The sequence below is a fragment of the Condylostylus longicornis genome, unplaced genomic scaffold (genome assembly GCF_029603195.1).
Source record: "Condylostylus longicornis isolate FDR11 unplaced genomic scaffold, ASM2960319v2 ptg000010l, whole genome shotgun sequence".
NCBI lineage: Eukaryota > Metazoa > Arthropoda > Insecta > Diptera > Dolichopodidae > Condylostylus > Condylostylus longicornis.
The window spans coordinates 13,727,029-13,871,207 of NW_026577979.1; the positions used below are offsets into that span (position 1 = coordinate 13,727,029).

Consider the following 144,179-nt stretch of genomic DNA (forward strand, 5'->3'; position numbering starts at 1 on the left):
ATTTTAGATTTGTTTTTTTTTTTTGGGTTTTTTTTATAATTTTTTTTATATAATTTTTTTTATATTTTAGTTTTTATTATATTTGAATTATTTATTAGAAATTTATGAAATAAAAAAAATGTGGTTTCTTATAAAATTTTTTAAATTTAATAATTTTTTCTTTTTATTTAAAAATTTTTTTGGTTTTTGTTTTTTTTTTTGGTTTTAAATTTTTGAATTTAATTTTTGTTTTTTTCTCTTTTTTTTTTTTGTGTGTGTTTAGTTTAATTACAATTATTTTAATAAATTTAGAAAAGAAAAATTAAAAAAAAAAAAATTTATATTTTGTTTTATTTCCTTTAAATTTTAATATAAACTTGATTTCCTATTATACGAGCTTGTATATAGGAAAGTATATAGAAACTTGAAATTTTGTTTCTAAGAGTTTTGAATTTAAGTAAATTTTGAATAAAATTTGTGTGCCACAAATATTTTTTTTACATAATAAGGAAGAAAACTATATATGTATGTATGTAATATATATAAAATATATAAAAAACTGTTATAAAATATTCGGCAGTGATATTATACTTTTACATAATATAGTTGAAATAAATTTTATTGTGTATAATTTTGTTAAACTTACATAATATTAAAAATTATGTCACAAATTCTAAAAAAGATTTTTGGAAAACCTTTTAGCTTTTAAAGTTAATTTTAAATTATTATTCATTATATGTATGTGTATAGGTGTAAAAATATTGCGTTGCTATTAAAATATTGTACTTGTACTTTATAGTGCGCAATATATGAGTGAATGGTAATTTATAAGGTATGGAAATTTGTTTTGATGCGTTTTGCAGTTTAATTTGGGTATTTACAGGGTGATTCAGCAACAAGTTTGGAGCTTGGAACAAGGGGTAAAATTTTTGGTTGCAACATAGTATTAAATCGAAATCGTTTCAGAGCTACACGGGTTTTAAGAAAATTTGGCGAAATTTTAACATATTTAAGCATTGTTGCTTATAATTTATGTTCTAAAAAAAGATAAAAACGTTAAACAAACAATTTTTGTAAAGACTAACGCAGAGAGCACAAAAACAGCATATTAAATTATTTGGAAACAAGCATTCGAACTTGATGTAAAATCCAATTTTTCTCATTTTTTATTTTTTCCTTTTTTTTTGTCTCGACAATTTCTCATAAAATTTTTGAAACTTTATTAAACTAAAACATTAAACGTGAAAAAATCTTTTATATCTAACAGCAAAAATCTCATTTGAATTTAAAGATTTTAAAGGGTCTTTAAAGTCTCGACATACAAACAACTTTGTTACAAAAACTTTTTACTCATTTTCGACTTTCTATCCAATGTTATATGACTCTTAAATTGTTGCTGGTCTCTTAACTTGTTACTTAACTTGTTGCTCTTACATCTTATAAGTGCTTTCTTCAATTTAAAATTTATAAGCAGATTTTGTTCAAATAATAAAATTCCAAATCGTAAAATAAAAAATATTTCGACAAACTCCTTTTTTGGCTATTATTGCAGTTAAAATAAGTTTTTCACAAAATGTTGAAGCAGTTGTTTTACAAAGGACTGCAATAGTTGTACATATTCATACAATTTAAAGACGTTATCAAAAGCTTTTCTATAGTATGTCGGATATAATATGTATAATGAAAACAGCGCTATATTTATGTTCATAAACAAATGTTGCTAATTTTGTTTGTTTATAAACATTGTTAAACTATTAACAAATAGTGTAAAATCGTTAAGAGCATCATACTTGAATCATATGAACTGTTTTAATTTTACATATTAGTTTAAAACATATTGTATGTCTTATAAGTAGATTCGTTCATAATTGCGATAATCCTTGTAGTGCGGTAGAAACGCTAAATATAGATTAAAACCTTTATGAAAAATTTTTTTTTTGATTTTTCATTATTTTTTTATTTCCATAAAATGATGACATTTCTTTATTTTTTAATTGAATCTGGGATATAAGTCAAAATGTAGTGCTAAAAATTAACAACTTTGCAAGATGATCATTGTACATGAAAGTTCGTTTATGTAAATTAAAATCAAATTTAATTGAAATTTTTACTACAATATTTTTATGAAAGATTACAGTTTTATTTCTTTAGTAATCTGCATTAAAAAGGTCAAGTACATAATAAACAAAGTTTAATGCACATAAGTAGAGTATTTCAACTTACTGACGAAACAATTAAATTTTCAATTAACGATTTTCTTCTGGCGCATTTCAAATTTTAATGTCAAAAATATAAAATTAAAATGTAACATAAGACTGAAAGGGATTTATAAAATTTATATTAATTCGTCCAAATTTTGATTGTTCATTGCCTTTCATATAAAAAAATCCAAAATTATAAAAATGCAAACCCTTAACTGAGTATCGTAAAATATATCGCAAAAAAAAAAAAATATTTAAAAATAATGTGTTTTTTTTTACATTTAAATGTTTATTGATGATGGTACACATGACATTTCATATCTCTGTCAGACAGAAAAAAAAAATGTGTCATAAATATGTCAATCAAAAATGCAGTAAATTTATGATGCAAGGACATTACTCTATTCTGCTTCTTTCTGAACTGTACATGCTATTTTAAATCTCTTACTTTTATCTTTTATCTTTTATAATATTATTTAGTTTTATGTCATAATTTTGGGAATATAAAATTTATATAATAAAAAGAATATTTGGGATTTTAAAATACCATGATAAAAAAAAGATAAAAGAATTTTGATGCATATGTGAAAAAATAGTATGTTTTATGAAACTGTGAAAGACCTTAAGCTCTAAATATTTAAAAAAGTGTTAAAATATGAAATATAAAATGAAAAATAAAGTCAGTGACTAAATCCAAGTTATTTAATGTATTAAATAAGAGTGGTTATTAAATAACAGTGGTTATTTAATAACAGTTTTTGTCAGTCAAATTTATTTTTGAATTAAAAAACGGTTTGAAGTAATGGTTAAAATTCGAATTGAATTCGAAAATTATTTTAACAACAGAAATAACCAAATCATTGCAACACTACTGCAAAGAGATGTATATTATGAATTATCATTTAAATGAAAGCACCGAATCCATAGTGGTCTTTATAATGACAAAGGTCGCAAAAAACCCTTCTACCTCAAATTCGAGGACCATAATTAAAATTTTTTGCTGAACAATAATGAATGATCTAGAAATCTCTTTGGAGAACAAGTAATATGTTTGATTTATTTGCAACATGAAAATCTGCGACTGTATAAAAGTTAAAATTGTACAGTTTTCTAAAAGTGCCCTCTAAAATTATTAGGAAAAACATTTTGTTTTTAAAAATTGTAAAATACTAAAAAATTTTGCATGAACAGGATCGTTTTGGAAATTTTAATTAAAAGAAAATTTAAAACTAGCTCATATAATGTTCGGGGCTTTTATTATAATAAGGAATCATTTCAAAACCAAAAATAAAGAAAATTAAATTATAACTACAAAAGAAAATGTTTTAATTATTATTTGGGTAAGTTCATTTTTCATCTTCAGCAGCTTCCAATTTTTTCATTCCAGTTACAAGTTTCAAACTTTTTACATTGTTTTGCTGTAAAATTTTTTCCTTTCAAATTCTATCTTACAACGCTTTTTTTTAAAGATTAAAACATCTTTCACCCATAGAAGGTCATCTTTAAGAACTTCTGATAATATAGTTCAAAAGTACATAATTATAATTCTGTTGTGGTTTACTATGATTGAAGAAAATTGTAAATTAAAAATGCACTGAATTTTACAATTAACAATAATACGCTGACATTTGACACCCATATTCTGTCAGGTGCATCATTTGAGGTTATTCATTTTAATTATAGCAAATGCTATTGGTTTGGTGAAAGCTTGAGATAGCTGCAGTTGCTCTTATCTAGACCGAAACCATCCAAATTATATGAATTTATTTAAAAATAATTAATTTGTTATTATTAATAAAATATTTAATATGGAATTAAAATGTTAATTATACTTAAATTCAAAACTCTTTATTGATTGGTGAAAGTTTTTTTAAAATTGCAGTCATTTTCAAGTTTAATTTAATTTTTAATAAATTTTTGGTTTCGTACAATTATTTTTTATGTTGTTATAAATTACATAAATTTTAAATTTGGTTTTGCTGCTGTTGTTCTTGTTTTCCTACACAAATTCAAAAATTTATTTATTTTTTAAGGTAATGTGCCGAACGAGCTTCCTTTACTTTGGTATTTTGTATAGTATATAATTATATATATATATATATGTATATATATATTTTTTTTTTAATTTTTATTAACTATTTATGTATTAGGTTTTTTTTTAATATGTATATATAATTTTTTTTCTTTGAAAATATTTTATTATTTTATTTGTGTTATTTTATTTAATTAAATTTTTTTTGTCTACTTTACCTTGTTTTCATATATTATATTTTTTTTTTGTTTCTAATTATAAATTATACTTATAACACAGTTTTGGCAATGTAAGGTTTAGCTGTTGTAGTCGCAATTTCAGATAATTTTATATCAATTGGTACTCTGGTGTCGTATAATGTTGGAGCTTGTAATATTATTCCAGCTGTTCCAACAACTACAGCAATTGTAAATATCCATAAGAATAGACGATCTAATACCATTGCTACATATTTCCAATCTTCTTTAACCTACATTATATAAAAAAACAAAAACAAAGATATAAAATTTTTCATAGTGATCTTGTAATTTTAGATTATGTGGGAAACTTATTTTGTTCAATTTGTAAAGTTCAATGTTTTTGAAGAGGCAAAGAGATTTTTGTTAACTCTATATAAAAAAATGGAAACGATTAGGCCGAAATATATTTAGGGTATTGAAGTTGGCATTAATATTTTTATCATCCATAACTCGCCTTTCAATTAACGTACTTTAAATGGAATTAAAGTTAAAGCCTTTGAACCAGAACAAAGAAAAGATACTTTTTGTAACGCTTATAAAATATTGATTGAAAATTTTTTATTTGCCGTGAAAAAATGACAAAACAAAAGAATATTTCATTGGTTTTCCTTAAGTTGAATTCTGTTCACGGAATTATTGAAACTTGGGGAATATGCAAATCTAAAGATTTTTATTTTTTTATAGTTTTCTCGGTAGGATCGCAGCATTTATAGCACTTTCCAAGTTAACTCGAAGGATCTTTTGTGATTCTAATCCCCATTTACATGAGATCTGGGCTATAACAAACTGCTGTGTCATAGGCAAGTCAGGTTATGAAAGCAACGAAGAGGATACAAAGACCTCGTAAGGAAGCATCTCAATAATATAAGCGTGAGACTGCCTCAAAAGAAGCTCCGATATTCTGCTCTTTGCCAAATAACGCAGACAAAATATCGTCGGTTAAAAAGCAGAAAGCATTAAATCAGAAAACTGTGTTTTGAGTAAATTCAATTTGAAAAAATCGTAAAATTGTAAAACTAATCAATTAGTGCAATGGGATTGATCTCTTTAATTTCTGGATTTATAAAATACATTCTGGATTTGCATGATTTTTTGCCACAACAAAGATTATATTATTCTGATTTAATTCATCTATGAAATCCGAATTCTGAAAAAATGCACTTAGTGCGTTCTGCTTTTTAACCGACGATATGTTTTTGACGATTCGAGACTATAGCAAAATATCACCTTTTCGTTCATCTCATGAATTTTTATAAGATATTTTGTACATATATATTTTTTGAATATAATAGCTTTGGGAACATTTAAAAATCTATTTCTTTTAAGAAATTATGTGTCTTTGGTTTCATCTGAATAAACTGCCTTATTTCGCTTAGATTCCAGATCCATCTTCTTGTTAAAAAAGCATGGGTAGAGGATGAAACAAATTTTATGATAAAATATTCCACAAAGTCATCTCTTGAAACATTTTAGTTTAGATCCACACTATTTTAAAATATAATAAATGTATATAAAATACACACTTTTAACATACACATATATACTTAAAAAGAGAATGATGTAAAGAAACAAAATGCTCCATATATAGAGAAGAAAAGTAGAAAGAGAAGGAGAATGCTTTTCTGTTTTTTTAGCTTTTCGTTCAATTTTCATTGCTGTGTTTATGTAAGTATATGTATGAATTTTAATAGATTTTTATATTATTACTTCGGACCAGAAAACTTGAAAAATGGTTTCCTTAATAATAATGAAATCATAAAATAAAGTATAATAAAAATGTGGAAATTTAATGATGCTTACTTTCAATGTGTGCATATTATATAGTAACCGTTATTTAATATGGTGTTGCTAGTTATCCGAAATGCATTAACGTCAGATTTTTTTTTCTTTAAAGCTATTGCATTTCCTTTTCTCTTTGTTTGATTTTTAGATCATGAATTATAAAATTTTATTTTTATTTGATGATATTAAATTTTTGCTTTTACAAATATTTGGTAACATTTAACAGTTTTAGTGGTAAAATAAACAAAACGTTTCCTTTGTTCATAAAAAGTTGAGCGATAACTATGGCTCTTATTATAGAGATTAATTTTTATAGAAATCAAATTATTTTTTAATAGAGTTCCGGTTGATATAAAATGCATATAAATATGAAATTAAATTCATTATAAAATCATATTGTTGTTGGATACATAGAACGCGTATTTCACATAATATGTTTGATCATTCATATTTGATCAAATATTTAAATTTTCTTCATTTGATTCGAGTTCCGAGAAATTTATTTTATTATAGGTTTTTGTTATTTGATTAAAGATAATAAAAATATTTTAAGATTTTCTGAAATATGTGCAACGAATCGATTTCGTTATAATTTTCACATTAATAACATTGTGCTGTTTAAGATGATTTTTTCCAGTTTGTTTCTGTGTGATCCTTCCTATCGGAAGAAAGAATTTTGTGTTAAAAACGACAACAACAAATGGTAAAAAATTTCAGTTACGACGATATGACGGAAACAGCATTAAAATGAAGGTGCATATCTGATTACTGCTATTAGAATATTCAGAACAATTCTATAGGTACACACGAAGTTATTGTGTTACATTGACTATCCACGTTAAATTATGCTTATATAGGACTGTTCCATTTCTTACAACATACATAAAAATTATCAATAGATGTATAACCTACAAAATGCGTGCCTTTGTGAAAAATATTTTATTGGAAGAAAGAGTGAATGGCAAATAAAAATGTACATTTAATTTTGAGCAATAATCAATTTAGTGCTCTTTATACCCGTACGAACGTATGTTCGAAGAGTATACTAAATTTGCCTTACCGTTTGTAACGCTAAGAAATAACGGTCTTAGATATAGACTCAAGTGTCAAATTCTGAGTTAAATTAGCTTTGTCCGTCCGTCCGTCCGTCCGTCCCAACTCAAAAACTAATTGAGCTAAGTTCATAAAATTTTCAAAAATGGTTTATTGTAGTAAGTGCCACAACCCTATTTAAATTGGACATGATCGGGGCACCGGTTCGGATAGCTGCCATACAACTTCAAAATTTATTTGGCTATATCTCAGAAACTATAAAAGTTGTGGTATTGAAATTTCACACAAGCGAATATATTAGTAAGGCCAATGTGTCTTATAAAAGTAGTTGAAATTACTTGACTCCTTCTGGTACCTGCCATACAACTTCAAAAGTTATTTGACTATATTTCAGAAACTATAGAAGCTATGGTATTGAAATTTCACACAAGCGAATATATAAGTAGGGCCGATGTGCTTTATAAAATTTGTTAAAATTTCTTGGCTCTTTCTGGTAGCTGCCATACAACTTCAACAGTAATTTGGCACACACAGTATTTTGAAAAACACAGCACTGAAATTTTTCATAAAATAATATGGTAATACGGCAATTAAAGTCATAGTCTGTTCCATAGTCATTAATGGCATCTTTATTCGCACATAGGATAACAAATTCGTACGGGTATCACAGAGTTGACAAGGTCAACTCTATTTTTTTTCTCGTTTTTGGTTGTTATTGACATCAATACTGTTGAAGCAGTTTTGCTTAATTGAGAATAAGAAGTAACAGGTTACAATTTTGTGTTTGAATAAAGAGGAAATTCTAACTGATTGAAAAATATTTTGTTTGAATATTGAGGGGAAACTTTTATTGGGTAAAAAAGTGCTTAAATATTTAATTAATTACAATTTAATGGATTTAAGTAGTCGTTACGTATTTCATTTCACTCAGTTTTGCATTAGTTATAAAGGTATCAATGCTTCTATATACAAAATATTCTTGAAAATCTGAAAACAGATGTCATACTATCTGTGCAGTACTTTTGGAAAGTGCCACTTATTCTAACTAATGCAATGGTGGCCTGCTGGACTGCTATTTTCAATTTTAAAAGGGAGTCAACATTTTGATTTTGAGAGAATCGTCGTAGTCCTACAGTAAGTTGATTGTACATATTGTTCTTTGTAAGAGAACAGCAGCTCTTTTGATCTAAAATTCGCACGTTTTCTTTAAGTTCGGAAAGGACAACAATTTAAGTTCAAAATAAATATATATATTTTTATATTATTGACACCCTTAGAACAATTATATTAGTCATTTTCCTCTTTTCCTATTGTTCAAAAAATTTAAAATTGCTATAGCTGCCTATAAAGCTTTTCTTTTATTTAAAATTTTTGCTTTTGACAGGATAACATCAATTTGTTTAAAGCGTAATTTTATCCTTCCGATACTTTCAAGTGTTTACAATAGATGATAAAATTTTTTTCACAAAAACATTGTATTTCAAGAGAAATAAATAATTATTTTTAATAATAAGAAGGTGTGTATTGTATGTGTGTGTGTAGAAGCAAAAAAAAAAATGAAAATTTAAATTTTATTCAGCAATCATTATGTTTGTATAATAATGGAAAAAAAATTCACCTTTAAAATAATGAGAATGTAAATGGGCCATAATTAAATATTTTAATAGGATTTCGTTTATTAAAACAATGTATACGATATTCCTACTTCCTTTTTATTGTTATTTTGTACTTTATTTTAATTGAAAAGTTCTTGTTGGTTTTTCTTTTCTTTTTTCTATTTTTACTATTTTAACTACACACAAATTTTAAAAATTCCTACAATTTCAAGGATGTTCTTTTTGAAAATTCTTTAACATGAATAAAAAATTAAATTTGTTCTGTGTATGTACATTGTACTTTGTTCATAAAAGAGAGAACAAAAGGAAATTAATTCTCTAGACAAAAACGTCAGATGTTGCGACCATGTTGGTATACATTGAAAAATCTATCAGTTTTTTTTGTTTCTTTTTTTTTTATAATTAATGGAGTTAATGTACAAGGTGTGATAATCAGTTTTCTCGTTATTTATTTTAAGAAAGGTGTTTTTTGAATTAATGTTTGTTCATCAAATGTTATAAATCGGTGATAAGTTATGCAATTTGCGTTCAAATGTAAATACTTTCAGGGAAAATGTTTTTCATATTATTTTTACATTAACAAATAATGCCTTTTTTTGTGAATTTTTATAAAAACAGATGTAAATTGCCCCATTAATTTCGATGTGATTTTTGGAAAGCTCGAAAAATATTATTTTAGAATTTCAAATCTTATAGAGTGTAAATAATTATTAATTCGTTCGACATTTTAACATATAAGTTGTAAAGTTCGACATTTTAACATATAAGTATTCTTCTATCATAGAACAGGTTGTGCAGAAATTTACAATAAAATGTTGCAGATTTTTTTAGAATTATTTCACACTAGAAAAACAAGAAAACGGCTAATATAATTATTTCTACATTACATAAAGTACTTTAAGTCAGACTTTCAACATTTCGGTGCTAAAAATTCATTTTAAATGTGTGATTCAAAATGTCGTTTACAAATAGTCGCTTTACTATATCCCGTTTGTAAGGGCACGCATAATTTCTACTAAGTAAGACTATACGCAAAAGTACAATCGTTTGACAAACGAGAAATTTTATTAACGACATTAATAAATAAAAAAATCTGATGTGGTCAGCACATAACCGACCGCATTGTGTATTGTCTAGTTAAATGAAAGTGTTACAGAATATTATAAAAATGTCTGTTAAATATTTCTTTCCAATTTTTAGGACATTAGTAAGCTTATAGTTAACATACTTAGAAAAATGTAAATTTGGCTCTTAGTAAAGTTTCGCTTTGTGCTACCCGAATTCCCTGAAATGCTCGCTAGTTAGTTTCGGTAACAACCAGAACTCAAATATCAAATTTCAAGAAATTCCATCAATTTGTTCTGTGAATATGGTGAAAAATGTAAAATCGGCCCGCAAATCAGTTTTCGAGCCCTGATCTTTCCAAAAACTTTATATGTTCATTGTTTTAATACGAGGAATTCATATATTAAATTTCAATGAAATCGGTTGATTATTTCTCTTTATATACACAAAAATGTATATTTGGCCCGTAGTAAACGTCTAGTTGCCGATGCCTGATTTCTTCCAAAACATAGAAATTTTCGTGGACGGTCGAGCTGAGCTTATATATAAAATTTCAAGTAAATCGGTTGAATATTTTCTTTAAAATGTTCAAAAATGTAAAACAGGCCCGCTAAAAAGTGCAGTTCCCGAGGCCTGATATATACCAAAAGTTGATCGATCCGTGCCATGGTAGAAATAAACTTACATATAAAATTTCATCAAAATCGGTTCAGCCGATCTTGAGATACACGCGTGCACACACAGACCGACAGACCGACAGACCGACAGACCGACAGACGGACAGACGGACAGACCGACAGGTTGCTAAAAATAGTCTACTTACACTTCCCTATTATGGAGAAGTGCATTCCCACCGAAAACTCAATATGCAAAATTTGTTGCCATCACATAACCTACCTATTGTATACACAATACGGTCGGTAAAAATTTGTTGAAATAAAATATATAAAGGTGTAGTGAAATGCCATGCAAGTTAAGCACCGTGTACATTTTTTTAAAGTTATTCAATTCCCAATGTATGTTTTATTTTCATATATAAAATATTTGAAAATATAATTTTATACTATTTAAAAAATGTACTATTCAAACTTCTATGCATTTTATTTATTCATCTACACTTACATATATACATAGTATATTTACATATTTTAAATTTAATAAACAAAAATAAACGTACTGAATTTTAAAAGTATTTAATTATAAAATACACTTTTTGTGAGAACTGTGTGATAGATCAACATTAATGGCACTAGAAGGAATACTCCGCCTGTATAAAATGGTATTTTAGAGCAGCAGAAAAAAAATAAGGGAAAGAAAAATAAATTTCTAAATTTATATAGGAAAATCCTTTCGGTTTTTCATTTTAAATTCTGTTATGTAAGTCAAATAGCTTTAGAATTCTCTCTTATTAAGAAAATTAAATGACGGAAATATTCAATTGAAATGTGTGTTTTTTATTCAGACGTGACAAGCAAATAGCTTTTTCTTGTATTATTTAAAAAAAAAAAACAAATATATATATGTATATGTATTTCCTGAATAATACTTAATTAGTTAGAAAATCCTTTCCCATACACGAATCTACACTCTTCAATTGTTAATTTAAATGAATATTTTAAGGAAATGAGTCTTTGTTTTTATACGTAAATGCGTTTTTCTTGTAAATTTTTCGAATATTTTACAAATAATTTATAAGAAACATAAAGAATTTTTTCTTTAATATGAATTAAGAGCCTGAAATACTTTTATGGTGCAAGTTATTTTATATTAAAACTCAACTGTTTATAGTGCTTTACAACTATTAATATAATTATGTTATATGTAAATAAATAATTAAGAGTTACCCTAGTACTATCTTCTTCTTTTCTAGTGTGATCTGCAATATAGTTAACTCCATCCATTGCTTTATGTAATTCAGGACAAACATGCCATCTATGCCTTACATGACAAGATTTTTGTGCTACTTGTTGTTGATATTGTTGTTGTATCTGTTGTTGCTGCTGCTGTTGCTGCTGTTGTTGTTGACTTGTTGTCGATGATTCAGGTACAACACTAGCTGCAGTCATTGTTGTTGTTGTGCTAGTCGCTGGTTTTATCACATTAGTACTTGAACTAATATTATTGATATTACCTAATAAATCGCTAGTTGTCGTCGATTGATGCTGTTGATGAGGATGTAATGGTACTGGTGAAAATGTTGATGATGTTGTTGACAATTGCCTTGTTAAATGATGATGTGAATGATGTGTATGTTGATTACTACTATTTATGCTATTTTGATGTTGTAATAATAAAGTTGATGTAATTGTTTGTGATGATGTTGATGCCGTTTGTCTAATATTTGTTCTTGTTGGTGTTAATGGATGATCTAATAAACTACCACCAGTTTGTTGATATTGATTATGTTGACCAAAATGTTCTTCTAATAATGATGATGTTGTTGATGTTTGTTGATTTTGTTGTTGTACTGTTTGTGTTTGCATCGATGTTGGAAATGGTGGAGGTGGCAGTATATCATCCATTAAATTGATATTTTGTACTCTTGGTAAATTTGGTGAGGTACTTCTCGATGTTGCTTTTGGACTTTGATGTAATCTTTATAAAATAAGTAAAAAATAATATATGTAAAATGTTTTTTCTTTTTGAATAATTATATTTTATATATTGATTTACTTTGACAAGGCAACTGGTGGCGGCAGCGGTGGTATTTGATCCCTCAATTCCAGTCCATTGCACGTCCTTACCATCAAACGTCGTGATGATTGTCTGATAAAGTACAGTATATTAAAATTACATTTTTGAAAAATTAAATAGAAAATAAAGAAATTAATACTAACATCATCTCGCTTATTGGATATAGTGGTCGCCGCATCACCAATATTCGTGGCAAATGATTTATGAACACAGTACGTACCCACGGGGCCATTGTATGAGTTTGTGGTGAGCGAAAATGAACATTCAGTACAACTACAGTGACGCATATACTGTAATTAGAAGTAAAATAAATTTTAATTTAAAATTATTGTTAAAATAACAAGAGTTGCCACAAAAAGTTTAAGTTTCTTTTTGAAACTAAAATACAACAAATTAAATATGTCCTCATATTGTAGGAATATTCTAGGGTTACTTTATCTAGTGTATTTTATTTAGAATTTTATTCAAACGGACTTAAACACAGTTTAACTTTTGAATATTAAATAGCTTGAAATGTAAACTATGTTTAATGCATTCAGTTGAGTTTAATTATGAACAAATTACAAAATAATTTCTCAGACATATTATATGCTATTCATTTAATTATTTTAAATAATAATTCAAAATAATATATTTTAGTAAATTTTATGATTTTATGATTAAATTAAAATGTTTTTAATATAAGTTTTCAATTTTGCCGGGATTGGCAATTTTGTTGAATTAGTTTGTTTATACTAGAATTGAAACGGAAAATATAAATTTTTGAATAATTTTGAATAATAAAAATTAATTTGAATAACTGATAAATACACAATATTAACAGTCTTTACCACAACTATAGGCAACTTAACTTGCCTATAATTTTCATAAGTTGGAAATAATAGAAAATCTATATCATTTAAAATTAAAGGTTTGAAGCAAGATGACAGAAAATTAAAAAAAAAAACACTTTTTTTAAAAGTTTTGGATAATTTTTTGGATCATTTACTATGACTATGTATGCAAATGCTCTGTGCCTGCATTACGTTAGAATAAAGTCTAACAATGAAAATTTTTAATACTGGAAATATAGTTAGGGCGGAAGATGCTTTAAGGAATTCGATTTGACGTGAAATCAGTTAAAAAATTATTTATGATGAGAAATTAAATTTGAGTCAAATAACAAAATATTAACAACATTTACGCAAGAAAATTTTCTATCACAATACTGTAATTATGGAGTTGTTTGTAGCTTCAAATTGTTGTTAAATTAAATAAACTACCACGACAATGTAGGAATAATACTTGATATTATAACAGTTGTTGGAAAGTAAATACTTTTCGTGTACTAGAAAATATTATTAGACAAAACTTAATGTAGTGAAACCAAATAATATTAGAACAAAAAACAATTTAAAATTATTTCTTAATTCTAAATAAATAGTTCTTTATTAATCATAAAGTTAATTAGTAATTTTTAGAGAGTACTTAAACAGCATACGTGTTGCATTATTAATTGCATAAAAGTGTTCACTTAATTTTAACCAATGCATAACAATATATAATTTAAGATATTTTACATGTACATACATTAATGTTCCTTATTCATAATATGTTTTATATAATATATTATAAATGATTTATTCATTAAATTATATAAGAAAATATTGAAAACTATTATTTAATTTATTCGTTTTGTAAACTCCACAATATTTATAGTATATTATATACATATGACTTAAAATATATAAGGCAATTATGCAATAGCAATAAATTCTGAGTTTTGAAACAATTACAATAACATAATAATTGTCATGTTTCAACTATTGTAAAACAATTATAAATTTTTCACGTTACATAAAATACAATTTGAAATACGCTATGAGTTGATTTCAGATAAGAATTTATAATATTTGTATTTAAAATGTACCCATATGTAATTTGTATAACATGCAAGAATATTTATCATAATTATAGTAATTAAAGAGTCATAATTATTACGATCTCAATTTTGGTACAATTTTATTCATTTATTCTATACATAGTTATTACTCATAAGTGTGTGTAATTACAAAATACCATAATTTATTTTAATGTTAAGTAAACTTTTTATTATATATTAATAATCCGAAATGTAATCGTTTACATTTTAACAATTTCAAAATGGAAGGTTACAATGAAACTGTGTGAAATTCTCCTTTATTTGCTTTTATTGTTGAAAATGTATAATCGTGTGCAGTAAATAAATATATATATAGTAGTGTATATCTAAAAGGTGTATTTATCGTGTACAATATTTTGTATTTAATATTGGAAAGATTTTCAAGAGAATATTTTAATTACACTTATTGAAACGAATGAAATTCGGTAAAATGTCGTTAGTATTTTGCTTATTATGTTATTGAATTTTTATTGTTAAAGGGCTATTGCAAAAAAAAAAAAGTTATGTTAGCTAATTAGCTATTACTAAAATAAATTAGATGTAGAAAATATGATATTAAAAATATGAAATTTTATTTTTGAAAGGAAACATAAATTTATTGAAAAATTGCATATATTTTGGCGAACTTTATTGGATTTCTAAGGATTTGAAATATTTGCAGATAATATAATATATAGGCAATTATGTGAATTGGAAGTAGCTTATGTTTTATTACTGCTTTATAGCTTATATTTTAATACTGCATTTTTATCATACAAAATTTCTGTACGAAAGTTATGCAGAACTTTCGTATTAACTTATATTGACTCAAAAACGAAGTATCTTCACCCACACTAAAACTTTAGTGAGAAAAAAGGAATTTTAAAATACATCAATTTTTATAATGATTATAAATTCTCGATAATTAGAGTGACGGCCTCAATCATTCGTTTGCTGTTTTAGGATTTTATAACTTTTATTAATAAAAATAACTTTTTTTAGGATTTTAGTTATCTTGTAAAGAAAAAGCAAGTAAAGAGGAAAAGGTTTAATTGGAAGTAAAAGTAATTCATAAATAAAAATTAATTTTACTCGCTATACCGATTATTGCCTTTATTTAAGCATACAATTTTTATTTGAAATCGAAACGTCACGATTGCTGCAGGCAAGTAAATTTTTTTGAAAAAGAAATTTCCACATTAAAACGCACAAAAAAAGAAATTATTTCCATCTTTTAAAACAATTGATATTTGTAGCTCAATTTAATATTTAACATTGTGCGGGTATACAGAAATTCAGGCTTTTTGTTTTTGTGTGCATCGACTGATTATTTCATTAGTTTTATATCTCGCATAATGTTTCATATGCTTGTTAAGTGGTTTTGATGTATTTTTAAATTGAGGATTCAACAGTTTTGGAATTTGAAATGCGAAAAAATTTGATTTGATTTGAATCAGAAAAAATTGATATTCAAAGGGCTGAATTGATGTCACATAGTAAAAATTTTCATTTTTGATACTTGTTAATCAAATGAACTACAAACGTATTTAATTTTAATTATATTTTGCAAAGTTGTATAGCTTGGTAATAAACGTACATTGTTAAACATGTATACAAGCTTAAAACGTATAATATGGAAAAATTAACAGATTTTATCATTTATTATTATGGGTATACGAGAAAGATGGGGTTAATTTGTGGAAAACAGTATATCTACAAGAAATTAAGAAAAAAAATAAAAACAAAAAAATGACGAATTTGATGATGACAAACAATTTGATTGAAATAATTTGATTGATTTATAATTAATATGATTGTATTACATAGTTGCGCTTCGGTGTACATCTGTGTTGGCTTTACAGGTTAAACTTTTCAGCATTTAACAATTTAATTGAAAAATTCAATTAAAAAAATTTTTAATAATTTTATTTTTTAGGGATGAAAAATTTTAATGAAGAATACTGAATTTTACAATAAAATGCTACAAATTTATTTAATCGTTTGCCGGATTAAATTATGTGGCAATAACGTTAAGTATTTACAAATTGATTAAAATAACCATTTGGTGTTTTAAATATTAAATATGAAATCTATACTGATTGCTTGAGAGCAATGAGTATTCTAAGATTTTATATTTAGAAACAATTCCCACCGGCAATGCTCCGTATTAGTAATTTTTATACCCGCTTGTTATATATATGCGGGTATAAAATTTTTTCATTATAACATCAATAATTATGTCTGCCGTTAAAGCGCTTAATTTACAATGGAAAAAGCTTAATACTTGAAATTTGCACAATTGCTTATTTTTAATGCAGGTATATCAATAAATCACCAAATCTGTGATGGTCATCTATCATATTGTTGAAAAGGTCTCCGAAACCTCTACAACTTTGTTCAACATACTTTTTGAATATCACCGAAGTTCTCAGGCTTTAAGAAAAAGCTTTAAAAAAACTGGGCTTGCATCTAAAGCTAAATTATTCTCTAAAGTTAAAATACGCAGCAGGCTTAAAAGAGGCAGGTATTAAATTTTGGCAAAGCTTTTTGGCAAAATTTTTTTACTTGCTTTTTTAGATTTTAATTAGCAAAATTTTAATAAAGTTTTTTACATTTCGAATAAGATTTACTTTTAATTGTTGCACATTAAATTTAGGTACGGTTAGGCAAAAATTTTCAATACAATTGCAAATTTACACAATTACTTATTATTTTCATAAAAGAATAAGCTAAAAATATCTTTTCGATGTCATTGAATAAATAAATTTTCGACAAAGCACTGTTTACTCGTATTACAGTGTTTACAATTTTAAAATTTAATGTATATTTCTTAATATTATACGCTAAAAATTTATTGAAGACCCGGCAAAATTCCAACACTTTGAAAATGTTTTATGCAACAGAAAAATTGAAAAATGCTACAAATATTATTAAAGAAATAATTCAGATGAATTAAAAAAAATATTAAAAATTGCATACTTACAGGGACGACCTGATAAAAATTTTTATTATTTTTTTAGTTTTAATTAAGAATAACCAAAAAAAAACAATTTTTTTTAAATTTCGCATACTTAATATTTTATTTTACGTTGTTATTAAATTAATTGCACATACGAGCACATTAATTTAAATTTTTTAAATTTTTTTTAGCAATGTAAAGAAGGGAAAGTTTTCAATTATATTTATATAAAAGAAATTTTACTCGATTTATATTATAATTGTTTAGTTGATATTCATATTTCGTTTGAAGTGAAATATGTTTGTTATAATAATGTTACAATATACGTAAAACGCTCAGGTGATATTACAAATTATATCTATATTACAAATTTTAATATAATTTTTATTTGAAAAATTAGTTTGAAATTTTCTAGTTAGATAATACGTCCTTGGATTCGCTTCCATCAGCAGCTAATATTGTATTTTTTATAATTCGTTTATCTTTGTCATTTGTCACCCACACGTATGTCTGCATGCAATACATATTAAATTTTAGGAATTTAATAAAATATAAAAATCAAAAATAATTTTAGTTGTATCCTCCCACTAACGTACTATCTGTGCTATAGTACGATAATAACAATAAATCTTTTATAAAAATTTAATGCATTTACAGTTTTTTCCGTAGGTGTTGGATTATTTTTAAAGAAGAAAGAAATCGATTTAAGGAGACAAAAAAGTAAATATTCGAAGTTTCAAGTATCGTGAATTTTCATTGGGAAAAAGTTAATAGCTATAGCTAAAAAATTAAATTATATTTCTTATAGTGCTTTTTCCTTTCACAGATCTTTGCGAATTATGCTCGTTAATGGTTTTTTTTTTCTGTTATACGAACCTTATCGAAGCTGTAAAGTAAAAAACATTACAGAAAACATAAACTATGTTGAACTTTTTATTATTGTTTGATGTTATATGTGACACGTACAATTTGTGACGTCATTTAATTTATAAACAAACATTAAATGTAAACCGAGAATCATAGAGTTGTATGTTGCCTTCTTGTCATTTCGGGATAATAGCACAAAATAGTTTTGCTAACTTTATTTTTTGAATTGCAATTTTTGAAAATCGAATTTTGAGTCAAGTTTAAAATATTAGAATTAAGTGTGATTAAGTGTGTGTTGAAACTTTAGATGTTATTTTGAGTTTCTAATCACTTTTCACTGCTTCGCTTGATAGTTTTAATCTTCATCACGTTTTGTACTAAAAATTTGTCCTTCTCCTTTGTCAACTTTTTTAGCTGTTCACGAAAATTTATTCGTTTTTTCTTTTTTTTGGATTTCATTAATGTATTTATAATGTTGTTACCTAAGTATTTGTATTAGGTTTTATATATCACACATAAAAGATGAAGTTACTCTATATATGCATATGTGTTATATATATTAACGTACTATGTAGAATAGATTTCTATCGTCTAGTACAAAACATCCATTTGGTATAACTAAAACAAAACAAAGAAAAAATTTAAATGAAAACGAGTGATGCACAATAGAAGATTGAAAGGACGACTAACCAATTTTGAAATTGGGACAAAAATAAAACAAAAACTATTTGTATTATAGTTGTAGTTGTAAGATACTTTATATTTGTACACCTATTACGTATAAAAAAAACATACTCAAACTAATTTGTTATAGAGTTGAATTCAGGTCAAAGCAATATTAAAATATTTTCGGTTCGTGACTTTTATAATTTACATGGGATATCTAGTATCAAGATAAAGAATTATTGAGAATCTTTATTTTTTGTGTATATTAATGGAAATTTGTTGAATTAAATTTAAAACAAAGAATTTTTATTCAAAACAGTTTTAAACAGATATATAAGATATGTAAAATCTAAATGTTTTTTGTATAAGGACATTTAATAAAGTTTTTGAATCCTTGAAATTCTAAGATCTTTTTTAATTTTTAACTTTTGTCGCTATAGAGACAATTTTGTAGTTAATATACTTATTAGAGAATAATGTTTTATTAAGAAAATAAAACATTAAAATATTATTCCAGACAAAGTCATTTAAATAATTAATGGAGCTCATGTCAATAAGTTTGAAATTTTATAAAAAATTCTGTCTGGTTTGGCATATACTTTGTATTGTTATTAAGCCTTCCTTCTCCGAATTTGAATTCAATAAAAATTTATATTTCGGATTTTTAATACAAAAAAATTTAATAAAAAAATTTAAAATCTTGATATTTTCACAAGCATTTTGTTTATAAGAGATTATAAACTGGTAGAGATTTTAAAATTTGATGAACTTTGAATAACATACAATTTACATGTTTGCGAAATGAACTTCCAATTCGTTGTTATTTTGTTTTTCAAATCGAATCACGTTAATTTAAAATATGTTCTTGTCTTATAGAACAAAAAATTGCCCAAGTAATAAAAATCAGGAATTTTTTATTTTGTAAGATAGGCGAATTTTCTTGAAATTTTTCGATTCATTTTGGACCATCCACACAATGTTTTAAGAGGTTGCATTTATTAAGAAATTTTTTCTATATAATTATTCTTCGTTTCAAATGAAGATATTTTGATTAAATTATGATAAGCCCTATATATAGAATTTTTGCTACCATTATTTTCAAAAACGTTTAATACGTTAAATCAAAGAACTTGTTTTACTAAGAACAATAATTTCTAATTTACAATGTAAATTTTTATTAAGTAATAATAAAATAAAAAAATCTGATGTGGTCAGCACATAACCGACCGCATTGTGTATTGTCTAGTTAAATGAAACTGTTACAGAATATTATAAAAATGTCTGTTAAATACTTCTTTCCAATTTTTAGGACATTAGTAAGCTTATAGTTAACATACTTTGAAAAATGTAAATTTGGCTCTTAGTAGAGTTTGGCTTTGTGCTATCCGAATTCCCTGAAATGCTCGCCAGTTAGTTTCGGTAACAACCAGAACTCAAATATCAAATTTCAAGAAATTCCATCAATTCGTTCTGTGGATATGGTGAAAAATGTAAAATCGGCCCGCAAATCAGTTCTCGAGCCGTGATCTTTCCAAAAAAGTTATATGTTCATTGCTTTAATATGAGGAATTCATTTATTAAATTTCAATGAAATCGGTTGATTATTTCTCTTTATATACACAAAAATGTATATTTGGCCCGTGGTAAACGCCCAGTTGCTGATGCCTGGTTTCTTCCAAAAGTTAGGAATTTTTGCGTATGATCGAGCAAAGCTTATATATGAAATTTCAAGTAAATCGGTTGAATACTTTCTTCAAAATGGTGAAAAATGTAAAATCGGCCCGCAAATCCGTTTTCGAGCCCTGATCTTTCCAAAAAATTTATATGTTCATTGTTTTAATACGAGGAGTTCATATATTAAATTTCAATGAAATCGGTTGATTATTTCTCTTTATATACACAAAAATGTATATTTGGCCCGTAGTAAACGTCTAGTTGCCGATGCCTGATTTCTTCCAAAATATACGAATTTTTGCGGACGGTCGAGCTGAGCTCATATATAAAATTTCAAGTAAATCGGTTGAATATTTTCTTCAAAATGTTCAAAAATGTAAAACAGGCCCGCTAAAAAGTGCAGTTCCCGAGGCCTGATATATACCAAAAGTTGATCGATCCGTGCCATGGCGGAAACAAACTTACATATAAAATTTCATCAAAATCGGTTCAGCCGAACTTGAGATACACGCGTGCACACACAGACCGACAGACCGACAGACCGACAGACCGACAGGTTGCTAAAAGTAGTTTATTTACACTTCCCTACTATGGAGAAGTACGTTCCCACCGAAAACTCGATATGCAAAATTTGTTGCCATCACATAACCTACCTATTGTTTACACAATACGGTCGGTAAAAAAAGACTATTTAATTAAAATAACATAATTGAAAATTTATATTTGAATATTTTCCAAAAATTTGAGACCGAACGAATTTACCAATGATTTGTCATTAATTAAGTGTTTGATACCGATATCTAATTCGCTTTAATTATTTGGTAATGAACTACTAACAATTTTGTGCAACAATAAATTTTATATATATTTTTAATGGAGCATTAAACATTTCCAATAAGGATTGAAAAATGATTATCGCAGAAAAAAAAGTAAGGATTTTGTCAATGAAAATAAAAATAAAATATTGGAAAATTTTTCTACATAAATTCATTTGCACCTTTTTTACGGTTATTTCAATGCTATTAACTCGATTTTACTATACCCAAATTTGTAATTTTTAACCCTTGTCATTTTGTTAAAACATTTGTTTAATGACATTTGTTAAATTTTATTGGTTCACACAAAGACTTGTAGTTGTTACAATTCTGGATCTAAGGATCCAGATAAAACAAATTCAAGTTAACTGAATCAGATAATTTCAATTTTGACTTTAAAGTCTAGAATATGAAATAATTGTGGTTATGGATGTCATTGCATAACTTGACTTTGATTAAAATTAATAATTTGGATGAATGAGATTTATTTATTAAACGAGCTCAATTTAATAAGAAACATGAAAATTTTCAATTTTTATGAAGTGAAGTTGTTCATTTTATGTTTAAATTAGAGCTTATTAATTTAGCCATAATTAAAATAAAATTGTTATATTTATGTGTACTGCCGAAGAAGACTTTGGAAGTCAAATTGAAATGAATAGAAAAATGTAAAAATTTTTCATAATTGTTTTGAAGAATTTGGTCTAGATTATTTTATTTCAAACTGTTCAATTCATTTAACTGTGTGGCCAATTAATTAATTTTAAATTTCAATCTTTTCAAATTGTTGTCCCTAATAATGTAGTCTAATACAACCGTCGGAAAACTTTTGTGGGTTATTATTATGTATTATGTGAGCATGAGTATAGACCACTCGAGCTTCTTACATTAACTACTTATAAGAATGACATTTTCTACTGACTTTATTGATTGTTTTGTTGGGAAAAATAACAAATTTGTATGAAATTTTATGTATTTATATCTCTTATTTTCTATGTACCTATGTCTATTATGAGTTCTTAAAAACTTTTTGAAAAATTTTAATAGTCGCAATCGAATATATTTTTTTTTTTAATTTAATGGGTTGCATGTTGCACATGAGCCGCATTTTGCCAACGGCTGGTCTAATTATCTTAAGAAAATCCTTTAAAAATTCTCTTTAAATTTTTTCTTCTTGGACCAGGTGTACAGATATTATGTATTATACGAAGCCACTTGAATTATAAAAATTATAACATGAATTGTAAAAATTATAATATAAAGCTGCTTATAACAATGCTAATATTTATACGAAAATTTTATAACTATAATAATATTTCTTTGGTATTTCTTTGATATAAGAAATTTTTTCTAATACATAAATTTCATTTAATTCTAACAAAATGCTATGAAATTTTATTCTGTTTTCTAGATCGATAGCTTCATGTCTACAATAAATCGTAAAAGTTTCTAAATATAAAATTTCTGAAATCATTCTGATATTGCAAATGTATGTGGAGTGGGCGTAAATAGAACTATAAAAATATTCAAAATAAAAATGTCTACCTATCTGTCGGCTGTTGAAAAGCTCATGTAATAAAGAAGAGAGTTATATAGAGAATTTAGATTTGACGAGCTTAATACTTTTACTGCAAAACTACTTTTTATTTGGACTAGCAAAATTAAATTATTGTACAGAAAATCAAATATTGAATAATATTAATCTATATTTATGGAATTAGTTTTTCTAATCATAATTTTCATCTCGAATTCAATCATTAAAAAAATAAAATTGTGCTATATCTAAATTCAGTAGCGTAATAGAAATGTATAACAAATAAAATTTTATAACTGCTATGGTAGCATAAAAAAGTATTGTACATTATCTGGTTACGTAGTTCTTGCTTAATTTTTGCTAGAAGCCTTTTCAAATTTAAATTATTTTGAACCTATTTTTAAGTTGGATGAGAACTGCAACAAAAATTTCATCATTAAATTAAAATTCTCCCTTAAAATGCTATATGCAAGCCTTTCCATTCAGAAGTTAAGTAATCAAATAAATTTTTTAATTTTAAAAATATATTTTATTATTTAAAATTGAAAATAGCTATTCTTGCTTTGTATTTCATCTAGCTAGCTAGCTAGGTAAAAAAAAAATCGTGTTAAGATTTTTCACGAATATTATGTTTTGTATACTTATAGGCGTACATGCATAATGTGTGATATGTGTACAGAGCACTTAAACGACGTATACCATAGAGTTTATTGAACATTTACGGACATTATTATTTTTAGTGTCAAAAAAAATCTATATAAAAACCTGAAAATATAAGAATTTTGAATTTGTAATGTAATATGATTGTGGTAACATATTGTGTAATATAAATTCAAATATAATCCAATAATTTTTTCTTTTTGATACAAAATAAAAGCATATAGCATGACAATGCTTTGGAATGTTATGACCATCCAAGAACAAAACTATTGTCTTACTACATGTTAGGTATAATGTAAGGTTTATAAAATTTTATGTGAATATTTATTATGGGTTTATGGAGGATCGGAAAATTTTTTTTTTTTTATTAGTTTTCTTTTATTTATTTTGGTAATAAAAATATTTTACTTAAAGTTTAATATTGGTTTCTATAGATTTTTTTTTCTAAATCCTTGTCAATTTTCAAAAAACTGAAGAGAAAAAAAAAAGAATTGTTATTTTTGCTGTATTAAACTTTATTAAGATTTTGAAATTTATAACTTTAATTTCAGAAACAAAAAAAAAAGGAATGCGATCTTAAGAAAATTTTTAAATTTTATACAAAAGATTTAGTTTTACTAATAATAAAATATTGTGAATTTATTCAAAATTGTTGAAATTTTTAATTTACGAACTAAATTAAATTATTTAGTACGTGACAAAAATTCAGGATATATAAAAGTGTTTTAATTTATGCAAGATTTTTTTTCTGTGCGTTTATTTGTTATTTTAAATTTTATAATTTTATTACCGAAATATTGTTAGATTCTAAATAATTTTCAAACTTATAATCAATAAATCTGTAGCTATATTAATTATGATTTCAATTTATAACTCAATAAAGAATTTCGCAATAATTAACAAAAAAATATTAAAAATTCAAAATTCAAAACTAGTGAAATTTTCAAATAAATAATTTTAATTGAATAATATGGTCTTCTTTGGAAATTTTGGGAAAACTTTCTATATGCGTGTTATAAATACAAGTATTCTAATATTAACATAATTAATTTTTGATAATTATTATTTCCTTAGCCCTAAAATCCCATAATATCACTTTTATTATAAAAGGAAACCACTTTTATTTTCCCCCACACAACATCGACTCACCCCAGTGTACATATGTTTATGTACACTGTTATAATATGTTTGTGAACATATTATACCGTATGTTTTTTTATGTGGAATTGGATGTACCATTGACATAAAGCCTCATCCCCTTACTAAAGTATCTACCTATATTTTTCTAAACAAATGACTAACAAAATATCTTAAATGGTATTAAAATTTTTTTTTTTGCTGTTAAATCTCTAAGATCATAGAAGATTAAATCTGTTAGAAGATTAAATTAAATGATAGATTGTTTTTTTTTTTGTTTTGTTTCTTAATTCGATTTGGATAATTAATTATTTGTACATTTATCTTATTGGTTAAATGATGCAATTACTTAATTATCACCTTATTTTTATATTTCTCTTCTTTAATTCATAAATATAGACATACATGTATATCGCACCTATGAAGCAATACTGGTATGACACAAAATATTTAGCAAAACTCATGGTTTGTAAAATAGAACATTTTCGTCTAACAATTTATATTAAGCATGTATTTTGTATTGCTCTGAGTTTTGTTTTTAAAACCGATCTTCTATTGAAGCAGTTTTCTTAATAATAAATTAACGTATAATAATTATAATTTATATTAGTGTAAACCCGATTTTAAGGTAAAATTTGACCAAAAGACAAATTATGAAAGGTTTTATTATGTTAATTTCAAACAATAGTCCCACATATGCACCTTAAGCATTTTTACAAAACGTATCATCTAGGTAAATCCAATATACTGTGGGGATCATTTCTTAACAACTTCTCTTTCGTGTCTTCATCAACTAATCGGATATATAGAATGAGATGCAACATGGCTTGGATATTCCCGGTCAATAGACGAATTATGGTAACAGTTGGAAGGCGTAAATAACTTATATTTGACAAAATATGTCTGATTGCACTTGTGCATTTCAATTTCGACTGAACCGACTTTAATTTTTTTTATAATTTTTAAGAAAATATTTAACAGATTAACCTGAAATTTTATATATACTCGTAAGCTAGGTCGAACAATACTTTTTTAAGGAAATTATTGGCGTCGATTTAACACTTGTTTTACTTTATATCAAATTTTAAACGAAATAATAACGAAATTTCTTGAATTTTAATATTTGACGTCTTTTTGTTACCTGAAGAACTTTTCATTGAATTCGGATGACGCGAATCTCCAATAAAAACAAAATTTACATTTTTCTGTTGATATTATAACTTAAAGCTTAATAGATCTCTTAAATTTCGAAAGAAGTGTTTAAAACATATTTTATTGATCTTGTATAACACTTTCGCTCAAACTCTAATACACTTTGGAATCGGCTTTGTGCTGATTACATCAGATTTCTCTATTATAATTTCGATTATTTTAATTACTAAAAAATTTATTTTGAAGTAGCTTTTTTTAAAAAGTGAAGTAGCTTTGTACAAATTTTATATAATATTTTTTATTTTTTTTTTTCATTTAAATTGAATTCCCTAGAATTTGAAAATCTTTTATTTTTGTTTTACAAACCATTAAAATTGTTGATTACATAAAGCGGTGACTAAATGTCGTCTTCTAATTGCGAAAAGATTAAATTTTATCATTCATTTTCCTTATGTACTTAGAAATTTATTTAAATATATAAATATATATATATATAAATCTTTTGCACACATACATTCCTACAAATTCATTTTTTTTGTTTTGTTTACAAATCTTTCATTAAAAGTTGCTTCAATCACGTAATTTGGATTAGAAGAAAATCTGTTATAAGCTACCCATATTTTTTTTTGTATTTTGTTTTTTTTCGAATACTTAATTTGAACTTCCAATTAATTCTACTTATTTTTTTTAAGGTCATTATATAAGTGTTTTAAATTTAAGTGTTTATAAAAAAAAAATCCTTTTTAACAAAAAAAACAAAAAATCAAAAAATAAGTAAAAAAAAGCTTTATTATTTTTAAAAGTCCCAACAATTTAAGGATTGAAATTGTCTTAATTACCTTGACTTCAAAAAAAAAACTAAAAACAAAACAAAAAAGAGAAAAGCGAAAAAAATTAAAAAATTATAATAATAAGAGAAAAAACAACAAAAAATACAGAAAAAAAAATTATCTTTCTCTTACTTTAGGTTACGACATCCTTTTTCTTTTCGTTAATATCCTTATATATTTCGCTTTTGAATTTAAAGTAAATTAAGTTAAGTAATTATATCACATGTAAAAGTACTTATTATTTGTATGTAAGTATGTGAATTATTTATGTGAATGGATGATATGGGGTTGTGTCTACACAATATGTAAGTAAGTAAGTATAAAAGCGCTGATAAAAAATTTTGTTAGAAAAAAAAAACAAAATAGAATTTCTCTTTTAGCGAAAAAAATTTTAGAAGGGGGAAAAAATAATTTCAAGGTGATTATTTATAGGATTTTCTGTATTTCTTTCTAATTTTTATTTTTTGTAGAAAAAAAATTGTACCAGAATAAGGATATTTGAAAAAAGTCCCCCAAATGATTAGAGAATGAATTCCAAAGGATTTTAGAAAAAAAAAACAAAATTTTTTTAATTAAAAGACATTGAAAAAACAAATTTGATTTAAAAGTTTTGATGCGAAAAAAACAAAAAATTTTTTTTTTGTATTTTCGAGATTAAAAATTTTAATATTTCAAAAATTTTAATGTAAAAAAAAATTCATTTTCAGAAACAATAGAAGAAACAATCAATTTGTAATTTTGAATTAAAGTTAAAAAAATTTATTTTGGTTTTGGAATGGGGTTCTTGAATCTATTTTTTAAATATTTATCTGGGACATTATTGTGTATTTTCAATCTGAAACAATTTCAAGGTTTCACTTGTTGTGTTTAGAAAAGTCAATTATTTTCCAACGAAATGTGCATGGTGTGATCGGTCGTGAGTTATTAACTTTAGGTGGTTTTTCGGCAAATTACAGAAAACAGGAAAATTAGCCGACTTAGTAACAAACAATCGACTTGAAATCGATTATGCAGCAAATAATGAACCAGTTTAAATGAAAATTTTTAACCCAGATTTAATCGAAATCGGACAGATCTGGGAATAAAAATAATTGTGTATAGAATTTCAAAGGCTAAAATTAACAATTTTATGCTAGAAATTAAATTAAAATTGACTACCAATACATTTTAAAAATGTATTGGTAGCAAATCATAGGCCAGTGCTATTTCGAACTTTAAGTTCGAATATGAAATTTTAAGTTTGGCTCAGCAGTCTTTAATTGATATTAATTGCCTTTAATGAACTAATGAGGGCAATATCTAATATTTATGAAATTTCTACAGTGATTCAACCGAAATTTTCCAAAAGTGGAAAGTATCCTGCATATTTCATTAAATATGAGCGTTAGAATAGTAATCGAGACATTTTCACACTGCGATAAAAACTGAAAATACTAATTTCTAATTTTTTCTACTTTATTTTAAAAATAAAAACGAAAAAAAATTATAATAGTAAATCATTAAGAGATTACAATTTTCAGAACAGAAAAGTTATTGAAAAAGTAATTGTTATTATTAATATAATGTCAAGTCATTAACATAATCGAGGTTTCAGCACAACACCAAAATATAAAAAATTTACATAACTTCTATGAATAGATACAATATGAATTTGTAAGAATGAATGTGTCAGTGTTGGAGTAATCATAGCTCAGTCATTGAATAACGAAGTAATTCTATTTTGTATTTACTTTTCTGTTTTTTTCTTATGCTTTTTGTATTGTTAAACGAAATGAATGGAAAATGGAGAAAATGTTGAATCGATATGCTCAGATACGTATAACATTAACTTAAAATATATACGGTTTTCTTCTTTTAACAGAAATGGTATATATATAACAAAACAGCTTTTTCTTAAGTTAAATCCTATTTGAAATGTTTAGGTAGATTTATTTATGGTATATTGGTGTATAAGTAGGATAGGCAAATGAATATCATGTACCTATCAAATTATGTATATATACAAGGATAAAAATCATCTTCTAAATTTCAAATCAAAAAAAGAAAAAAAAAAGAAACTTACCTGAAGGTATCAAGTATCATTGTAAATAGCACAAATTTTCCTAGAAGTGGTACGACTAATGATGTCGGGGGAATAATTTCCGCCAGCAATAAGAAGAACACAGTCAGTGAGAGCAGAATAGATATGCTTAATGATACCTGTAACAAAAAAGAAAAAGAAATACAAAAATGTAAATATAGGGAAAATATGAAGAAAACTGAATTTAACAATAAAAAAAATGTTGTCTTTTGTTATTCATACAAAAAAAAAAAGATGTATCGATCTTATGAATTTTAAGATAAAACGTTTTTTATGTTTCTCTTATTTCTTCTTTTTGTGGGACATTCAAATCCCAATGGATCAACAATGGTTCTATAGAGGAATTATAAAATATTGAAAAAAAATTCTTTAAAGAGTACAAAATAATAAGAAATCTCGATTAGCTGGAAGGTTTTCGTATACAAAATTGAAATTCTTAACTCGCATGTAGCGCAAAAAAAAACTAAAATTCAGGTGAATCGCTTAATGTGCATGCAAATTGATTGAATAATATTTTTTCTAAGACGATTAAAATATAAAAGTACTTAAAGTATTTAAAATGTAGTCAATTTCATAAAAACGGGAAGAATAGTAACAAAATCAAAGAATTTTTAAAGCGTAAGGAAATGAGATAATTTTTTAAAGAGATCAAGTACGAGTAAACATAAATGCAATTTTAAAAAGGTAGAACACAAGTTATTCGTATGGAAAAAAAATTTTGATTTAGTACTCTAAATTCTGTAATATACCATCAAATTGAATAGCCAAGCAAAATAACTGCAATGATAGTCAGCACCGTGATCACAATGATATTTAACACACAATTATTAAAAGTGGGTAACTTTGAAAGCGAAACAAGTTTGCGAAACAACTGAAAAGTAACCTTTAATTCTACATCTATTTATACAAGATACCTCATATAGTTCTCATCAGGTAAGAATAAATAGGGTGAGTATCACAATATTTTCAAATAATGTAATTTTTAAAAATTTTCCATTCTTAGTATTGCATTTTCCCCCCAAAAATATGCAAAATTCACTTATCAATTTATTTTACAGGTAAAATGAATAATTTTTAAACCTAAGGATTCTTATCAGCAGCAGTATATCGCATGGTTTAAAATTATATTTATATACTCAAGGATTTAGAGATTCAGTTATGTGTTAATTTTGATTATTCAATTAGAGAATTATAAAGCATGAGATAACCGAATAGGTCAAATAATTAAAAGTATTCGAGCACTAGTGAAACAATTGCAGAAATAACAATTAAATTAAGTTTATAACATTTTTAAAGATAATCGTGTATACTTCTAGTTTCTAAATAATTCCCCAACAGAAGCAATTTATGTTTATATGTATTTAATACAGGAGTATTTAAAGGAGTCAAAATGCATCTAAACTGGATATCTAGTCGACATATGCATTTTCTCCATAATTTAATTTTGTTTTTAATTTTGGACTTGTTCGCATACATTAAATCGCCCCAAAATTTATTTTGGCGAAACTAGATGTTATTTAGTGTATTTAAGTTGTTTTTGTTCACTTTCATATTTTATACATATATGCGAAATCTAATTTATTCGAATTTTGTTCTATATCCAAACTGATGATTCCAAAAGATAAAGTATTTTTTTTTCGATACGTTGCTATAAAATTTTATAACTAAATTTTGAATTTATTTATGTGTTTTTATGTGTTTTTTTTTAAATATAGAAGAATATTATTTATGTACGCATAAGTATTACGTATTTACCTTTGTTAGATATTGTTGTGCGTTATACACTGCAAAAAATGTAAACCATATTTATTTTGAACTGTTAAGTTTAAAATAGACCTTTAAACTATTTTAGTTTAAATTAAAAATTAGTAAAGTTCATTTTCTACAATTTTAAACCCAGAAGCTTAATTTTCAAATTTCTAACTTATTTAAAATTTAAAATTTCAAATTTAAAATTTGGCAGACATGTAATTTTTAGTTTTGCAACAGTTTGATAGCTTATATGAAGTCCATAGGCATTTAAGCAATGAAACTGATTAAAATTTTTAGTTAAAGCAAATCACTTGAATTGATTGCGCAACGATTTTACAATGTGCCCAATTGTTAATCTTGCCTGGGCCCAATTGCTAATTTAAAAATCTAGTTTAAACCATACTTCTTTTTGAAACTTTACTATACTACAAAATTCAAATTAAAAATTTAAGAATGTAAACTCTAAACTTCTCTATTTAAATTTTTGGGCTTACATTTTTTGCTTTTTAAACCCTCTAATTAATATGTTGAACGTCAATATGTGTAAAATGATATAAAAATTCATTTTGATCTACAAAATCCAGAAAGCTAACACTTGTATAAATAACTTAACTATATTTTAAGCCAAAAATTTTGACACACATTTTGACAGTTTTATTGTGGAATTGTGTAACTACATTTTTATGCAACGGGGATGAAGTGCATAGCATATCGATGTTTTATTTAGTAGATCTCATTACCATACTGATGTTTACATAAACCTTATTGCAGATGATGTTAACACTCTCAATAACATTATCTGCGTTAATAACAAAGTTTGCCACAGCAGATCATAAAAATTTATAATTTTTTTAGTTTGTGGATTTTGAGATTTAATTTTAAATTATAAACTAAAATTTTTTTCAGTGTAAATTCGTGAGTTTCTTTATAACGTCGATCGATGAAACTTTACAATCAAGAGCATACATAGATTTTATGTCTGAATAACATTAATACGTCTGTCATGTGATGGTTGTCTTAACATTTTGTATAAGAGGATTGGTTGGTTTGTAACGTTGACTAAATAAATTTGAATATTTATATATTTATGTTATCTGTTATGTTATATGTTATGTTTGTTATTAATAATAATGTACTGGTACATAAATTCATTTCTTATTCTTATATTTTGTTTTAAGAAGAATGACATGGAGCTTTGCTTTGATTATTAAAAATAATACATACATACATATTATACATACATATTTTTCATTTAAATATATGTACTTATGTTTGTATACTTATACATTTTTTCTTTTTTTTCATATTATATAAGGTGTAAAAAAGCCTAAATATAATTAAGTTCATCTTCTTTAAAGACTTAATTTGTCATTTTTATTATGCGTACATGTGTACGTATATACATTTATCCTGTTTTTATGTATATATTATGTTTGTTTGTTTGTTTGTTTGTTATAAGTTAAGAAATAAACAAGTGAAATTAAAGATATGAGGGTATAAGAAAACATAAAAGGATAATATTTATTTTTCATAAAAATGCGGTACATATACGTGCATACATACGTATATAAGTATGTATTTACATAAATCTTTAATAGAATTTATTGGATTCAATTCATTTACTTGATTGATATGATAATTTATCTTTTTAAATACATTAAGTTTTTATTTATATATTATTATAGTGAATTTATTAGATGAGAAAAGTTACAGTTAGAAAATATACAACTAGAAAATGATGTAGGAATTAAATATACTTTATTTTTTATAAATAATTATTTTTATTATAGTTTGCAAATGGTTCCTTTTTGATATTTTCAACTATAAACTACAATATACAAGGTGATTCAGAAAGTTATACAACAACATATACCATGGGTTAGAAGATCGAAAATAGGTAAAACTTTTGTTCCGGACTGGTGAATTTTCACGAAATTTTTTTTATGCAGGTTTTTTTGATTATAACTTCGGTGCTGAAAAGGATAGGATCTTCAAACAAACAGTTTCAGAAAGGCTTAGTAAAAGTCTTAAAATAGAAGTGATTCATTGATTCTGTATTTTATGTACCTACGGAATACCAAGCATTCGAACTTTAACGAAAATCAAATTTTTCCCTTGATTTTTTAGTTTTTTCTAGCTAGATAATTTCTTAAGAAATTTTTAAAAACCTTGAATTTTTTTATAGAATTTTGCCCAGCTGCTTAAGCTTTAATTTAAGTCCTCAAACATGAAAAAAAAATTTTATGATACAAACTTTTAATTTGAAAACAAAAATTAATTTTAAAAAATTTTAAATTTTTGAAAAGGAAGACTAAAATTTTCATTTTGGAAAAACAAAAAAAAAATCTAGTAATCAAAAAATTATTTTTCGAAACTTTTCTTGGTAAAAAAATTTATAGGTTTTTAATTTTTGCCAGTTTTCATAAGAAATGGTACCTACATGGTTTGAAATTTTTAAATGCATTTTTCTCAGATTGGGTGCAATTTAAAAATTTGAAAAAATAATTTTCGGAATCTAGACACCATTTGGCATCTAAAGTTATTAAAATTATGCAGTTGAAACGATTTTTTAAGGGCATGCCATTTGAAATTTATTGTAATAGAAAAAAAATTTGTTTTTCAATAGGAAAATTTAAAAATATTCCTATTGAAAACAAAACTAAAATGTATAAAAATATTTTTCGTACAAAATGGAGTTGGTATTAACATTATGAAGTTAATAGATATTTAATAAATAAGTTAATTAGATAAATAAATCTAAAACATATTTCTACAAAAACTAAATTGGCATACAGTTGATGCAACTAAAGTGGGGTTTCAGTAAAGCAATTAATTTAAAATATGCGATAAAGGAGATAAACATAAATTTTTGCCGAATTAGGTGAATTTCATAGGAGAATTTTGTGTTCGTTTTGAGAAATTTGTAAAATTTTTGGATAATGAATTCGTATTTTCCAAATTTTTTGATAAAGGAATATTGAATTGAATTTAATTTTAGTTTTATCAACATCTGGTTTGATTTTAATTGAATTTATATCTCCCAACAACATTTGTGGTTTTTGTACTGTATCTTCTGTAGCCTGACCATTGGTGGAGTGGTTATGACACCGGCCCTTTAACCGAAGGGTCTCGGGTTCAAACCCAGGTCAGGTCACTATAAAAATTATATTCAATGTTATATAACTTAATATGCAATACTAACAAATATTATACAAGTAATTTTCAAATATTCATAATATTCGATACTAAAGACTAAGAAAAATAAACAGTAAATATTAATAAACTGAAATATTTAATATAAATAAAAACTACGGTAGGCTAGTCACCTACCCTAGCTATAGATATCATGCACTAGCCCTATACTCCTCCTAGGAGTGAAGAAGGAAAAACAAAAAAAAAAGATCTTCTGTAAAATGAAAAATTTTTTAATGTTTGAGGACTTAAATTAATGTTTAAACAGCTAGGAAAAATTCTATGAAAAAAATTTCAAAATTTATCTCGTTAGAAAAAACTGAAAAAATCAAGGGAAAAATTTGATTTTCTTTAAAGTTCGAATGCTTGGTATTCCGAAGGTACATAAATACAGAATAAAGCAGCACCGAAGATCTTTTTTAGCACCGAAGTTATAATCAAAAAAACCTGGATGAGTAAAAATTTCGTGAAAATTCATTAAAATTCCTGGAACTCGGAAACCCTTGAGATTCGGCACAAAGTCCGGAAAAGTTTTACTCCTTTGATCTTTTAACCAATGGTATAATAATGGCTTTCAGAAATCACCCTGTATATAATGTCTGTTGGTTTGATTATTAAATTAATTAGTTTTTATACCCGTATACGAATGTATGTATGCCCGAAAGGTATACTAAATTTGTCTTACCGCTAAGAAATGTATTAGAATATATTGCAACGCTAAAAAAATAATGGTCTGAGTTACAGAAATAAGTGTATGTTTTTGATCAGCGTAGAATTCAGAATCGATTTAACCATGTCCATCCAAACTCAAAAACTAATTGACTTAAGATCAGCAAATTTTCTCAAACGATTTCTTATAGGAAATTCCAGATCCCTATTTGAATTGGATATGATCGAGGTTCGGGTAGCTGAAATTATTGAAGCTGTGATATCGAATTTTTTTACAGCCATAATCATAATAAAAATCGATGAAATTTCTTGACTCCTTTTGGTAGCTGCCATACAACTTTAATAGTAGTTTGGACATATCTTAAAAAATGATGAAATAACAGGTTACAAATTTTGCATAAATAAATATGGTGATACGGCAATTTTATAGTTCGTCCCATAGTCATAATCATGGCATATTTACTCTTTCATATAGGATAAAAATTTGTACGGGTATCACTGAGTTGAAATGGTCAACTCTATTTTTTCTCGTTTTAATTTGTATTATGGCACACTATATTATATATATAGTAACCAAATTATATTAAGGATGACGAAAAATTGATTATTAATTAAAAGTGATTATATGTCTATGGGACTATTCAAGAAATATTTCCAATACAATAATTTATGTTATTTTAAAATAAATACATTCAATGTAAAAAAATTGGGTTTAATTGTAAATATAGTTTTCTATTTATCTAGCTATTTTGTTAAAACTTTCTCTTGCAAGTGTTAACTTCCAGTATATTTTAGCAATTTACAGTATACTACTCAAACTACTGTTGCGATCGCATACAAATTAAATTAGATTTTCGCACTTAATATTACAAACGATTTATAAAAATTTTGTAAATTAACTAAGCACTTAATGCTGAGCAAATATTTATATTTCATAAACAACTATTCCGGACTAACATCACAAAGTAATTTAAAAGAAATGAAAATTGAAAAACCAATTCAAAAGTTCTTTGGAATTGGGCACAAAAAACTAAATTTGGTTCTAATAATGGTGTTTAAGAGTGCGTACTGAATAGTCAAATTAAATTTACCAAAATATTATGTGCATTTATTATTGTGCATTAAAATTAAATTTTTAAAATTTTTTTAATTATATTGCTTTTATAATAAATTTTGCCATTCCATTCGAATCCCATGAGACTGAAATAAAATCCATTCTAAAAAGTATCTGTTCAAAAATATAAATGCACTTAAAAAACAAAGTATGTTGCAAACAAAAATATTTGAAAACCCCAATAAAACACACAGAATTATTTATTTAAAATATTTTAAAGTTATCACAGCTGTTGCAATTTTTAAAATAATGTACCTACACATATACAAACAACATTGTATGCAAACAGCAATGCATAAAATGCATTTAATGAAGCGTGAGTCAATAAAAATAGAGCATAATCATATATGTTCTGTATCTACCATATATGCATTTTTAATTCAATTGGATATCACATGTGCGGATATGAATAGTGTCTGTGCATTCAAGGAAAACTTGCTTAAATAATTGAAAACATTTCCATTCTTCTCTATGGCGAACATTGATTCAAATTTGGTAAGAATTGAGATAAAACTACAATGAATCCAATAACCAAACAGACAAATTTTCAAGTTTATAAAATAAGTTTTAGATGTTAAGTTGTACTTTTCAATTAAATTTTTGGAAAGAATTAATAAATTTTTCATTTTTTTGACATAGTTTCGGAATTAATTTAAGCAAGGTCTTTAACAAACTTCTTTCTGACTACACAAATAATTTCATTCATTATAAGTTGTTTACAATTCACTGTTTTATCGTCTGAGTTGCTATATTAGAACTTTTATTACATTAAATTTCGTAGATAAGCTTATCTTACTTAGATGACTAACGCATTCATGTTAAAATTATGAAGGTTATGATCAGCACATAGAAAAATTCTAAGATGCTAATTTTTAGGGAACTCAATTTGCTATCAAATAAAGAAGTATCTAATAAATCGACTTTGGCAGTTTTACTTGTAACCACGGAATTTAACATTAGAAATTTAATATTCATGTTGTCGAATAAAGTAAATATTATAGCAAGTAAATAAATGAAGAGATAAAACAATAAGAATAAATAAAATTTGTTCAAACAATCAATTTGTAAAATAGCACTTTTCCCTTTGACACGTGAAAATGCTATTTTTAATTGTTTAAATTACTTCTCATTAAAATATCAAAAATAATTTTTAAATTATTGCATACATTTAGGTTAAAAGAATTGATTGCGATAGTTAAGACAAAAAAAGCCATACTTTTTTATGGGATAAAATTTTCTTCTAACGAAGAATCACAGGTATTCAAAAATTGCAGACTTCTATATATCACTAAAACAAAAACAATATTAGTGAAATTAACAAATAAACAGGTTTTAATATGATAACGGTAAATTTGAAGGCCATTTTGTATTTTCAATGTTCAACTATATGTGCAACGCCACGGGTAAGAAGAATCATTTTGCGTTTGCGAAATTTAAAAAAAATGTTTGTTGACTTCTTAACAAATTGCCGTTAAGGGGCTGCAAATTTCACAGGAGGTTAAGTTTGTATATAATATTTTTGTGTAAAATCTCAGCTTTCTTTCAAGTTTTGTAAACAGACCAATCAGACGAATGAAACAGACATATGCAATGACAATGAGATATTGAAACAAACGGACGACCAGAGTGAAACTAATAAGCAATTTTTAAAAATTTTATTTTGGAAGTGCTATAAAGTGGAGGAAACAATTTCATAAAATATTTAATTAGTTGCGGATAGTGGGTTGATGATATTGTTTTTTGTTTTTAAGGATTCTATTGTATATAGAAAATTATATTAGAAAATGTTGACAAAATATTATTCAAATATGTGCCAATCGATATAATTAAAATTTATGTATAAAATACAAAATTCAATCATAGTTAAATTGTGGTACAAAAGGGAAATAGATGCGTGTACCATATTGTGTACATAATATTTTAACTAATTTATTTGTATAAAGAATTTCTAAAATTCTCTAATGTATTGATACAATTAGGTGACTAATTTTCAATGGATATCAAAGTATTGGTATACTTATATAAAATAGAATTTTGTTTTATTATTTAATTTGTGGAATTTCTGGAATTTTATTCATTGAAATGGAATAAATTTTGTTATTTATAATTAGCATTAATATTTCATTGGTATATATATATATACTTATTCATTGACCGTTATTATTAGGTATGTAAAATGTTATGAATATTTGAAAATTGAAATTAATGTTATATAGAGAAATATTTGTTTTTGTTTGTAAATTGTATAACAAGATGTAATGATTTTGTAACTTTGTCCTTGTAACACATTACAATTTTTGGAAATAGATTTAGATAAATTGTATTTTTAATAAAAATGTGGAAATCTTCTAATTTTTGTATTTAATTTGTATTGATTTTAAAAAGTTATTTTTAAATTTGACTTTAAAAATTGTAATTTATTAAAGATTAAATACATACATGAATAACATATGTATGTGTATATAAATGCGGATTATGATTGAAATATTTGATATATTTCTGATTTTTTTATGTTTCTATTGAAGTTATGATTAATAATATTACACTGAATATACACTTTGTAATGAGCAATGAACAACAGGAGGCCATAAATCTGTAACACTGCCACATTCTTGCTTAATGTCGAAGTCTAAAGCAATTCAGTAATGCGTATGTCATTTATATTTTAATTTATTGTGTAATATAATTTAAAAGATACCTAACGAAATAATTCAGAAGAAATCATGGCAAATCAAGTGTTCAAATTCTTCCAAGTTATTCTTTTAAAGAAAAGCTGCAAAAGTTGTCTCTGCTCTCTTTCACCAAATAAATTTTATTTAATATGAAGAAAAAATATCCGAATGTATGAATGAAAAAAGTAAAGATTCAGCAGAATAAAAATATCTAACACGCATAATTTTACCAGAAAACAGTCATGAATACCATAAAGATTGACTTTCAAATTCGTTAAATTCCTTATTAAAAATTATCTAGTACATTTGATTCTTTTAAATATTTTATTCAATTTTATATATAGTGATAAATAATGATTATAATAAACTTAATCCTGCAAAAAACTTGTGTGCTGTGTGTTGATTTTAATAAAATTTTTTTTTACCTTTTCTCCACTATCTGATGGTAAATAAAAAACTAAAATTGTTAAAAAACTAATTCCCATACAAGGAATAATTAAGTTGACCGTATAAAACAGTGTCTTTCGTCTCATTGTAATATTAAATGTGATATCTAAATAGGGCTCATCGCAGCATGTGTAGAATTTTTCATTTCTGAAACGATAAAAACAAAAGTATATGAAAATTTTTTTTTTAAAAGGTTAATTGAATATTATTAAATTTTTAATTGTTTTGAAAATGTCCACTTAAAAAGTTTTTTTAGGATTTATTTTTTTAAATATTATTTAATTTTTAATTAAGTAATTTAAAACATTGCATTATGGGTTTCACAAATCTTTTTTTTCCTGACCGAAATCCGTTAATTTCATTTCCATTTAACTTTTGGCTGCACAAATGACTCATATAGCAATATGATGTTTCTCAATTCCTCTTTAATATTTTTATTAAATATGAAGATTAAAGCTATGGTTGCACAATAGTTCTAAATGCTGCTATAATGATAATTCAAGAAACTATTTCAATGCGCCGTCAAGGATTAATTTCAAATTTCATTTCAAAAATAAGGTTGAAATCGTCAAACAAATATTCTTTTTTAATGTTAACCTAATTTAGAAATAAGAGTTTATATCATTAAATATTGAAAACTAAATATAATTGGTACAGACTTACACTATGCCCTCTCGTTCGGTATAATATGCTATGTGAATTTTTCTTTTCTTAAATTGCAAACTGTCGTAGCGAAATCAAAATAATAATTTCTGTGGTAATTAATTTGTATACTTAACTTTGCACATGAAATATACAAAATTCAAAAACGCTTCAAACTTTCTTAAAATTTCATAAAAATTGTTTGAAGCTAGATGATAAGCTTAACCCATTTGTTCCTATTTATTGACGCAGATCTTATATCTAGTGCATGAAACGGAATTACTACAAAAGAGCTAAATTAAACAGCAATTATTGTTCGATATATATGTACATATAAAGGGATGTTTTATTTGGATTACGTCGGTGTTCTGTGCCAATATAAGTGCGCTGACGAAATCTGGGTTAATTGTTAAAGTAAAGAATATTTCTATATGTATGTAATTGTGGTTCGTTTCAAATCTTAAAAATTTAAGATTTAATTACAAAAATCGACTAAGTAATACAAAATCTAATGAGTATTTGTTATACCGTTGTTGTATTATTAACATACAACTAAAACTTTTAATAATGAAATCCTTCAATCAAAATGTCTCAAATTTCAATTATTGTTGTCAAAGAAGATAATAAATTAAATTATAACTGAATTTTGTTAAAAATAATTAACGTCAAAATTAGAAATAAATTTTTTTTAAATATTTTTCATTAGAACGTTTTTAAAATGTCTAAACTAATTTAAGTATGTATATATATATATATATTTAGAAAATTTCACTTTATTTGCAATTTAAAATAATAATTTTTTTATATTTAAAATTCAAAATTTAATTATAGTCAATATATCATTGAAAAATTCCGAGAGAAAAGGAAACAAAAGCTGTTCTGCTAAAACTTACGATATTATAAAAACGGCGCAATAAAAAAATCTGTACCGACTGCTGTCTTTTTATCCAAAAATTATCCTTAATGACATCATTTTGTTTCCTTCATTTTAAATTTTTATTTTATAAAAATTTAATATACACTAATTTATATAAACAAAATCATCATAAGCCCGTGCCAACGAGAAATATATAGGGAATATAAAATACCTGTTTTGAAGGTATAAATTTGAATAAAAATGCAAAATTTTATTTTATATTTTAGGAAAACCGAAAATATGTAGAAGAAAATGTAAAGGAAATTATGGAAAATTTTCAATTTTAAAATTGTTGGTAGCATCTTTTATAACTTTCAATGTACATTTTTCTTTCATTTTTTCCCCAAACTGATATATATATACATATATGTATATACCTATGTACAAACACAAATATTTTTATTTTTGTTGTTTTATTCATTCAATCTGGATGATAAATTATTCAAATAAGTATACAGGTATTATTTAAAGCTTTCAGGAATTAAAGGACAAGAAAAATTATTTTATAAGTGAATAGTGAAAGGTAACATATTAGAATAATAGAAACAAAAAGAAAAAAGGTATAGGCAATTTCATTTTAAATAATTATTATGGATATCCTGAAATCATTATATTTTCGGTCTTAAATTTATTATTATTTTAGAAAACTGTATTATTATTTTATTAATTAACAGCATTTTAACTAATTTTCGGGTTCAAAAAATTTAAATATTAATTATGTTTTTTTTATATATTCAAAAACTTTAAAAAATTTCTATTAAATTATTTAATTAAAGGTACATGAATATAAAATGTCGGAAATTTAAAAAATTTTGGGACAAAAGAATGTTTTGTGAGAAATTTATTAGTAATATAATATTAAAATTACTATAGTATTATAATTGTAATTAATAATAATAAAATGTTTTGTATTCAAGCTTTGTATAATGAAGAAGAAATGTAGTATACTCGTAAAACTATTTGTGACATTATTGAATACGTTCTATTAAATTAAAGCTCTAGAAATAGAAAAAATGACAACACAAATTTCAACAGAACATTGATTTTATTTTATAAAAACCTTTATTTCTAAAACTAAGTCACTTAATTTGAAGAAGAACACATCAATAAATAAAAATCGCAATTGAAAACACTTGCTTTCTAATTTGAAAGAATTTCTTTTAGTATTTTTCATTCAATTATATTTTGAAACATTAATATTTTAAGAATAACTGACGTTTCAAATTAATATAGGGCTTACAACAACCATAATTAGTATATTTTTACATATCGTCTCATTTACATAACCCAAGACAGATGGTTGACCCCCCTTTAAAAAATTTGAAGCCTGAAAGTCAAACCTACCAGAACTTATATAGACTCTTTTCGATTCTATGTTATAAGTCTTCTATAAGGAACTATATGTTCCTTAAAAATAATAAAATTAATATTTCGGATTTGTTCTGCAGTTGTATTAGTTTTACAAATGTGTACAAGAATATTGATAACAGGCTGAAATTTCTTATATGAACTTATTCAAAGTTAACGAAATATAAAAGAGATTTAAACTTATGTTACTTGCATTTCTCAATTGGAATTAATTTTAATTTCTAAAACAAAATGTGAAATAAGTAAAAACAAATTACTTTGTGCATCATGGTATGTACATTGATCTCAATAATTAATAACATCTGTTATGCATTTTGCAGTATATTATAATAATGGTTTATAAGTATATATATTGAATTTATTGGCTTTTATATACAAAATTTTTGATTAAGCAGGCAAAAGATAATAATATTTTATAATCAAGCAAAAGAGCAATTCAACATTTTAGGATTTACAGAAGAAATATCATTTGGTGTATGCGCAAGACTTTTAGAGTTCATAATATATACTTTTTTAACTTTATATAATTGTAATAATAGTAGTTGTATAACTGTAGTATTTTACATTATATATCGTGAATAAAAAGTACTCATTATGAGTTCTTCCACTTATAATTATGTAAAGTATTATTTTAACTATTGACTAACAAAATATTTGCCTGATAATATTTATATGCAAATATTTTTACATTTATGTGTATATGATATTATTATTACACTATATGTATGTAAGTAAATTATTCATCAAATAAGAATAATCTCCTTTATAGTTTGTAATATTTTCAAAATTTTTATGTACGTATTCATGTACATATGTTTGCATAATCTTTTAAGAACTTAGGCAAAATAAATTAGATCGTTCGAAGATTATAGTATTAAATGTAAAAATCAAAATAATCAATTTTCTCCCAAGAACCGATAACTGTCTTAGGCACATAAATCACTTATAAATATTTGAGGAGATTTTATGTGCCTCAGCTACCAATTCAATATCTTTAAATTGAAGCAAGAAACTAAACACCAAATTGACACCTTATAATTTATATTTTCAGAAAAGTATTACAATTATTATGCGAACACAAATCAGCCTCAAGCTTATTTTATTCCGTTGACTCTTCTTAATTATTCTGCTCTCACAGACATCAATAAATCAATATTTTTCAAAATATGGCATAAAGAAATTTGGTCACCTAACATTTAATCTGATTATTTAAAATTAAAATATCCTTGAATCCAATTATTTATCTTATAGCAACTATCAAATTTCGACATCCTAAAGTCTATGTAAATACAAGGATGTAAGAAAAATTTATATCGGTAGAATAAAATAGAATAAAATTTTTTCCTTCTTTCTTAAGGTTTAATGAGCAAACACTTACAGAAATCATGTATTTAATATTTATTTTAGTTTTAATAATAATTATTTAAAGTGTATGTCGTAGGATTTAATTAAATTTGAGGGGAAAAATATATATATAAATTTTGAACAATTTCTTTTTAATTACACCAAAATTTCATACCATTTATAAAATGTGATATGCAAAAAAAAAAAAAAGTTAGAAGAAATAGTTTTTTGAGAGATGGGATGCTTATTTTTGTAAACCTCTAATTGTATAAGTGTAATAATTCTAATAATTCATAACATGCTAACATAATTTTGGGTTTTTCGTATTATAGAGGATTAAATTTCATAATTATATAATAGTTATTTATTTATTTGTGTTTGTATAGACAACACTTGCGGTAATGAAATTTGGTTTAATATTTTTTTATATAAATATAGAATTTTAAAAGTAAAATATTAAAAAAGTACTCGTATTAATTTGAAGGATTAAAATATTAATCCTTCAAATCGATATCAGGTTAGTTTTCAAAAAATATTTATATATAGAGTGGTGTGTGCTTTAAATAATAGTATATATATATAGATAAATAAATATAATGCCTTTTAAGTAAATTTAATTCTAATTCTCTTACATTCAATTTCCACGAAAATCTTATAAATAAATTTGGAATGGTAATAGACAAAAAGTTGGAAATGTTAATGAGAAGGGTTTTTCAATTCAATTAGCAAAAGTATATTATAGTATGTTTTTGAGAGAAAAATTAATGTATGTTAAGAAAATGAGGCAAAGAACACTAATTATGTAATTCAATTAGAAGTTGAATTATTGTCCAGACTAATTACTTAAGTCAACTAAAAGATTACTGTAATTTTTATTTACTGCAGAAGATTGTTACCATTAACTTAATAGAAATTTCTTCGTACAACTGCAGAACAAATGGGTGACGTATAGCTTGATAATATATTTGATAACTATTTATTTGTATGCATAACAAGGATTTTTTGAAGGTTTCGTAAACAGATTCTAGCATGAAATTTTGATTGGTTTAATTTTTTTTAAGCCGCGTTCGGAACTTAAAATCAAGTTTTTGATTTGAATTTCGTAAAAATCAAATAAATTTTGTCTGCCAAGTCTTAAATTTTGAACATATTGTGCTTTAAATTTTAATCAGCATATTTATACTAATTTATATTTTTTTTTTATTCCTACTTCGCTCCTGAGAGGAACGAAGTAGGAAAATATTGTAGATAACCATGAACACCAGTTTTTTACGACATGAGTTTACTAGATAGGTGACGAGTCTACCATAATTTTTATATTAAATATTTAAGGTTATTGATATTTTATTTTGCTAGTATTTTTAAGACTGGATATTATTGAAATATGGCAATTAATTAATATTAATTTTTACTTTTTTTATTAAATGCGTATAAAGCTATATAATATTGAATATAATGTTTATAGTGACTTGACTGGGCTTTGAACCCGAGACTCCTCTGTTAAAGGACCAGTGCAATAACCACTCCACCATTGGTCAGGTTCATATTCATATTAGTACATCTCGTATTTTTTGAAAATTTTATTAAAAGCAAAAGTCTAACAATAAACAGCTTTGGATTAAAAACTATAGTTATCAATTTTACCTCAATCGTTAAAATCAATCATTATGTTAACGCTTCGCTCGACTTTTTTCTTTCCCTAAAAGTATGCAATGACTTTTACTTAGACAGCTTACTCATCTAAATTCGGTAGGTTAAAGAAAACAATTAGGTGTAAATAATAATACTAAATAATGTGGTATATTAATAAAATTAGATGGAATGTATTCTTAACTAGATTTAAGAACTATTTTGTTACTATTTCATAGTAAAAGCAATATAAAAGATAATAATGCTAAAATTAAAAAACAGCAAAAATGGATATTTTAAAATAGAAAGTTTGTTACTTAAAGACTATTCCTTATTATCCGAAATTATTTTTATATTTTACGATATTTGAATAATATTTTAAAAATAATAAATTCTAATTATTAAAGAATAAAAACGCAATCAAATAAATAATACACCGTTGAGTTGAACACATGTTTTTATAAAATTTTTTTTTTTAATCCTATTACAAGAATGTATTATTAAATTTCCATATGAATAAATTTTAGTTGAACAAATTATATGAACAAATATTAAATTTTGAAACTCTGTATTAATTATTACTATTATTACATTTTCGATATATACAATTATTAATGCCTATTAATAATAATTTAACTATAAATTTATCAAAAAACCTGTCTTCATGTTACTATAAAATTAATTAAGTCAAATATATCGCTATTAACTTTCCTGAAAATATGATATATAATACCAAACTAAATGTACATAAAGGATAAAATCATAATCCCAATATCATATATTTCATATAAATCAAGGATAATTAAGTGAATTTACATTTTAACGAATTCAAATAAATCATAGAATATACAATCAATTTATATGTTTTTCAATGCGTTATCAATATACCTGCCTATATCTTAAACATGTAGGATCTTTGAATTGAATATGATTTTTCCTTTTTCTAAGGGTATATGTATATAAATATTAAACTAACAACGATCGTGATTTAAATTTTTCATGAATATCAATTTTTATACCATTACAATGTCAATGATTTACGAGATTTTCTTTTTTTTTCGGAATATCATTTACGACCGCACACACATTAAAAATCATTTTCGAATATTTATTTCACAATAAAAAAAATAAGTAAAAAATGGATTCAAAATCAGAGTATAGTGAAAATCTCTATTTTATCCTTGATAATAATTTTATTAACGGTATAAAAGAATAAAAATAAAAAATGCTTGTATACGGAAATTTTTAAAATTTTCTTTTTTAAAAGAGCATCTAAAGTGATGAAGAGACATTTGATGTAAAAGTTTTTTTTTTCTTCTGAAATTTCTTAATTTCTCAATTTCTATTTTACTCCGCCCTCAAAGTAGATACATTAAAGTAAGAGAAAAGATACGTTTTAAACTAGTAAGTATAAAAGAGTGTATTAGAGAAACAAAACTATGTAAAAGAAATTTTGTTTTTTTTTTTTACAAATAACTCTTTTACAGTTTCATTTGATTTAAAACAGTTCGTTTGTTCGCTTTTTGTGTTGGATCCTTGAAGGGGAATACAAGGAAAAAGCAATTTCTTGTTTTTTTCTTCTTCATTTTAGTGATTCGTGTCACGATTTTTATTATTTTGACGTGCTCTTTTCATTCGAATATATTCGTTTCGTTTGTTGTACAAAAAATATAAATATAGAAGGGGCGCCTTAAATAAAAGGACGAAAGGGAATATCTTCCAAAATGAATTTCCGTTTTTGCCTTTAGTCCTTATTAGATTATTGTATGTTAAAAAATATACAAGCATTTTATAATGCCTTTTACTCTTAATTTTTTTTGTTTTTTTTACCGACCGTATTGTGTATACAATAGGTAGGTTATGTGATGGCAACAAATTTTACATATCGAGTTTTCGGTGGGAATGCACTTCTTCATAGTAGGGAAGTGTAAATAAACTATTTTTAGCAACCCGTCGGTCCGTCGGTCAGTCGGTCTGTCGGTCTGTCGGTCTGTCGGCCTGTGTGTGCACGCGTGTATCTCAAGTTCTGCCGAACCGATTTTGATGAAATTTTATATGTAAGTTTATTTCCACCATGGCACGGATTGATCAACTTTTGGGATATATCAGGCCTCGGGAACTACACTTTTTAGCGGGCCTGTTTTACATTTTTTGAATATTTTGAAGAAAATATTCAACCGATTTTCTTGAAATTTCATATATAAGCTCAGCTCGACCGTCCGCAAAAATTCGTATGTTTGGAAGAAATCAGGCATCGGCCACTAGACGTTTACTACGGGCCAAATATACATTTTTATGTACATAAAGAGAAATAATCAACCGATTTCATTGAAATTTAATATATGAACTCCTCGTATTAAAACAAATGGCTCGAAAACGGATTTGCGGGCCTATTTTACATTTTTCACCATATCTACGGAACGAATTGATGGAATTTCTTGAAATTTGATGTTTGAGTTCTGGTTGTTACCGAAATTAACTGACAAGTATTTCAGGGAATTCGGGGTAGCACAAAGTGAAACTCTACTAAGAGCCAAATTTACATTTTTTTAGGTATGTTAATTATAAGCTTACTAATGTCCTAAAAATTGGAAAGAAGTATTTAAAAGACAATTTTATAATATTCGGTAACAGTTTCACTTAACTAGGCAATACACATTGCGGTCGGTTATGTGCTGACCACATCAGATTTTTTTTTTTGTGTTACGATGCTTTGCTTTTACATATCTTCAATATTATTTTGTATGTGAATTAAATATTTTTTATTTTCCCGCCTGTGAAGTGTTACACGATGCTTTTACATTTCTCAATATTTTTTTGTATGTGAATGAAATGTTTCTGATTTTCGGTTGTAAGGTAATGGAAGAGCGCGAAATCATGAAATTGATGCAAAATTTGATGTGTCTTTTAAAATTTTTTATTTAATCTTTCTCTCAATTTAATATCTCCAGGAATTTATAAAAGTTAATTTTAATATTATTTTTAAAACGTAGTTGACTATTATTCTTTTTATTCCGTTTTGTAAATTTATATTGTGCCCCATTTGTAAACTTACAAAAGTGGGCTTTCTAGCATACCTAAAAACGTTTAAATTTTATACAACAGGATAGCCGTGAAAACAACACGGACTAGAAGTAATAAGTCATACTTTTCTAAGTGTTTTATTTAGAAATTTTAGGTTCATCTGATTATATACATGATTTAAATGAGAGGTTCCCAAACTTTTACCGCTCGTAGACTCCTTGTCTTGTTTTCAATTTTTGACTTAGTTTATTAAATTTATATTTTTTTTTTATTTATTAAATTTAAATAAAAGTAAAGTAATTCTCACATGAACGAAGCAAAACCAAAAATAAATCTTAACGTTTTGCATTAATTTAACGAAGATTAACCCCAGACCCCCATATTTATTTGATGTACCCCAAATTTAGTTTTTCACCTTCGTAGACCCATAGCAGATCTTCATGGACTTACTTTACAAATTACTGATTTAGATGAAATTTTATGTTTAATTAATATATTTTTATTGAAAATATTGTAATTGTTGGGCTACAAAACTTTTATCTATCATTCTCGTCATTCCTCCTGATGATTACACAATAACGTGGTACTAAATTTGTTTAGCTTTAAATATAATATTTAAAAAAATATATTTCCCTTTTTTCAAATAATTATCTTTTAATAATTAAATTTTTGAGATAATCAAAATTTTAATAAACCAAACTCAACTATTTGCTATTGGAATAAAAATTGCTACGTTTAATTAAAAATCGCAAATTCTTTTTGTTAGAGAAGATATTTTTGATACCAACATTTCTTGATTTTCCAAATAAATTGAAAATAATTCGAGAAAATCATAAAATATAGTTGTTAATTCACTTACTTCTTGTATCTTTATCTTCTTATTTTATGTGTACGTTGCAAGACCTTACAAAACAAATGTTATTATATGTGAAAATTGTATTATAAAAATTTTCATAAAATATTTTCAGTTCTATATTTTCTTTCGAAATTTTTATTCTTCCTTAATGTTGTTGTTATATAAATTTTATTTGAACCGGATATACAGCTGAATGGCTGACTGACTGCATGGTTTCAATTATTACAGGAATTATACATACAATTTCTTCTTGGAAATTCACATACTTCATAATGTAGATACATATCTATTAACAAAAGTGTTTATGGAAATATACATGCAAACTTACCACCATATATTCACATTATGACATTATGACATAAACAATATGTATACATATACAAAGGAACATGAATTTTTTATATTTTCTTGAATGGCATAAAGCAAAGTATTCCCTTTTTGGCACGCTTTTACAGATAAAGACGAAAATTACAAGACTATATTTAAGATATTCTTATTTACCGAAGTGGAACGAATGTTGCTTGTTAGTATTTAAGTATATATACAAGTATATTGTATAGCTTTTGTTTTTTTAAATGTGTACATAACCTTATGTAAAGATTAGAATATTATTTCTTTTTGGAACATGTAAAGGTTTGAATATTTTGTTCACGATTTTCATGTTGTTAAATTTAATATTTATAAAATAAAGAAAAAACAATAACCAAACAATATAATGAAAAAACAATAAAATAATACAAAAAAAAAGGAAAATCATTGTTTTAACAATTCACTTCTCAAAATAATGTAAAAACGCGTATTGTTCGAAAACAAAAAAACAAAAATTTAATCACCACTTTCAAAAAAAACAAAACGAGATTGAAATGACATTCTTATTATTTTACTAACGTTCATTTCTCTGATGATTTAAAGTAGGTAAGATTATTTGACGGAAGATAATAATTTTGCCCAATAAACACACGAATAAGTTTAAATCCTAATAAGATTGGTTCATAAATTCAACGAATATTCATATTGAATTTTTAAATTAGATATCCTAACTTTATATTTCCAGTAAATACTGTTTGAAACACAATTCACCAATCGGCATTTTAACTCAGAAAATTCGGCCAGTCTGATCTATAAGCTGAATTTCATCTGTTGGTCTATGAGTATTATTGCAATACTTCATTTATTGGATTATTTAACTTAAGCAGAACAACTAACGCATTTGTTCTTTCGCACTAATTTTTGGAACTTAACACTTTTGGAATTTTCGAATATCTTCGTCTGCAAATTAGTAACTAGTAATATGACAATTAGTAACTACGATTATGATTGCATTCCTACCATAACTAAAAGTACATCCCTGACTTTCAATATTTAGTATAAAGGTACATCTCTGTAGTGTACAACTGATTTAAAATGATGTGCAAATAATAATATAATACAATAATTAGAGTAGTTGCGACGCAGAAAATTGTTACCAAATTTTATATTTTAGATTTTCGTTTTAATAGTTTAACTTCAAATATGACATTTGTGATAATAACACTTAATATGTTGCTTGTTATTTTTTTTCTAAGGCCATATAATTTTCAATTGCTATAGTCGATATAATCCAGAATGTAGAAAAACTGCTTTGAATTTTGCTGTAAAGTAAATTTTGTTAAAGTTTGACTACGATAGTCGAACTGTAGAGAAATTTTTAAATTTTTAAATTTGGAAGCCATGGCAGTACTCTAAGAATTTTGCTGTTTTATACTATCGGTTTACGATTTTGAATTTTTGATATTCCGAAAAACAAATAATTTTTTAAATTCCTTTCTAGATATGGTTATATTAGAAATTTATATCTAAAACAAACACAAATTTTTAAATTTAAAATGTAAAATACTTAATAATTATAAAACTTATAATCAAAAAAATGTTTATTGGGATATGAAGTACAAAAATATTGTGATAATCAAGTTAACATGGAAGGAGCATATACTTGTATGATGCATAAAAACTTCTTTTTTGTTTTCATTTTAAAATTAATGTAAAATTTTTAAACGTTTCGGATTAAATTATCTTTCAATACCTAAATTTTCTGCCAGATAAATTTTATAAATATTTTATTGAATTATGCGTATATTAAGAAAATTTTTACCATATTCTTTTTAAAGGAATTTTTTTTTTTACGATAAATATTTTTTGATATGAAAAGGAAAATGTTTACATGAAATTAAGATATTCATTAAATTAAAAAAGAAAAGATTAAATTTTTATGCTTTATGCCATTAACATAAATTTTGATTTTTATTTTTTACTTCTCTTTGTTGTTTCGGTTCACTTACTAAAATTTTTATGATTAATTTTCGATGAATTTCCATCAAGCTTTAATAAAAATGAAGTAATAAAAAGTGTGGAGGGAAAATGTTAATATGGATTTACATTGAATTCAAAATAAAAGTTTAATAAGCAGTTTTTAAAAAATTCAATAAAGTGAACTTTGAAATGTGTTATCTTTTAAAACACGTAGTGAGTTCCATATGAGAAGGTCCACTAGGAGCTGAATTTCCTTGAATAATGAAGAGAGGGGGTTGTAAAAGTTACGGAAACAGAAAGTTGTACAAACGAACTGAAATTAAAATAATAAACGATTTCATTTACAATAAAATATAGTCCATCACGCATCTTAGCACCACGCCAAATGCAATACTCTGATTAAAAGAAATACAGTTTGCATAAAATTCTAATGACACAAAATCAAAATTTCTTTTATAATTTACTAATTTATATGCATATTATTATTTTTCAGATTAAGCAGCTTTTGATAAAAAATAATAAGTTAATTTGATTTAATTCAAACAAAAACAGGTTTACAAATATTTTTTTATTTCTCGAGCTGTACGTATATGTACGTTTAGAATAAGTGTACATTAATTGGAAATATGCGATGCAAAGCCCGGATAAATGTAATAAATTTTGCGAAGAAAATCAATGCGTAAAATCGTGTTAGAGTGTATATACCCTTCAGATGCATGTGAGTCAGATGTTGAAACATATTTTTGAATTTTATTGGGCACATAATTTTGTAACACACGGGAATGACGCAAATTTATTTGTTTAAAATCAATGATAAAGATTCATCATTTCCCACGCATGTCAGTTAGTTAGATGAGGATCTAAGGATCTATAAATTTTTCTTTTAAATAATTTATATTTCGCGGAAGGTCTGTTGAAATTCATTACTGTGAAAACTGTTATACGATTTAAATTGCTTGCGTCATTATTAATGGTCGAAGCAAAACTGAGTGCTGTAAAAATTATTGATATATTTTAGTGCTTTACTTTTAATTGCGTGTTTTACTCTTTAATAAAATAATTCAAAATGCGCTACCTATGATTCGATGAATTACAAAGGAAGAACAAGGTAAAGATAATCAGTTTATTTGCGGCAACGTACAGTGTACGATTTTAGGAATAGCTTCGTTTTACAGCGTGTCTCATTTCATTCTACGGTAGGAGTGATTTTGTATAGAATGTTTCCGTTTGAGCCTAAATAAAATCAATAACGAAATTTTTTATTTTAATAATTTTATACTAAATATTCAACAATGTTTTAGAAATATTTAAGAGGAAATCTACAAGATATTTTTTCCTTAATAATTTTTTTTTGCATATTTACATTCCAGTTTATGACTATTCTTGTGTTTTTTCAATTTGATCGGGAAAAAATATAAAATTACGCAACTTCTAGAACGTTCAAGAACTCTTAAGTGGTCTTATATTAATGTTATCTGCATATTATATATTACATTATTCTGCAAAAGTTAATAGCAAGATACATTGAAGGCGAAAATGTCTAACTTAAGTAATTACAACACCGAATTAATTAGAGTTTTTAAAGAGTTCTTGAGATACTTAGACTTAAAGGCGAGTAAATATTCTTGAAGTTCTTAAATGTTACTTATATGTTAATTGACGTCTTAAATAAACTGATACGATGCGGTGCCATGAATAATAAGTTTTTGAATCAAACTTGAAAATTTTATAACAAGTTTAAAGAGATAGATATTAGTTAAACACATTCACTTTTCTCCATTTTTTTTAGATAGCAATACAGAAATAATTTTACCTGCATATAAAATACTAAAAAAAAATCTTCATTTTAAATTCTGAAAAAGCATTCATTATACATGCGATGCTACGACATGAAAATTTTTTTTTCCGCTTTGAAGTGTTTTTGCATGAAATTTTATTTTGTAAAAGAATTTGTATGCTTTGATGTACTGTACAGGAAGGTCCTTTGAATTTATGTGTGTGGATTACATATATATCGTATAAATAGCTTATGTTGTGTGTATATAGAAGATCAACTTTAGAAATGTTATTAAAACAAGAACATGAACTTGAATCATTTAAATTGTCTTTAAAATTTAGTGTATAAAGAATTTAAAGTAAACATATTTAAATTTCCTAACAAAAAGAAAAAAAAAATGCATTTTTCTTTTCATTTGAATTTACTACACAGAAAAATTCTGAATTTGGTTCAACTTTATTCCAAGTTTATTAAAATAGTTGAAGCGTTCGCATTAAAATACACACAAAACTTTGAAAATTATAATTTTTTAATGATTCAAAAGAAGGAAAGGAGAAAAAATTAAAATCAGCCACAAGTTGCCTTTATACAAGTATCCGATTTGTTTAAAATATTTTCTAATGTTCTTCCTTGAATTATTGAAAAGAATACCAATAATACAATGGATTATTACGGAAAATATACTTAATTGTTAATTTGGAGGTAACGCATATGAAATATGCATTTATGTATACATATATTTGAAGTTATTTAATGAAAATCCGAATTTAAAAGGAAGATTTTATTTAAATGAGAACCTTGTCGATATCGAATTTTCAAAAGAGAAAATTTGAGTAATGGTATGAAAGAAATTGATTAAATTGTGTCGGATTAAATTTAAATGCAATTTTAATGGAAATTTAAGTATTGTATTGTTTATTGAATGCAGTTTGGAAAACGGTTATTACTTGTTCTAAATATAGGAATAGAACTAGAAATTATGGGCTATACTGGTTCAGTACTGACACTTTTATGTACAAAAATTTATAATGAAAATAGCTATGTAGATTAAATTTTATCATAGTTACTCTGGTAAATTGCATACTTCATGGATGTCAAAACAAAAAAAATTAAGAAATACTAATGTATGAAGTGAACCGTTAATCGAGTCAAACAGGAAATTTATCACACATACTGAATTTTAAAGAAGTAACCAGTCTAGCTTTTTTAAAATTTTGTTACGATTTGGAGGAAGAAAGAAATTACCAAAACTCGCTGTTTTATCACTTTTGAGTGATCATAATTTTAAAAGTGAAAAAAGTAGAACAATCTTTTGTTCTCTTTATGGAAACACTCCCAGTTTTTCAGAAAAAGCCGTTTGTATTGGAAATTTAATCCTTTTATCTGAAAGCGTACATTTGTTTTGTAAATAGACACTCAAAAATATATTCTAAAATGGAGGGAACGAATAGAAAAAAAAATAAGATAGAAAGAGCTCAATGAAGAAAATAATACTTAGGTCACATTCACATAATAGGAAGTTTTATTTACAAACATAAAAAAATTGCATAAAGTTCGGGGCATTGTATAGAAAATTTATGTTGAATGAGATGGTAAACATTCAATAGGATTTTATTTGTTACAATATAAAAAAAATAGATTTTAATTTTTTAATAACCTTTCTTCATTGTACCCAATGAATAGCATTCAATTTAATTTATTGTATAGCTTTTGTTCGAGCACAACTTTTACAAACTTAAAACGAATTTCATTTTTAATCATTTTCCAATGCTTTATAAAATTAAAAATTCAGATAATTTTTAAAATTAATAGTAAAATTCTTAAAAACTGATTTTCTTTTAATTTTTTTTAAAGTCCTTGTTTTCCAAAATATTTATTAGTGTAACCTTTTTTTTAATACTATCACTTTTAGTAAATTAAAAGAAAAATTGTTTAAATCCTCAAAGCAAAGAGTTTTTAAATTAGGTTTTAATATGAATTTAACATACGTAGGTGCAGATGCGCATGTATGTATATGCGTTTAAACTCATTACAAAAAGCTTACAAAGCATTACACCTTCGGAATATTTTCTATTATAAAATTGTATTTGACTTGGCGACATACTGAGAAGACAAAACAAAATCGTCTTTTCTTTTTGGAAAAATTAAACCATGAATGAAGAGGCTTATGCAATAAAGTGCTTTGTTTTGTGTACCTTAAGAATATTGTTTTCGTATTATTTAATTTTTTCTACATGTGCGTGAATAAAATTTGTTTCTTCATTTTTAACAGTGGAAAGATTTTTTTTTTCATATCAATATATTTTTTCTCGTAGATTTGCTTGATTAAATTCGAATCCAAATTACATGATTGACAGTCTTTTAACAGCTTTGTTTTTGATTTATATGAGACAGTATTTGACCGCTCCATTTTTTCAGTTTAAAGTTGAAAATAAATTGAAAATTTTTTTAAAATACAGATTTGAAAAGTACATTCAGAAATGTGATCAGGTAGTCTTTGTGTTGCATATTAGAGCTTCCCATTTAATTTTGTTAGTACGGAATAAAAGTTTAAAAAATTACTAAATTTAAGAAATTGCCGTCATTAATTACAAATTTTTTAATTACGTTCTTTTTGCAAAGGGTAATAATAATAAGCCAGCATTTGGTTTAGTTTTAAATTCAATATTAGTTTTTCAAGAATTGAAGTCATGTCTGATTTTAAAATTTCATTAAAAGCCCTTTAAGTGTTTGAAGTATTTTATGCTTAATAAATTTATTTTTCATTGTATGTAGCTGCTTAAATTTCCAAAAATTATGAATTTCCAGTTTTAAATGAAATTTAAAGCATATTTTCAGCTAGAAACTTTTAAGTAGCCTAATTATTGTGCCATTTACTTGAATATCTGACTAAATCTTTTATAATCTGCATTAAATTGATTTTCTTGCAATATTTAAAGAAGTAAATTTTCAATATAATAATTAGTGGATATTTCAATTCAATTCAACTTTTATTTACTGTCTCAACATAAATCATAAGAACAAATGATTAAAAAACAAAACCTTATGAACAGTGCATAAATTATAATTAAATTAATTTGGGCAAATAGAAAACCTATAATTTTTTTATTATAATTAAAATATTCAATTTAAATGACGAGAAAACTATAAACGTGAGACGATATTTTATAGTGCGACTAAGCGAATTAAAAATTGATATTTTTTTTTGGCAAATTTAATTCAAAAATCGTGACAGTGGTTTATGTTTTAAATTTTATATTTCAAATGTTGTCACATGTAGAGTATGTGTAAATTGCATTTTATGAAAAAGGATTATTTTATTTAATTTGACTTTATCATATAATTTTAATTCAATTTTTCTGAATCATTGATTTGGCATAGGTTACATGTATATTTTATATTCCTGAAATTTCGAAAAATTTAACATTTTTGAGTAAAAACATGTTATTTTTAAAAGTTAATTTAAATGGTACGTGTTATAAGATTTTCAGATATATTTCATACTGAGCACTTATATTAAAGTGTAACGAAATTTTAAATTTATGTCTTAAATGTTGTGAGTTTTTATTATAAATTTCTGAAAGAGTTAAATTAGACTAATAAAGTCAGAGAAAGTTGTTATATAGTTCGTATAATTGGAAACTAAAGAAAAAAACTCCTTCTCAAACTAGTTTAGGGTTTTAAATAAACTTCTTTCGATCAAGCTCAATATTCGGCTTAATATCGTTTTAATAACGTCAAATATGTGACGATTAAGAAGAATCTCAGAAAAAATGACTAAATGAACAATAGTCTTACATTTTAACTACATTTCTCTTTAAACAAATCAAAACATAATTATAGTTGTTGCTTTGCTCTAAAAAATTTTAAAATATCAGAAAGCCCAATAAGATTTTAACATAATTTGCAAATTAATGTATTTGAAAGAATAAAAATAAAATATTAAAATTTCTGGAATTGATTTAATTTCATAAACATAAATTCAATTTCCACATGGGTTCCATTTTAAAATTTCTAAAAAATTAATTATCATTGTTAATGAAAAATAACTACCATATTTGCAATTCAGTTGGTTTGTATTGGAAAATAATAGTATTTTCCATAAAAATTCTTTTGATATTTTTTCGTTATTCTTTTTAAATTTGTATTATAAAATTCTATAGACATTAGCCTATATTTTTGTATATTACAAGTAAAATTATTCAATACCTATAAAATAGTTATGTTCAAAGTAAAGGAAATATGTTGTATAAATTCTTTAAAATTCATAAATTATAAATGTCTTGTAATATTTCTGATTTAAGTGTTTAAGCCCAAATGAATTATCTTCTTTAATTATGATCATTGAATTGCACCAAATTTTCAATGTCGAATTTTCGGCGGAAATGTGTTAGGCCGTGCTGCGAAATCTTAAATAAAGTAATTTTAGAGAGATGTCGGTTTGCGCGGACATCTGGAATTACTTTGAGGACGAGAGGGTTTGTTAACGACTTTACATTTTTGCCTATATTGAGAGAAATAATCAACCAACTTACTTGAAAAAATGCATTAATAATCATAGACAACACTTTAACAATGCAGATATCTCCTGGCCACGGTAGGTTATTTTACATGATTACTTAATCATGAATCAGAAAATCAGAGAAATATTATGAAAAATTATTTTTTATAAATTGGAACATCATTCTTGCTTTATCGTAGCTCACAAAAATATTTTGTACCTTCGAATAATTCAAGTACGGAGAGGTTAATTAATCAAATATATGTAAGTTTGATTGAAATTAATTAGTCACACCAAAAACTTTTCTATTGCAAGAAAATTTTCCTGCATATATTTGTTTAAAGGTAAGTTTTTGCAACTAGAAATATCATGAATTTTTCGGATAAATTGTTTTTTCCACTATTTCATTGGTAATACTTGATTTTTTTTCTATTTCAATTCATTATTCTATCAATTTGTCATTTTCATTTGATTCACTTAATAACTAAAAGTACGTTAATTATGTAAACTGTTCCTGATTTGCGTTTACTTTTCTTTTAATTTCAGAAAAAAATAATTTAATTTTTTTTTGAACTAAAAATTTCAATTTAATTTTTATTAATTAATTTCGGATAAATTTCATGACATCAATCGGCATCTATATTAGCAGTTTCACGTTCTTTTCTACGTTCAGAAAGAAAAAAACGGAACAAAAACAAAACCCCAAATCAACTGAGAATAATTGTTTCTAAAATACCAGTCAAGTCATTAAAGGCATCAGAGGAAAACTAACCGGATTCATTGATTTTCTTCTTTTAGTTTTTGCTTTTCGTTTTTGCATTATTGTTATTTTTTTTCATCACAATAGTTAGGGTTTTCAACACTTTCAAAGTTATAACGAATTAGTGTTCAGGGATTCGCCAAAAATAAAAAAAAATTAAAAATAACCAAAAAAGGATCCATCTATTTCATTTAGACATTTATATTTTTTTTTATGTGCATGCTGGTATATTTATGGTATGTAGGTATAGTTTTTGTATATATATGTACACACACACATGAATATTATGTAAGTCTCTTCTGTGTGTATATTGAGATATTTCTAAGTTTATAATGATGTTTTTGTTAGGTTGTTTAAGAAAATAAAGTGTAATGTGGGTAAAAAACAAAAAAAAAAAAAACAAGGAAAAAACTAAAATTTTAAGTATACTCGAGATCCAGTAAAAGCAACGTGACCTACTGACTGTTGAGGTGTAAGAATAAATTTTATTTTATGTTAAAATGAAAGTTGTTAAAAAGGATATATTAATTTGTATACACACGTGTATATACATATATATATTTATATTATATAAAATGGAAACTTAAGAAAAGTAATCTTGTTGATTTTTCTTTATTTTCTTCTTTTGAAATTAAGTATGTTGTTGTTTCTTCTCTTTTTCTGTTTAATAGTGTTGTGTGCGTGTATATGGAGTCGTAAAAAAAAGGTTATAATAAGTTTTGAAAATTTATCCTTAAAGGATAAGGTGTTTTTATACATTTATATACAAAAATAAGAAGAGTATCGTTTTAGTTAAATTATTAAATCAACTAGATAAAATAAGTTAGAGAAAATGTTGTTGGCTTCTGAGCAAAAACTATGGGGTGTTTTATTTTGAAATATAATTTGTTAGTTTAAGTTTTTTTGTTTTTTGGGAACATAAATATTAAAATAAATGTTTTTGAAGGAAAGTCAGAAAGTGTAAATTTGGAATAATACTGTTAACACGATATTTTTTATTATTTTTTTTTGTTTTTTATAGAGTTTCCAATAGGCATTTAAAAATAAGAAATTTTTGGAGAAGAATGGTAATTATTTTTATTTAGAAATGTGTGTATAAGGAACGTAATCTGATAAAGAAAAATTTTTCTTCGTAAAATACTTTCTTTGTGAATGATATGCGACATATTATGTAAATGTTAGTTTTTTGATATTTGAGTATGAGGAAATTAAGATGACTGTTGAACAAAAACAATATGCTCGCGATATAGGGGGAATACAATATCAGATTTCTGATATTTGAATTGCTCTTTTTAGGCAAAAAATAAATATAATGAAAAATTGAAAAATTTTTTCAAAATCTTGTTAAGTTTTCTTGCAGTGACATTTAAAATTTTACAAATTACCCTTACAAAAATCATAACTTTAATAAACGGCTACTTTTTTAATAAAAAAAGTTTTACATTCTCAAAGTTCTAGACAGTTGTTTTTATAAATTACCTTTATGAGTTGATTTTCTTATGCTTTTTCTTTCAATGAGAAAATTAATAAATGTTCTTACGGATTTTTCCAATCAATTAAATCGGATTTTTCGAAATTTTAAACAAAATATAATTTTCGATTTACAATTTTGGTTTTTGATTTTACACTTGAAGGTGCTGAAATCAAAATATGACTAACAAACTTTTCATTATAAATTTTTGATATTTTTTCAAAAACAATTTTCATTATTAATATTGTTTCAAATTGCTAAAATTTTGTCCTTCCTGATACTGATATCTTATTAATAGTATTTTCAAACTGATTGCGTAAAAAATTGCAGTGTACCATGAAACATGTTTGAGTTTTCGTCTAAGCGTAATGTAGTTTTTACTGAAAAATTACTTTTCCAATCAGTAATGTGAAATTGTGCATATTATTATTATATTTCAGCACAAAATGTTAAGGTCTTAGACAGACATGCAATTTTTAGTTTTTCGACTGTTTGATTGCTTATTTGTATTCCATAGATTTGTGTTTAAGTATTATTGCATGTAACTAAGCAATAAAGAAGTTTATAATTTTTCACAAACGGTTTGCAGTTTTTATTTAACTTGATTGACTTGCATTGGTGCAATAGTTCAGTTGCTAAGATGTACGCACTACCATTTTACAATCAAGGAGTAATTGTAATTGCAAAACTAAAAATTGCATGTCTGTTTGGCCACTAAGTGTTTTAAGGGTATTAAAAATTGAAACTATTTATAAAACATTTTAAGATTTATTTACTCATAAAGTTTAAAATTTAATTTTCCTCTTATAAACCGACAATAACTTTATTTATAACTTAATACCAATATTAACAATTTAAAATTATTTTATTTTAATTAAATCATAATTTCTTGAATTATTAAATTCCAAATGAATTGAGTTTAATATTTGGACCATATTTATATTACTATGCAAATTTTTGGGAAGCAAATTCTAAAATTTGAATATAAAATATTAATATGAACTATTAAAATTCAAATTACAATCAATGAGGGTACCCCCATTTTATAGAATTTTTTTAATATTTTTAAAATGTACGTAGACGTTGTAAAATATATTCATTCAAGGATTAAGTCCCTACCATAAATATAATGTAATTATTAGATATTTGTTTGTATATGATAAATGATAAAATTTTTATGGACATTAAATTTGTTTACTATTGCTAAGTTAGAAAAGTTGATTAAGTAATCAAGTCAATTTAAGAATTCAATGGATTTTTTTAATTTTTTAAAAAGGTTCTTTTGCCTTAGTAAATTGTGCCAAGTCTAAGATTTTAAGCATGTTTTTATTTCTCTTATAATTGTAAAAAAAAAATAGTAGCAGTAATACGTGATTTAAAAAATGGTCTTGGTTCAGGGTGGGAATATGGCTTTCCTTCATAAACCCAATTATCGAAACAAGTTCGAAGTAACAATTAATTGAATTTACATCCAAACTTCAATTTTGTATCAGTATTTTACCATTACGTAAAATTTGCTTATGAAATTTTGAAGTCTCTTACTTCTAACATCTTTAACCGTGAGAAGCTACTAACTATTATTTTCGACTTAATTTGTTTAATATTAAATTTCAAAATATATATACTTTGATATTTTTAAAATTAATTTCAATAAAAATAATAAAATTAATTTTATTTACGATTAAATATTGCAAGAAAATATATAATTTTTATTCTTTTTAACTTACCGTACAGCAGGAACTTCTAATATATCCCATTCAACTGATTTATAAAATTCAGAAAGATCAACACCAATATCAACTACATTTGTACCATTTACTTCATCGATATGCCTTAAATCCACCTGAAAGTGAAAAGAAAAACAAAACTTCATCTTAACAAGATCCCAAGAAAATAAATATGAAAAACAAAAACAAATTATGTACATTAATACTGTAAATAAGTAATGTGTATGTACAAGCAATGTGTGTATTAGGATAAATAAAAATATGTACATAAATTTTAGCCAACATGATATGAGCAAATTTTCTTTTCATACTTACATAAATAAATAAAAGTAAATAAGTAAGACGTTCTGGTACATAACAAACATTCTGTTATTCTGTTATTCAAACATTCTAACATTTATTTGTTACAAAACTTAATCGAAAATAAAAAAAAAAAGAAAAAACCAAATCCAATTTAATGCTTAAGCCTTTAATCCACTTTATGTCTTTAAGAAAATAATAAGTGTTCAGGAATAAAAAGAAAAGAGAACAAAATAATTGAAGAACAAACCATTGAAGGATTCAATGACATCTACACCACATTTAAAGAGTGGTGACGAGTGGTGACATCTACTTTAAGTAATAACAAAATACAAGATATTCTTTTCATTCAAAGTAACACAATGTTAAAAATTTATGAGAATAATGTCTACCGTAAGATGTCACCAGGAAAAACTTTATTGTGGTTAACTTTGTACGAAGTTGAAGAATAGTAAACTGCAATGGACTATTTATGCAATATTTTTTAGTATAATTGAGTTTTATGGGCTAAAGCTTCTTCGAGATTACTGTTAACAATCTAGATTTTGATCTCGTCAATAATTAAATTTTCAAAAGTATTAAGAGTAGGAAAGTAATAGGAGTATTTAAAAGTAGTAGGAATAATGAACGCATAGATATTAACACTTGGATATTAAGTTTGTGGTTTAAAAGTTTACGAAATCAGAAAAACATTAGATCTCTGTAAGGTAATATTGACATTTAATATTACAATTACAAGATTCTCTTAAATTATATTACAAGATAGTTACGCAGTATTTTTCTTAAATTTTCGTCTTTCTTCTGCTATATATTTCGAAATTTATTGAATATTTCGGTATTCTTACAAATATTGTATAACACTTTTTTATTAGTGAGTCTTATTTCTTGTAACTGATGATTGTAACTGATCATTTAAAAAAAAAATAATTTTTTGTTCTAACAAAACCTAAATGTTTTTTTGTTAACTAAATTAAGTAACTGCTTATAATATAAGAATATTTTTGTATTTTAGATTGTTATTTACACCTTACAAACGTAAAAGAAATTTATTTATGCATAATCATTTTATCAGTCGATTATATTTGTCCGAAACTACTTAACAAAGAAGTTTTTGCAACACAAAAGAAAAAGGCAAAAAAAAAAAAATTATTTTTATGTTTTCATTATTAAAACATTTTTTTTTATATAAAAAATTGTACGAAATCCTTTATAAAACTCAATAGAAATTTTATAAAGTTTTAAGAATTATAATGATTGTTTGCGATTTTGTACAAATGTTTAAGCTAAATTTCTTTTGATTAATTGTTGGCTTAAGATTTGTAAATATAATGTAGAGAAAGAAAGAAGATTGAAAAGTTGATGCTATTGATTGTTATTAGAGTATAAATAAATTTTTCTGAATGGGTTGTGAAGTGGTACAAATTTTCTTTTAAATTTTATTAAAAACATAAAAAAACTATAGTTAAAGCTATTTTTTTTTCATCTTTTATTTATTATGCCAAAATTAAATTCATATTACAAAATATTCTTGTATCATAAAATATAAACGCATTGCATACTTTCAGGGGTACTTATAATAAATATAAAAAAATATTTATTAACATAGGAAAGCTGTTATAATTTTTTGATTTTTGAAATTTTTCTTCTTAGAAAAAAAAAAACATTATAAAAAATTTTGTGAAAAGAACGACTTTAAAATAATAGTTAATTTTATTGGTCGTTTAGAGGGAATAGACTTTTAATATATTTTCTGCTACAATTTTATTGCTCTAGTATATGATTTGGCTTAGCTTCAGAACTTATTTCTATTCGAAATTTCATTAGTCGGAGCATAGAAGAAAGTAAATTTTAAAAACTCTTTGTAAAATTTTCAAAAAGATGAGATCACCCTCTCGCTTGCAAAGAAAATTCTTGTATAAATTTCTTACACTCATAATTTTAATTTGGAAGTACTTAGAATATTTGATTTACTTCTTTTTCACATTACTCAATTTACTTATTCTAATGCTTGTGTAGGCGCTAATAATATTATTGATATCTTTTCATTATAATTAAATTAATATAATCAATATTCTTGCTTTGATTTTTATATTATTTACGCCATTTGGCTATCATTTTAACTAAGAACAAAATAAATTTAGTTTACGCATAAAAGAGCATTATTGTACCTACTCATAATATTCTTTATTATGAACCTGCAGGTATATATATATACAAATTACTTGAATTTTAATAGAATACTTCTAAGTGATTTTAATACAAAAACAAAAAGTAGAAAAAACAATAAAAAAATAAATAATATTTTCCTATTAAATCTGGAAAGCAAAATACAAAAAAAAAACAACTAAAATTTTTTCATAATATTTTTCTATCAATTTTACATACACCTATAATACACATACACACACTCCTTTTATATAAAATGTCCTTATTCGTGTAAAAGTAAATTGTAAATTTGAAAAAAAAAAAAAATCTTTTATTTACAATAATACAAGTTAAAATATGATGCTTACTTAGTTATTTATAATCTGCATAATTTATTTGATGTTCTTTAGAATGCTTTCATAAAAATAATTTAAATAAATTCAAAAATTTTTACGAATAACGTGATATGAATTTTAAATAAATTGCTACTTTTATCATGTACACATGTATGTACTTAAATATTATAAATTACATACACACATATTATGTACTCAGATGTACTTATAATATTTTATTTGTCTATTTTTTTTTTTTAAGTTCTGTTTGTGCATGGTTTTGTTCGCGATGATGTAACAAAATTTTCGCGAATAGTAAAAAAAAAATATCAAAAAAAAAAATAAACTTGAAGAGAATGAAGGTTATAATAAAGGATTTTAAGTGATAGAATTCAAGGTCATCCAACCAAGAAAAAAAACAAAAAAATTTTGGGGTTAAAAATAATATAAAACGAATTTTTTTAGTTATCTTACATTTAGAGTGTTAATAAGTTTGAAGAAAAGAGAGCAAGCAAGTAAAAATTTGAATAATTCTAATTTGTTCATTTTGTATTTTATTTTTTCTTTTTTTGCAAATTGATTTTATATTCAATTATTTTTAAATTAATAACATTAAAATATTTTTAAAGGATGGTTTTCTTTTCAACTTTAATATTTAAAATATTTTGAAATTGTTGTAAAAATTTACACGGTATTCGTATGTATTTGCTCTTACTACGAAAAACAAAGTTCTGTTTCTCTGAATTCTAATTAATTAGAACGCATTAAATTCACAGATGAGAAACATATAAAATAAATTTCCAAGAAATTTTCTAATTAACTCGTTTTTTTTTATTAATGAGTAAATAAATTAAAAATTTAATATAATTGAGTTATTTTCCTTTCTATACTTATTTATGATTTTATAATAATTTTTACAGGTCTGACGAATTTCGAATTAAGTTTTTACTATAATACTACTAGCACTATAGTAAAATACTTGCATAAGAAGGATAAGGATAGGATGCAACTAAAAAGAGTGATAAGCTTCTTTAATTCTTCGCTATATTTCCGTGCCGTTATAGAAATTAAAGGTAAGATTTTCTGCAAATTGCCTTCTTTAAATTTTTCTTTATGATTCAAGGCATAATGTGCATATCATTAGTTTTTGTTCTGTTTGGTGTCTGGTTTGTTCAGAATTGAAATCGTGATATTTTGGCTTGCTACTTTTTTCATTTGAATTTTAATTGAAGATCTCGAAAGGCTCTTCAAGATTTTTTTCATCAAATCTTCAAAATGAAGATTTCATTTAAAAAAAATTAAGATATTTGGTTTTATATACGAGTATGTGGCAGTACTATGTGTAAGATTCTATATTGGCCATCAGTTTGATATTAAATATTTTAGGGTAACATATTTCTTTGTAAGTTTCAAATATATTATGTAATTTGTGAATTTTAAAATGAAATATTTAATACTAAAATGTAAAATAAAATTTACCCTTTAGACAATATTTTGGATAGTTTAAATTTATAAGAATTAAAATCGGGATTTGAATAAATTAAATTTTTTCATTGTAACCGCTTGATTCATAAAATTTATTTACTTTATCTTAAAAGTTCTTTGACTACAAGACCTTATAGATGTTCGGCTTATAATATTGTGTTTCAAAGATAAATTTTGAAAACTACCACAAATGTTTTCTTTAAGTTATCAAGCATAGAAATTTCTATTACCTTGAAAGTCGTTAGTTTATCAATTTATTAAATTAAAACTTTTGATGGAAAGTTTATGGTTTTTATTGTATATAAATATATAAATATCCACATAGTAATTTGTATGTCGCACCTGTAGAACAAAACTGTTGCAAAATTTTATCGTATAGAAATATGATCGTAGAATAATAGGCAACACAAATGTGAGAATGATTTCATGACCGTTTTTGTTCATTATTTTAAACACGCTTTTTCCAACTTTGATTTTATTTATTCCAAAAATTTTTCCAAGTATTTTTAAGGTCTAATTCTGATTTGAGCACTTCTTCACTATGAAAGCTATTTTGGATAATCAATGTTATTTTGAAAAGTTTTCCAGTACCTAATAAAATACATTATAACGATCGGATTCAAGCTACGTACCGTAGATTGAACATCCTTGTATCAGACTCTGCGAAAATATTGTATACACGTATAATTTTTAATTAATTTATAGAAAAAATTTTTTGAATTTTAAAATAATAAATTTTTTATTTTATATCTTTAACTATTTGCAAAACTAAACCATTTTTCATAATTTTCGAAATTTATACAAAAATTTTTTAAAAAGAAAAAGTTTTCTTTGAGAAAAAATAGAAAAAAATAACAAAAATAATTTGTTTAATTATTCCATTTCTATATTAATGCGTGCATATAAAACGCTTTTAGAAATTATCATAATTACACTCTCATACAAGAACTCATACAGAACTCATGCAAAACTCATACAGAACTCATTTTCTTATCATTATATGCAATCAATATCATGTAACACGTAAATAATAATATTAACTGGCATAAAGAAAATAACTTTTTTACATTTTGGTTTCTTATTCTTAATTATATTAGTTTTAAAACTGTCTTTATCTTTAAATTTCTTATTTTGCTATATTGTTTTTATTTTTATTCCTTTTGGTTTATAAAGGAATTATACAAATGATTATTAATATGTATATAGGGTTTCTTTTATATGTAAATATTTAATATGCTTATAAAGAAAAATATATGTACATATTTATGTGTACGATTGTACAGGATTGTTCAAATGTTCTGGCGAGTGAAATAAAATACGCTCAATTTTCCATATCTGTTCTAAATGAAGACGTATCTAATTTATTTCCTATGGTTTCTAGATCACATTTATATTAAAAAAATTCAGATTTGGTTTGGAAAGAAAACAAATTATACTGCACGTTAGGGAATTCTAGTAAACCTTCAAATAATAATTTTACAGAGAATTATAATGATAATAAAACCGCTTTTTGTATAACCAAATACTTTATGATTCTATAAAATAGTTCTATTTTAGAACTATTACGCCTGAGTAGTTCTGTTCTCCTAAAAATGCAAGCTCGACTTATTAAAAAAAAAACTTTTTTCGAATTTGATTAGTAGCTTTCAGTAGCTTTTTTGTAGGCCCAAAAGCACAGCACAAGGTCTGCTAATGCTCATTAAAGCATTAGGAAAAAGAGTGTTTTTTCATAACAATTGTATTGTGCTGCTTACTGCAATACTTCTTATTGCAGTCCAATCTTAAATCACTCGTACAATGAGTTGAACTTATGTTGATGGCGTTTCTTATATTCAGCCTCCTTTTTCCCAACTGTTTTCTGAGATTGGAGTTCAGACATTTATTGTTGTCTGAGTTTTTTTTGTTCATTTTGAACTTGTATTCATTTATTCTTTTTAAAAAATTACAGAAATGATATCTTTTTAAATTAATAAGTATTTCAAATAAAATTAAGAACCTTAGGATGGTTTTATGGTATGAATGAGATTCTAAATATAAAATAATGAATGCAGACAGGATAGCTACTTTTGAGAAATCTTGTAGTAGAATATATATACAAAATATTTACACATGTTCATATTTACATAACACACACGCATACATGTGTCTGTTAAATGCGAGAGAAAAAGAAAATTAAAAAAGAAAAAAAAACACAAGAAATTGAAAACTTTATGAAAACTTTTTCCATTTTCAAATACAGAAAGTTTTTTCATATAAAGAAATTTTCTTATGTCGGGTAAATAACACCTACTTATGTGTAATAATAATACTGTATATAAGCGTATACATGTGTGTATGTATAATATAAAATTTTTATACAGTACATATACATAGATATTTATACAGTTATTTTTATATCAGTACACATATACGAACTGCATCTTTAAATCCAAGATTTTTAAATAACATTCTCTTAGAATATGTGACTATTTCATATTTTTGATAAGTTTAAAGAGATTGGCACCTTTAGCCCCAACCCCTTTAGGCCTAGGTTTAAAATAATGCATCAAATTTTGAACGTCAAACACTCACCTTAATTAGCCAGATAAGTCTGGATCTAGAATGGTAAAGGTATAAATTACAATTGACTTTGTACCCGATTTACTCAAAATAGATGTGTTTGTCTCTTATTTAATTATTAATTTTAATTATAGGTGACATATTTTATAATAAAACGAGTAGATTTAACAAGATATTATACAGCATTTGAGATGCGATTCGTAGTAATTTTCTTAAAGCTGATAATGAATAAATTTCATACACTTTTTATTATATTTAGAATTATTTTTTCGTTTTACAAGCGAAAAAAGAACTTTTGTTTGAGTTCTGTTCGCTTCATATTATACACGTATATTTGGAAGACTTTATTTTAAAATAAATATTACCTGAAGATTTATTCATTAACTTTGCGCGGACATTCGCGGTAAGATGTATAAATATTTTATATGCGCGTCAAAACAATGTTTAAGTACACTTATGTGTTGCTATTTTTATACACGTAAATGTTAAGAATGTATCTAAATTCTCTTTTACGGTTACTTAAATTAAATAAATAAGCAGTAAACAGTTGTTTTAATCATTTTGAATATTAGAAGAAAAAAAAAACTCTTTTTAATATTTATTTTCTTCCGTTTACCGGATATACTTATCCTTCAAGTTATTACTGGGAGGCCCAAAAGTACCTTAGCAATTTTATCTGCTTACAGTTTTATCAATGTTCGCATGTATATACATATATGAAAATAGTTGAAAATCAAAAGATCAAATTTTTGAAACATTGTACCATGATTTTTCATTCCAGGACTTTGATTTCTTATTTGTGACCGTATAATTTCGATATATTGTTAAATATATAAATACCAATTTCAATGCACAATTTTCGAAAAAAAAAATATGGGTACATATACATGCATATGTATATTTCTAACATTTACCAGAATACGTTTTTACAAAATATAAATGCTCCGATTATAAAGCAAAGTTGTTATTTGTTTCATATAGGATCTATATTCAATTTGTTACAACGATTGTAGCAACACGGAAGGAATACATGCAACCCGATATATATATTTTGTTATTCAGAATTGTATTCTATTGCAAATGAGGAAGATCTTCTACTGGAGTGTTTAGCTATCACAGAAAGAACATGCTCATATCTAATAACATACCTAAAACTGATCCGGATTTGCTGCTTATTGTTCGAAAGTTTTCGAGAAGCTCTATTTTTTTTCAGTGACATGTTGAAAATTGTCTACGTAATTAACAGTAAACTGAATCGTTATTAGAGATTTATGATTCGGTCAAATAGAAAGTATGTATATTCATTATTAGAAAGTACGAGAAAACTGACTTTTTGATCATACTATGCTCACATTCAAAATAATATTTATGATACACACATAGATTCATACACTCATAAAACATTAAGTAAAAATATAATTATTATGTTTATATGTAAGTATATCGAATATAATATATAAGGTATCATCACTAACAGCAGTATCATTACAAAGATCACTGAGTTTTCATAAACAGAGATAAGAAACTAAGAATATATTTATTAAGCGAGAACTTTCCAAGCCTTTAGGTATATGTATATAAAATAATGTATATAAACCTAATTATATATTATGAATTCACATATATATATACTTATATATAAATATATGATGAACTTTTATACTCTTTAGAACATTTAGTCATATTATTGTGTGTGAAATATGAAGAAAAGAAAATTTTTGCTTTTCAGATGACGGCGGTGTAATTTGTAATTTATTTTGTGTTTTTTTTTTTCTTGTACTTTATCCTATTAAAAGTATGTTAGATATGCATGTGAAGGATATAATAAAGGATTCAAAAGTTATCAGTTATATGTGTACCTATATACATAAAATATATTTTATACATATATGTTTATTTAAATTTATTTGGTTGGTGTTACACATAATATCAAAATATTTGAATATTGTGAATTTAAAACTTTATTGTATGCTTTTTTACAGATACACACACACACAAAACACTTACGTATCGCATATACAATTTGTATCTAAATAAATTTTAATACAAAGTCGAACCAGTGATGCCATGAAACAACTCCGAATGTAGAAAGTTTTGGATTTTTTATGCTTAATTTCATATTTATTTAATTTTAAAAGACAAAATGTGCTTTAATAATAATAAAAAGATAAATAATAACGCTTTTGGAAAGTTTGAAAAATGTTTAGTTGAGAAAATAAAATAAAATTTTTTTTTTCGTCTCAAGTTTTTTTTTTTTTATATTAAGAGGGTAATTTTCACAAAATGTAAATTTGAATAATATTTAATTAAAATCTGTTAAAAAAGACAGCTTTTTTTGCTTTACAAATAAAATGAGCATCTTATAAATTTGAAGAAAATATAATATAGGTTAAAGCACAGCAATTTGCATAGCTTTAATATTTAGGTAATGATGATTTTGGTTTAATATGTTAGAAAAACTAAAAAGAAAATTAATTAACAAAAAATTTCAATTTTGTTACCTTGTCATAAAATGAATTTTTCAATTTCAATTTTGGTTTTTATGTAAATTTAAAATTATTATTCGAGTTTGTAACTAAAATATGGTCTTATAAAACCTTAGTTATACTATGTACTAAGTTTGTTTTCATATGATATACATGCATTTATATTATAATATAATGCATATAAGAGTTTTTTGAGTAATAAAAATAAATACGCCATTGTCTATGTACGCAATGCGAGGTGCATTATAATATTGTACCTTCGACTGAAATATTCAAATTTTCATAAAAAATTGCATATGCGTAGGCGACTATAAGTACAATGTTATTTTGTATTTCATTTTGTAAATATTTAATGTCAAAAAGTTAAAAAATTATTAGAATGTTGAATAATATGTTGGATTTGTACATAATTTTTTAATCTGGACTATAATCAGTGATTATCGGCAATTTTAGATATTTTTGTCATATATTTGCGGAAATTAATTTTAAATAGCGAATAATTGCAAATAATTATATATTGTTATATATAATTAATAAAATAAATTTTGGAAACTTGGATGTCTAACTTCGAACTCGGCTCAGTTACACACAAAAAAAATAAAATTTTCAACTCAGTAATATTGGATTATTTACCGTTATCTAATCGAAAAATCTGCTACGAAGGTACGGAAGGTTTTCGCATTGGGATAATTCATTCAGGCTAGTGAAAAATTAATTTGACTGTCCTAAATAAGAACCTAATAATATAATGTTATATAAAGAAATAGTGCTATGTGGCATCAAATTACTGAACATATGGCATAGAGGCTAATTTGAAATTTAGTAGTAATTTTTTAGAATTTTCGTGTTAAGTTATAGGGATTTATTTTATAAAGCAGATCTACTATATATAACATACATATAATATGGTAATAATATTAATTTGTTCTATCTTCTATCTTTGTATTAAATACCACTATACTCGTATAATTTAAATTCAAAATAATCTCTTAGTAATATTAAAATAGGTGAAAATTAAAAATTATGTTAAGGTAGGTGAAAACATTTTTAATCCTTTACAATCAATTTTATAAGCTCTTACTTGCGCTTAGAAATTTACTACTTATTTTCGTGAACTTTTTTAAATATTTATGAACATACATATACATTTATATCGTAAACATAGGATATTTAAAATCTATGTATAGTAAAAGAAAGTAATTGTAAAGTAAAATTTGTATTAAAATTACCTTCACGAGGTTAAAAATTATTCAAATAAAATACAAGTAGATATTTTATTTTATTGCTAAGTTTTATAAAGTAGTAACAACATTAGCTATGTGTACATGCACTGCTACTTCCATTTATTATAATCAAGGTCGTCAGTATATTTGTACATATTGAAAATTAAATATTTTTTTTTTGTGTCAACATGTAAAATACATTTCTTACGTGATCTAAATAAGGATTTTTTGACAAGACATATTCTACCGATTTGACATGCTTTAAATGATATTTTCTTTGATGTGACACAAGACAAGATGAAAAAAAAAATGAAATAAAAATTTTAAATTTTAATTAGAGTAAATTCTTCATAAATAATTTGTGCTTAAGAATTTCAGTTCAAGTGAAAAATTTTTTTGTGGTTTTTGCTGTTTTCTTTTTCCAAATAAACTTAAATTTCAATCGTTTTAATTTTTGACAAAAATATTCTTGGTATAAAATGTTATGTGAAAAAAATGTCAATTTATTCTTGTAAAAATTTTTATTTATAAAGTGAATTGTCAGAACGTGACTGTTTAATTGACAAAAGAAGAAAATAAAATCTAATTTTCTATATAGGTAAAAATTGTGTCAATAAAATTGACAGTATTTTTTTACTTTGTATAAATATTTTATTTTAAAAATTTTAGTTTGGTTTTGCATATTAAAAACGTGAAGAATTATTTTCTGTTTTAAATCTACTACTCTTACGGTGTTTCTCATAACATTACACCATTCTACACAACGCAGTTATTAAAACCATTCTGCACGAATTTGCCTTTACTTTTTATAAAGAAAATTAATTAGAATAACGTAATTGATTAACTTATAAAATTCCGTAATATAGAATGACAGCGAAAGAATGAATCGCTAGAATATAAACGGATAGTACAATGTCAAAAATGAAAATGCATTTTACCAACTTTTTGACTAATAAATAAATTTGATGTCGGGCATCATTAAGGTTTTCTTTATATTCTTTCAAATAGGATGAACAAATGAAATAAAAATAATTATTATTTCATGCTTGCCATCATGATTCGTACAACAGCTTCGACTCCATTCCAAATATTTTTAATTTTGCTAACAAAATTGCGGCTCTTTGTTTCTTAATTTTCTTTGCGAAAGAAGATACAATGGTGTGCATTTTGATTATTATGGATTATAAAATAATAGTTACATAATGTGCTTTATAGCTTGAAACCTATTCAGTATATCCATTGCAATGTATTCAGATAGTACATAAAAGTGTTAAGTTAATTAGTTTTTCTATCGAATATTTTTAACCAATTTTTACCGCGAAATATATTCAATATGAAAAATACCTGTTATAGTATATTTTACAATATTGTAGATTCCTCGATAAACAAATTTTTATTTTTTTAATTTTCCATGAAAAAAACAATCTTGTGGTTACTTAAACCACATATGATTAATGAAATTACATCAATCGCTTAACCACTCACATATTTGTCCTGTTTTTACTTTTTTAATTTTTTTTGTTTTGCAAAAATTTACCTTGGTGCATGTTTAAATTGCATATAATACGCATATAAAGTGTAATTAAATTACATATACAAAAATTTAAATAAACAAGGAGGTGTAGTGAAAATTGATTTAAAATTAAATCTCATGGTTAATCAATATGTCACATAATTGCACATTTTCCAGGTTTGATTATAAGTTGAACATGAAAAAACAATGACAAGAATAAATTTAAAAATATTTTCCTGTATGTGTTATACCATATAACAATTAATATAATATACGTATATGAAACTATGTTATTATTAAAATAATGTGAATTGAATGTATAAATTTAAAGCAAGTGAAAGCTTCAGCAGTTTATTTAAGATTCAAGTATTCCGTAGGAAATCTCTACACTATCTTTATAAAATAAAAACCATAAATTTAAAAACGTGTGTATATGAAATTAAATTTATGAGAAAAAGGATTTACTATTCATTAAAATTATAGAAATTATTATAATATATATAAAATTTACCTGAAATCCATCGTATGTCCAACTACCAAATTTCATAACACACGTTTGTTCATCAAATGGAAAATATTCAACATCAATTTCACATGAGCTCTTATAAATAGCTGGAGGGCGCCATTCAACACGTCCTGTATAATTTAAAGTTGCTTTAGTTGCAAGTGTTACTTCAAAATTACCATCGGCACTGTTGCAAAGAAAACAAAAAATAAAATTATAAACGAAACAAAAATTTATATAAAAAGAAAAACAATAAGAAAAAAACTTATTAGTAAGTCGAAAAGAAAATGAATTCAAATTAAATTGAGTAAAAAATTTAAAGACCGCCTAATAATAAAAAAATTTTTGCTTACACATATGTAAATTCCTATTATGTATATACATACATAGTATATAAGTAGCTATATTATTGTTGAACAATGTATAGACAAAAAAATTTAAAAAAAGAAACAAGAACAAAAAAAATGTTTTTTGTTTCCTGTACAAGTACGTTAAAAATAATCCTTGAATAAGGATGAAAAAAAAGGCAAAATGAATATTACAATAAGCAAGCAAAAACGAATAAACAAAAATAAAGAGACGAAGAACGAAATAGATAAAAAGAAACAAAAATAGCAACGCGCAAAAACAAACAAAAAAACAAAACTAAAAAAGAGCACACAATGTACTTCAATGTCAATAGTAAAATCCTTCTCACACCTCTCAACATTCATTCAACATTCTTTTTGTGCCATCACTGTAGTACTTCAACTATTTCGTATCAACTACTGTTCTCTATTCAAAATGAAATTATTTTGTTTTTTTTGGATGCAACATTTCAAGTTTTGTTTTATATTTTAATTTTTCTGTTTTTTTTTTTTGTTTTTGTGTATGTTGCCCTTTAAAGAGGCTTTCAACCTTCAAATTATTCGTTCCATAAGCACAAAATGAAATGTTCTAATGTAGGGTAGGGATGCTTTCTTTCGACGAGTTAAATTGAATTGGTTCTGCATTACATAGAATAAAATAGGAGGAACAGAAAAACTTATACTTTTTCGCGTGTAATAATTTCCGATTATATTGGCGTAGTGTAAATAAAACAAAGTTCCCGTCAGAAATTAAAGTCCTTAACTGAATCAGTTAGTAAATGACTTCCAATTAGCTTTTTTAATGGATTATTAAATTTATTATAATATAAATAAGCTGTCGAGGTAAATTGAACCATTCTTTAACTTTCAGTTCAGGCTGGGCTGACTAAGCAATCAGGAAATACAAAAACTAGTAAAGTTGATAAGAGAAATTTAGTGAAAGTTAAAAACATTTAAAAAACAAGTGTTATGGTTCATATAGGTTGTATATTTTAAGGGTTAAATGACGCTATTTTACATTTATTTCAATTCCTTCAAATTAATGCCCTACCGCACTTTAAAATACTGAAAACTTCCTGTATAAATTTTATAATAGTGTTCGGCACGTACACCATATAGTTATAAAATTTTATTTAGTAAAAATAAAAATTATTTCTATTTTAGGAAATTTTTTAAATGATAAAACAAAAAGTATAAAAACTACGGAAAACCAACAAAAAAAAATAAAAAAAAAAATAAAAGTTTTACGTTCAAAAATAATATGTGCTTAAATTTTATAACCACATACATACATACATACATCGATGTATAGAAATTCTCATGTAAAATTTTTTAAGTGTCTTTTTTTTCGTCATCAACATCATCAGCATTATTGAAATTATTTCAATAATATTATATAATCATTAAAATCAATAATTTTGCATTACAATGAGCTGTACACAATTCATACTTAAGTAATTCATACTTAAGTACAAGTACATTGTATTCAGCCATTATTCAAGGTACATTCATATACACATACATACTCATACAAAATTTGCTTAAAAATTTAATGAATAAATTTTATATTAGAAATAATTTTTATATAACCACAATTAAAATTTGCATTTTCCTATATTTAATAAAAATGTGTAACTTACTTATTATAAAGAACAATATCCGGCCGCCATATATGATCTGATGGTACATGTAACATTTCAACGCCACCATATTCTTTTGGTTCCCATTTTAATTTATAATCATACCATGATTGTTCTACCCAAAGATTTGTTGTCATTATTTGATTTTTTAGATTCACATCAATTAATTGTGATAATTTTAATTTAATACGAACTGATAAAGCATCTGTAACATTTACAACTGGGCGAACTAATTTATTATAATTACTAAGTAGATCGTCGTAAAGTCGTTTTGCATCAGGATTCGATGTGCTTGCTTTAACAAGAAAAACAATAAAATATTAATTGAAATTATGCATAAAAATTATGTTATGTATAAAATTTTTCTCTATAAAATTATACATAATAAGTGTATATTTGTAGGCGAATTATGTAAATGCGAAAGTAATGTTAAATGAACAGTAAGTGAAATTATATATGAGAAAATTTTGTTACTCATTTTATTATTTCAAGCATTTTTTTTTTATTATTTGTTGCAGATTTGCAAAAGAGAAACTAAAATGATATTATAAGGGTTCTTTTCTTTGTCAGCATAGAGAATAAATGACATTTTTATAAATTGTTTTATATATAGAATTTTTGTATAGTTTTGTTGCTAAAAATAGTAACATTATAAATGTCACGAGGTCCTTGAAAAAAAATTTAAAAATTAAAAATAAAAAAAAAGAACAAAAATTATAACATGTAAAAAATTATTATCTAAGCTGAAAATCCTTAAAATATGACATACAATGATTTTTCAAATGATTTTCTGAAAATTTCATATGTATTTGTGTAGAATTAGTAAGAATAAATAACTTAATTCGTATAATATTATAGTGTATGTGAATATTGTGGTTATGAATCGCAAAATCGATTTCAAAAACAAGGATTTTTGTAATTAATTACGCTTTGATTACATAAAATCATTAATAATTATAAAATAATTGTGTAAAAATAAAACAAAAAATTAATAATTGTAATAAAAAATGCTCAATATATTGCAATTTTTGGAATACTAATTCAAAAATATTGATTTACCGTGCGAGTTTAAGAATAGTTTTCTAATTATTTAAATTGAATATAACCTTAGCAGAAAATTGAATTATTAAAAGGTTTTGAGGTCTTGTTTTCATTACCAGCAATATTAAAACTTCATGAAGTATTGATTGATTAAGTTTCATTAAAATTATATGTGATAGATAATTATACAATGTTATATTTCTGCCATAGACAAAAATTTGAATAAATATTTTAAGATGTTAATTCAACGGGGATTAAATTTTTCAAACACTAAATCAATCAATGAAATTTTTGGACATCTTTTAAACAGTATCATTATTCTACCATATTGTAGTAGTTACTAACCCAATTATATGTACTTAAATTACATGTAGGCAAACCGCAGATTTGTAATATGAAAAGTGATTTTTGAATGTTTCTTAAACGAGTTTAGATCCAACGAAATGTAGTATATTCTCCTTCAACAAATGATAATTCTAATCTTCAATAAAAAGATATTTTGTTCAAATTACTCTCGTTTGTACGAAAATATTTAAAATTTTTAAGTCGGTTAAGATAAATAATTTTAGTCAGTTAAGATGATTGACGCTTTATTTCTTCTTATTGATACGAGTATTTGAAGATTCGTGCAGATTCGGAAAAATAGTGCACCAAAAATGGATATTTAGCAAACTTTGAAAGATGATAACTTGGAAGAAAAATTCTTCAACTGAAATTAATAATTTATCAATATACATATGTAGAAGTTTTTAAAATTTCGAAACCCACAAATAACCGTCTTGGAGGAAAACGATATCAAGAATATTAAAAAAGTGGATTAAAGATAGTGCATAACTTTACTGAGCATTTTGTATTTTTCATCATCTGCCTGCACTACAAGTAAGAGAAATCAAGTTTTTGCTGTTTCGCTTTTTAAAGATGTTTGTTGGTTTCACACTTGGCATTTTTATGACTTCTGAGGGAGCATTATTTTTAATTTGATAATAAATTTATTAACAAAATTTGATTGAACATAAAATATCAAAATTTGCATACAAAATATTGTTGAAAATGCGCTAAAAGAAAACAAGAGTTACAATTTTTATACGGTTTCAAATTTGTATACGGTGTTGAAAATTTTAATAAAGAGTTACAATTTTATACGGTTTTAAATTTATTTCAGTTTTATTTAAAGCCAATCAATCAGAAGTTTAAGTATAATGATTGTTGGTTTAAATTAACGTTGCAGTTAACGAATTTATAATTTAATTTTATTCCAAGTTGAAATTCTTTACTTCAAGTTTAAAATTTGCCTTTAGAAACTTAATTTAATTATGAATTTCTTATTCGAAATAAGTTTAAAGTAATATTCAAATAAAATTTCAATGTTTTTAAGATTAAAATTTCAATATAAATTTAAGATTATAAAACAGTACCAATAATTTAAAATCTTCTAACTTTAATTAAAAACAAAATTCAGTCTTACTCATTAAAATTTTGTGGCAGTAGTTAAAAAGGTTCCCACAATTGAAACTTTGTTTATTTGTCTAGCATGCACCATTCAAATTTTTGGGGCTTATTTTCTCTAGAATTAAACAACATGGCCAATCATTTATCATAAAAAATAAAAATCACATTTATTTAAAATCGACACAATATTGGATTCAAATTGATTTATTTAATTTATTTTCACGATTTACTTTTTCTTTGTATAATTGAAATATTTACCTACATTCTTTAAATGAAAATTAGTAAATAAAAAGGACATAAATTTATATTTCAAAATTATATTTTAATGTCTAGACTGCCCAAATAACCTTCATTATTAAATTTTCACAAAAAAAAAGAAAAAAATTTTTTTTTCCTTCTTTTATATAAAATGTTGCATTATCGTTATTCATCATGTCTGGTACAGCAATCGTCCAGATAAAAAATGAAAAGAATCTTTTGAAATAAGGTTGCCTGATTGCCTAAGGCATAATTACAATTTTTATTCATTCTATAATTATACAAAATTCATTTCTTTTTACAAAAAAAAAAATGAAATAATAGAAAGAGAAGTATATACTAAAAAATATAAGTATAATATAATTAATAGTACGACATATTACGGTGTTACCATATTATGATGTTATTGTTGCAACTCTATATTAGAACTGCCTAAAGAAAACGAAAGTGAATTTCTAATAAATTTTATGACAATAAATAAATTTTTGAATCGAAATTTTAATTAAATAATTTTTACAGCTTGAAAAATTTATTCTTGTGTTGACAAAATGGAATTTAAATCAGCTACAAAAATTATTTCCTTAAATTTTTGAATGTATGTGGAACATAATTGCGTTTTTAAATTTTCCAATTCACGCAGAGCAGAATTTTTGATTAGAACACATTTGAAATTTTAAAAGAATTCATTTAAACTGATAGAAAAATTTCCGAAAGATTTTTTGTTTAAATTTTTATCTTAGTGTTAAATTTTTTCCATCATGCATTTAAAGAAATTATTTTGTATTTTTTATTTTCTCTACTCGTATGGTAACCCTTTTTGTAATTAAAGGTTAAGAGTTCTTTTTTAAATGAATGTTTTCTAAACATTTGTAATATGTTTTTATACGTAATCTGTATATGTACATGGGTTTTGATTAATTAATCAATAATTTCAATTAAATTTAAAAAAAAAATTTTTTTTTGTTCAGACTATTAAGTTGTTATTGACTAATTGCAAGTCTTAAAAATTGGGTTTTTTCTTTTTTAGTGGGATACTAAGGTATTAAAAAATATAAAAAATGAAAATTTTATTATTCAAATAAAAAAGTTGGAGTATGTGTGTAATTATGTATGTATATATATATGCATGTATGAGAATTGTTACATTGCATAAGAATGAGTAAACTATGAACCTAATGGTTCTGAATTTTGTTTTTTTAGAAAAAATCGAAATACAGAAAATAGAAGAGAGAGAAAAACTCGGCTTAAATATATCTAGGAATTCCGAAAATGTAGAATTCATTAACTTATGATTTCACTCTGTTTTAGAAAGTGGACAAATTTATTCGAGGTTTAACATCTTTACATATAATCTTGTTCATTTACGTAAGGAGAGGAAGTTGCCAAAAAAATATTGTAATATTTTCTAAAGAAATAGTCAAACAAATGTTTAGTTTTTCTTATATATCAATTGCTTAACATCAATTACAACTTTTACGGCTCAGGCAGATATGTAATTTTTAATTTTTCAATCAGAACTGAGAAACTAAACTTTTGCATTGATTCAAATCGATTGCATTAACTAAAAATTTCAAGTAGTTTAATTGCCTATTGTAATTTCATACAGTTGCATGTATGCACGCTTGAATTTAGATCTATGGAATAAAAATAAGCAATCAAACAGTTACGAAACGAAAAATTGCATGTCTGCCTCAGTCCTTAAATAAGATTTCCATATAGTTTAAAAAGTTTATATAATATCTTCTTATATACAAGGGTTTACAACAAAAATTTTCTTATTAACTTGTGAGTATTTTAAACTTTCTCACATTTACATTTACATAATTATTTCACATTAGAATTTCTATACTATACCTACATGTATTTTAATTAATAATTTCTACCAAAGTATAATTTTCAAGGTGTTACATAAATGCTTTACTTAATAATCAATTGAACAATTTATAATTAAACTAATTGAATTAAAATTAAAACTATTAAATTGTATGGGAAATTTTGTTATTTTATATTAATTGTTAATTAATTCGTGTGAACACAATTGAATAGAATTGAATAAGACTTTTAAATTTGATCTTATTAGTACAAGATTCTGATTGAAAGAAATAAACTATTAATTCTTTAATATTTAAATATATTTTTACAATGTACACGTCATATACTTAGTCAATTACCCTTAATTTTTATTCTTGAATAGTTCAAAAGATATAAAAATACATACATGTAAATGTGAGACTGTACTTATTGTTTTGTATAAAGATACACTCTATAATAATATATTCTTTTTCAGTTCATTATAAAATGTCCTTCAAAGAAGATTAATGTTTTAAATTTTATATGTGTAAGAATGTATTCTTAGCATCCTATGAGACTTATAATTAATAGGAATAATTATAATATATTAGTAGTGAATTAATATGAATGTGAATATTTTATATATTTTATATATTCTATTTTTTTATATAAAGGAGGTAAAGATAGAATTGCGGTTAATTGATTATTTTAAAAAGCTTAAAAATGTCTTGAACTTGAAAAATTTTTAATTTTTTTTTCTTGCTTTTTGTGAGAATTTTTTTTTTTCAAAAATAATTATTACTTTTTTATAATAAATTTAATATTATAGCAAAATTTTTAATTGGTAATATTAATAAAATATTCTGTTGAGGTTTTTTCAACATTACTGTATACTCTGTAACCTTTATTACACCCGTATGGATAATTATAACTAGTTTCACTCTTATATGACTACCATGGAAAAGAAAGACTTTTCTCTGTTTTGGAAGGAATAGCACATGTAGTAAAGAATAGCACAATAGTTTGAATAAGCAAAAATGTTTTTGAAAAGAAGAATTTAACTAAAGTTGGGTCAAACCCTTCAAAAAGTGAAAGTACTGCTTTCAAAAGCATTCTACTACATTATATTCGTTTTATTGATGTGCCAAATTTATAATATACAAAAAAAAACAGTTGCATATATTTAGGATGATCAAAAAATAAATTGAAAGGAGCATTAAAACAATGGTTGAATTGGACGGTTAAGCAAGTGAGCTAAGAAAAATGCTAATCTAAAATACATATATGCAACATTGCCGATTTGTTTTAAAAAATTTAAAGAAAAAAGCAAGGCCTACTTGAAAATATTTATATAGCAACAAAATATAATAATTGTAATGTGTGCCAACTTTAATAACACAAATCCTTTCTGTTTTGTCTTACATTGTTATATTTTTTCATTTACTGTTTGCCCAAAGGACATTTTGTTTTCTCTTTTTTTTTTTGCAACGAAAGGAGATTTTAAAATAGAAATTATTCATTTTTTTCTTTTTATCTTTCTGTTTTGTTGTTTATAAAACTTGAATATAACACAAACATTAATCCTTTTGTCCTTCCTTAGAAATGCAAGAAAAAATTTTTTTTAAATCCTTTTTATAAGATTTTCTTTATAGATGAATGTAAAATTCATAATTGGTTTTTACATTCTTTATTACTTCTTTATAAAAATTGTTAAGATGATTTGAACTAATTGTAATTCAACTCGTGCAAAATGCTTGCTATTGTGGTTTTGTGGTTAATATTTGAGGGCATTATTTGAAGTAAAATAGAACCACTCAATAGAGAACAATTATTAAAGAATTAACAGAAGGATTAAATTTTTGGTTAAAAATGGTTTTTTTCCTAAGTTTAGGTACTTTTGTATAAAGTTATTTGAGGAAAAAAGAGTTTTTAAATTTTCCTCCTGGGTGTAGTACTACTGGTTATCAGAGACACAAATTATGTAAGAGTGCGAAAAATAATTTAATAAGGAATTTTTTTCGCACCGAAAGCATATTTTTTATATGAATTACACAATGAGTACGGTCCTTTTAAATTTATAAAACACTTCTATCTTTTTGCCACTACTACCCAAACCCAAAATAAGTAACAAACACTAAATGAAATACAAATAGGGGAATGACTGTGATCATGTGACGAAAAATAAGTGTCTAACGCTTGATACTTAATTTTGCAGACTAAACATTTCCATATAAAAAATTATAGTACAAAAAAAAAACGTTATGTTAAAACCAGGCAAAGGCTAATATTTCTTTATATTGCTCATGTTTCTTTTAAATAAGAAAAAAACTAAAAAAGTGGTTAGCGATATATCGAAGGTTAAATTTGTTCGCAAGATTAAAGCGAGCAGAAAGAGCCTATTGACTCTGAAATATCAAATATTGTTTACCTTATACCCTTTATTTTGAGAATAAAAATTATCAACGCATCTATTGGGATAGAAATTCGCAAATTAAATTCGGATAGAGTAAATGAAATTTAAATATTGTTTTTTTCATTAGTTACCAAGAACACTGCAGTTATTTACCATGGTTTAAATGTAATCGACTGAATTTAGCAAAAAGTTGCGATTTTCTGGAAGAACTTCTACTTCTAAAGATACTGTATAAGTTACAGTTAAAGCAATTATACTTCGATTGAATTATAAAATTCGGTAGGAAGTTTTCCAACAAATTGTTTTGGTTTTGAAATATTGTAAGAAAATTCGGCATAATAACTAATAAAAAAATAATTTCATATAACTATTAAAACAACCAGACCCTCTCAAAAAAATAATTTAATGGGAGCATAAAAATTATATTGAATGAATTTTTCAAAATTCAGAACTACATCAAAATTATTTAACAAAATGTTAGTCAAAAAATTTTCCAAATAAATTTCTCACATTTTATTCCTCCAATTTAGTGTTAATCCTGCAATCGTATTAAACTGTAATTATAAAAAGCGAATGTTAACTTATACATTCATTAACAGAACTATTTTTAATGCGAATGAAAGGAAAACAAAATAAAACTTTTATATCCCTCAGGATATCAAGTAAAAATAAAATCAAAAAGTTAGAGGAAAAAAAAGTTTTTGAATTTCAGTTATTTGGTCATACAAATAAAATCTTTTTGTGAGAAATTGAAAAAAAAAGTTTTCCCTTTGTGTGGGTTTTCATATTTGGAAAATTTCTGATAAAAATTTTCTTTTGAATGGTATATGAAAAGTTTTTCTTTTTTTTGTGTTTTTTTTCTTCTTTTTAGATAATAATGAATATTTTTAGTTCTTTGAGAAAAATCTTTTCATTTTGTAAAAGTTTTGAGATGAAAAATATAAAAGTCTATCGCTATACTGACCATTTATCTGTTGAATGTCATCATGTTTTTGACATTTAATGATATGAAAGGACATGCAGGATTTTAATTGATTTTATTTCTAAGGAATAAGATTATTATCTTTCGTCAGCCTAACAGATGAGTTGTTCTCTTGCTTTGATAATATTGTTGTATAGAACTTCGAAATGAATTTTTATTTTATACAGGGTGTCTGGCGTAAGATGGCAAGTAACTTCAGAGATGATTCTGTCATCAATTCCCAGGAAAAAAGGGAATGTGAATGCATATATGATCGTTCTCCAGCTACAGCTTGTTAAAAAAAAGATACCAGATTTTTTTTGGATATAAAGAAATGCTTTTAACTTCGGGACCATGCGACATGAACTAACCTTCTGTGGCTGGTTTCATAGGCAATTGATTGCTCTTTATTTTCAGTCTTACAAAGAATTTGATTTAAGTTACAGTTTTCGAAAATATAGTAGCTCGTCAAAATCAGAATTTTTGTTTTTGATTTTTTTTTTAACTCGAAATTTTTCGAAATCTATGATCTGTACTAAACTTACCCATACAATGTTTTGATCAAAAAATTATCTCTAAAATTATTTGCCACCATAAGCGAAACACCCCATGTAATTTAACCAGTAAAATTTTTAAAATGTGTTGAGTGTACATACAAATATGGTTCTAAGTTAGAGACACATGGAATATTGATAAGGCTCAAAACAAATGTGTTTTTGTATGTCATTGATTTCTGTAAGTTGATAAAAATAATTTTAAATAAATTATTTTAGTCATTGAAGATTATATTGACGGGCATGTAAAATTTTTACATCAGATCAATCGAAATTCATTTAATTACTTTTTACATTGAAAAATTTTATATTCCTGGGTTGCTGATATTTGAAGAAGACTGTGTAGTCGCAATTATTCTACATTTTAATTTTTTAGCTCATAGGGTGAAAGGTTGCTCAGGATTCTTTTATGGTGTTTATCAAACGCGTTGCTAAAATTGATAAAAATTCATGCACCAGCCCTATGCTCCCTCAGGCCCGAAGTAGGATAAAACAAAAAAAAATTTGAAATATCTCATACATATTTTTGTAAATATTACTAATATGAACTTAAAAATTTCGATAAAACTTTATTGATAGTATTCATACGCTTTCTAACAGAAGATATATTTTTACACACTTTTACGGATTTTAATATACAAATAATCTCTTATATCTCATACCTTCCAATCCATGAAATATCCATCACATTGTTTATGGAATAATATGATTGTTTTTTTTATTTATTTATTTGTTTTTGTAAATTCATTTGCCTACACCTCAATATATTCCAATTATTGTGATAAAAAATATTGTATGTGTTGGATGGCAAACTCTAGCTGCTTGTTAAAAATATTGAGAGTGGGTCATTTATTTATTTTATTTGTTTTCCATGAATAACATTCCAAGAATTTAATGTGAAATGTGGTACATTTTTAAAAGCAAGTTTGACTTCATTTCATTAAAGTTATGCACAAAGTTTATGTATAGAGAGAAAGATTTCAATATGAATATTCATTCGAATAATTTAAAAGGGAATACTTAGAAATTCCCTTTTAATATAATTCCTAAAAGCAAAAAAATAATTGTAAAAATATTTATTTTACCTTGGCATAAAGAATAATAATATTTTTCAACCTATAAGCTCAATTTTTATTTTAGGTCGGAAAACAAAAAAAAAAGTAAAGAACAAAAACAAATAAAGAAAATATTCTTCAAAAAAACTTCTTTTTTTCTTGTTCTTCCAGTTTTTCTTATATGGTGACTTACTCACCATTCTAAATCATAAAATAAATCGTTCAAAATCAAAAATAAAATAAAATATAGAAATCATGAATATAAATTTTGTGTTTCTATGTTGAGTAAATCATACAGTAGGAGAAAAGGAAACTATAAAAAAAAATTATTAATTTGCATAGCGAATGCAAATTCGCATTGAATATTAAAGGTGCGTTTGAATAAAAACCATTTGATTTACTTTATTCTGTGCGTACATTTAGATATTTGTATATTCCAGTCTTAATTATGCACATATATATCTAAATATTGGCAAATGAAAGTCCTTAAATATGAAATATCCTTATTATAAGGTGTTTCTTCCAGCAATTTTTTTCCAGCAAAAAATTGTATCGGTGACGGGGGTGGAATGTGTATATACTCGTTTTCGAGCCACATCCAGTTAAAAAAAGGTACCAGATTTTTCTCGCATATAAATAAATGCTTATCACTTCAGAGCCATGCGATATAGAGTAACCATCGAGAGCTTATTTCACAGGCAATTATTGATCGAACTCGTCAAAATTAGAATTTTTGTTTTTTTTTTATATAATTTCTAAATAAAACTTGAAATTTCTCGAAAGTGTTATTTTTTTGTTGTTTTTTTCGATGTCCCACAATGAGATCTAACCACGCAAACTTTTAACCCATACAACATTTTGCTCTATCTCTCATAGTTTTGCCACCAAAACGTATTAAATATTTTTAAAAAACATGCGAAAAATGCAAATACACTCTTATTTTTTACCAGAAATTGATCAAAGAATCATTCTAGAAATTATTTGCCACCTTATGTGAAACACCCTGTATAAAAGTAAATTTCAACCTAAATGATAATTTAAATGGTAACTAAGAAAAAGAATATGAACATCAGAAATGAAATATTTTATAATGTTATTAAATAATAATAATAATTTGAATGATTTACAAGGAGTTTCGTTGGGTTAGTTGGAAAGTTTTCAATAAATTTAAAAATTTATATTCAAAATTTATTGAAGTTGTAGAGAGCAGTAAATTTGAAGCTTAAAAATAAATTTGATTTTTTTATTAGGTTTTATAATTCTGTAATACTATATAATAAATAGTGAATCCCCATAGAATAGAAGTATGATAAATGCAAAATGTGTATAATATGGTCATCGGATATTTATTTAGTACCTGTTTATTATGTAATATTAGAAATGTAAGCTATGTCTCGTATAGCTTAACTTTTTTTTAAAAAATCTGTCTAGCTTTAGTATTTAAATATGATAGTTCTAATATTGGTTTTATTTCTTGGCTGTATATCAATACCTTTTCAATTATAAAGAGCACTTGTTCGATCTAGACAAAATTTAAACTAATATAAGACTGTATAAAATTTCGGATGAAATGAAAATTTTTTATTACATGTAATATTATATCTTCGAATTACTAAAAAAAAATATAATTCATTTTTCTAATTCTTATACAAACGCTACTGCTATATTATTATAATAATCAAGAATTAATAATTAGTATTCAATCGAATGATTTGAAAGGCAATAAACACTTAGAAACTCCAAGAGTTAAATGAAACAATATAATCAATATACGAGTAATATGAACAATATTGACTAAATAATGCGACAATGCTGAGTAAATAATCAGAAATGTAACAATAAACAATAGTCAAACATAAGGTGAACACTAAACACTCATATATTTGAGCAATGCAGTCATTAGGTGGCCGCGTTAATTGCAAATTATTTTATTAACACTTAAAAAAATTAAACTTAAGTCTTATTGTAGTCGACTCGGCAAATGTCAAATAGAAAAAGTGATATTCTACAATCTTTTGAGAATATATTATATTGCTTTCTTTTCTGAGAAAAAGATTAATTTATACTGCACGGTTTTGAAATTTCGTTTTATGACGTTAAGGCCCATATTATATTTGCATGGATTCAATTTTGTTTATTAAAATTATAAAACAAAATAATTCTTCAAGCTCTTCTTTTTCATTAAAAATACATATTGACGACTTCATTTTATTTTTAATAATATTGTAAAATAAAATTACTCAAAATTTTTAATTGAATATCGAAAATGGTTTTAATCTCAAATATTCTTAACTTTTATTTAGCACTTTTCCAACAAAAAAGTGTGAAAAAAGCACTTATTAATTTTGATCTGTCCATGTGTCTATTACAAAACTTCCACACCCTTTATGATAGAAAGCTGAGATTTTGTATACAAACTAGAAACCTAATTTTGTAATAGAAAATCTTTACTTATTCTAAGAGTTATAGCCCCTCAAAATTTCTTAAAATGCAATAATTTTGTTATTAATTGTGTCAAAACGATGAACAATTTTAAAATCATGCAAACATAGAAAAGGAACGACGTGCTTTTTCTAAGTCAGTACAACATAGTGTAACATTAAAATGCAAATTTTTTTTTTCCACTTTAACCTCCTTTCAAGTTACCGCCTACCGAAATTGAATATTGAATTTTCCAAACTTCTATGAAAGCAGAAAGCTAATAGTAAACGGCATGCCTTAAAAAAATATGATAAGTTATCTTAACCCGTTTACTTAACCCTCCAATTCAGTCATTATTTTAACGATTCTTCAATTTTCTTTTCCTTCATCCTAAAAGTATGCAACAATTTCAAATACTTGGTATTTTACTGAAAGTAATCTAAATAACGTGGTAGAATTTTTAAGAACAGTTCAAAAGGAAAGTGCTATTTTACAAACTATGTTGTTTTTATCGAATATTATTAAATTTGATTTTTGATTTTAATAAATTGTTAAAACTTATTCTCTTTCAAATCAAAATATGAATTACGAAGTATTGTATGAAGAAAAAAAAATCAAAAATTAAATTTCTTATTATTAAGGATCAACCACATTTCTTGTACATTTTAAAATTTAATTTACACTTAATTTGAAAGTTTATTCACTATGGCAGTGCAATTGTTTTAAAAAGTTTTTGCATTTAAGAAGATTTACTTAAAACAAAACTTTCCTCTTAACTTAATTTTATCAGCTTGCGATGCGGTATTATTTAATTACTTTATATTGATTTTTCTTAAAACAAATTTTAGTTATTCATGAAGTTGAAAAGCATTCATTATTATAATTTTAATGAAAAAGTTTCTATTCCAAATTAATTTTGATTCAAAAAATAAAAAGAAAAAAATTTTGAATTCATTATGTTTGAATGCAACTTTTTCATATGATGCATTTTTAATGCAATTTTTGTTTTTAATTAATGCAAAATTTTCTGTTTGATCGTAAGTTGGCTTTGTTTTTTAATTTTTTTGTATTCAATTTTTAAAAAAGAAATCGTTAAGCATTGAAGTTTAATATTGTTTTCCAGCTATGTAATAAATTTTATTAGATAGATTTCATTGTGATTTCGAGCAGGACTAAAGAAGTATTTTGGGTTAAATGTAAAAAATTAAAATTTTTACCAGAGCCGTATTGCTATTTTAGACTTTCTTTATGAATACAAAACAAATATTTATTAGTTACTAATTAGTTAACATAAAATTTCACCGTAATGTGAGCAAAAATATTAATCCTATATGTACCAAAAATTTTTTGGACAAAATTGTGAGAAAACCTAGAGGAGTGAAATGTTATAATTATTCTTGTAACATATTATTTACAATATAAAAATAATTCAATTTCGATAATTTTTAACAAGCGTTGCTTAAAAATAATTCTATTAGAAAACGAGAACTAATAGATTTGATCGTGTAATCTTTGAGGCGCTCATGCTAATTTTAATTCTATAAGTTGTATGGAGCTTGCTATTTGAGTATACACTATTAGTACTCCCGCTTTTAATATATTACAGAATTCAATGCTAAATTTAAACATTCTCTGTGATGTGATTAAATTATGTTTAAGTACACAAAAAGCCTCTTAAGATCTCGAATAATTTCGACTAAGCTCTTTAAAATGCTAATTGGTTAAATAATTAAATTTATTTGTGCGAAATTTTACATTTGTAACTGGAATGAATTTTGTAATATACTGAAATTGTATAGAGCAATAATATTATCTCATCAGTATCAGTAGATCTTGTAATGCAGCGTTTTACCATTGTACAACTTCAATTGTTTTCAATTTATGAACAATAATTACCTTTGAAGTAATAATGATGACTTATTGTAATGATAAGTAATTCAACTACTGCCGTGATTAAATTAAAATTAAATGGAATTAATATTATAAACTTTGTGAGAATTTTGTAAGCTTAGTTTGATTAGTTTTCGCGTTATTCCTGTAATGGCGGATAGTGATACAGTGCAAGTGACATAACTAAATAGACGAAAGTCAGAAATAATTGACAACTATACGTTGAAACTATTTTAGAGGATATCATGAGGTCTGTTTAACTCCATAACAGCGTTAGGGTGATAAGATAAGTGAAATGTTTCTAAAATTTCATTGAAAACTGAAAAAATTTTATCAAAATTATTTACTGAAAATGCCTTATTTTAAAGATATCTAAGTTTTGAATAAAGCGGCAACCCTCTCTTACTAGGAATTACATGAAAATTTTGACGAATTTGTATTTAAATTTTAATTTTATGTATAAAAAATATAATTTTTGTAAAGTAAACTTTCTCTTAACCACGTTATCCTAATTGTTTTAAAAGTTTAATTATGTGCAAAAAAATTTCCTCCAATTTTTTCTTGTTCTTTTTTCTTTGTTTTGGTATTTTACTACAATTTTGATTTTGTTTTTCGGGAAAAATGAGCAAATAGAATAACATTTTTGTTGATTGAGGATAACGAAATTGAGCGGTTAAAAAAAAAGAAAAACAAAAAAACATGGAAAATAAAAGTTTTTGAACACCGAATATGTAATTAATAAATTAATATAATTATGTATAACAATATCATGTATAACAATAACAAAATAAAACGAAATGGAAAATTGGGATATTAGGATGTTTTAAAGCAAAATATAAAATTTTTAGGAACATTGTACAATTTGGAAGAAGGGAAAACAAAAGAAAATAGAAAAATAATTTAAATTTTTTATAAGGAAATAATGGAAAGCAATTTTTAAATTTCTTAATGATGGAAGTATGTCAGTTTTGATTGTATTAGGTATAATTGTATTAAAAAATTTAGCATAATTAACTGAAACTCTAATAATGTAATTATTTATAATTTAAATTATAATTAAATTACATTTATTAAGCATATCTATTAGAAAATTAAAATAAAATTTTAGAGTTCATTATTAAATTTTATTTGGCGTCAACCTGAATTGTTGACGAAATGTTGTTGATAAAATATAAGTAACTGGTATTGAAAAATCGCCCCCAAAAGTTTCATTTACTAAAAAATTTCCCATTTGTTATTCATTGAACTAAGTTTCCCCGAATAAATGTGTCATTATTGCACAAAACCAGTAACAACATTGCACAGAACCAGTGAAAATATTCGAATGTTATAATAATTTTATACAATTAAAATAAAACTAAGAAGAAGAATTATATTTTTAGAAAAAAGTAGAAAATAATACGATAGTTTTGAGATTATTGGAGTAATACTCAATTTGTTAAATATGTCAATAGTTAATAAATTACAGAGCTTAAAACCTTAAGTTGCAGGGACTTTATATTCGCAAATGTGATATCTTTCTTCTTTCGGTATTGTTTAATCTTAGAGTGATCCTTGATCATTTTTAAGAAAATCATTAGAATTCTCGAATATCACATGATTTCCGTTAATGAGAATCATTTTAATTCTCAATAATACTCACATCATTCGTGCTTTCGACAATTATGAAATGTGAATTTTTATATTTTCGTACACAATCGCTTGAATTAATTTGCCTTCGTTCAGGTATAAATTAATTAACTTAACGCCAATATAATAATTAATTGGAATATTTTAAAGAATGTTAGAGTAACATAATTTGCTACATTCCTCCTAAAGCATTAAAATTTAAAAAAATCCATGAATTTTTGGTAGTTACTTTCTTTCTCTCATCTTCATTAAATTCCGATTACATTAAAAATTTTTGAAATATTTTAATCTATAAAAATGAAAAGTTATATACAACTTTCAATAAAATTTTCTTCACATTACCCTCCAAAAAACCACAAGATACGATTATTTCCTGTCGATCATTAGTTTTTAAACTTTAATATGCCATAAAAGTTATATGTAAGAATTTAGTAGTATACTTTTCTTAATAAAATGCAAACGACTCTAAATTTTCTTTTAGTTTAGAACTTTGACAAACTATAAAATAATCACTGTAGACATACTTTTCTTAAAGTTTTTCAATCTCGTTAAAAGAATAACTAAATGCCAGGTCATTTATCATTTTAGTTTTTTTTTTATAATTTTCTGTTCTTAAAATAATCAAGAGTATGCAGTGAATTTATTTTTACTTCGCGTATTATTTGCAGTGGAGGTGTTATTTTTATATTATCCAAACCGTTGGATAATATAAAAATAACTCCTCCTTAAATCTATATAATTGTGTGTGATACAACATTAATGAAAATCTAATGAATGGTTTTTTAATAAAACCAATATGAAGATCATTTAAAGGGAAACCGTCTTTTTTCCATTTGATCTTTTACTGACCTTGTAAGTTTTGATAGTCTTGGAAACCCCTTTTTGTATTTGTTGCAATGAACTTTGATATAAAAAAAAATTTCGCAAATAATCTACGTAGGTTCTTGTACTCGTACTGAGCGTATCGCATTTCGGAAAACATTATTTTCAATTTAAATTTAAATGCAATGCAGGTGTAAACTACACAAATTTTTCTTAAAAAAATTTGTGAATAAACAGAAGAAAAAGTAAATTCAGAAATAAGACAACTTTTTTTTATAGATTGAAGAGTTTTGTATGAATTTTGTAAAGCGCAGAAATGAAAATAATGCTAATTCTGCAAAAATATACAGGGTAAAAGGAAATTTTAAAGTTTTTTAAAATAAGGAACTTTTATATTTTGCAAATTTGAATTTAATTGGCTGCTTTGTAAAATAGCTTGAATCAATAGACTCAATATGCTCCATTTAACATTAAGATTAAAGGCTGAATTTAACATTAAGATTATAGTCTGAAATAAGAAAACAGTCTGTGCAAAATTTCCTTATTAAAAATGCAAAAATAATTGGCCCTGATTTTCAAATTTTTTTTATATTTAAAGATATTAATGTCAATTACCTATGTAATTTGGCATGTAATTGAAGTATAGGTCGACATAATTTTCTTATGAATATTTTTATAAGTTAACATATGCTATCTTTTTTTTACATCACTGAAATTTTTAATAATTTCCTTTTAAAAAAACCGAGTTCAATTTTGTATAGCTATTTTGTCTTTAATTATTCTCTTAAAATGTAAAATTTTTTTAAGAACACTATTACAGTTTCATGTTTAGTATTTTCACTTTGTTTATGGCGTGTATATAAGGCCATTGTGACAACTTGAAATTCAGAACACTAATTCAATGTTCTTAAAAAAAATTTTCACATAAATTGGCTTGTTTATAAGAATGCATGCGAATATTTAAATAAAAGTGACATATAAACATATAGATGTGAAAATGTATATACGAGTATAATATTAGGTCTCTCATGTCTTGTACGTAAGTTTTATGTTATTAATGTCTGATTTAATTTTACAAAAAAAATATTATAAAAGAGATTCCGGAATAATTTTTCTTTCTGTAACTTTTTTGATGCTAACAAAAATTTTGGTTTTATCCTTCTTCCTTTTACAGAATAGTAAAAAAGGAAGGACATGCAATGTACTTGAATACCTATATTTTTAAAATTTTTGTTATAATTCTGTTTTTACTTAATCATATTCTAGAAAGTGGAAAATGCATTATGGTAAAGCTGTGTCCATTCATAAAAAATTAGAATAAAAGAAATTAATTTTTTTTTTCTATCTGAGTTTTTCACAGTTCGTTTTAGTGTTTTCACATATGGAAATTTCTGTGAAGTTTTTAAAAGTCAAAAAATCTAAGTTAAAGTAGAATAATTTTAATAATATGATATAGAGTGTATAGTTTCAATTTTTCGATTTGATATTAAAGCAATTTATAATTAAAATTTTTTCAGAACATTGGAATTCTTACAACTGAAAGAGGATAAAAAGTACGAAATCAGTCAGCAAAATCTGATGTGGCCAGCACATGACCGACCGCAATGTGTTTTGTCTAGTTTAATGAAAATATTACTGGAGATTATTAAAGTGCCTTTTCCACACTTCTTTTCATTCTTATGGACTTTAGTATCCTTTTAGTTAACATAGCTTTTAGTTAAATATTAAATTTCAAGGAAATTTCAGTTTAGAAATAACTTGAGATACATGCGTTCACATTGCAGATGAACAGTCCGAGAGATCAGATCGACATTTCACATTTCTATAAAAGTAGTTTATTTACGCTTCCCTGCCATGGAGAATTTTCTGAATGTATTTCAATCAATAATTTTTTATATCAAAAAATAATTTTCATTTTTGACAGAGAAGTCATTTTCGCCGTTTTATCTTCTCCATTCAACCTAAATTTGCTAAAATATTTTGTAAGGTTTAAATAATTAAATTTTTTTATCAAATCAAATTGAAAATTGAATTGAATCCGTTATTGAATTAAAACATTTATAACTATTTTAATGCACAAACATAGCTGCGAAGTAATAAATAACCCGATACAATAAATTTTGTATTTTTTTCAAAATTTCTCATTGAAAATCCTTAAAGTTGCACAGGTATCTTTTATTAAGATTAAATGATAATGAACAAATATACTCTTCTTATGCGAATGGGTGTACACTTGTGGGCACGTATTTAAAAATATTAGCTCCACATTGAATTGAAAATCTAACGTAAGTAGGTAAACAAAGAAAAATCAAATACCCGAACTCGATAAAAAAAATTGTGTGTAAACGGAAAGGAAACAAGAAATGTTAGTTTTCTTTTTTTTCGTTTTTTGTTTTATTTTTCCTTTTCCACTGCGATAATAATGGATAATAAAAAAAAATATAACCGGAAGGAACACTCTGTAGTAAAAGATAACTTTGGAATACTGAAATATTGTATAAATTTAATTTCAACGTAAGAAACAGACCTGAGTTTATCTTTTTATAATACTCTGCCAGCGAATAATACAACTAAAGAAAAGATTGAATAAGGGAAAAATAAAAAAATGGGAAGAAAAAAAGAGTAATATGATTCGAAGCTGATTTTGAACAGAAAATTTAAAGAAGCATTTTATACAAACAATTTCTTTTTCCCGATTAACTCATTCGGGGCATTTGTTGAATTTTGTTAAAGAAAAATTTTCTGTCATGGGTTTTAAAAATTTTATAAAAATTGTAAAAGAAAAGGAAGGTAATCTTAAGCAAAAAAAAGTTGTAAATTAAACATTTTTTTAAAACGTTACTGAACCGGTTTTACGCTTTTTAAAAATTAACAAAATTTTACAACCTATTTGCAAATTAAAAAATGTTTATACAACCAATATTTTAAGGCCTTATTGCACCAATAATTTTTTACTTTTTTTTAAAATCAATTAATAAAAAATTTGCAAAGTTTTTTTTATCCGAAGAGTCGAAAAACTAACAAACTAATTATAATAAAAAAGTACCTTTTCAAAAATTTAAAAAGTAGAAAGTTGTTGGTCCAGCTGAGCCCTGATTAAAAGTTTTATAAATTTTTTATTACTTGTTCGGAAATGTATGATGTGTATAAAATTTCTTAATTTTAAAATAACGATTGAACTTTTTGTCATCTATAGTTGCTTTATTAACATCAGACGCTTAAACATTACAGAGTTCAGTTAATCTAAAATCAAATACCTATATGGGAAAAATGTTTAAGTCGCCAATATGTTTTTCGATTTTCTAGAATTAAAATATAAACATTCGCTTAGCTTTGGAAAATAAAGGGTTAAATCGTTTCAAAACAAAATTATATGCATAAGTGTAAGTATAAATTTAATATAATTTTGCTTTTCTCATTTCAATTGTCGAGTTGGTATATACTAAATGGATAGTGTTAAAATCATTTTAAATGTAAATGTTTCAGTTATGCCCCACTTATATACTTTAAAAGAGAAAAACGAAAAATACAATATAGAAGAAAAATTTAAAATTGAAATTATTTTGAAAATTTCATATAAAAATTTCCTATTCCAATGTTAATATTTTCCATAGTATAAAATGCTGTACGTAAGTATGTATGTTGATGTATTATGTACCTAGAAGTTATTTGATTATCCTCAGTTACATTTAAGTAAAATTCTTTTTCTTTTCTATCAAATTGATCTGTTTAAGAAATTCAAGCAATACGTGGTACAAGAGTCCTTATAATGTTATTTGATAGTTTAATAATGTATAGTAACGGTGGGAGAATAATTTCTAGTTTATATAAAATTTATCTGATTATGTATTATACGAATATACTATATTATGTTTATTATATACATTATGTTAAATTTGCCTATGGATTACACCAAGGTGAATCGTCAAAAATGTAAGGATAATAATCACCTTTCTGGTTCTATATTAATAAAAGAATCAGCAAAGAAAACAGTGTATGGACTGAGTTTCATGTTCTCTCCTTTTACTTGTACATAATCAGTTCTATCGAGATTTACTATACTTTTATCTTATTTCCTACATATTATTCAATTAGATTTAAGATGAATACCGCTATTATGGTTATTTTTTATAACTTTTCTTCATTTTAAAGTCGAATTCAAAAGGATAAAAAAAACACTCGGTTTTTTTGCATTTTAAGAAATTTTAGTTTGTATGTGAAGTTAGGTATTTTGTTTAGTGCAGTTCTGTAATATTTTTGGTATTACGAGTATGTTAAATGTTTTGTGAATACATTCACACATATATACATACGTATTATAAAAAATTTCATACACATGAAGTATTTTGAATGTATTTTTTCACTTATTCAAAATATGAGCTACAAAATGTAAGGAATTGTATGAAAAATGGTTTTTATTTTTGTTTATTGCAAGAAGTTGGTTGGAAAATGCATTATTATTATAAAATTTTACTGTAGTTCGATTGAAAAATGTATGTAGTTTGAAAACAGCTGTTTCTATATCATTCAGTTAATGAAAAAAAATTTTAGAAATTTGATAAAGGATTTGCAATGATTTTTGTTCAGGAAAATAAACAATAGACTTCTTATTTCTAAAAATTACAATGTTCTGTCATTTAGATTGTAGATTTGAACAATCGGCAATCATTGGATTCCGATCGCGTATAAGGATCTATTGTACTTCTCTCTTATGTCCTGCAGCACCGGCTCGAAACCCACTCGCCTGCTGAAATCGAGCACCCTATGAGGTCCGGAAGTCGCAACATGTTCTTAAATTAATTCTGAATAGTATTTTCTTGAGTGATAATCCGAATTAGAGATCTTGGTCGACTAATCTTTGTTTTTTTTTTCTCATAAATTAGTAAATTCTGTTTTTGTTGGTTTTTTTATGTTTTCAAAAATATCAGTAGCGAGTTAAGAAAATTAATTATATTAATATTAAAAATATATTAATTTTAAGTTTCATAAAATTTTCGAGATTTTATTGGAAATGTGCAAACAATTATATCCAAAAGTTCAAAACAAATAATATTATGTAATTGCATTTGAGCAATTGAGGGTGTAGTTCTTTTTGTAGGTTTTCTTTGTGTAAGTGCCAATAATATTTTATTTCAAATATAATTCTTGAAAGGCTCTTGCAATGTTTTAAACTAAAAAAACTAAGTGCAAAATATTGAGGATTCATTTTTTATAATATTAAATATTGTCCTAGCCGACCTAGACCGTTGAATACATTCTCTTTATTTTAGTAGCCTGAGACACTGTAATATGTGTATTACGTACACATAATTATACTTATACATTATGATTATCTAAAATCTAAATTCAAAATACAGATCATATGTTTTGAAAAACTCCCTTCAAAGGTCAACAAATATTTATATTTTTCTTAGAATAAAATTTTCATATGTCTCTTCTAAATTGATTCTCTCTTTATAATTACAATAAACCATAAAAAAGTAAAAAAAAATAGAAAAAAAAAACAAAACAACAAATTTAATAAGGGTTTTTTCTTCCATAACTTGAGTAAATTTTTATTTGAAAATTTTTATTTCCTTACCATTTACATAAAAACTTAATTAATGACTTTTCCATTAAACATAATTTTCACTCAATATTATTCCCCAATGGAATTATTATGATGATAGGAAGAATTTGTATACAAAAAAGAATGAATCGAAATTTTTTAGGGACATATGGAAATTTTTGTCTTTACTTTATGTTTTTCTTTTTTTTTTTTTTCTTGTTTAGGAAAATTACTTAATTGAAGAAGGTCTGGAAGATTTTCTTTTATGATATAAAATTGAAATTAAGAAAAGCTCACCTACATTAATAATAATAATTTTTTTTGTTTTTGTCTTTATTGTTTTTCTTTTTTAATAATTCAAAGGACATTATCGTCATTTCCAGATAATATCCTTTAACAATATAATACAACAGCAATAATTAAAACATAAAAACATGGCAGAAAAATAATGAATTAATACCAAAGCCCAAAAAAAAAAGAAAAGATAATAAAGAAATAAAAACATACATACACATATTACTGTGTGGATATAAATTTTTAGAAATCCTTTTCTTGTTGTCATTTTGACTGTATTTGTTTAGTTGAATGTAGATATTTTGTTATGTAACGAAGTAAAAAAAGGAAAAGTTGGTTTGTAAATAAATTTCAATCGCAAAATATTGGTTTTATCTACAATTTTTTTCATGTATTTCTTTGAAATTAACTACCACAATCTTATGTTTGAGAGCTGGCGATAATCTGGGTAGATAAACTTTATTTTGCGTATACATTTTTATTACAATTCAGGGAGACAATACGAAAATTCTATCGAAAATACGTTTATGGGACTTATTTTTGGGGATTTTGTAGCATAAGGCGTTTGGACAGAATCATCACAAATTTTTGAGATCGCTTAAGTCGCAATACAAATTCTGTGTTGAAGCTGCGAATTTCTTTTCTTCAAAAGAAAAGTTTTCAATATCTTGATTGGAATAACCCGAATCTTTCGAATATTGCGTCTGATTTAATAATTTATAATTTCTATATGAGTTTAAGTGCATTAGTTACCCTGCGCTTTAATAATGACTAATTTTTATTTCCGCGGATAATAAACAAATTAAAATTTACCATCTACATTAAAAGTAGACTATTAATTTGAGAAAGAAATCAGAAATTTTTCAAAAGTGCAATAAATTATTTTTAATAATTTTGCAAAAATAATCGGTTTTGTACTTATATTTAAAAGTTGAAAGCTGATTTAAATAAATAAATATTTGTTTAATTTCTTCTTTCTTAAAGAAAATTTCCAAGAAAATATTTTAAATCCCCTATTTTTTTTAATTCATAAAAAAATATCATGAAAACATTGTTACATAATCAACAAAAAGGAATATTTTGATAAGGATATTTGAATTTTTACAATAAAAAAAATTTTTTCTGTTGTGTTATAAAAAAGGGTTCCTCTAATCAAACTTTTAAAAATTTTTTTCCCTTTGAGATTTTTGTGTTTCATAAATTTCCTATTCGACTCTTCTTGCAGTTTTTGGCTTGTGTTTTTTTTTTTAGTTAAATGAAGAAAAAACAACCTTTTGAAATTATTACTTTTCTTAAAGTTGTTAAAAATCACAGCATTCATCAGAAATAATAAGAAAAAAGAAAAACAAAAATTTTTTTTAAGCATTCGCAGTAAACTTTTTTTTCCTCCTTCATATTTTCCAAAACGATCCGTTCAAAAATGAATTTTTTTTGTTGTCTTAAAAGCCTTAAGCAACTTTAAGACATTTCTTTTCTATTTTTTTTTATTTTTGTTGTTTTAGAACATGAAAATTATTTAAGGTTCAAGAAAATATAGCGTTGGGTAAAAATATATTTTAAATTATCTTAGGTGACATTTAAAAGCACTGAAATAAAAAAAAAAATAAAAACAAAATAAAATTTATTCGCACATTTGCAGCGATTTATCAAATTACTGACACTGGCACCTCCACAAATTTTGCTACATACTTAGTAGGTATTTTTATTGTAGTTCAAAAAGAAAAAAATTTCTATTCAAACTGTTTCGTAAACAAAAAGAATAGAATTTTCTATGGGATGATTTTTTTTTTTCTAAATTTTATTTCTCATAAATATTCTCAAGAAAATGGAAAATATCGTTTTTCTTGAATGCAGTCGCATTTAAAAATTTATAGATATAAAAATATTGTGTTATCAATTTTTTAAAGAATTTAAAATTTTTTATTTTAATTATTTTGGATTTAAAGAACTAAAAATAGAGGAATGTTATTTGTCATAATTCAAAAATTTTCATTATGAGATTTAATAACCAATACCTCTAGTGGTCTAGAACACTACCTCTAGTGTTCAGAATTATCACAAATCTAAGTATCCATCTAGGTATAATGCATTGAATTTAAAAATTAGCCAAGCAAGTTGCCAAGCTCAAAATCAAGAAAATGAAAATGAATTTTTTGTATGTCAACATTTCTACAATATTTTGGTGTTATATTTGTTTGAGGGGGGGGGTTGTATTGTCATTTCAAAAAACTAAAAATTTTCTAGAAATTGAAAGATTTTAAAGAACTAATCGTAACATCTTGCATTTCGGGCATAAGTTTTTCCTAGTTGCGTGAAAATGTATATTTCTTAATCGTTATTGCATTTACTTGGTAACAGCTGATATAAACGAGTTTATGGATTTTGTTAATTTGATGGATATTTAAGGAGGATTTTGTATTAGTGCATTAAATTTGCATAAGACTAATTTCATAATAGATGAAGCCTATTCTTGCTGAATTTTAATTTTGGAAGTATATAAGGAAAATTTTGGACGTCCGTTAATAATTTGCAATAACCACTAATATCTTCACTCCCAACGGTTTATGGAATTTATCTCTTTTCGGAATTTTACAAAATTGAATCATTTATGTCACAAAATAAAAGATTATTTAATGAAGCTTAATAGATGGCAGTTTCCCTTTCAGCAAATGAATATGTGATCGCATTCATTACTTCAATGTTTTATGAATTTTTCAAACAACAACCGAATACACCACTTTATACTATAAAATTTTGAATATACTGAATAGAGTCTCAAGTAACTTAAAATAAAATAAATTTTCCCTATAAGATTTTATTTCCCTTCTCTATGATTACTATGAGTTATATAAATTTAAACTGTCCGGAACATAATAAGGAAATGAAATATTTTTTGTATAAATTGTGATAGTTATATAGTTTTTAAATCTTCTTAAATCCTGAAACAATTGAAAAAAAACACCAAATGAAAAATTTCATAAACTTAAGAGAAAACAAAAATCTCAAAAATGCATATTTTTTTTTTTTTTTGAAAGTTATGAACACAGGAATAGTGGCAAAAATACCATAAAAATTTTATATAAATCTTACGAAATTTTTATTAAAAGAAATTGAAACATAGTTTTAAAGTCCCAATTTTAGTAAATAGAAATTGGAAGTTTTCTTCTTAAATGTTAATAAAGTGTTATATAGATACAATGAAATTGAGTAAAATATTTTTTTTATCTTGTATCTTTTTATTGAAAAATTTTAATAGTATGCTTTTATTATATAAATTTTATAATATTTAAAATTTAAAATTCAAAAAACGTACAAAATATTGTAAAAAAAATTGAATAAATTATAATGATTGGTAATAGATCCTTTAAAAAGGAAAATATTTTCAATATAAATGTGAAAAATGTTGTCTAAATATAAAATTTTTTCTTTTTTTACGGTCACATTATATTTATTGGTTATGACTTGAAGGTACGTTTTTTTTTAAATTGAAATTTGATTTTTTTATTATAATATATCGAAAAATTTTTTATATATGTATAATTCGTTATGAATTTGAATTATTTTAAATTGGTAAAAGAATTAAAAATAGCTACATACATTTTATAGTTTACCCTAGCAATTGTAAGATATTTACATCAATATTATGAAACTATAAATTATTTTTTTGGTATGACTAGTAAACCGTGGTGGATTTGTTTTAAAAAAATCCTGGTTAGAATAAGGCCACCTTATTTTCCATTGAAAAACTTTTCCGAACTGCTTCAATCGGGTCAATTTATATTTTGTATTAATTTCAAGTTAGCGCACTGATTATTTAAAAAATACCCAAATTTTGATATAAAGATATTTTCAGTAAAGTTTTCTAATAAAAGGAAAATATGCTTAGGGTTTAGTGAATTTAATCTATGAAAATTTTTCAATTTAAAATTTATTTTGATATTCGATTTGCAATTTAACTCAGTACCTCATTTACCTCAATGGGGAAGGTCTGAATTGATTGAATTTCTATAAATTTCAGGAAATATATTTTTAATAAAATTTATTTTGAATGAAAAATTCCATCTTTTTGAAATTTTTTCTTTCAAACAGCAAAATAAAACTCCAAGTTTTATATATATATAAAAATATTTTTAGCTATTTTTAAATGCAAATGACTTAAAACATAAAAGGACGGTATAAATTTTCTTTCTTTCATATGAACTCTATACATTGAAAATGAGAGTTGCCCCTTCTGCGCGGTGGCCTTTTAAAATTATTCACATATTGCTTATACACCAATATTAATATACCTCCTCATATATTAAAAAAATAAGAAAAAATATTCAAAATGAAATTTTGCTTATGTTTTCATTTGTCTACTAAAAAGTTTCTGAATTCTCTATAAATAAATAAAAATTAGTTTTGGTTAACATTAATAACATTACCTAAACTTAAGGTTCAAAGAACAAAAATACAAACGTAACAATAATCTCATACTCCTGTTCGTCTATCACTTTTTATTTTCGTATATTAAAGTATTCTGTGATGGCCTTAATAATATTATTAAATTAAAGAGTGAGCGGTTTAATAAAAGAAAAACAAAGAAAACTGTCATGTTTTTTAAATTTTGAGCTTGTAATTTTAATTTTTACATTGTATTGTTAAAATTTAACATTCCATTATGACCATCAAAAACTTAACCTGTAAAATAAAATTTAACATAAGTTTCCATCAAATACATGTAAAATACAAATACATAAATATGTACGCATATACGTAAAGTTTATACAACAGAAATAAATAAAACTTCCCATTCTTATAGGAAACATTCTACGTAAAAATGTTATAGGAATGTTTTCTCTTGATTTTCCAAGAATTTGCAATAAAAAATTAAAAAAAAGTTTCAAGAATGACATTTATATTAAATTTGTTGGAGGTGGTAATAAGTTACAAAATCTCAAATATCTTAGAATTTTTTACCTGTATACATGTATACCTAGGTATACATACATAAATATTATAATATTTTCCTTGTGTTGTCTTAAAATTTCTATTTAAATTTCAATTTCCATTTAATCAAAAATTATTTTATAGAAGATACACGAATCTACAATAATGTAAACATTTTTATATTACAAATTAAATATAAATTTAAGAACGACTATGAATGACAACCTGTCAAATAAAATTACTTTTATATGTATATAAATCTGACATTCTACAAATTTTTTGTAGAATTATGTTCACTTGTACTTTATAATATTATAGTTTAGTTTTTTTCTTCTAAAAGCCATTAAGCAGAATGAAAACAATAAATAATTTCGAGATTTAAATTTTCCATGATTGTAAGTAAAATTCTATGCCCTCGAATATTAGAAAGTTGGTTAGAGATATTCATTTTTGATCTTCAAATTGAGACTATTTTTAAAATAAGCGGTGTTTTTAGCTTTTAGTTTTTAGGCAAGTTACACACTTGAAATATATTGGCTACATTTTTACTGCATTTTCACATTCTTTCCGATAGATGGCTTATAGATTTGATCTTATGACTAGTTTCTGCTAAATTTCTAGGTTATTGGTATAATAATATTTAATAACAAAATATTTCTATAAACAAAGGCGTTCGATTTAAAAATTGCTAGCAACTACTCTGGGAATAATTAGGATTGTTACTTAATGGATCATACAATTTTATGTACTGAGCAGTTTATTATATTTATCTAATAGAAAACTTTTGTTTTTGATTTTTTACTTCAGCCAAACCGATTAAATGTAGATTATAGAATGGGGCGATGATGCACCGTGACCTAAAAGATCTATTGTGCCCACTGGTCAGGACCCGCCCAAGCTGGCCCTACTATCACGGACCAATCCTCCACACTCGCTGAGAAGATGCACCGAAGTCTAGAACGGAGCTAGACCGATAAGTACCCAAAGAATTTTTATTTATTCATTTAAGTTAAAATTTGAACTTGACAGGGTACCTTTATACCCTTTCTATATTGCTTTTCAAATCCATTAAACTCTCAACTTTTCTATAAAATTCTCACATTTTTGATTTAATGTTGAAATTCACGAAATAAAAACTTTTAAATTTTTTTTTAATTTGGTTTTTAACCTCAATTTATCAGTCAAATAAAAGAATTAAACTTTGTCAAAAGTCATTTTTTTTCATCTATCATTCATATAAATGTCGCAGACAATAAGTTTTATTTGATGCCACTTAATTAAATTTAACTGCCTAAAGGTATGCTTTAAGTTAGATAAAAAGAAAATTACATAAAAAAGTAAAATGGAAAACCAAGACTTTTTATACAAATTGAAATTTAAAAGAAAAAATAAATTCAATTTTTTTTTAAATTGTACGGGCTACGTTAGTTCTTTTTTTGCTTCTTGTCCCCGAGCGGGTTACGGAAAATGTTTCTAATAAAAAATTAATCATTTTATTTTAGAACAATTGACAAGTTTTCCGTCTCCTTCATACATTGACAAAAATCTTACAATTTGTAAATTAATTTTAGAAATTTTTTCTTTTTATACTTTTCGAAAAGTCATAATAGATAAACAGGAAAAGATGAAGAAGTAAATGCAGCATAAAACGAAAAAAAAATTTATAATGCATTAAAATTTTTCCTTTTTTTTTTGTTCTCAAAAAATTTCTTTTGTAAAGGTGAAATCATGTTGAAGAGAAAATTTATGTCAATTCTAACTTTAAATAAGGATAAGAATTTTACGATTCAATAACGTTAAAGTTAATGGGGGATGAAATAATAAAAAATTTTAAATTAATTTAATGATTTTCAAACGTATTAAATTTGGTCAATAATGACTAAAGGTTAATAATGGCCTTTGTCTTGTAACTTAAGGTTTTAAGGTTTCGAAAAAGGAGAGAATTTTAAACTATCCTTTGAACTGTGAAACTGCTTTAGTAAGTTCGATTTAAATAGAATGATCTTAGAACTTTCAGTCAATTTTCATTAAAGGTAAAAAAGACTCTATGAACTCGCTCTTCGTGTGTAATTATGTATTTTAGAATTAAATGAAATATTATATGAACTTACAAAATTCGTAATTCCCTTGCTTTTTTTCCTTGTATTAATAGATTTATAATTAAATAAAAGATAAAATGAAATCACCCCTCTTCTTTTTGTTATTAAACGTTCAATTGATCTTTTTGCATAACTAGTTTTCTATTAACATCACTAGAAGTAGTCTCAAAAAAATTACCCAAAATTATAACAAAAATTCTTTGTTGAGTCCTTATAAAGTTCTAATATCTTAATATGGGTCAACAAAATAATAATAAATAAATTTTAGCAGCGATCAACCGTAAATTGATGGTAGAACATAAAACCATAGAATGTTGAAAAAGAAAACAAGTCATCAGGAATTTTATTTTTCATTTCGCAAAAAAAAAAGAAAAAGCAAAGAACACAATAGTTTATGATGAATTATTAAAGGATTTTTTTTGTTGTTTACTTCTTCTGTACTGCCTTAACCGTTATTACATTTTCTTTTCACCTTTTTTGAATTTCAGTATAAAATGAAGTAGTATTAGGAAATTGATATTTAATTTAGAATTACTATCAAATAATATTAAAACATATAATCCAAATATGCATGTAAAGATTTAAGCTGAAGACTGAGTCGGCTACGTTTAATTACAAATTCAATATATCCGACCAAATTGCGGTGTTAATAGTTGAATTAGCTTTAAATTTAAGGTTGTTACTTTGTTAAAAGCGGAAACTATTTAATAACTTTCCTAAAATTTTCTTTGTCAAATTTCAATAAATAATAACAAATTTCTAATTCAATAATTCTTGAATATCACATTGATTATCCTAAAAGTAATAAGAAATAGGTAATTCAGAATGAGACCATAGGTAGCAGACCAGAAAAAATTATTTAAAATGCCCTACAGACAACATGTCGCAACTATTTCTATTTTATTAATAAATGTTTAGCAAACATCTTTAATAAAATTAATTGTTAAAAATTTTTTAGAAAAATATCCCAGAATTGTAATTCCAAACCGTTCATTATATTTCTCATGAGTTCTTTTTTTCATTTCAATAAGGAACTCTTATATAAGTGGGCACCTATATTGTATTTGAAAAGAAAAAGAAATGGAGAGTCTTAAAAGTATAATAACAAGCAATAAAAATAAGATGAAAGTTTACAAAGAACAAAAAAAGAAAAAGAGTCCTTTTCAGTAATAGATGGTTTGGAATCCTCATATAGAAGGCAAAAGAATAAAGTAGAAAAAATTAAAAAATAAAACAGAAAAGGGGTAAAAAAAGTAACTATTTCGTTCACTAAAGAACTTAATTTGAAGTAAAGTTATTGTTATGCGACTGAAGCATTTTTCTTGTTACACAATTTTTTTCCCCCTTTTTTATTTTTTCTTGTAAGGATATTTTTGACATATCATGAAATAATTTTTTTTTATGCTTCTGTTTATTTTTTCTCAATTGTTGTTTTGTACATGCATGAAATGGTTGTGCTTTTGTAGTTGGATTTTATTTTTTTCTTTTATTGTTTAAGGAAAATAAAAAAATTTTTCTTTTTTTTTTGACATATTTAATTAATTAAGAGCGCAACCTAAAATCGACCTAACGCTTTATAAAGAAATTATTATTTTGTTGTTGTTGTTGTTTTCGCTTTTTAATAATAAAAATTCTTCACGGTTTTTTTAGTTTTAAAGATTTTTTCATCACATTTTAAGTTTTGTGGACTTTTAGAATTTCATATAAGAATAGAAAAGCATTTTAAAAGGATTTTGAACTCAATATTGTGTAATTAATGTTATGCCGATGAGCATATGACCGATTAAGTTGAATTAAGGTGCACATGTAATGGGTATAAAGAATATGAAAATTTTTTCGCGGTAGTACAGGATTCATTTAAAGAGATTTTTTGTATAAAATTTATATTTTGTTTATTATTAGTTGAAAATTTTTGAATATACTGTGAATGTATTTGTTATCGCTAATATTTTTTATTGTTATTAAAGAAAATATTAGCTATTATCTGCGTCTAGATCAACTGCATAGCATAGCTGTGTTTTTTTAGCGATGCATTGGATTTGTTTTTAAATGAGAAAGCATTCTTAATATTATGTTTTTGTTCCATATCATAAATTCGGGATGCAAAGTTTAAAACAATACTTGCATATAAAAAATTGAGTGCAAAATATAGACTAAGAATATTTATTGAGCTTAATATAAAATTTTGAACATGTTTCAACATATATGCATATTCATTTCATATTCTTTTCATAATTGAACAAATCTGTGCCCTATACTGCTTATTTTTGGTTATTTTTAAAATTTCTTTATAAAAGTAATTCTTTAACATCAAATGTTGTATTTTCCAGGTAAATTTCGAAATTAACTTCTACAATTTTTAAAAATTACTAAAGAGAAAATGAATAAGGTAAGAAAAAATTTTTCTTCTAATGCCGCAACTAATCCTTAAATTTACAATTATATTAATGTCTCTTTAAATTTTCTTTTGCTTCATCCTATATGTATGCAATCTTTGAAATTTTTTGGTAAATGAATGGAAGTAAATTCGTTTGTTTCAACTTTATTTAACTTGAATGTATGTGCAATTTGAATTTGATTTACTTAACATTTTCGCATTTCATTATTTGAAAATTTTTTATCTCAAATTTATTTGGGATATAATGACTTCAACATTTGACTTGCTCAAATTTTTCGAATTAAACAAAGTAATGACATTTATTATCTAAAACGAACGATTCTATAACTTAAAAAAATCAGCCAAATTAAACAGAGTATCTAGTGTTAATATTGAAAGTTACTTTAAAACTAAAATTTCCCTGTGGATTTTAAAATTGCACCGACCTTTCTTTATCCACAACACTCTCTTTCCAAGAATTTTTTTCAATCTAAAGTTAAAATAAAAATTTTAACAAAGACTTCTGTCAAATGGCTTTCATTTGAGTTTTTCAATTTTAAATTTTAAGTAGAGTAAACAAAAAAAAAAATTTTTAAATTGACTTTGAAAAGTAAACTTTTCTTTATCATAAAGATTTTTGTTCTTGCAATCTCAAAGTGTTTAGTACCAATGTTGTTGTTAAATTGCAACAAGAAACAAAATTTTCTTTTGTGCAATGCTTTGAAGAACTTTGTTTTCCCTATATAAAAGTGCAGTTTTAACGTTGTACACCAAATATAATATTGTGTTGAAGAGATTATTTACTTTATTGGAAATTCTATTAAAACTTTATTGAAATTTAGTGAGATATTGAAGTAAAACTTACTGGATTGTGGAAGATTTGTTTAAAATAGTAAAAATGTATATATATAGAAAACTATTCATGGGCATTGCCCATTCAAAATTTAATTTTTTGCTTTTAGCGAAGTTTACAATTTGTTATAAAAATGAGAAACTATTCAAATTATCTCATTTGTCTATGATTTTATCTATGATGTTTCTTTTAAAAATTTCCTTACTTTTTGTTTAAAAGAATATGCAAATAAATAAATATCTAAATTTTCGAAACTTAAAGAGATTCTAAGTATTTATTGATTATGCCGAAGTAATGATACTTGTTCCACTTTGCAAGGGCAAGAACATGTGCTGTCATTATGTTTATAATTAAAATAACTCATTTCATTAGAAATCTTAAATTTTCACGCTGAAGTTTTTTTTTTAAAACTTCGCTAACTTATATTTTTGTAGCTAACTTCTAATTTCTTGTTATATTATTTTTGTAGCTAACTTCTTGAAAACCGGAAAAATGTCCTTCATAAAAGGTACTCAATCATACTAAATATTTTTCTATTAAAATATTCCCTAAGTTATCTAGATTCAGCTATATCCTTGCATTTTTTATAAGTGTTAAACAGAATATTTAATTCCATTATGTTGCAGAACTATTAAGGACCTTTCTACATTTTTTTAATTGTAAATAAGAATGTAAATTAAAAAAAACAGAATAGTATCTTTCACTTAGTTCAATAAAAGAACTATATACATTTTGTTTTTTAACAATAAAAGGCTTTAATTTCGAAAATTTTACTATAATTTGGCAATATTACAACATAATATTACATAAGTAATTTAAGTAGTGGAAATAAATTTACATATAAAATTTCATCAAAATCGGTTCAGCCGATCTTGAGATACACGCGTGCACACACAGACCGACAGACCGACAATCCGACAGACCGACAGGTTGCTAAAAATAGTGTATTTACCCTACTATGGAGAAGTACGTTCCCACCGAAAACTCGATATGCAAAATTTGTTGCCGTCACATAACCTACCTATTGTTACACAATACGGTCGGTAAAAATTCACATATAATATGAAATAAAAAAGTACTTGACTACATTTTAAAGGGCTTTTAAAGAATTCTTTCTATTACAATATTTACTAACACTTTTATATGACCGCGTTGTATGGTCTTTGTGGGTGTAAAAGACCATTTCTCAAATTCAATTGTAGGTAACTTTTATTTTTTCTTTTCGAAACATTTTACGTTAAATACAAAGTATTGTTTTTATATATTATTTTTAGTTTTATCTAGAGAGCAAATACATATGATACAAATGCACGTAAACATAAATGACCTGACAAATTGCCTTTAGGTAACCAAATATGCACATACATTTTATATATATTTTTAATTACTTTTTCTTTTTTAAGGAATATTAATTTACTTTTTGATTCTCAGAGAAAAAAAAGCAATTTGGTGTCAAGTATACTTTACCTTTGTGTGCATGTTTTGACCAACAGACCAAACAAAAATGTTTATTTTCATTGAGTTCTTATTATTTCTTTAGAAACCAATTCAAATACTCATACATATTACATGCTTAGTTCAAGGTCAAGTACTTTTATATTATGTATATATATTATTAATGGCATTATGGCTGTAATAGCTTTATATAAATTGCGAAACTTTCATTACAAACTGTTTTATCATATTTTTTGCCAAACTTTTTTTAGGATATTTCTAGGATGTTAATACACATACAGGACCGGTACTAACTTGTTCGTCGCCCTAATCGATGTCTAAAATGCATTCATATTACGTAGAAATATAAATAAGGCGAAGGGTAATCAACGAAATTCTCTGCAAGGCAATAATCCTTCAGCATTCAAAAAATATTGATATCCAGCAAGAAAATTCTAAAGTTATATTTTTGTATCTGAAGTTAAAAGTAATTATTTTAGATGATAGAATTGATTAGAAGGGTCACTGATTGAATATATTAAGGTACTGTTAGCGTTTACATGTACCACATTCTAGTTAGGTTTGTAATGAGCGGGTGAATTTCTTATAATTTTTATTTTAATTTTTTCGATTAACTACAAGGCGAGGAATTTTACTAGCAAAATATTGAAACAAGTAAATTTTTTATTTGGAAATTATAGTAATAGTGCGTTATTTGTCTGTAGATATATCTACTCACATCTTCAGACTCTGATGCATTAGATTACACTGAATGCAAAAACAAAACAAGTAGTTTATTATCCAATGTAAGCCCATCTACTTAAATGATAATTAGTTATCTTTGTGAAATGACACAATCAAAAATTTTCTCAACACAATATTTTTCGGTCGCTTATAACAAGCAATCTCATTGAAAGAAACGAAACATACATACATACATATGTGCATATGAATATAAAAATTTTCTTGGAACATTATTTTTCAGAAAACTTTGGAATCTAAAATTTTTATTTTTATCTTAATTTCTAGATTATGAAAACTTAAAGTATTTAATAAAAAAGAATAATGTTTATAAGTCTACTCACTCGTTATAAATGATAGCACGAGGATCATATCTATTACCACTTGAAACCACTTCATCTCATATTCCTCTGACCATTTATAAAGTCCTTCAAACTGTTGAAAGTTTTCGTGCCACTTTGTTAACGTTTCAGCTTTCAATTTGTTATTTAATTTGTATTCGGTTTCGGGTTTTATCCAAAAAATTGTTTCAAAACTTTTTCTAAAAGGTCTTGGTGAATTTTCTGCATACAATCTCCTCTCTTTCTTTTTGCCTTAATTATTTTCGTTTTCTTTTTTATTTTGTGATTTCTAAAATTAATTCGATGTAAAATTGATTTATTTCAAATAGGTGTTTGTAGTTGCTTATACTTTTATGATTTCTTAAATTTTTGTAACTTTTTTTTTTTTATTTTTAAATTTCGTGAATTTAATTTTTTTTCTTAACTACTTTATGATGTAATTTGCTATCTTTTAATTTGTTTCTTAAAATTTCCGCTTGCATAATAATTATTGTATTGGAGCAAGTAGCAGTTGTTGTTGTTGATTTGAATATGTTGTTTCCTATATTGGCCCATGAAGCCAAAATAATAATGTAAAAAACCAAAAGTTTTTAATAATTAGTATATAGGCCTTCAAAATTAGTTTGCTAAATTTGATTTTTTTTTTTGTAAATAAAAAAACAATTAATTTGTTTTTTTATAATATGGCGGCGTATAGTCACGATGTTTTCATTGTTCCGTTTTGTTTTTAATTTGTTATTCTTTATTTAATTATTGTTGAAAAATTTAATTTTAAATTTAATATCTGAAATGAGAAATAAAAAAAAAAAAATTTTAATTATTAAAATTGATTGCTTTGTGTGGCCTACTTAGTAAAAAAATTTATTTAGAAAATCTTTCAAATTATTCTATTACAAATTATATTATTTTCATACGATAACAGTATGAATGATTATAGTTGCTTCGCCTGAGCGAGTGTGACAATTTGAATTAAAAAATTTTGAAAAAAAAATGTCCTCGTATTTTTAACTAATTTTTCGAAAATTATTTCTCTAACATTTCGCATGAGTATCAGTCGATACCGAATTATACCCTGTACCTTCATAACTTAAGCTTTGTTTTTGAAATGTGTACTATTATTTTTCCGAGTATACAAAATTAGCTTTTGGAGTTGTATATAGTAGCAACCTTAATCAATGCAGCCAGTGTTTCCACTCGATAAAAACAAAATCTAATTCCAATTTCGAGAAAGAAATGTATCCAAAATGTATCCAACCTCTTAAAATAGCATTATTATACTAAGTCGTCTTATTTTGTGCAAATTCCCATAATTATTATTAATTTGCTTTATTCCACAATATGAGTTTTGTTGTTTATAGTAAATTCTTTGAGAAAGCACATACAACTTTTATTACATTTTAAATGTAAAAATTAAAGTAAGAAAAACATATACATATATATGTTATGTAGTTATTGAACTATGCGGTAAAGACAATTCACCATGAAAACGGACAAATTTCAAAAAATACTCAAGTATGTACAGCCAATGCATTTTCTATTACACCTAGGTTATACTAAAATAATTCCGGTACGGTCTTGTATAAATGTTCTAGATTTGAATACAGGAAGAGGCAGTTAATAAAGTATCTTTTTCACTTTCTTCTAAAAAATTTGGAAAACTGCTTAGAAAAGCCAGCAAATAACATTTATTGAAGATAAAGCAACTTCGCGATTTAATATTAGCAGCATTTTAACTGTTTTGTAATATTTATTTAGTGTTTAAAAAAAAAAATGTATCCATATTTCAAAAAAATTTTAATATGTAGCCAATTTCGGCATATTAGCAGATTTGAGTATCTTTGTATCACAACACAAATTTAAAGCAAAAATGCATCCAAATGGATACAATTGTATCCAAGTGGGAACGCTAAATGCAGCCATTTTATTTTATAATACATTTCGGAATGTATCTAAAATGTAATTGTTTGCTGAATTTCATGTAAATATCTATATACATATATTAGTTTTTGAAATATTTAAACATTTCCTTGAGTTGTTCGCAGCTACCCAAACCCTTTGGTTAAGTCGATCCAATTAACATATAATAGGACCCGTCCTTGGCAGCAAAGGATTTGTTTGTGAAAGTTTGATGGTGCTTGCTTTATTTGTTTTTGAGTTATCGTGCGATCGAACAGACGGACATGTCTAAATTAATCTTACACTGAGCAAGAATATATAATATACATTTTCATATCGTAGACAACTCCGTCATGTGATTACAAATTCCGTACCAAAGTTAATATACCCTTCTCGAAGGTGCAGAGTATAAAAACAAAATTAAATTACAGTAAACGCGCACTAGTACGAACTAATTAATGGAAGAAGGGGTTCAGTAAGCAAAACCGAAATGTTATTATGTAAAAAAAGATGCTAAACTGGTTAAAGAAGATTTGGAATGTTAATTTGGTTGTGTTTTAAATAATATTATATTTGTAGTCATTACAATATAAATATTTTATTTTCGTATTTTGGTATTACATGTTTTTATTTTTCATGTCAAAATTTGTGTTCATATAAGTTGTCATTAGTTTATGCAGTATATATAGTAGACAAAGAAGTTTTGGTATAGATAACTGATAGTTCATAATTTATGCATATATATAAAAATTGGGAATCTACTGTATTTCATTAGGTAACTTTCATTACTTCGACGTAATACTAAAATAATTAAAAAGAAATAAACCTTTTTACATTTTGTCTGTTCTAGTTATCATTCTAACACAAAAATGCTTTTTTAAAAACTATAGCAACTTATTAACAAAAATATTATCTCTTATTTCAGGAGTTTTGAGTATTTAATTTGATTTGAAATCTTTTTAAATTATTATTAATTGTAATTTAAATCAATACTGGAATTTAATTCTTCAAGTTTAATTAAAAGCTTATCAAAAGATTATGATTTTATAGGCCTAAAAAATTTCAACTAAATTCAAAAAAATTTACAATCAGAATGAAAAATATTCAATTTGTTTCATCACTTTGGTTTTTTTTTTGCCTTTTATTTTTGTAGGGAAACGTATGTTTTTTCCAAAATTTAAATAAATTTTTAAAATGGAAATAAGGATATTATAAAAATCCTCTAGGAAGAATTTTTAAAATTAAAATAAATGAAAATGTATTACCATACAATTTTTAATAGAGTTCATGAAAATTTGCATAAATTACAAAAAACAAAAAAAAGATTACAAAATGCTTGAAAAATATTTTAAACTGATTCAACTCCAGGGTCTACACCTACATACCTACACAAACGAAGAAAAAGGAAAATGTAGATTTTTCTTTTTAGTACATTAAAACAAAAAAATTCAAATAACCAAAAAATTTCTTTTCTTCTTTGAATTGGCATTTTGAGGGTAACCAAAAGGAAATGAATAGAAAACCAAATATTTTTTTTTCTTTTAGAAATTTTTACCACAAGTACGTATGATTTTTTTTTTATAAACATTACAAAACCTATTCAAGATGTGAATTCGCATAAATAGGCCCATAATGTTATATGAGTACTAAGTATAATTACATGTATACACATATATAATGTACATATTATGGATGTACGCATAAGACAGTATTTTATAGTATATATGTATGTATGTATGTCTGTACACAGATTATTACCATATATGTACATTTAACATGTAAAGTGAAGACCGATTTTCTTTTCTCTCATTTATTATTAACGATATTTAAGAAATTTTTCTAGCATATACATACATAATACACATACATGTATAAATTCATATATAGCTTTTTTACAGTTCTTTTAGCCATTTGCATAAACATTAAATGAACGTGAACCCCTTAAACTACCACTTTGCAAATGTATAATAAATATATATTTATACATAGCTCATAAGTATAAAAATATACAAGAAAATAATATAACATTATACTTGTGAAAATATTTAGATATTTTTAACCAAAAATATATTTCTCCATTTGAAAGAAATTGACGATGATACTGTACAAAAAATTTTCACCAACTAATAATAAACTGAGCTTGAATGAATTGAAAAAGAAAGCTGAGAATCGAATTGAGTTACTCATGGTGAATGAAATTGGGTTATTCGCATTAAAAAAAAGATGCAATAAAAAATGTGTCTCAAACATGGAGGTTAAGAAATTTTTGGAGTTTTTCACCGACATTACAAATTGCTCTTGAAATCTCAATGAGAAAAGTCAAATACATCATGTATGTATGTATGAAGTGGTCTTTAGTGTGAAAACTCAAGAAATCTTGTTTTATCTTCAAAGACTTGCGGTACTTTTAAAATTTTGTTTTTATAATTCATATTTTATTAGTTAAAATTCTGACCACTAGTTTTGTAATTAAAAATTCTATATCAGTTTTATGTCACATGAGTTCTGTTCAGTACTGCACGTACTTCATCTTAATACCAAGTATAATTTTTTATTTTGTAATTCTGATTTTCTTTTTCAATGAAAATTTTTCTAAAATAATTTTTTTTTAAAAGCACATGAATGCTAAAATTTTATCATAGTAACCTTGAAATGAAGCATTTACTGTATAAATTTTCCATTTGACATAAAGTACACATGCACGTTCATAGATACATAATGTAAATTACTTTATAAATTATGGTTATTTTATTTTTATCAGAGAAACCTTTAAAAACTAAGTTGATTTAGAATGTGGAAATTCAATTTTAAAAAGGCCAAAAGTTATTAAATCTTATATACATATTTACATGTATGTATGTATGTGAAAAAATATCAAAAATATATATTTTCGAAAACGAATGACCTTATTACGTAATAATATCCACAGTTAACAAGTGTTTAAATAACAAATTTTAGCTTTAAGTGAAGGATTTCAAAGTATGTGCTATTTGCAAATATTAAATTTAATATTAAATTTAATATAAATTTGGCTGAACAGATGAACAAAATTTGATCACAATATTATATGTTTGAATTTATCAAGGATTGATCAACTTTTACATTGGATATTTCAGGTCTTAGAAACTGGTCGTTTATTACTTGCTATTTTTATATTTTTGGTAATTTTAACGAAAATTTTTACTTAAAATTTCACATAATATGTATCTGAAAATATAGTGAGTTACCAAGCTTTTTGCAGAAATCAATAATGTTACCAACTGGGTTTCTGATTGTTAAAGCAGTGGTAAATTTTTTACAGAGAAGTGTAGGCTATTTAAGAAAATCAGAATATTGTTTTCTAATGGAACTTACTCATGAAATCTCTAAGAAAATATAGTTTCTTAAAGTAAGTAAGAACAAAATTTATTTTTTCTTTATTTTTCATATTAATTAATAGTTTGCTAACTTCTCAAAAATTTAAAAGAAGTGTTAAAAGGAAATTCTGACAGTATAGTCGAACCAGAAATTCTGACAGTATAGTCGAACCAGAAATCGCACTTTGAGATATATTGTGTACTGACCACTATCAAATTTTTTAGTATCGTAAAGAAAATAAATTTTATAAAGGAAAACGCGATTTTCTCCTGTAATTAGTGCAAGTAACATAAGGTTACGTAATAAAAGTAAAATGAGGTGATATCCTCATTTCGTTCAATGTAAGCAATTTGAAGAATTTTAAATGAAATAAATTTTTATATTAAATTTAAATTGTTGTATAAAACTTGTTGTTTAACCTAATGTTGAAAGGCAATTCAAATTAAGAAATATTCGCAGTTCAAAGGATCCTTTAGATTCGCTTATTGGAAATTAAAATTAGCGATCATATTATGTATTAGTACCAAATTAGTAGATATAATGTTACTATTTTGAACTATACATAAAATATGACATCTTTCTCCTTTCCGGTACAGAGAAAGTCTTAATGGATTAACTCAAAAAATTTCATGTTGAATTAGAAGAAAAATGCCAACTTTAAATAAAAGTTTTTAAAGAAAGTTTTTATTTTGAAAACATTATTAGATACGTTCCCTAACAAAAAAAATGATTTGTAACAAATAACTCAATTTCAAATCCTAAATTCAATTTGAAACAGTATAAATTTAAAAATATAATTTATGTGTTACTCAAAATAATTGAAAGAGTTTAAATGGGTTTTTGTCATTTTTCTTAATATTTATGCAAAATCTTCTTTGACATATGAGATAAGTATGTGAACATTTAGTAAACATTTTTTTTTATCATTCTTTACGATATGGAATGATGTCAATCATTGATCAGTTATTTGAGAAAGGATTTGAATTTGCATAGAATGGAACCTGCAAAATTTCATGAAATGAATCATATTGCTTTTAATTATAACTGTCTTTGCAAAAGCACTTAGTTGATAGTGACGAATATTAAAATAATGGGTGTGAGAAAAAAAAATTATCCCTTTCCAATGGCTAGAAAAATTCTTAATGGTATCATGTGAACGTACAGTACCTACATGCAATAGAGATTAAAACCATAACAATTATATAGACATTGAAGATAAAAAATGTTGCAACACAATTGGCTTTTGCATTAATTTTACACCATAACAATATTTGTAACTTTGTCGGTATATTAAAGATTTATATAATATTTTGACCGCTAAATAGCACAATTTCTAATTAAAATTTATTATTAAATATAAAAAATTTTTCGTATATCTAATGCCGTATTACCATTTTGTTTTACGATATAAATATATTAAATTTTAGTGTTCCAACAATAGACGCAGTAATTTATAACCTTGTTTCTTCAGAATCAAAAGTTTGCAATTACGCTTATCAAGTTCACAGCAAATTCTTCAGAATCAAGTCCACAGCAAATTATGCTTATTATAATTGTAAAACAACCCTCCTAACGTTCTATATGAAGAAATCATGATAAAAGATACACAAAGGAAGGGTATATCAAATTCAGAGGTACTCCCGGTGTGGTATGGGTAGAAATTTCCGAATCATATTCCATAAAATTCTACAAAAATTTTACATTTATTTCCTTTTCACCCTTCTGATTCGGCGGTGAACCTAGACCAATTCTTCATAATTATAGCCTGGCAAAAATAATTTTTTTGTATCATGAATATTTTATAGTTAATATTTACAATATTAGAGTGTTATATGCATTTTCTAAACCTTTAGACTACATTTTTCCAATTCAGTTCATTCAATTTTTATAATTCTTATTTCAAATTTATTGATTTTAAAATATAAAAGTAAAATTTTTCATTTGCTAGTAAAATAAAACATTTTTACACTACTAAATTGAGTTTAATATATAAAATTAAAGGAAGGAAACAAAAATCTAACACGTATAAATTGATTCCATATTTTACAATATTATTCCATTTTTCAATTTGTAAGATCTATTTGCTTCATATATAGATATACATATGTACTCGTATATTAAATGGAATCAATTTAAAAAGGTTTAAAATTTATCAAGTCACTATATATTTACAATAAAAGTTTTAATGGGTTTTATTAGTCTCATGTAAGTAAACGGTGTATACAAGAAACAAAAAAAAAAACAAAAATTTTGTACAATAAATTTTTGTTGACATTTTATTCCATTAGAATTTTTATTCCTTGAATTTTAATTTTAGTCTGTAAAATATTGAAATATAATATTTTTGTTTCATTGAATAAATTTTGGCTGTCCATTTGATATTAGGATTTTATGGTTTTGAATATTGTTTTTAAGTTGTTCATATTTTAAATTTTAAAGAGGACATTATAGTATGTTTTTAGTTGTTTCCAAAAATAAGGTGGTATCATTTTGGTTTAAGATCACATGCTGAATAATATGAGCATTTAAGCTTATATTTTTGGTTTTCCACCATATAGTTCAAAAACCAAATCTTCTTGAAAATTATTTTTTTTTGCATAAAATTCGGCAAAAAATTTTTTGAGTATAAAAGATTCGTTTAAAAATCACACAAGTTTAAAATACTACCAGCAATGAACCCTTCTTAGCCTAACATTTCTTTTGAAGGGTCTTTGACTGAAATTAAATTAAAATTAAGCTTTCGTTTTCGTATATGAAAATCACTTTAGTCAATAAAAAATTTTCTTAAATTTCTTTTTGATTTTTTTTTTAATATAAAGTCATAAAATTTTATATGAATTTTGGTACATTATTAAAACTCAAAATCAAATAAGCAACTGTTACTATATTAACGGTACTTGCTTTTATATTATGCTTATGTTTCAATTTTATATTAGAGACAAAAAATGCATTTTCATCTTTCAAAAAACAATTTATATATTCTTGTCATATTATTTTGCATGTACACAGACAGCATCATAGTAAAAAGTACATGACATATTTAAATATTTTTCATAACAGTTTATTTCCAATATTAACATAATAACAACCAAAACACACAACAACAAAATATCATACATGCACACATAAACACACAATCTTATTAATATATGCAGATGTTGTTTTTTTTTTACGAGTATCTAATGTGAATTTAAATACTTTGCATATTATTACAAGGAAATAAGGAATTTAAAAATGTTATAAAAAAAGAAAAACATAAGTATTATGTACTAATAACAAAAATATTAAAAGAAAATAATGTGTAGAAAAACAAAAAATTAGAAAAAATTACAGGGTAAAAAAAGGTCTTGAAGTTTTATGGAAACATCTTTGATATCCGGTGATGTATCTCATAAGATAAGGAGACAATAATTTAAAACGAAAATAATGTGCGACATGAATCGGGGTCTTAAAAGGTGTCGCCTGATATTTGTGTTATTAGAATAAGAAACTGTAAATTTCAAGAATGCCAGAGTTTATGTTCCAGACTGCGTGTACAGTTTATGCTCCAGACTGCATGTATTAAACTTTAGTTTATGCAAAGAGTTGTGTGCACTTTTGTTTAAATACATTTTAATTCACAACAAACGATTTGATATTTCTAATAAGTTAGTTAGTTGATCATTCACATTAAAAGCGGTTGGCCACTTATGGGTTCGAGTGGATTTCGAGGGAAAAGCATTTTTAAATTTTTCTGTTGTAAACATTATAGAGATAGAGATGTTAAAATTTCCATAATTTGTAAAAGCATATATTACTGATGGAGATCACAATAAATAAAGTTGGATCAAACCAATGGTTTGTATTGTAGCATTTTTCCCTTCAACAAGTGAAAATTCTGCTTTTAAATACAGTCTATGTATACCTATCACACTATTAAAATTTATTTTCATTCATATATAAAACTATTTCTAGGATTGCATATATTTAGGATGACGCATATATGCAGTCTTTCAAATAAAGTAAAAATTAATATAAGAAGGGGTTAACATAATGTTCGATTTTAAGCGTTAATTGTGTGAGTTAAGAAAAATAATTATATCTTTTAATTTCATGGAATTTACCGTTAGCTTTTTGCGCTTATAGAAATTTGAAAAAGCTTGCGGTTTCGGAAATATAAGGTGTCAAAAATTCAAATTTTACAAATTTCAAGAGGCGATAACTTGAAAGGGGGTGGAGATGGAAAAAAATTTTCTTCAAACGAAATGAACTCTTTGTTATTGTCTAAAATCTCCTAAAATTTCAAAGTTCTACAGTATGGGGTCTAGAAGAAAAACAAGATCAAAAATTTGGAAAAAAGGACTTTAGATAACGGTAAATTTGAAAGGCCATTTTGTTTTTCTAAAGTTTGACTATAGTATACCGCGCTAGGGAAAGCAAGCCACTGCCTTTCTGCGTTTGAAAAATTTCAAAAATGCTTATGGTTTCATTGCAACAAATATTTAAAAAAGACCATTTTTAGGGTTTTGGGGTGGTATAACTTTTAGAGGGGGGCAAATAGGTAAAAATTTTGTTCTACGGAAATAAGTTTCTAGTAAAGATCTATGTACGTATGAAATTTCAGCTTTCTATCTTCAAGGATGTAGAAGTTTTGTAAACAAAAAAAGTGTCCACGGACGGACAGACAGAGTGAAACTAATAAGCACTTTTTTCAAAAAATTTTTTGGAAAAGTGCTAAAAACATACTCGGGAAGTTTTCCAACTTGACTGGAAGAGATATGCGATATTTGGCAGTTTCCATTATGATTATGAATTCATGATGGTGTAGCTGGTTTTCATTTGGAAATTGGGTTTATCAAAAATAGTGGAAACTTATATATGCCCTGAAGATTTTCAATTAATATTTGTAAATTTTTCTAGTCTCGAGTGAGAAAAATGAAAAAAGTTAGGTTAATTCAGAAAATTTCGTCTATGGTTTAATTACTTTGTTTGACTTTATATAGTTTTAGTTCTTCTAATATTCAAAAGTACTACTGAGTGCTTGAACGCAGACTGAGTTTTTGAACACATGTATTCTTGAAATTTTCATCTGTACGGTACAATTACAACTCTTTTAACGCGCGGAGTTTTGTAATGTGTTGTAATTTAACTTGTTTAGTTAAGTTACAACACATTTTAACAGTACTCGGTTAAAATTTTTTATGTATGTATGTATATTTAATTAAAAATTGCAAATTTTTTTGAAATAATATAATTACATAAAGTATTTTTATTGAAAATAGTATGAATTCATCGTATGGTCCCCTCATTTAAATATCTTAAATTAGAATTATAATTAGACCATTTTCTTACTATTAAGATTTTTTGTTTAAATAAAGATTATGCATATATCCGAATTATGTTATTTATTCAGGATTACGCCATAATTATTAACTTTAATATAATAATCAAGTATGGAATATTTATGTTTCAATTTATTTTTATATCTTTATAAATATTCTCTTTGAATTTGTTTGTTAGTCATAAAACATAAAAGCAGGAATTATAATTTTCTTTCTCGTACAAAGAAATTAATAATAAATGTATGTATGTTTGTACGTTTTACAAAATTGTATTTACAACTTACATTAAAATTGTATTTACAAATTAAATTTGGTTTACTGCTGTCTGATAAAATTATTTCAAAAACAGATGCACAAGCACAATTAGCAACTCCTTTTTATGACACAAAAAATATAATGGAGTTTCTTGAAACCTGAAATTCAAATATTTTTATTCTTTCTTAAGGTATTAAATTTTTATGATTCCATGAGTAAACTAAACAAATAACATCAAAATTATTTTAATTGAGGTGATAGGTGATGTATATAAAAAATTATACATCAACATCTGTGAAGAACAACGAAATTTAAATGTAGTTTCTTATATTATTTCCATTCCTATTTGTACGTCATATTAACAGGTGTCTTGTATCGATTAAGATTAAAAAAATTAAGCTCTGAAAATTATTAAGAGTAAATTTTAAGGCTTTGCTCAAATTTGGGGTTCTAGTACCAATCCACAATTAAATTCGGAAAATTTTGACGAACTTCTTGGAAACTTCCTGTATATTTATACTTTAATTATTTCTAAGCATTTTTCATTAAAAATTTCACTTCTGTATTGACAAAACTGTACAAAAATTACCTCTCTTGTACGAAGAAATTGTGGGATATTTAATTATATATATAATGTATTAAATATATCCTGGATTATTAAAAGGGATATCTTAATGACGTAGAAGATATTTAAGTGACGTCATTGTAGAAGAATTTATGCTTTATCTATTAGGGGATATCATACATATATAATACTACATCAAACATAGATTACGAAGCACATAATACATAAAGTTTATGTATTATGTATTATAATAAAAAATATGCTTACACCCTTATGTGTGTACAAACTTAATTTAATATATTTACATATATTATACATAAATGCATAATGTATGTTAAACCTACCATGTTTATCTAAATAGAAAAGATGACAAAAGAAATTCATATATCAAATCGGCGATTTGACTAAAAATGCCATCATTTCCATCTAGAAACCATTACGTAATTACGTAAGACGTCTATGGGCTGTTTATCAGTGGAATAAACTGTTTCTTAGTGGCAAACAAAATATTTCAAAATTATTTGAAACTTCGAATCAGCAAGTCGTTAAAAAATTTGATTCTTGGGTCTTTGAACTCCTAACATTCTAACAAATGCTTACAATCACATCAGTGCTTGAAAAATTTCCTTATTAAACTAGTAATAATACTTATTAATATGTCCAACGGGAAAGCATGGTAAGCCTAATAACAAATAATAATATAGCAATACATAGCTTAGTATAGTAATTATAGTATAGATCACATGTAATAAATAGAATTTAACCATAAAAAATTATACTATGTCTATGTTATATTCCTTAAATCTTCTTAAGATAAACTTTGAAAAATATGAATTAAACAAATAAGTAAAAATATATTTGTAAAATATTTTTGTATGTATCAAAGTTTATATAAATGGTACAAATATTTATATACCTGTAAATATAGATTCTTTTACTTAGGAAGAGAAATATGAAGAAAATTTTGAATATATTTGTGCATACCATTACAAAAAGTTTGTTATTATTGTACACGGAATGGAATATTTTTTTACATAAACAAATAGGTGTGCGTGTTTCCATATATTTTTTTAAATACTATTGATATATTGAGAGACTATAGTACAAGAAATAAGAGTTGTGTTGTTACCATTTCAAATATTTTTTAGCTTTGCATAATAAAAAATATATTATTCATTCAATGTGCCTATAGACATACCCATTTCTGTATTACTTTCTTTGTTATTCAAACAAGTGTAATCAACATAAATTTTAGATCACAATATACGTATGCACACAAGTACCAATATCATTATTTTATCATAAAGGGAAAATTATAATATACCAAATATAATTTAATAATATTGTAAAAGTATTATTAGAATTATTAGAAATAAATACGTCTTTTTTTAAAATCCTTAATTTCAAATAATGAAGTTTTTTGAAATTACACAAAATATTAAATATGAGGTAAAATTATTTATTCCGAATCCCATCCAAAATGATATTTGCTTAATATATAATACATAGGTTTACTATCCTTGTCATTGTTAACTTTTACTAAAATTAATTTAAAACCTAAATATACAGTAAATAATACAGTATATTTACTGTATTAGTACAATAAATATACTAATCCAGGAAATCTCAATTACGACTGTTATATAAATAGCCTTTTTTGAGAAACAATTTGCTTAAATTTATACTTGTGTGTGCAATGCTTCATAACTCTGTGCATACAACAGCCTTCAAATATTTTTGAAGCCTTTACTTTTATTCCAACTGCACTCACATTAAGTAGGGTTCTCATTTCTCTATTCTATTGTCAGCGCTACAAGTGGAATAGTAAATTCTTAATATCGCATACAGAGATACGAGTACTTTCGTACTGATATAAAAAATATTATATTAATGCTAATAATCTAAAAATATCGGAAGAGCAAAATTTCAATATTTTATCGTATACTCCCAACATTTTGTAGTAGAACATTTAGGCACCATCATACAAAAGGCACCTACACATTAAATTACACATACATTAACAAAAAATAGCAAAAATTTAGAAGAAAAAATAAAAATTCGAATAATTTAATTGCAATTCAAATAAATTAATGTAATGACATGTAAAATTCATTAAAAATTTTGAAAATTTTCAAAAACTTGAAGTACTTTACAATTTTTATGAGCAAACAAGAAGATAAATTTTTTTTTGTTCTTTTTTTTTTTTTTTCTTTTAATAAAAAAATTTTTTTGTATGAAAATATGTAATATGAAAATTATAATAAAATTGATTTTCTTAATCATGTAAATTTTCATTTTATCGTACTAGCACATGTTTATGGGGAATGGAATAATCTGAGTTGGTGTATGCAAGACTTTTTTAAATATATACGTATTAGGAATGAGTTAATAGCATGTTTATGCAATAAGTAATTGTGCAGAATGTTGAAAATTCGAGCGGCAGAGTGTTGAAAATTCGAGCGTTCTAATAATAAACATTTTATTAGTCTATTTAAATAATATAGAAAAAAATTTGCATTCAATTCGGTTCAATATGTAATATCACAACAACAGATGAAAATGGTTGATAAAGATTATTGAATATATTTTAGCCTCTTTTATTGGAATGGTAAACTGGAAAATTGGAACTCTAATTATATGTCTAAATTAGCGAATTGCGCTGTCTAATTTAGTGAAATTTTGAGAAAAGTTAAATTTATGTAAATAGCATTTGTATGCTATTATACCCTTACACTGTATAAGTGAAACACAAATATCGATTATTTGAAATTCCAAATTCAGCCTTAATTGCTGTAATTTGAAATATCCCAAGCTCAATCGTAATTTACAAATGGTACACTCACTTCAATAAGTGAGATCAAAATTTCAATAATATTGAAATTTTAAAAATGAATTAATCAATCAAAACTCATATGTTGTTACTCTAGCTGTGCACTTCATTTACTTACGCTCCTCATATAACACATAACTTTTAATGAAACGATTTTCAACATAGCAGAATTTCAGTACTGAACTATATGAATTCTCTTACATGTAGAAAAACATACATGAAATATAAAAAATAAATTTATGTAAAATGTGTGTTCAATATTTTTGATGTTGAAAAAAAGTTCTTTAAACTCAAATATGGCGTAAAAGATATTTTGAATTGATAATTTTAAAAATTATTGGAATAAATTTTTCAAAAGAGTGTTCGTACGTATGTAGTAAGGTATGTAATGCATATTATATGCATATTATATTAAAAACTTAAAATTGGAAAATTTAACAAGCAGAAATTTTAAAATAAGGAAAATTATAAAAAATTAAATGCAAAATTTACTTTTATAAATTTTTCAAATTTTTTAAAATTAATTATGAAAAAATGTGTAAAATATTCAAATATGATTTTTCTACTCAAAGGATGCATTTTTAAAAGCGATTTAGATAGATTCAATAAAATTTTATAAAATGTTTAAGTACATTCAAACTTCCAAATATACGTACATATATCTATCTATATTTTGAACATATATATATGTAATTTTCATTGTTATAAAATATTATAATTTAAATTTATATACTGCAGATAATGTGGTGAATGTGTGAAATTATTATACAGTAACTATTTGCTTTTGGAAATTTTTTTTTTCATGTCGCGCGATAAAATTATTGTCAACGCTTTTTGGTTCAATGTTAAGTCATTATTTTATGTATATGGATGTGTGTATGTTTTAATTAAATGAAATTTATAAATTTTTAGTTCTGGGTTGCGTTATAAATGACAACAAAAAAAATTTATCTAAATTATTATATTTTTTGTAAAATTTTCAATATTAGTCTGATTAGTTTTGTTATTTAATAATAATTTGGCGTGTATTTAGAATTTTACAATGTTGTATAATGAGCGGTTATGGTTTCAAATTATTTGTGAAATAATTTCATAATATGGTGTTCTGATTAGTTTGTATTTGAAATCTTATTTTGTCATCAAACAATATTTTGTTTTTTTTTTTAAACATAAAATTGTGTGGGTAACTTTTGGTTCTTCTTGTTTCTAAACTTCTATGGATACAATGCTAAATAAATAATTGAGTCAAACAATGGTTTGCAATATAGCACTTTTCTCTTCAACAAGTAAAAATACTGCTTGTAAATACATACATATTACATTATTAAAATTACATTCCTTCATATACGAATATATTTCAAAAATTACATACGTTTGGGATGAGGCAAAAAAAAATTTAAAGAGGCGTTAATATAATGCTCGAATTCAAATATTAATTAGGTGAGTTAAAAAACATAATTATATTTTTTAGTGATATGGTATTTACCGTTAGCTTTTATGATTTATAGAAATTTGGAAAAGCTTGCAGTTTCGGAAATATTTGGTGCCAAAAATTTATATGTTTCAAATTTTTAGTGGTGACAACACGAGAGGGCGTGGAGTTGGAGAAAACTTTTCTGCTAACGAAATTAATTATTAATCAGTGTCTGAGAAATCGGTACATTTTTACGACCATTTTGGTTTTTTAAAGTTCAGGTATGATGTGTCACGATAGAAGAAGCCAACAACTACTCTGCGTTTGCCAAGTAGCAAAAATTCTTACACTAAATAGGTTTCGCTGCACTAAATGGCAATTTGGATGGCTATAACTTTTAAAGGGGGGAGAGAGGTAAAAATTTTCTTTTACGGAAATAAGTTTTTAGTAAAGATCTATGTACATATAAAATCTTATTTTTGTAATGTTATTTGAATAACATTCTATTTAATATTTGTTTTTTTGTTTTGCAATCCAAGAAAAGACTATCCGAAATTAAAATTTCCAAACTTATACATACATTCATACATACATATTTGCCTTTTTTAATGAGTAATATTAGTCTGTAAACATTTATTCATTGTACATGCAGACATACATAATACAAAGTAGTTGTTTTGGACATATTACCATTAATATTATGGTTCGGACATTTATATTATAAATTTTGGTATAATAAATGTTATTACAATAAATAATAGAATAATTATTATTTGAGGAATAATATAAATGTTTACTAAGAAACCGACATTTTGTACATTATAAAACTGACAGTATTAGATTTCAAATTGAAATTTCTAATTTTTTTTTTGTTTTCTGTTGTTTTTGGTAAAATTTACAAGGAAAATATTCATTCTTTAAATTTAATTGAATAAAAATTGTACCTGAAAGACGTATGTACATCAGTATGTACATATATTTAATTTAGGTACATGTATAATATAAATTATTCAATTTATTCTGAAAATGAAGTTTTCCTTATAAAATGCTATTATATATTAAATATGAATCCCAGGAGAAAATAAGAAAAAAAAATTATTTATTATTTTCTTTGTTGTTTTTTTTTTTTGTATATCAAACTCAAGAAGTCTTATCATCATCTACTAGAGTTCAAAATATATTTGAAAGTAGAGGATGCTCAGTAATAAACAAAAATTATATTTTATATGTACAAATACATATGTACATGTATGTATATGTTTGAATGACAAATTAAATAAAAAAATATTTTGATGAATTATAAAAGAAACCTTACTTTACTGTAATTGAAATAACATATTCTTGCATAAATAATTCACATATTCAATGTACACATACACTCTATGTAATGAATGAACAAAATATATGTACATGTGAGATGTTCATATAGAACATTAAGTCTTAGATGCCTTGTCTATGGTTCTTTATATATAGAAGAAGAGTTTTCCAATCTTTTATATTATTATACATAGCATTTAAATTACTATTGTTGAGAAATTATTTCTTATTTATTTTATTTATTTAATTTTTCTTGTTTTCGTACAATATATGCTACAGGTGCTGAATACATTATTTTTAGTCATGTTCACTTCATTATTTATACATTATATGTGTTGTAGCCAATATATGTATGTATGCATATATAAGTGTGCAAATATTATTTAATAAATATCTTTGCTCATATTGTAATATGAGCGAATACATTCCTATATCATTATAATATCATTTAGAATAAATAATATTGTTTCAAGTGGGTATCAACATATACATCAACATTTATATCAATTACGTTAAGGATCATTGTAAAATGTTATATAAGAGCAAAAAAAATTATTAAATATTTTTCAATGCTTTCATGTCCAACAAAGTATAAATGAAATAGGTAATTCTGAATTTTCAACATTTTATATGTGTAATATGGATTAGTGTTGGTATTTTAATAAAGGCTTAATATAACTAATATAGAATTTACGATATTATGTTCTTTCTATGAGTATCAAGTTTAGTTATGGTCTTAAAATTTAATTGCCAATGACAATTATTTTATTTGTTTTCAATAATATTTTGTCAATTTATAATTTTTAAGTCATGATTTATTTAAATAATATTTTGATATTACAAATTGAATTAATACAAAATAATATGCTATATGCCATTAAATAAAAAATTATAAACTGTAATTTAGTTAGGGAGGCAAAAGAACATAAAAAAATGTAAGGTTTCCAAATAGTTATTGTTATATAATCCAGAGAAATATTTATACTGAAGCATGGTTCTATAGAATGTCTCAATTTTTGTTCGCTTTATTTTAGTTTAAATACTTTGTTTAAATAGCTATGCAGAATTGAAAAATCACCATATAAAATTAGTGAAATTCAATAGAAAATAAATTAGATAATTATTGGCATTGAGAAGCGAAAAAGTGTAACACATTCAATAATAAAATGCAAATACTGGAAAATTGCATAAATCTAGGAAAAAATGTTTTAACAATATAAAATGCTTTTTATAAATTTTTCATTTTGACAAAATAAATTTTAATTTCAAAATATTTTATCAGTAATAACTTAATTTACTATAATAATTTACTATAGTAACTATAGTTTGGACTATATTGTTGTGTGAGAAAAATTGACTTTGGTCCAGTAGTCCAACACTATGTTCGATTCGGCTCTTAAAAACTTATTATTAAAGAAAATTTATGTAAATAATAATTATTAAATAGTCGAAGTAAATTTTTTTTAACAATTCTTTTTTTAACAATTTAGAGGAATGCTTCTGGAGTGAACACTCCAGAAAGATACCTCTAAAAATTACGGTAATGTGGTAACTTGAAATTTTCTAAATTCTCTTACAATTTTGGATAGTATATATAAAAAAATTGATTTTGAACTCCTTATTTCTTCTTATAAAAAAAAAAACGCCACGCCACTGATATTACGTGCCTAATAATATTATAATATATGCAAGTAACTTAGAAATATGAAATAATTTGTTATATTAAGTCATGATCCAATAATTCCTTCATGTTTTAAGGACAATAATTATATGTTAAGATTAATGTTATTATTAAAATGATTGTCCATTTTAGTATAAAAATTATATTTTGATTATTTTTATTTAATCATAACGGTATACAGAATGTTTTATTAATAGTTTTACAAATTTTATTCATTTTATTCTAATAAAGGATGCTTTTTTTTATTTAATTATTGTTATCACACATGCATACATAATTATTATTATTAATATATGTACATAATAAATAATTGTTATTATGACGGTTTTTTATGTTATTATTGGGAAAAATATTCAAAGCAAATGGTTTGATTTGATGATTTGATAATATTTGGTAATAATATTATGTACATACAACCAATATGGATTATTTTTTAATAACATGTGCAGCTGAAGAAAGTGTTACTTAAATTTCAATCACCAGGTTATTTTTTCACATTTAGTTAATCGAAGAGGCAGAAGTTTAATTTTAGTATAACAAGGATGGCAGTACCAATGCGTTAGCAAGTGAAATTTTAAATTTTTACACATTAAAAGACAACACACATTTCCTCAGTTTTCCGAATCAACTACATTTTCACTCTTTTATACCAGATTTTTATATCACTATACAAAACTGCAAATAATTTGGGAGGCTGATTGGGGAAAGCAATGAGTTTGTTGTACTTAATTGAGTGTCATTATTATAATAACTTTTTAGAAAAAGCAACAATATGAAGGACTAGCAAATATTGTCATAATAAAATGACGTTTTCGTTTATGTGCCAATTTAGATTAGAAAGCGATAGTAATGATAAATTTTGTGCACTCTAAAAAAGATTGATTATTGCGCATAATGAACTTTAACAATTTTGTAGTAGCCGAATTAATGGAAGCAACAAAAAGAATTTGCAGAAAATCTTTTGCCTGAAAACCAACCGAAATTCGAGTTTTGGCTGTGGTGTGAGGAAATCCCTTTCACATACATTTTCAAAAATGGTAAAAATTCGACTGTGACTTGGCTTGAATTGATCAATATATCTGTTAAAAGTACAAAAATACTTTTTCTGAAAAGCTTTATTAATATAACAAAATAAGTTACGGTCGATTATCAAATTCTTAAAATTAATTTAAATGCCAAACTTATTTTAAGTGATAAGTTAATTAAAATTTATTACAAAATGTTCTAATTCCTTTTATTTTTAATTCACCATTGTACAAAAGCAACGATATTATACGAAGGGTCAAAAATTATAATACAATTAATATTACGATAAATTTTTATAAATTTGGATTAATTTAAATTATGTTTAATAATAAAAACTGAAAAGTAGTAAATTAAAGCGTTATAATTTCTTCTTTCCGCTATAAGATGAATAAAGAGAGACCAGAAGATTTTGTTTTGTTAATGGTGCAGAAAATTATTTGTGTTTTCTTTTTTGCCATTTACTACACTCAAAGAATTCATTAAATTATGTTTTTATTCACATTTTAGAAGACTAGGAGGATAACTAGTAGTAAATATGTTCTATACTTACACTAAGAGTATATTGTACAGTATATGGTTATTATTGTATACTAAGAAGGATATTTAATTGTAATTCAATAATCCCGTCTGATTTTACAGACATTTTTTACAATATTTTCTTTTCAGTTTTTTTTTCTTGTTTTCATTTTCTTTACTTGTTTTTCTATTTTAATTTTCCATAAAAAATTAACATAAAAAGCTTTTTAGAAAGTTTTATTTTTTCTTTTTCTACTTGTGCATTAGTATAATTAATGTCCTTTTAAAGGATAATATATAATGACGACTATAAGAAAATTAAGAAAAATATAATGTTAAAATGGAGAAGGAAAAGTCACTAATATTATTTTCTAAACATTTTATATTGAATTTTAAGTAATTTCGAAATTAAAGTATTGAAAAGAAGAAAGGTTTCGAAAGGACTTAAGAAATTTGTTTTTTTATTTCCCATTAATTTATAAATTATGTTTGAATAAGTTCCAAGAATATATAGAAGTTAATTTAAGATCAAACCAATATTGTCATTGAAAATTTTTTAAAAATTCTACTTTATTTTATGAAATGCCTGTTACATAGAGACTTGTGTTAAATATTTAAAAATTGAGGAAATAAAGTGATTTCATTGGAAGATTTTCTGAGTCGCAATGAAAATATGATTGAAAAATTTTTTAAACAAATAGTTTCTTCAGGAAACCATTTTCTTTATTTACTTGGTTTAAATATGCATTAAAATTTTAATGTTTAATTTTCATGCAATTTTGAATAATCATATTCCTTGAATATTTCACACTAATTCCCTTTATTTTCATGCGATGAAGAAGAAAGTGTAATTCAGAATTGTCACTCCTTAACCGAGACGATATCTATAAATTGGAAAAAAAACTAAATATAATTATTTAAAATTATGTAGAAAAAAAGTATCTTAGTATCTAAGTATGTTAAAATTATTTACCTATTTTACTTTAAGACATTTAATTTTATGGATCTTGAGTACAAAGTTAAACGTCTTTAAAAAAACACCGGAAAAATAGTTTACAGAGATAAAGAATACTGTTATAATAAATTTTCTAATCACTCAAGTCTTTCAATATTACATTTTCCAACTTTTGTAGTGATTTTCGGTATATTTTGTGCTTTTCTTATATGTTAATAAAATTTTAAATTTAATTCAAAAGTGTGAAACGAATGACCGAATACATTGATTAAATATTAATCAAAGGTCTAATAAAATATTTATAAAAAGCTCAACTTTAATTTATCAATGTGAGAAATTATTTGGGGCATTTTTCATCAAACAATATTTGCATACCCAGCAAATCCAATATTTCACAAAACAAGGAACAAATTGGGCATTACCTTACAATAAATTCTCTATCACTTGATATTCGGTAGGTAAATTAATGAGTGTGTTTGATATATTTTTGAAATATTTTCAAAACTTCAATTGAAGTAGAATTAAGTAAGAGTCTATAGGCAACAGTTCGCTTTCTTGATGGTAATATAATTCTTGGTAGCGCGGAGTTAGATTTTTAAATATTCTCTTTGTATTTTCAAGAGGACATTGTAGTAAAACATCTAAAATTTTAAAATAAAAAAGATTTTGTACTTGTTTATAAAGCAATGAGGAATAAGTATACAATTTTAAATTGAACTGAGGAATCACAGAATCCTCTGTTTTGTATTTAAATATGCTATTTAGCTTTAGGAGCTATTGCACTAAATAATGTAACAAGTGGCAACTCATATTTGTGTTATTAAGTGAACGGTAGATAATAGTCGTTACCGGTATTTTTAGGTGTATTTTTATAATAAAAATGTAAAAACAAATAAAATTTAAAATACAACAATATAGAGAAAAGCATTATCTGCTACCTGAACGTTCAATACCTGCTATACCTGCACAATCAGTATCTCAAATTTCACCTAATCATCTCAAATATTCCTGTACTTCAGGATAAAACGAACAACTTTTGTACACTAATTTATTCGTTAATAAAACTTATTTTTATTTTTTTTTTTTTTCAGAATATATTATGAGACTAAATCGAAATTATTTTGTTTTTGTTTTTATTTCCTTCCTGATCATTGAGAATTAAAAATGAAATGTAATGTTTATTTGACGTTGAATGATGAGGGTGAAAAGAAAATTGAAGAAAAATCGTAAAACAGTAAGCAAATTATTAAAGGAGAGAAAAGGAGACAGAGAGAGAGAGAGAAATAAAAGGATTATCAAAAATTTAGAGAAAGTCTTGTGTATTTATTACGGACGAACTTTATCTGCACATAAAAATATTATTGTTTAATAAAAGTTTTGAGAAGAAGGTAGATATGTATGATGGATAAGTGTTTAATTTGAAGAGGATAGACCTACATATGGACATTTATCAAAAAATATTGATAATGTTATCAGAGAGGGATTTTGTAATTGAAAAAGGAGTTTTTTTTTCAATAAGCTTAATATTGCTGGACGATGCCTTCTAATTAGAAAACTTTTTTAATTTATGTCCTTTTTTATCAATATTTCAATATGAATTTTAAATTTATGGTTTTGTACTTTTTTTTTTTGGGTTTGTGTTGATATCATTCACATTATATAAATTATAATATAATAAATCATCATTATTTAAATTTCTGATATTATTTGCGGTCAATTTATTGTCATAAATCAACAATAAATTTATTTTATGTAAACAGTATTTTATGTATTTGAATATGTTATTCAAATAAAAAAGTTAATGAAGTAAAAAAATTCATTGAAAATATTTTAATATAAATGAATAGTAAAACACCATAAATGGAAAACTTGAAAATTCAAAGAAAAAGATTTTAAATAAGTGAAAAATGTTTTTCATCAGTTTTTTAAATGACAAGAAGTAACGTAATGACAAGAAGTTTATGACCAAAAATAATCTGCGCATTATATGACTCTTTTTTAAGCTCCGTATTATGACAAGCATCACAGTTCATACAGCAAAGAGTTCGTTCTAATCAAAATTTCCATAAAATTCGCTCTTCAAACTTAAACATTTCCAAAAAAAACTTGAAATTTAAAACAAATGCCTTTCACGGAGAAATATCTTTCCCTATATACGCTGTCTTTCCCTGTAATTTTTAAACTACCATCTCGCTGTAAAATTCATAGACCCTAAAATTTTAAAAAGAGCATTTTTTAAGTTTTTTTTGTGTCAAAAGCGCAAATATTTTTTAAATTTTAGAAATATCGACGGGATAGGCTAAATAAATTTCAATTACTTGCTATCTTAAAACTGTTCCAAATTTTTTGCACCACTTTACTCTTTGTAGGTAAGATTTCGAAATTTTAAAAGTTCAAATCAAAGAAATTCAACAAAAATTTTGAATTTAAACGTAAGAGCCTAAAATTGTGGTTAGAAGAAAACTTTTTTCAAAATTCCTCACTACCAAGCTATCGTCTTTCAAAATTCAATCCTTATTTGCATAAGAAAAAATCTTCTTTATTTTAATGTTCTGCCAACATTATTTTCTCTCTAAAATCAATAAATAAGAGAGAATTTCATTTATCATAATATTTTTCAAAATTTCCTTGTTAATGAAATTTAACATAAACCTTCTTTTCCATTGTGTATATGCTTCCAAGTTTAATCTTGTTATTAAATAATGTGCATATTGCATTCACTCTTTTATTTCTGTCCAATATCTAAGTCTATTGCGGAAGTTAAGCAAAAAAAAAAAAGATATTTTGTAAAAGGAAATTTCAGCAAGTCATTATAATAGCACAAGTAGAAGAATAATTATAAGGGATTATAATTACATCTATTTAGTTTATAAAAAGGATGTGGTTCTCTTTAACTTTTTTGTATGCACTGTTATGCACAGTATAACCCTTAAGACATTAAATAATAAGAAAAGAATGATGTGAAGTCCAGCATCTTAAAATTATGCAAATAATTTTTACAAGTAAGTAAAAATAAATACCATTAGCATTTAATATGAAAACTTTTTTTTTCTTTTTTCAAATAATAGTAGTGAATAATGGTTACTTTTTTTCAATATATATATATATATATATAATATAATATTATGATATAAATAATTTTGCATGTTCGTTCAGTTGATGGATAAGGAAGTAAAAATTTTACATTAAAAATTTAAAATTTTTATACTGACGTAACATGGAATAGTTACACGTGATTGTGATTGTTATAAAGAATTTGTTTCAACATTTATAATGTTAGTCAGAGAGAAAATTTGGAATATTTAGTTCTGAGATTATGCATATGGTTTCCGAACAGTAGTGTTTATTAAAGTTTCTTTATAAAAAATTTCCTCGTTTGATTCGTTGTGGTCAATGTTTTGTTCAAAAAAACTGTTTGGTTTTTGTATAATGCTGTTTCTTCGAATGAAATTTGTGGAAATTTAGAAATTTCCATTTTAGTGTGGGAATTCAAACAATTAATTTTTATCTTGTTGTTAAATATGAATAGAAAATAAGGTAAACGGTAGGGCTATCATTACTAAAACTATACTAAAATATTTATCAATTAATTTCTCCTGCGATTATTTTAAAATTTTTATAAATTGTTAAATGATAATCTTAAAGATTCTTATTTTTCAGCAAAACTTCATTATGAGCTGAAATACGTGATTTTGCTTCATTTAAAGCAAGTAATATATAAAATTACTAAAATAATCTTGAAAAATTTTTTCTTACTTGTGCCCTAAATGCAGTAAGTCTAACTAAATTTTAAAAAAAATTCCCTCCTTTGAACTTATTTTTAATGATTTTTAAATTATACTACTAGACTATATACTTTCACTTATACACGTGTAAAATTATTATTACTATATAAATTTATTATAATTATTATATTTAAAGGGCAAACTAAAATAAAGGGTGACAGAGATGGAGGACAGGAATATAATTTTAATGTTGCAAGAAAATAAAAATTCTTATAGTAATTTCAGTAGATGAATTACACAATAAGAAAGCTATAGCTATGCATATAATATAGCAATTCTGGAATGAAAATTGTAATTAACTTAAATGCATGATAATTTACGATGTAGAACAAAATTAAATGGATTCCATAAGTTACTTGAGTATACATACATACAAACACAAAAATTATAATGTAGGCGTTGAGGGGAAGAATTTAAATAATATTACTATGCAACTTTTTATACCCTTTTATTGTGTATTTTAAGAGGAATGCATGCATAAAAAATTCTCTTTTAAAAACAGCAAAAATTTACATAATAAAAAATAAAAGTCCTATTTTAGGAGGTCAAATTTATCTTCTAGTTTTTTTTTTTCAAAAAGAAAAAATAAAAAAGAACTTTTCCATGTTATCTTTTAGTGGTTGAAATAATTCGTATATTAATGTTTTTGAAACTTATGTTTTACTAACACAACTCGTACCACAAACAATTTTATAATTTTAGAAGAGCATCTTTTCATCTTTAACTTTATAATAAGTTTTGTAAAATAAAATTGGAACTGGAAGACCATTAGTTGTTGAAAATAAATTTTTGTTTTAATTTTACTAAGTGAAGGTTGTGGGTAAGTTTTTAAAATTTTATTTTAAAATTTATTTGTATTACATAAGAATGACATATGTACATATTTTGCACAGATTTTGTCATACTTTAAATTGCACTGTTGTTCTTAATGACATATCGCAAGAAAAACTTAAAAAGTAATGATATTAACATAATTTAATATAATGTGAAGTTTGTGCGCTATTTTCTAATTTTGTATATTATTTAGAGAAATCTTTTACCTATTATAATAGCATTCATGTTTTAAATGAAAAGTTTTAAGTGCAACTACTTTGCTTTCGAGATTGTCAAATTGATGGTTAATCCTTTGATGTAATGCAAAAATTGACAGGTTAGAAATTGATAATTACAGATGTCACACGGTTTGCAATCATATATGTAAAAAGCTTACGGACATAACTTCCTGTCGCACTAAAACGCTTCTGATACAAAAGAATCTATCAGCTTATTCGTAAAATTACTGAATTTTGAAACCTAAAGTAAACTAAACATGAATACTAAATATCTGAATGTGTTATGGGCAAAACAAAATAACTGAGCTATCTACTGTTTTTGACAATTAATTTTATTTTAAGGATTACTTTTAATTTATTCAGGCTTTTTCGAAGGTGATTTATGACACAAAATAATTTGCATACCCGAAAGTATGATATTTGCAACTACAACTGAAACTATTAATGGCGAACTTATGACACTTTGCAATTTCTACACAAATGACATTCCCGAAAGTAAGGCTAGATACAGAACAGCCAAATATGGGAGGTGTTGAAAGTAAGTCAAATAAGTCAAATACACATTTTTAATCCCAATTTTCTAATCACATGCAATTGGTTATATGTTTTTGATAATTTTAAATTCAATAAGAGAAGAGAGGGAAATGAGACTTACAAAAATTTAAACTATTTTTTTTGTAAAACCAAAAAAAATAAACTGGGATACCCTGAAAATTTATTATTAAATTACTCCGCAATAACATTTTCTTCTTCAATATTTTCCAATATCCTTCAGAGGTCAGGGTCAGATAAGAAGTACATGAAGTTGAAATGTTGTTTTATTTAAACAACTTTTGTAATATTTGTGTTTGCAAGAAATTGAAAAACTTTTTCTGATTCTGATGAAGAGTCTATTAATTTCAACAATTTTCATTTATTTATTTTAAAAATTTTATTCCAACAAGTTTCCACATATAAAATTCAAGTCTTTAAGTGAAATTTAATGTTGAAAATTCGATTGATTTTTTATTATTTTCGATTTTGATTTTTTTTTTAATGAATTGTAAAATTAAATACTAAATACCTTTATCAAACTTAATTTATTGAATTGAAAATAAAATTCTAAATGAAGATTTGGAAATCTCAAGGATATTTCAACACATACCCAAAAGACTACAAGAGTATAATTTTTTAAGAATATTAGAAATTTAACAAAAATTTCAAATTTTTAAGAAAAAAGGGAAATACGAAATAAATAAAAGGAGGAGAATTAAAAATCAAAATAGCTTGATTTAATATTTTTTTTCTCTTTAAATTACAAAATGGCATTTAAATGTAACGAACATATCCACCTTATAAGAAGGCTAATTTTATTCATAGCTTATTATAATACAATTTCGACAAAACTTTGAAAATTAGTCAGTCTTACGTAATTACGTAGTTCTATATTCTGCCTGCTTCCATTTCAATTTTTAACAATAACTTAATTACATTTGAGAAGAGAAGAGCAGGCACATAGGCAAGTATTTTTTTGTTGTAGAATTAATTTTATTGGGATTACATTTTGTAGTATTTATGAAAAATCTGCTATGGCATTTCATTTACAAATTTCTCCGACAAGAACCTTCACAAGTTGTTTGTAACTGGATATATGAAATATTAACATACTCGGCTAAATAATTTAGCAAAGGTAAATTGGATTACACTGTTAACAAACTTAAAATTAAGTTAAAATAACTTCAAAATGTTAAATTGCTTGTTCTATGGTACTTGCCCCACAAATTGCCTTAAAAATCATCTTTAAAATTCATTCATAATTAAGCCCTCTATATTGGAAGTCCAGTGTTTTATGCAATTGTTTCTCTTTTTTTTTTAAATTCCATAAATTTTCAAAAGAGCACATTTTTTATCATTATACTTTTATTAATGTTTACTTACCTTCAACTTTAATGTTTCATTTAATGAAATTTATTTTAAAAGTAATTTTCCAAAACAAATAAAACCATCCAGAGAACAAATATTTTCCAAGTATACAAAAAAAAAAACACATTTAAATAAATAAATAAAAAATAAATTGTAAAGTTCTTAAATGCAATTTAAGTTTTTTTTTGCTTTTCTTTTGATTCAAATAGTGTTAAACAGTTTCATTCTTTTTAACAAAATGCAAATGAAATTTTTTTCAAAAACGAATAATTTTAATGCAATAATAGGTAGTGACACCTTTTGCTCCATGTAGGTGTTTAATTGTAGAAAAATGATGTTAATGCTTGATTATGTTTTTTATAAGATAATAAACATGTTGCTTCCTTAAAGTATTAACAAAAGGATATAAATTAAAAGCGTTCCTATATACGATTCTACCGGTTAGCACAGTTTAAAAATTTTGCAATTCACTTGATTAAGTTTTTAGTTAAGCTTAACAAGTAGAATTATAATTTTCTTAAAAAATATTTCTAGTTTAAATATTTTACAAGATTTAAATTTTGATAACTATTCAAGACAAGTAAAAGACAACGTTTCAAGTTTTCAAACGGTAAAGTGCTTGAGTAAAATTAGTAACTATTTATACCGTTCTGTATTCTGTCATCTTTACGCTTTACAATTACCACTTAACTATACACTAGCTACATATAACTATACACTAGCTTTTAAGCAGAAACAACGTATTAGAGAATTCCAGTCTGTTACGGTATTATTTTCAAAATATAGTCTGCAGAATTAAAGCATTAAAACTAGTAAATTTCGGAAAATTATAAAAAATATGAGGCCAAATTATATTACAGAGTTGAGGCAACATCAAGTCAACCATATTTTTTGAAACTAAAGGTAATAAATTTAAACACTTTTTACAATTACATTAATGCTATTTTTATATGTAATTTACTTTTAAACTATACGTGTATAATATATTTTAGAAATTTGTTTAAAGGCTAGTGAACACCTTTATAATTAAGAAATTTTCTCATAAGTAAGATAAACCTAAAGTTTATAGATTTCTTTAAAAAAGAATGCAGTTTTTCAGCAAATCCATTCAAATAAATTTTGTTAATGTGCACATTAGTGTCCTTTTATCTGTAAATTTGTTAAACAGAATTCCTCTTAACCATAAGTAGCCATACCCTAATCCTAAACGCCTTAATTAAATATAAATTTTTTAATAATCCAAAAAAATTTTTAGTCTAAGATTTCGCTAAAAAATATGCAAAATTGTCTGGTTGTAAGTTTCATATAAGAGCTTTAGATTTAGAATCACTAGGGCTTGCGGGACTACATTTTTTGTCCATAATTTTGAAAATAATTCCGTTGCATTTCAGTTCAGTAAATTCATTTAGGAGTTATTTTTAATTACTGAAGGAATATGGGAAAATTAAAGTTTCCTTCATAGTTTTAAAGTACACAATAATAAAATTAGAGCCCTAAATGCTTTTTTTCTTGTATAGTATAGCCAAAACGATTTCTAAATCATCATAATTCTTTTGTATTTCAAGTTTAAAAACACAAATAATAGGAAGATCTTTATCACCAGAAGGAACCACTCCTATCACCTTAGTACATAAGGATGTTTCTTTTTTAAAACCTTTTACAATAATTAGATATGATGTTATTACAACTTATAAGGATGAACCCCGGATGTTGAAGTAAAAATAATACCAACTATAATTGAATATATCCCAAATTTCTTATTCTGTTTTGTTTTGCTTCCATTTTCGTTTTTTTTTTTTATATATTTTTTATGTGTGTTAAATGTGGTGTCCAAAGATTTTTTGTTTTGTTCAAGCTTCAAAATCGGATGGGAGATTTTTCATTCTTTGTGTACAATCATAAAACTATATTTTGTTCTTGGATAATTTTTCCATTTCTTGTCAACAGGGTAACAAAAAATATATTATCCTTGTTTTCTACTTTATCTGTATTTTTTCCTTTGCTTCTTTTATTTTCTGCTCATTTTCCATTTATTTCTTTTTCTAATTTTTTCTTATTTCTTTTTATTTTATGCTTATTTTTTCCCTTGCCTTAGAAAAATCGCATTATTTTTCTTTTCTGAAATAAAAAAAAAACATTCATAGAGCTTAAGTACCCTCCTTATTCATTTTTTTGTACATTTTCTGGCATTGTTTTTATTTCTTTTCTTCCTCAATTATATTTATTTACTTTCTCTCTGTTCTTATTTTTCATATATTTTTAATTTATTCCGTTTTAGAATTTCCCGGTTATTCTGTTATACTTATATGCAAAGGACCTTTTGCTACTTTTTTCCCTTTTATTTTACATGTACTTTTAGTTATTGTTTAGAGAAAATTGTGCTTGGTACACATTAACATTAAATATTGTTGTCAAACTAAGTTGATCTATCTATTTGTCATAATGATTAAATCTGATGTTTGACAAAAGTTCAACTACATCGTTTGGTCAAGATTTATGGTAGACGGAATAATTATTATTAATGAGTACTATAAGTGCAGGTATTGGTTAAAATTTTTCGAAATAATTGTCTTTACAATTGAAATTCTTTAATTTGTGCTTTAAGGAATTCTTATATAACAAACTGATAAAAAATATTTCTGTGGAACCTTATCAGGAGCAATAAAGCTAGTTTAGCAATAAAATTTAGATTTAGGTAATATTTGTATTTTAAGTACACAATTAAAAAAAAAATTTACTATGACTTCGAAAATCCTTCTAAGTTTAGAGAAATCTTAATAAAAGCTCTTCACAATTTCAATAAAGTCTTTAGTTAAGGTACTTAAATTCGTTTGCTTTTTGATAATGATTTATCATATTTGGGTGGATTTTCTAGTTTTAATGATTTTAAAAATTCGAGAGTTCAAAAATTGCCTCAGTCATACACTCGTATTTTCCTTCAAATTCTTTTAAAATATAAATTATCCTTGAATAAAAAGTCTAATTGAATTAAAAAATATGAATTATCCTTGTATGACGGGTAACATTTAGTTTGTATAAAATTTGTGATCTAACAATTAGGAGATTATTTCTTAATACGACACTGCTTAAACCAACATTTTTATATAAATAAATGCATTTTGTTTCATTGCGGAAAAACTGTTGCACAGGCGAATCTAAACTTTTCAACCAGATATCAATTACTTGGCTGCGATTAAAAAACTCATAAAATTTAAAGCAGCAAATGTGATAAGAAATTCTTAATTTCTTTATTTTAAATTACACATTCCAATTCTGTTTATCCAATTCTGTACATATTTTATGAGATATAAAAATCTTTCCTGCCCAAATTTTCCTTAAATCTATTTCGTTACTTACACACGTTAGTTAGTGTGTTTCAAACTTGTTTTTATTTATTCTAAATATTAGAAATTGTGAGTAAAACATAAAATTTGTGTTTACATTATATAAACCTTATATACATACATTCATACATTTTTTGTGACTGCCTGCCAATGTTATTTGTTTTGGTTGTTATTACTTAAAAAAATTCTCTGATCTTTGGTTGGATGATAATTCGGAATAAGTTTAATGAATTAGTGAAAAAAAAACTTGAATTGTTTGAATGTTGTTTATTTTTGTTTTCCTTTTTATTTATTTTTTTATTTATATTTCAATTCTGATAAGCGTATGTTTGCATTGTAACGTTGTAATACTTTGATTGATTTTTTTTTTTGTTAAATTTTTTGGATAATTTGCCATGACATTTATTTTGACTTTTATGGCTCATTAAAATGTTGTTTGAAGTTCGAATAAAAAATATTTATATATATACATATATACATATATATATATATTCACTCGAAAGTATGATTTATATTTTCGCAAAAAATGTATATTTTTAGAAAATTTTCATAAGTAGGTTGATGGATTTTGTTATGAAGCATCAAAATTTATGTTAAGTAACAATTGAACAATTTATAAGGAAATGAAGAATCATGCAGAAAGAAAAAAAAAACAACTTCTTAGAAATTATAATAGAAAAAGCAAATTTATTGTTATTTTTGAACACTTGTTTTCTGTATACACTAGATTTCTCTCCAACCTAAAAATATGCAATATAAAATAACGTGGTTGCCTTCTTTTGGTTTAGACTTTAGAGGCAATTAAGTTAATTGGCAGAATTTGAGGTTATAATATCAAAATATAACATTTTAATTAAAAAAATATTTGAAGAATGTAAATGAGCTCATACGGTATAAATAAATTTTGAGATGGAATTAATTTTTAATAATTGATTAAATACATATTGATTAATAATATTGATTATAATTGATTAAATATACCTATATTAAGGGTAATTGTGTCATCAATTGAATTTGTGTTGTTACAGTTTGCAAATTTTGACAAGAACGGTTTTATTATTTAATTGAAAGAAAATTTATTTTAATTATTTGCTTTACATAAAACTGTGAAATCTAATTTTAAGAAAACTTCGATGAAAAATGAAATGCTCTACACATTTCTCCATGTTCTACAATTGAATTGTATTTGGCACAGCTTTTATTAGCTACTGTGTCAAAATTATAAAGATAGAAAGGAATAGGCATATGCTTTTTCTATTGAGCGAAAGCCAATACACAAATTTTTTTTAAAATTGAGAGAATACCATACTGATGCCTTCATATTATTTTATTACTCCGCAAAGTAACGACAATCTTAAATTTTATATACTTATTTGAATTTAAGAAAAAAATATATATTTATATTTTTTAAGAATACAGTGTCAAGGGTTTTAAACACTATGAAAATATTTGATATTCTCTAAACGCAAAATGTTATGAAACAAGGTTGGCAAAAATTTTTATTTCTGTCTCAAGTCCTTGCTTAAAATAATTTAATTTTTAGACCTTTAAAATTTTCCCAAGATAGTACAAAATAAAACGATATTTAAGGTATTCTGTACAACTCAACTTAATGAAAATTTTTTGCAAAAATATAGGGATTCCTACACATTTTAATTATACATTTGAAATAAAAATTTTACAAAATATTTGTGCTAAACTCAAGGTATTACGATATATAAATTTACGGTATTTAAATTTATGTTTAAGCAAATTACGTTAAACTAAGCTATTAAATTTTATTTTGGTAAAACTAACTATGATTTCGAAAAAGTATTTAAATTTGAAAACTTCTAAATAAAAGCTGGTAATAATTATGGCCTCCCTCACGAACATAAAAGTGAATTACTTGGAAAAAAATTTTTTCATGTAAATTTCATAAGCTTGATTTCAGCAAAAGTATTTGGCTTTTCAAAAAATTACTATTAAGTTTTAAACATGACTGACTTACTCGTAGAAATTTCGACGTTTTTGAAATGCTCGTTACTTAAATGCTCCAGTTACTTAAAATATGTGGAAATTTTGCTACTTCGTTTATCTTTTATATGAACAACACATACACGTGTAGTAAAAGTGTTATACAAACGAATTGAAACGCTTCGAATTGATTCGTAATATAAGCAAAATATTCTTAAAAATTTACAAATATTTCATAAAAAGATTTTCAACAATAATCACAGGGATTAAATCGGATTAGAGTCAAACGGGCACATCTGTATTTAACAAAATTCAAATTTGTAAAATTTAAGTATTGTCTATTTCGCTTATTTTTTATATTTAAAATATGCATAAATGTAGGCGTACTAATTATAAAAGCTCTTTAAGATTCTTGAAGAAAAGTTTTTTTAAACATTAGACAACCAGGGGAACTGAAAATTTGTTTTTTAAAATTTTACGGCGG

General features: G+C 24.7%; 1 protein-coding gene across 1 annotated transcript; it reads right to left on the reverse strand.

The window, feature by feature from the left end:
• Window positions 1-2,841: 2,841 nt before the first annotated feature.
• LOC129618734 (acetylcholine receptor subunit alpha-like) lies at window positions 2,842-111,318 on the reverse strand. The gene is made up of 10 exons (XM_055533694.1): window positions 110,527-111,318; window positions 75,624-75,918; window positions 73,643-73,823; window positions 61,086-61,201; window positions 38,760-38,928; window positions 28,918-29,054; window positions 12,805-12,951; window positions 12,641-12,733; window positions 11,812-12,562; window positions 2,842-4,681 (listed from the first exon to the last, which is right to left on the reverse strand). Exons 1-10 carry the CDS (start codon window positions 110,579-110,581, stop codon window positions 4,481-4,483), a joined length of 2,145 nt encoding a protein of 714 aa, XP_055389669.1. The 5' UTR covers window positions 110,582-111,318; the 3' UTR covers window positions 2,842-4,480.
• Window positions 111,319-144,179: the final 32,861 nt, after the last annotated feature.

Excerpts from the sequence above, each read along its gene's own strand:
- LOC129618734 (XM_055533694.1), bottom strand. The coding sequence starts at position 110,581 with ATGAAGTGGTTTCAAGTGGTAATAGATATGATCCTCGTGCTATCATTT. Across the intron at positions 75,919-110,526 it reads CGTGCTATCATTTATAACGA|CAAGCACATCGAATCCTGAT; the intron begins GTGAGTAGACTT and ends TTCTTGTTAAAG. Across the intron at positions 12,952-28,917 it reads ATGATACTTGATACCTTCAG|TATATGCGTCACTGTAGTTG; the intron begins GTAAGTTTCTTT and ends TTCTAATTACAG.